Raw genomic sequence first — 144,179 nt, forward strand, 5'->3', positions numbered from 1 at the left:
AGTCTATGATTACTTAAGCCATGTAGGGCCCCTTTAATTCTTAAAAAACGAAGCGTTCAGAAACGTGTTACTCGTGAAAGTTGGATGCATGGAACCATTTAAGTAATCTCGCAGTCTTGATTTTACAGAGCAGGGGTGCTATGGAGAATGGCCCGAGCTTCTCGGGAACACGAGTTTACTCCGAGCTCGCACTCGGCCGTCATGATAGGAAGGCAGTGCGGAGCGCGCTATAGCAGCGTTTATAAAAACAGCTACAAGAACGTCACAAACGCATGTGTTGCATTTGCGGCCGTTTTCAAAGGAACACCTCGTGCGAACGCGTCAGCGCCGCCACTCAGTCAACATTTCAACAGTGCACCAACGTCAGCGTGATAGCCGCGCTATCTTTTTGCCAACTGAACATCGCGCCTCCCACAGGCGTGTTCGTGGGCGTTTGTCCTCTTTCGGGCAAGTTATTTCGTTCCACCTGCAACATAGAAATTTCTACTCTCGAAGGCAACAAGGGCGCACACACAGCACTCTCGTGCAGCGCGTTTCGCTTCTCTTGAATATTACAGATAAATAAATGAGCAGGTTACTGGTATACTTACATTAACGTCTGAAGATACTTCTGCAGTAACTAATCGGTAGAAACAATGTCTCCAGAAACAAGTAATTAGTAAGGTTTCTCGCCGCAGATGCCACCAGGAGTATTTGCTTCATGGCTGAGAGTGGTACGTCGTGAGCGCGGTGAAACTGAGTGCGAGACATCGTAGCCACGTAATTATATAATATTTAGTTCTTCGTGCGTGTCTGCATAGTCTGCGCGATTAAGCTCAAAGATGAATCGTGCCGCTCGCTGGCGTTGCGGCGTGAGCACTGTTCCTCGGCAAGAGCAAACGCGGTTGGCGGATCCAATCTTTGCCGCGGGCGTCTGTCAATCAAACTGATTGACGCGCGAGCTCGGGTACAAACGCGTTGATTCTGAAAAGACCCCAGTTCAACTCGTGAATGTCATAGTGCCGGTGTGCCTGTCAAGCGTTTCATGCGGTGGACGCTAACCAGCGGGTTCTTTGCATATAAAATAATTTGGTCAGCTTGCGCTACTTCTGCTAGGCTAGAGCCATCGGAGGAGCTTGTGATCACCTAGCTTCTTCCAGGTTTTTACGCGGCTCGTGTACTCAGTCTGCTCGATGGTATGAATTGCCTAGGTCTTAATTACCATGATATTGAATAGCTCTGTCTTATGTGGTAATATTCTAACTAACACGGCATTAATTATTCAGGTTTAACTAACAAGATCTTAATGAGTACGGGGCTATATATAATTAGCATGTTAGAACGATGCTAATTATCAATACCTTACTGAGTAAGGTCCTAATTAGCTCGGTTGTAATTAGCGCTGTGCTAATTAGCATGCTCTTAATAGGCTGGGTCTTAGCTTTACACGGCTTTTATTAGCATGGTCTTATAAGATGTGGCTTATTTAGTTCGGTCCTAGCATGACCTGGCTTACTTTGCTTGGTCATAGCATGTCCTGACTTAATTAGCTAGGTATACCGCCCAGCCAACTAGCTAATCAGCCGGGTGCACGGGCTCGGGGAGTGAGGAGACGATTAATAAGAGGACGAAGAGGGCGCGCCGGCCTAGCAACGCGCTAGAATGTACAGGTCGACCATGATGATTACACACCCGGCCGCGGCGATTAGCTCCGGCCGCGGTGTTGTAAGGCGCTCGGCCGTAGCTAATCTCAGAGGCCACGGTGCTGATTGTTCTATAGGATACTTAGTGCACACATTAAACGATTGAAAAATAATTTAAGCATCCCGTGCCTCTAAAATATATCGTTAGTAAACGTTTCTGACTCTTTTCTAGTATGGGTGCACTTCTGAACTCGTTGGAATGACAAACAAATCAAAGAACATGCCTCTGGTTTGAAGACACCACCCAATTTTGACGACCGCCCTTGACGTGACGCGGCATTCCATCGTAACCAATGGAACGCCGCGCGCGCTGAGGGATAGATCTGACCTTTTCGTACATTTAGCTCGTACAAAAGGGGGTGTCGCCAGACCTCGGAAACATTCCGAGTTTCGTCAAACTGGGGCCATCCTGCATAGCATCCCACCTGAATATTTTTCACGCAATATAATGTTGTTAGAGTGCGGTACTCTCTCTATCCCGAAGAGCAGCAAACTGATCGTGTGAACATATCAGGACACGTCCCTCGCGTAACAATATGTAAGTGAAGGTGTTCTGCGGATCCGTGAAAGCATGGCATACATAAAACAGTGAAATGCTTTAAGAATGAAATTATATTTACTAAAAAATGAAGCCAGTACAAGAGAAATATCATTGTACTATGATGGAGCCCCGGGAAAAGTTCACAGAGCATCTGTATTTGGCACGTAGTGAGTGGTCGGCACACGAGACGAATGGCGGGAGTCATTTGTTGTCCTTGCTGATATTGTGCGCGAACCAGTTGATACTCGTGGTCCAACTGTTGCTGAGGGCTTCTTCGAACTTGGCGCGGAAGTGGGCCAGCGCGTCGCCCTCGGAGTAGTCGAGCACCAGGGTGTCCCGCAGGTAGTCCAGGTCTTTCTCCGAGGTCAGCTCGGGCATGCCCGTGGTCAGCATCATGGCGAATAGGGAGATGATGAGCGACCCGTGTCGTCGCAAAATGATGAACGCTTCCTCGCACAGCTGCTGAAACCTGCGTTGTCACGATTTAGCGATCGATGTTTTTATGTGTCTTAAGGGGGAATGGGTAGAAGAACTTTTTTAACTATGTATTCGGACAACTAACTGTACTGTAGCACACGTATATTCTCACTTATGAGTGCAATTGTTAAGCTAGAGCAATAAAGAAACACATAGAATGTTGCTGACAGAAAACACGACGTGAGAACAATAACCGCTGCAAACATTCATAGAAGTGAATGTTGTATTCACGGAAGTGGAGGCTACACCGTTTGTTTGATCTTGAAAGAATATAGGCCGTTTATTAAAGATTTCCCACCAGATCATGATAAATAAAAATATGCGTGAAAAACACCAGAAAAATTGCGACATGTATAAGTTGCTTATGCAAGTAATTGCATTTCTGCTCGAAACATCACTGTAGAACCACTGCACTGGGCCCTGAAGGCGACCCCGTGTGCCACTTGCGTCCGAGATCTGACATAGAGTGAAAGCACTTTGAGTACCTGTTAAACGAAGTGCTCTTGTTCCGGCGTCCGTGAGTGATGACGTGTACGAAGTCGTGCGTGAGCACAAACGGAACCCGCTCCCGCTTGATACCGAACTTCTCTTTGAACTTGCCCAGGATGTGACCGTAGTCTATGTGGAACAGCTGCGGGAAACAAGGTATCTTCTTGAAATCACTCATTTCGTACCGCGCCGATGCGCACACAGAAACAAATAGTTTGCAAAGCAACTATAGTTAACAGGATACTGCAGCTTACCATCGCAGTCATTGTTTCCTAGGCTAGTGAAATTTCACCTCAGGATCATTGCCAGCAGATTCAGTTAACGATAAACTAGACATCCTTACTACGAGCAGCTGTGAGCCGTTACTGTTTTTTTCTTTAGTTGATATTTAGCGGAAAGTATCACGATTGAACCAAACATTTTATTTCTGCGGCAATTCTAAACTCATTTGTTCATGGTCTCCATCTCATTCGACAAGCGGTACTCACTCTTTACGATTCTGAGTATCTACATTTCGCGCGCACTGATTTTTGAAGCGGCAAAATTCTGTGATATTTTCTTGCACTAATCTCAACGCAAGACAACAGCATCTTGTGCTCTTCTCTGACAAAAATAGCCTCTTTTGCCCCTCTCTGAGCAAGACAGCAGCCTCTTATGTCCTCCGAATCCTTCTCTGAGCAAGACAATAGCTTCTTTTGTCCTTCTACGGGTCCATTCCTGAGCAAGACAATAGCCTGTTAATGCACAGGACTTTCTAAGAACGTGAAGGTGCAAGCCTACTTGGGCCTTCTGTTGACCTGCTGTCGAACTTTCTGCTGATGTGTGAATTTTATGATGAACGGCAACTACTAATAGAGGCACGAGTATCGATTAGGGCATTCGTCATCAGCCTGACTACGCCCACTGCAGGGCTAAAGCCTCTCCAATGTTCAGACAATCAACACGGTCCGGTGCTTTCTGCTGCCACGTTATACCTGCAAACTTCTGAATCTCATCTACCCACCTAACTTTTTTCTGCCTACCCCTCGCGCGTTTGCCTTCTCTTGGAATCCAGTGAGTTCCTCTTATTGACCAACGGTTATCTTTCGTATATGCTACATGGCCTGCCCATGTCCATTTTTTCTTCTTCATTTCGACTAAGAAGTGCTTAACGCCCGTTTAGTCCCTGACCCACTCTGCGCTCTTCTTGTCCCTTAAGGTTACACCTATCATTTTCCTTTCCATTGCTCGCTGCCTCGTCTTCTGTTTCAGTTGAACCCTCTTTGTAAGACTCCCGGTTTCTGCTCCGTAGGTGAGTACCGGTAAGATGCAGCTGTTATATACTTTCCTCTTGAGTGATAGTGGTAAACTATCACTCAAGATTTGGGTATTAGACAACTCAGAATGCGTAAAAGCGGTGCAGTATGCTTCATGATACTTCACAGATAATAAGGTAATGCTTGTGAGAGTGGATAGCGAGCCCCCGCTCGGAGTTGCTGGGAATACACGTTTTTAGAGCCATTCCAAGAAACGTTCCTGCGAATGGTGTGTGCTCTTGTGCTGTGAATGAAGTGGACAATGACATCCCGTTGGAAGTGGATGTGCAAGATATGTGCTGTGATTATTGAAGTGTCTACTGGGAGAGTACGATCGCATAGTGTAATGGACGTGACTCGGAGCCAGACGCTCAGCAACAGAACAAAAGGTTTATTGCGCGTTCCGATAAATAGCGGCTAACAGATGACGTCATTTGCACGTGGCTCACGTGCGTCTCAACACAGAGAGCAGCGTTTGGTGCCGCGTCCTAACATTCCTCCCTTTTAAGTTTAAATATATACACAATTTCTCTAAACACTGGAGCCAAAACGAACGACTGGTCTACGAGTTCGTGTAGATCTTCTCAGCTCGGGTCCCTCGGGCGTGTAGAGAGGACTTGGGCTGGTGATGCCAGGCTCCACGTCGACAGGTGATTGTACCGGAGGAAGCCGGAAGTGGTAGTCAGGTAGTGGCTCTGAAGGCTTCTCCGTCGGCCATGCGCGCCTCAGTTGGTTGCGATGCCTATGGTGCACGTCTCCATTTGCCATTCGAACTAGATAGGAGACTGGACCCTTCACTTTGATTACTTCAGCCAACTTCCATCGCGGTCCCGCAGCGAAGCATCGGGCGTAGACCGAATCTCCTACACCAAATCCTTTCACAGTGATGTCAGAGGTGGAGTGCTGACGGACTGGGTGCAGCTTGTCTAATGCTGAACGTAATTTTCTGCCCATCATCATCTCCGCCGGGCTCTTTCCAGTCTCTGAATGTGGGGTGGTATGTTGTTTATATAAGAAGCGGGATATCTTGCACTGGGTGTCGTTTCCCGACTGTTTCTTCAACGCTTCTTTTACTTCCCTCACCATTCTTTCGGCCCTTCCATTACTAGAAGGGTGATAAGGTGCTGTAAATACTGAGCGGATGCCGTTAAGCTTGAGAAACGCTTGCATCTCCTCGCTCGTAAATGCGGTTCCGTTGTCGGAAACGATAACATCTGGAACTCCGTGAGTGGCAAACATTGCACGTAGAGCTGAGATTACCGCCGAAGTTTTCATGGAAGGCATAATCTTCACTTCAGCCCAGTTGGAGAATGCGTCCACCACGACGAGAAAAACTTCGCCTTGTACTGGTCCGGCAAAGTCAATGTGCAAACGGCTCCAAGGTTGATCTGGCTTAACCCAGAAGTGAACTGGTTCTTTTGGATCGCTTTGACGGTTCACTTGGCATCTTTCACAGTGACGCACAAATTCCTCGATTTGTTTGTCCATTTTCGGCCACCATATTAGCGATCTTGCTTGACTCTTCATAGCTGTCATGCCAGGATGGTTTGCGTGCAACAAACGAAGAACATTATTTCTTGCTGCTTGAGGTATGACCACTCGATTTCCCCAGAGGATGCAATCCCGATGCAGAGATAACTCATTCTTTCTTGTTGCAAAAGCCGCAAGATCGTTGTCAAACTTTGTTGGCCAACCAGAGAGAATGTAATTCTTCACAGTTGGCAATATATGGTCCCTCTTCGTGAGTTCCGCGATGTCAGACGCTTGTAAGGGTGGATACTCCACAGCGTCCAACAGCAACACGTCACCAGGTGGTTGCGTCTCGTCTTCGCGTCCCGGTACTGGAAGACGGCTTAATGCGTCAGCGTTGCTGTTGCGGGGACCTGGTCGATATTCCAAGGTGTAGTCATATGCAGCCAAAAGAAGAATCCAACGAAGCATTCTTGGGGAAACAACTTCCGGAATGCGTTTCTCTCTGTTAAACAATCCCAGCAGAGGCTGGTGATCAGTTGTAACAATGAAGTTACGTCCAGCCAAATATTGGTGGAACTTCTTTACGCCATACACGATGGCTAAGCCCTCCTTGTCAATCTGCGCATACTTTCGCTCGCTCGATCCAAGCGTTTTAGAAGCGTATGCTATTGGGCGTTCTGTGCCATCTTGTTCCCGGTGAGCCAACACGGCTCCAATTCCAACAGGTGATGCGTCGCACGACAGCACAATTGTTTGCTTCGGGTCATACGAAATAAGAACTGCTTCTGACGATAACAATTTCTTCAGCGCAACAAAGGCTCGGTCGTGCTGGCTATTCCAGCTCCAAGCACTGCCTTTGTCCAACAAGCGGTGAAGTGGTTCCGCGACTTTTGCTTTTCCTTTTAGGAATCGGCTATAAAAATTAATTAGCCCAAGGAATGATTGCAGTTCCTTCTTTGATGACGGCGTCGGTGCGTTCAGGATCGCGTCCACTTTGCTTGTAGAAGGATGAATGCCCGTAGCATCAATCACATGACCCAGAAACTCAATGCTCGACTTGCGGAATTCGCATTTTTCTTTGTTCACCCGCAGACGTGCGTTCTGTAGCCGGGTGAGCACTGCCTGTAGGCGTTCTGCGTGCTGTTCTGGCGTCTCTCCTGAGATTAAGATGTCATCGAGATAGCATTTGACTCCCGATACTCCTGCCAACAACGTGTCCATGGTGCGCTGGAACAACCACGGCGCTACGGTAATTCCAAAAGGCAGTCTGCGCACTTTAAATAAGCCCTTCATAGTGTTTACAGTAAGGACATCAGCTGATGCGTCGTCCACCACAAGCTGTTGATAGGCCTGAGCCAAATCCAGCTTCGTGAAAATTGTGCTTGGTCCTAGCGTTGCTAGCATTTCATCAGTTGTGGGCAAGGGATAGACGCTACTTTGAACGGCCTTGTTCACCGTGCTGCGATAATCACCACACAAGCGTACGGAACCGTTTCGCTTTCTCACGACTACGATGGGGGTTGCCCATGTAGAGGACTGTACTGGCTCCCACACGCCTTGCTTAACAAGCCTGTCTATCTCTGCTGCCACGTCATCTCGAAGGGCAAACGGTACTGCTCTGCTTTTCAAAAACACCGGCTGTGCTTCATTTTTTAAATCAATGTGCACTGGCTGTTGAGTGCATCCTGGAAGATCATTCGCAAAGACCTCTTGAAATCGCTGAAGCATTTCTGACTCATCAGATATTTTCTTTATTCCTTGAATTTTAATTCCTAAAGCCTTAAACCAACTTCTTCCAAGAAGACTACTACCTTGCTTGTTCACCACTAGTAAAGGCAACTTTGCACATTTTTGTTTGAAACGCACTTCGACTATTGCTTTTCCCAGCATCTCAAGTGGCTCTTTCGTCCAAGTCACAAGCTGCGTTCCGGTACTGACTAGCGGAATTTTGCCTGCGCGTCCTTCAATTGCTCGCCACGTTTCTTGACTAACCAGCGAGTGAGACGCTCCTGAGTCTACTTCCATCTGCACCTCTTTCCCTTGGATCAGCACAGTGGTAATAAATTTTTCTGACTCGCGAACTTCGTAAACAGAGTAAAGCTCTTCCACTTCGTGCAACGGTCTGCTTGCCTGACTTTGCTTCCGTGCCGGATTTTTTCCTCGCTTCTGTGCCGCCGTTTGATTATGACTTGACGGCGATTCTTTTCTGAAGCGACAAGCTCTAGCGATATGGCCTTTTTTCTTGCAATAGTGACAAGCTTTATAACGAAATTTGCAAGTTTTAGAACTGTGCTCACCGTTGCAGCGGTAACAGACGCCATCTCTGGACGCAGCTGGCTCCTTTGGGCGCGTTTCGTGGACGGCCGCGTCGCCTATGCAGTTCGCGTCGCTGAGGCTCTGTGTCCTGATTTCTCGTTGCTGCCGTTGGGTTGCTTCCGCTGTCACGGCCATGTCGTACGCCACAGTGAATGTCAGGTCCCTTTCTGCCAGTAGGCGTTGCTGCACAGCCTCGTTGCTGATGCCGAAGACGAAACGGTCTCGCATCATCTCGTCCATAGGAAGCGTGTCGTCTCCGAAGCCACAGTTTTCAGCCAGTCTTCCCAGCGCTGTCACGTAATCTGCGACGCTTTCGCCTTGCGCTTGGTTACGCTTGTAAAATAAAAATCTACCGTACAGCACTGACGGCTTCGGATGCATGTGTTCTCGGACCGCTTTCTCGATCTTCTCGTAAGCTGCAGCAGTTGGCCTTTCGGGTTTGACCAGCGTCACGATGAGACTGTACGTTTCTTCTCCACAGGAGCTGAGTAAAACAGCACGCTTTTCTTCATCCTTCGAAAGCTTGTTGGCTTCGCAGTACATTTCAAGTCGCTCCACGTACTCGTCCCATGACGCACTTGTACCGAGGCGATACTCCCCGATGCCGCTGACTGGCATTGCACTGCGCGTCTTGTTCGGGCCTGCGCTGGTCCGCTGCCTGTCTTCGTCGCCACTGTAATGGACGTGACTCGGAGCCAGACGCTCAGCAACAGAACAAAAGGTTTATTGCGCGTTCCGATAAATAGCGGCTAACAGATGACGTCATTTGCACGTCGCTCACGTGCGTCTCAACACAGAGAGCAGCGTTTGGTGCCGCGTCCTAACACATAGAGTGCGAATAAGAAATGTAATTAAACAGTACAGATAGCGTGAACTGAGTTCATTTCAATTTTAACGCGATAGCGTTAAAGAGCTCGTTTCTCAGAAATTCCGATGTCGGTAACGGCACCGGCGGCGTCTTTGGTTGTGAGCGAAAAATCAGGGTTGTCCGTAAGCGAAAATTCGAGGTAGATGGAAATAAAGATATAATAAAAATCTTCGGTGCGAGTGGAATCGGGGGATACGAATATGCGACCCCTCGCTCTGTGGCGCGACGCCTTTGGCTGCTCGGCCACCACGCATTCATCCTCTAGCACACTAACGGCGAGCTATTTATACAAACCATTTAGCGTCAGTGGTACGCACATCTCGAATGTTCCTCAGCGGCTTGACAGAAATACCGCGAGATGGCGCAAATAGCCCACGGGCCCGCTTTTTGTGTACCGTCTGTGTATCGATTGGACGAAGACTGCTACATGGCCGATGTAGCTCTTACGTTAGTTTCTAGGTAACACCTATATACCTTTATTAGTACATGCGCTAGGACTTTCATATGAATTTCACTTTGTTTAAATCATTGGTTGACTTGAACATGCACATGGACACACCTGAAAATCTAAGGGCGGCACTAAATCTAGAATGCGTCGTTTGGCTCACCTCTCCATTCGCCTTGATCATGATGTTATCGCTGTGGCGATCTGCCACACCGAGGACGTAGGTGGCCACGCAGTAACCGGCACACGACAAGGTGAAGTTCTCCACCGCTTTCTTCAGGCTGCAAGGATGCGGAGGGCTCAGCGAGAATAATGGGATTTTTAAGGATACAATATTAACATTAAACTCGGTTTTAATGAGTTCAACGAGTAAGAAAGACTGTGCAAAAAATCACGCAGATAAGAGAACAAGGAGAGAGGAGTTGTGTTCTTGCCTTCCCAACGGTGGCCGCTTTTTACTGGAACCCGCCAACCTCTGTTAAGCGATATTTATAAAATGTCCCAGTTTCGCCGCAAGGGTGAAGCAATAGATGCTATAGCAAAAGATTGGAATGTCATGCGAAGAAAGGCTTGCAGCTCACTTCTTTAGCTAACAAGGATGCTGCAGCGAACAAGGTGACCTTCGTGTGGTTTACGGCTTCAGTACAAACTTTGCGATGAGAGCACTGCACGTACAAAACTATGAGCCTATGAGTTGAACCTCACTCAAGCGATAGGCGCGCGAGTACTGGCGACCACTCCCTGTAGGTCAAAGTACAGGATCGCAGGCTCGCAGCCTAACTGCGTCGAAAGACGAGCGGGGAGAAGCCCATTCAAGCGCGCACTTTGGCCCTTTGCGCGATCTTGCGGGTGATAGTCAACAAGCCGCCGCCGCCATGCTGAAGCACCTCAGACATCACCGTACCACCAATGGTAAGTAGTCTAAAAAAATAGCTCCGCGTTAGTATGCGGGAGGATGTATGTCTTCGTGGCTGCGTCGCTTATTCCGTCGCGTTGCAGAGGGAAAGGGTTGTAGGTTCGAAACCTTCGTCGCGCGCTTCGAAAAAAATGTTCTTTTCTACTATTTTTGTTTGCGGTTTTTTATATAAATATATACATACTTAAACATACACAGGACGGCATGGCGGTGCCAAAGGCGGCGGCGAAAACCCACCGAGAGTGTCCATATAACGGATATCGCAATGATATGGCAAATGTCTGAAAAGAAGCCCTTGCTACTATGATTCGTAGTCGGCAAAGTACGTAGCGGTGGCGAAACGCGCGTCTGATAAAAGTAAAGGCAACCTCACGCGCATATTTTGGGAACAGCCGCGAAAATGTTCGTGGCCGCGTAATTTTAAATATTGGGGTCCAACCTGTCAAGTCCACGATGTCATTACGAATTTCGAGGTTCACCAAAGTGGTGGACACCGGCATTATTTTTCTTTCCTGAAGTTTTCTAAAGCGCACGTACGCTAGATTTCTGGCATTTCGCCTCCGTCGAAATGGGACCGCCGTGATAGGGAATCGAGCCCACGTCCTCCAGCTTAACGCGTCACTTTGACCTCTACGCTATCAGGGTGGGTATGATCTCGTACAACTAAGCTTTTTTTCAGAACAGGAATTGTGACGCCATTTTATTACGTATGGCGCCATAAAAGGTTAGTCATTGGATGTCAGATTGCGAAATAAGAGTTAATTATTAAATATTAGTATCCTTTTCGTAGACCATATAAGATAAGAGCATCGCTTTTTTTAGCTTTGTTTTGGATTTAATACGCAGTAAATTTAACAGAATTTCTAAGCTTGGTCTGCGTCCGATACAATAAGCTCCTGTAAAGCGTGGCAATGATGCGTACCTCTCGGGCGTCTTATTGTGGTCCTTGATCCATGCCAGGAGCGAGCCTTTCTTGAAGGCCGATGTGGCACTGGAGTTGTGCATCTTTTGTATGTTGGCGATTGTGTTAGACCGGCGCACCACCTCGATGAGCCCGACGTTGTGGTCCGTGGACAGGCACTGGTACGGGATCATTCTGGCTCACGTAGGAAGAAAAGCGGGCAACATTCGGAAAGAGCACATAGCGACATCAGCGCAGTGTCAGATGTTGTCACTTCACAGTACGGGTTAACTATGCAGACATTGCATCTGCGCCACCCATCGGCCGAAAAAAAAGTACGTTACCTTAAGCGGGTTGTATTTTTTTGCCCTATAGCTCCAGTACAAAGTTATAAGCATGGGTAGACGTGCAACGTTTTTCACAATGCCTCATACAACATTCGATTGTCGCAAGGCGGCAGTTAAAAAGGAATGCTATTGCACAGCGTTGCTTGCGCAGTAATCATCATTACATATGACGCTTGGCACCGGAACCTACTTTAAAATACGTGAAATTAGGCCGCTGCAGCGCAATGTACCCCTATTCTAGTAGCCATGAAGACCCAGCTGCAACTAAATATTAGTTCTGCAAAGCTAACCACGAAGCTGTTGTTGTCGCGTATATACTAGAAAACCAATTCCTGCAACGATGAAAAAATGGGCACTATATAATCTTCTTTTAACTGCCGATAAATAGTACCTAAGTAGGTGATGCTTGCATATGAGTGAGGGAATATGACATTAGGGCTTACAATCGCGGCGGCTATCGTGATGTCCTGTGCTGGCTCTCAACATTTCGCGTTCTGCGTCATATCCCAGGAGCGGTAAATGGGAGCGTTTTTTTTAGTTCCTGTATGAGAAAGCTCATATTTTTGTTATTTTGTTTTGTCTCATCCACACCCTATTGAAAACTAGAAACTTCACTTGGAGCTCGCGCTCACACTACCTGATTAGAGGGTCTGTATAACGTGAAGCTATTCCGTTTCTGTTTTATATTCCGAGTTCGTCAGATGGCATCCGCGATTGGCTGAAATTCGGGGGATCTGACCGTTTGCGTTTGTCCATCACAGCATGCCATTTACATACTGCTTTTGCACAATGAAAGAGGGAGAGAAAGCCAGACATACAGATAGGATGAAAATAACCAAATTAATATTATTATTATTGTTATTATTATAATGATTATTATTATTATTATTATTATTATTATAAACGCGTTCATGCGAAATGTGTAACCTGGCCTGATGAAGAGCTGCAACTCCTGAAGTCTGGATCGCGCTCATTTTGCTGCAATTTATGTGATCTGAGCCGTGCTTCTGGTAAGCCTAGCGAAAGCAACTCGTCGGGGTGCAGCGGTGAGCATTGCAGTTCTCAAACCGGTTCCCTCTCCACGTGTACCCCTCCGGGTGACGAACTCGCCGGGCTGCGCCGCCTCCTCCTCGACGCATTGGAGGGAATCTCGTTCCTCAGCGACGAGGTATCCCAACTACGCGAAGACAACGAGCGGCTCCGTAAGGATCATTCCCGCGGTGTTGAACAACAAGCTCGCGTGGTCGCCTCCCTTCGTGCAGAGGTCCGCTTCCTGCGTGAGGAGCTGACGCGCCGCACGGCCGCCGTGGCAGTGAAGGCACCTGTGAAACCCCCAGCGCATGTGACCGTTGACCCGTCTGTGACCTCCAAGCAACCTGCGTTCTCCGAACAACCCCTCTCCAAAATTCTTTCATCTTCGACTTCGCCGCCAGCTGACGTAGACACGTCGGAGCGTGTCAGTGTGATGCCTGTGACAGCCTCTTCTGCAGCGGTGACTGAGGGTGAAAGAAAGAAGAAACCCGCCTCGTTTGGAGTTATGAAAACATCCACTATATCTGTAGCTCAACGGCCACAAAGGCCACAATGGCCAAAGGCCATTTTTGTTACGAAGCTGAGCCCGGACACCACTACTGCTGACATTAAGAAACATATTGCTTCATTGGATCTGTCTCCCATCTCCTGCCGGCGACTTCAAACAAAGTTCCAGTCATATTCTTCATTCTATATTGAAGTTGACGAGGAAACACTACAACGCCTGAATGACCCTTCGATGTGGCCCCTCGGATGCCTCTTCAAGCCATTTCGTGGGGAGCTGCGCGATGACATGCTTCATCCCTCTGAGATAGTGACTGGAATCCAAAGTGCCGTGTGACGTAGACATATTCTACCAAAATGCTCGGGGTCTGCGTACCAAGACACTCGAGTTTTTCTCTAATGTTCTTTCGTCTGCTTTTCCTATTATTGCTATCTCTGAAACCTGGCTCGGCACTGAAATTCCCTCATCGGACTTTTTTCCCCCGACCTACACCACCTTCCGCCGTGACCGAGATTTCAGTGAAACCAAACAGAAAGGCGGTGGCGTGCTGATTGCCATTGACAATTCACTGAAATCCGTTAGACGGAAAGACCTAGAAACTATCGAAGAATCGATCTGGCTAGAAATCAACCTTGAGCGCCGTGAAAAATTGTTGATTGGATGCTTCTATTTACCGCCCAGCATTTCCCCTGCCTCGTTTCACGATGTCATGTCTTCTATTGAACTTGTGATATCTTCTCATAGTGGGCACAGAATTATTGTTCTTGGGGATTTCAATGCACCTGGAATTGACTGGAGCACGCTTACCTTTTCTCATTACAATCATTTCACAGAGAAAAAGTGCAGCCTGCTCTTGGACTTTCTGGCGTTTAATTCCCTAGTGCAACATAATTCAGTCGTCAATTCCAGTGGCAACGTCTTAGACCTGTGTGTGTCAAACGATCAACCCCTTGAAGTTTCCCGCTCCAACATCTCTCTTGTACGTCCGGACAAATTCCACCCACCACTTAACGTAAGATTATCTGCATCAGCCGAAACAACGAGCTACAGCAGTTACGTAAACAAATCTCCAAGATTTGCGTTCAAGCGAGGTGATTACACGGGCCTCTATCATCACTTGTCCACCGTTGACTGGTCACAGGTTACTGACAAACCGAATGTTGATGACCAGGTTGATCAGTTTGCGGAGCTTGTACTGAGCAGCATGCGTAATTTTATTCCCCAATACACACATAAACAACGTAAATATCCCCACTGGTTCTCATCTGAACTTATCAGTGCACTGAAGCATAAAGATCGCGCACACAAGAAATCTAAATGTTCTCCATCGAGCGAGTGGAAGGAAGAGTTCAGCTTTTTTCGAACTCTCGCTAAACGCCTATATAAACGGGATCATAGTTCGTATATTGAATTCTTAGAAAAAAGCGCTTCTGACAGGCCAGCTGAGTTTTGGAAGTATGTACGTAAACGGTCCAGCAAAAGCGGAGAGTCTTTCAGACTACTAGACTCAAATGGGGTAGAAGTGCATGCCGTCGCTGACTGTTTTGCCGCACATTTCTCATCCGTTTATAAGGCCTCAGACTCTAGCACTGATATCAGACAGCCTAAGGCAGTTCGCTCACCCAGTGCTTTGTCGCTGGATGAAAATCTTATCTGCGAATGCATTAAGTGCTTAAAACCATCCTTATCATGTGGCCCAGATGGCATCCCCTCCGCCATACTAAAAGCTTATAGTAGTATATTTGTCCCAGTACTGACTACGATATTTAATAACTGCCTGGACACTTCCACATTTCCTAGCATGTGGAAAACTGCTCGTGTTTTCCCAGTATTTAAGTCGGGCTCTAAAACAGATGTTTCTAATTATCGCCCGATTTCTCTACTATGTGCCACATCAAAGATCTTCGAGCTGGCTCTTCACAAAATATTGTCTTTTAGTGTTAAAAGCTCATTGATTCCTAATCAACATGGTTTTCTCGCTGGCCGCTCAACTACCACAAATCTTGCTAGTTTCATGACGCAGATCTCCACACCTATTTCTCAGAGAGGACAGGTTGACGTACTCTACTGTGACCTGAGCAAGGCTTTTGACGTAGTCAGCCACACACTGATTATGGTTAAACTTGCGCAATTTGATGTTGACTTGTCGGTTGTGAATCTCCTGCAGAGCTATCTGCTCAATAGATATTGTTATGTAGCGGTAAATGGCCAAACGTCTTCTTTGTATAAAATGACTAGTGGGGTCCCTCAAGGGTCAGTATTAGGCCCACTCCTATTTTTAATTTACGTTAATGATGTTTCTTTTGCCATTCGTAATTCTTCTTTCCTCTTGTATGCCGATGACATCAAGATTTTTAAGGAAATTCATTCAGTTAACGACTGTCGCTTGCTGCAGTCAGATTTGCGCTCTTTTTCCGAATGGTGCAACGCTAATAACCTTTCTCTGAATGCCTCGAAGACAAAATTCATGTCTATCACTCGCAAAACATCTAGCGTGTCATTTCAATACTCTGTCAATTCTGTGTCCTTATGCAAGGTTTATGAAATCAGTGATCTTGGTGTTGTTGTTGATAGCACGTTAAACTTTTCTGCTCACGCTAAGCGTGTTGCTTTGCGGGGTCTTCGCACCCTAGGCTGTGTTTGCAGATTGTCTAGAGAATTCCGTTCTCCTATGCCCTTCCGAAAATTGTACACCGCGCTATGTCTTCCTCAACTGGAGTATGCGTCCGTGATATGGAATGGCATTGCTCAATCCAGCGGTAACACCATTGAACGAGTCCAGAAAAAATTCCTTAGCATATATAACCATCGCTTTGCTAAAAAATCTCGTTCAAATACTGCTGAATTATTATCATTGCCATCACTTCACTGCCGACGAAATCGTTCTGATCTCTTGTTTCTTTACAAGCTAGTCCACGGTATCATATCCTGCCCTGTACTTCTCAATTGTGTAAATTTTCGAATTCCGCGTAAGTTAACCAGAGAGAACAGACCGTTTCATGTACCCGCCTGCTTCTTCCAACACTCTACCGTTCACAGAATACAAAGTCTCTATAATGTTAATTTTCTTGATCTTGACATTTTTCATAGTCCACAATCATTGTTTTTATCCGAGCTTTGTACTGTTTTGACATAGTATGGCACAATGTACAAAGTCTTCCCTTCTCCGCCTTTCCGCATAGTTGTATATATGCAATCTAATTTTTCATTCCCCTTCAATATTTCTCGTGTTGTCTTATTTTACTCCTCCCCTTTTGTGTTCATTTCTCTTTGTCTACGTGTATTTGCTCTTTTTATTTCTGAAGACTGTCTGTATTGTATAGTTTATTTTTATTGTTTTTTTTTGCGTGCGCCTGCACAAAGACCTTACGGTTGTTCCTGGGCACGTTAAATAAATGATTGATTGATTATTATTGATTATTATTGAATCTCTTGCACAGCTATCTGCTCAATAGATCTTGTTATGTTGCCGTAAATGGCCAAACCTCTTCTTTGTATAAAGTGACTAGTGGGGTCCCTCAAGGGTCGGTATTAGGCCCACTCCTATTTTTAATTTACGTTAATGATGTTTCTTTTGCCATTCGTAATTCTTCTTTCCTCTTGTATGCCGATGACATCAAGATATTTAAGGAAATTCGTTCAGTTAACGACTGTCGCTTGTTGCAGTCAGATCTGTGTTCTTTTTCCGAATGGTGCAACGGCAATAACCTTTCTCTAAATACCTCAAAGACAAAATTCATGTCTATCACTCGCAAAACATCTAGCGTGTCATTTCAATACTTTGTCAATTCTGTGCCGTTATGCAAGGTTTATGAAATCAGTGATCTTGGTGTTGTTGTTGACAGCGCGTTAAACTTTTCTTCTCACGTTAAGCGTGCTGCTATGCGGGGCCTTCGTTCTCTCGGATGTGTTTGTAGAATATCTCGAGAATTCAGGTCTCCCATGGCCCTACACAAATTGTACACGGCAATATGTCTTCCGCAACTGTCTTCCGCAACAATATGTCTTCCGCAACAATATGTCTTCCGCAACAATATGTCTTCCGCAACAATATGTCTTCCGCAACTGACGACTGTCGCTTGTTGCAGTCAGATCTGTGTTCTTTTTCCGAATGGTGCAACGGCAATAACCTTTCTCTAAATACCTCAAAGACAAAATTCATGTCTATCACTCGCAAAACATCTAGCGTGTCATTTCAATACTTTGTCAATTCTGTGCCGTTATGCAAGGTTTATGAAATCAGTGATCTTGGTGTTGTTGTTGACAGCGCGTTAAACTTTTCTTCTCACGTTAAGCGTGCTGCTATGCGGGGCCTTCGTTCTCTCGGATGTGTTTGTAGAATATCTCGAGAATTCAGGTCTCCCATGGCCCTACACAAATTGTACACGGCAATATGTCTTCCGCAACTTGAGTATGCGTCCGTGATATGGAATGGCATTGCTCAATCCAGCGGTAATACCATTGAACGAGTCCAGAAAAAAATTCCTCAGCATATATAACCATCGCTTTGCTAAAAATGACTCTGGATCTCGTTCAAATACTGCTGAGTCATTATCACTGCCATCACTTCACTGCCGACGAAATCGTTCTGATCTCTTATTTCTCTACAAGCTAGTCCACGGTTTCATATCCTGCCCTGTACTTCTCAATTGTGTTAATTTTCGAATTCCGCGTAAGTTAACCAGAGAGAACAGACCGTTTCATGTACCCGCCTGCTTCTTCCAACACTCTACCGTTCACAGATTACAAAGTCTTTATAATATTAATTTTCTTGATCTTGACGTTTTTCATAGTCCACAATCATTGTTTTTATCCGAGCTCTGCACTGTTTTGACATAGTATGGCACAATGTACAAAGTCTTCCCTTCTCCGTCTTTCCGCATAGTTGTATATGTGCAATCTAATTTTTTATTCCCCTTCAATATTTCTCATATTGTCTTATTTTACTCCTCCCCTTTTGTGTTCATTTCTCTTTGTCTACGTGTTTTTGCTCTTTTTATTTCTGAAGACTGTCTGTATTGTATTGTTTATTTTTATTGATTTTTTTTTTGCGTGCGCCTGCACAAAGACCTCACAGTTGTTCCTGGGCACGTTAAATAAATGATTGATTGATTATTATTATTATTATTATTATTATTATTGTTGTTATTATTATTATTATTATTATTATTATTATTATTATTATTATTATTATTATTATTATTATTCAATGATGAAGCAGCTAGCCAGCTAGACCAGGTCACCGATGGCGTTCTTTAAGACTGGTGAGTTCGCCCGTCTTGGGCTGCCTTAGATAAGACTATTCTCGAAAATAAGATATTGAAATGTTTAGATCAAGAAAACCACAATTTATTATTTGCGATGCTGGGCTTTTATGGCCATGAGTAATTCGCGATTGGTAAACAATTACTGAGCCGCACCCACATCATTGTCGCATGGCGCCAGCAAGTTGTGAAAACCCATCATGTCAAATGAAGCGACTCGTAGACACTCAATGGCGCATTAGTATGTGAAACAAAACGCTTGTCTTTTTTTTTCGTTCATAGTAGAAGAGTGCCCCACATTGTAATGCATAGAATACGGCTGCCCATCGATCGCTCCGCACTGGCTGCTCGTAGAACTTTTCACATAAAATAAAGATCTTTACTGGTAGGTTAACGTTGTCCCCACATTCTGACTGACATATGACACTGCTCTGCGAACTGTCCGTAAACGAAGAAGCATTATATTTCACGCCATGATACGCCGTCGTGATCTACTCAAGACACCGCAAGATGAGAACAGAGATGTGGGCCTATTATAGCCTTAGACGCAACATGCATCCCCTGGTGTAGCGCTTTCGTACCGCAAGGCCGGCCCAACAAAGACCCTCGATGCTTCCGCGCATTCATCAACTCAAGTCAGCCGTGGAGTTAAGGAAGTCGTGTCGAAACAGGGAATGGTGCTTGTTTTCAAATAAATACCATTCACTGCGGTGTAGAGGGGGCTGTGGAGCTGTGTCAAGTTGCTTGTTTCTCAAGCCACTTTTACCCACAGTCTCTTCCATCTCGGATGAAAATAACCAAATTATTATTATTATTATTATTATTATTATTATTATCAGTAGTAGTAGTAGTAGTAGTAGTTGTAGTAGTAGTAGTAGTAGTAGTAGTAGTAGTAGTAGTAGTAGTAGTAGTAGTAGTAGTAGTAGTAGTAGTAGTATAACAAGAACAACGAGAAACGCGTTGTACCTGACAAACATTTTCTTGGACTGCCAAAAAAAAAAAAAAGAAGCGTTGTGGGTTTCCGCTGATGCTTGCGTCCGTGGCGACACATATTTCACGTCAGGCAGACAGGAGTGAAAGCAGAACGTAGAATTTTTACGTCTTAGTGTCATGAGCGTTTTACTTGGCCCGAAATTTGCAACAGTGTGCCCATAATAACTGCGACATGTTAGCCTCATAACGGGTTTCATTCAGCTTCCTTAGGAACGAGTTGCGGCTCGGCAAAGCGGAGCACGTGAAACATGTAAAAGAGACAGAAAGAGATAGAAAAAAAAACAGAATAAAATGAACAGAAATAGAGAGAATAACGGCATAAAAAGATAGGACAGAGAAGGACATAGAAGAGAGAGAAAGAGATAAAAACAGGCACGAAAAAGAGAGAAAAAAAAACACAAGAGAGCAAGACAGAGAAAAAGAAGAGACGAATAGAGAGAAACAAAGAAAAACAGAGCAAGAAAAAGGAAGCGGTAAATAGAAAGAAAGAAAGTAAGGAAAAAAAGAGAAAGAAATAGGTAGAGAAAGAAAGAAAGACCTGGAAAGAAATAGACGAAGAAAGTGATAAAAGAAACAGAAAGAAACAGAAGAAAGAAAGAGAAAAATTAAGAGAAGGAGGGCCACCCCAGCTTCGCTCTTCCTTCAGGATTTGCACCACTAGTGCGACGCTGTCATAATTTTTTTTCTTTCATAAATGTCATTAAGACTTCTAATAGACTTCATGCACTGCCGTGCGCAATGTCCCGCACTTCGAATTTGCATGCGTTCCCTTTTCATGTGACGCCTCACTGTTGCGCGAATGAGTGAATGTGACTTGATTGGGCGGCTACCGTGCAATATTTCACTTTCTAGCGACTCGGAAGTGCGCTGATTGTAGTAGATCTTGGCGCACTTACCTGAAGTCGTAGCCCTCGTCTTTCCAGATCTTGTCCATAATGCGAATCATTTGCAGCGTCAGCATGTCTTGCCGCAAGTCTGTTAGGCAAGAATACAGTGCTGTCGAAACACGCTTTGTTCCACGAGAAAGCCAGATATCGTAACTAAGAATTGTCACTGTTTTTCTTTCCCATGGCTCAATCAGCCTTTACTGTGAGAAATCGTGCTCCCGTTGCTTTTTGGGAAACAATACCTGAAAACGTCACGAAAACGCTATTACTCCTCAATAAAATGTGCTTTAAACTCACTGCCCTGACATAGATGAAATCACCTTTGTTGATAGAGTAACTGATTTAGGTCATTGCTAGAAACTGGTAAGATATCATATGTTTTCTCTGGCAGTTGAATTACCTGTGCCGTTTCCACTTGATATTTGATACGTTCTTTACGTTCAGTAGCACTTTTTTCGCACGAACGACCACACAAATTTGACGAATTTGGTGAAAGAAAAACAAAACAGCAGCGCAAGCAAAAGAAGGCACAAAAGGAGATAACATACGGCAAGATGCCCGAATGCTGAAAGCTTCGCATTCGTAACTCTTCATTGCCATTGGCCAGTCGACTTGGCTAATGAACATCACTATACGCCCAAAATTTTCTTTTAAGAGCACCGCATTGTAAGACGTTTTTACAAATTCGGCCTAGTTATTTTTATCTTCTATGGTGTGTGCCCTTTCATTTGTCACCATGTGCAATGTTTCTGAAATAAGCTTGTTTTTATTACTGCCCTTACTGCGATCGCTTTTGGCGTAAAAAAAAGTTGGACTTGTTGGTTTTATTGTGTTTGAATTGATTTCAGCCTCGCGAAAAGAGATATAAAGGTGGATTTATAGAGACTATTGGCATGTTATTCATATTTCGGATAAACCACGTACCACGGTGGCTCACTTACCGTCGCCGTATTTGAAGATGATCGCAATGTCTTCCGCGGCCGAATCAATGTTTTCGAAGACTAGCCAAAGTGGCTTCATCTTGGAGTCCATGAACCGGCATTTTTCAGGTCTAAAAATTAAAACAAAAAAGAAAGAAAGGCACAATCGTAAGTGGAAAACATTCAGACAAATCACCCGAAAATGTGCACGGACTTGGCATAGTATGCTTTGCGAGAATCAGAAATATCTAGGTAATATTGCTCATTCTTCTCGATTTGACACAAAGAGCACAATAGAACTTTATGCAGAACCACAACATAACTACGATGAAAGACGGTAATGGCAGGTTAGTTAAATTTTTTTAGCGAATATTACTGTCTTCATAGCTTGAAACGAGCCTGTCATAACTATTTTTAAATTATGAAGCGAGGTGTTTAACTATGAGCATGCATCAACATTGATGCAGACGCACCTAAGGCAGCTGAAGACGTGGCACGGGTCCAGCGGGCTGCACAAATTGCGGAAGGTCGCTCGAAAGGTCTCCTTTGACATGGTCTCCCGCATCGAGGCGACCAGCTTGTCTCGGCTGTCCTGTCTTGACACGGTTCATGTGAAGAGATGGCAAAGAGAGCACACCTTACGCTCTCGCTCTTGTGCACTTCTGACATCGTGATTGCAAATGTTAGGACTACGTCTAAAAAAGCTCCCAAAATACGGATATACCACTGCGTCCGTGCTATACCGGCAGAGTTGTTCATCAGTCTTCTGGTGCTCTGGTCTGTGTGATACTTGTATTTGTACCTTTGCTGTCGGTTTCAATACGCGTGAAAAAAGGGTGCTGAGGTCCAATGATATTGACAAAGTTTCAAAAACTTTAAAAAATGGAGTTAATATTGCCTAACAGTTAGCTTAGAAAAGAGAGAAAAACATGAATGCGTCCGTTTCCATGTAGACTTAGACGTATTTAAACGAAAGCTCTACTGCGGCATGTCCCGCAAGGTCGTTCATCGCGTCGCAGTGACCTCTGGCCGCCGGCGTGCAAGTGTCAGAGGCTCCGAGCAGCTGCGCTCGCTCGGAGCTTCTGCCGCTGCGGTAGCACGTCGCTAGGCAAATGTATAACGGCCGCTTCGCCGGCGTGGGCTTCAGCGCAAGCGACAGGCTGAATCCAATCGTCATGAGAGTATGCTCTGTGGAGAACGGCGATAACCACCCTCACAGACGTCCACACTGGCGGCGATATGTCCCAGCAGCGAGGGCCACTGCGCATGCTCTTTGGTGGGGACATGCTTGATAACACAGGCAGATCGATCGGCCAGGGGGCAGTGGTCGGCGAATGTTCGTGAGGGGTGCGTGCGTGCGCTGCATGCGGTCCGCCAGGGCCAGGGTGAACGGCAGTGACGTGGAAGTTGCTTGTGGAAGTTGCTCTCATTGGCGTAACGGTGTTAAATATTTACTGATAAATGGGTTTTTCGAGTAGCCCCGACGTCGACGAGCGCCTTGTTTCTTTGCGTGCCAAGATCACGGCTGCTCGAAGGTTGCGAAGCTGCTCCAGCCGCCACCGTCGTTCAGCAACGCGAACAACAAGGAGGAGAAAACGAAGACAAGTTTAACGTTCGATCGTGATAACTACGTGCAAGAGTTAAACCTCAGTCAATTCTTTATGTTATACATTGCTCTTCAAATATAAATTCCCCGTTTTAATTTGCTTTTAACCAGGAAACGTACTTTCTATTACTCTGGATTACATCTCTATATCCCTTAGCGTTACGCCTCGCTTTTCATGCCAAACAATTTTTACAGAGGTGTATAAAAAGTTCGAAACGCTCGAGTAGCAGGAAAGTCCTAGCGCTCTCTATGCTACGTGAACCGGAACAAAAAAAAAAGCGAAAATGCATATCAAATCTCGGGCATCAGCGGTGAGGGTAATGAAGGGACGCGCTACCTTTTGGTGGAAAAACCAGCAGGGACATTTGTATTAAATGACGCCTAATATATCTAGACCCATGCAAAGTACCCCTATGAACGCGCTGGCTGACGAATATATGTTCCATGTGGAATCACGCTGTAAGACGGCAAACGGTACTTCAATATCCTTATTGCACCAATGACACGCGATAACAATCAGATTTGCTTTCATCAAGCAAAACCTCTCCATGACCCCTTTCCCAAGCTTGTTGCTTGGTGCACTTGCTTGTTCGCATGTCAGTGATAAATATACACCTTTCCCAGAATTGATCTTGTCGGCGCGCCCTTTCTGGGACTCTAGTTTCCACGCCCATTGTGGGGATTGTGTCGATGCTTCGTGAGCCGAACCATGAGAGTGAAATAACTAAAAGAATAAGGGTGGGATGGGGTTCATTCGGCAAGCATTATCAAATCATGAATGGTAGTCTACCACTATCCCTCAAGAGGAAGGTATATATATATCCCTTACAAAAATGGGTTTAGACAGTCTATAAACTGTCTAAACCCATTTTTAGACAGCCTATAGACTGTCTACATGCATTTTTGTACGGTTTTAACAGCTGCATCTTACCGGTACTTACCTACGGAGCAGAAACCTGGAGACTTACAAAGAGGGTTCAACTTAAGTTCAGGACGACGCAGCGAGCGATGGAAAGCAAAATGATAGGTGTAACCTTAAGAGACAGCAAGAGAGCAGAGTGGGTCAGCGAACAAACGGGGGTTAAGGATATCATAGTTGAAATTAAGAAGAAGAAATGGATATGGGCCGGGTACGTAGCACGTCGGCAGGATAACCGGTGGTCATTAAGGGTAACTGACTGGATTAGAGATGGCAAACGCGTGAGGGGGAGACAGAAAATTAGGTGGGTAGATGAGATTAAGAAGTTTGTAGGTATAACGTGGCAGCAGAAAGCACAGGACCGGGTTGATTGGCGCAACATGGGAGAGGCCTTTGCCCTGCAGTGGGCGTAGACAGGCTGATGATGATGATGATTGCTGAGCCGTTCCCGTAGCGAGTGTAGGAGTGTCACGTGGGTCACGTGCTCATCTGCTTCAAGCCTTCTTACCTGGCAGGCACGCACGTTATCGCGATGCTGCAGAAGGTTTGGAAGATATGAAGGCTACATATTATGGGACAATTCTGCACAAGCGATCCTGCGCGACTTTTTAGAACGCAGCTCTTGGACGCCCGTTCCTGGGTTTAACGTCTTCCTTCCTCGTAACCGAGCGAACCAGCACAGCGAAAGATGAAAGCGAGCGCAGAAAGTATGGCGAAAGGTCACGACACCAAGAAATGACGCCATAGTATTTGCAATCTACGCAGCGGACGCAGAAGCTAATTGCCGCTGCCGCCAGGAGAAGACCCTGCAATTGGAGGTTCAAACATATCGAGGCCGAGGCAAATCGCCGCCGTAGCCAAGGGGCCCGCGAAATCAAACGTGCGTACAGCTGGGCTCAAATATCGCATTAGGGAATATCGTAACCATCAGAAAGTTTCTAATGAGCAAGCATTCTTGCAATACTTTCCAAGAGAAGACGTGCGTACGTAAGTTTAGTTACAACAAGATACTGTCTACACCCACAGGAATGCCTGGGTTCATATGCCGATAAATATCACAATGCCGTATAGCTGGAGTAGAAAAAAAGGACAGCGAAGTTGCCCCAGCAAGTAAATAGTGTTTCCGCACCCTAAAGAGAGTTTCCGCAGTATCCGAAAATTCGTTAGCAGGAAGCTTCTGCTTCAAATTTCTTCACGAGTAACTTGAGTCGCACTCCTTCTGCCGAAGATATTAACACCAAGCTTTTTACAAGTTTTTACTGCTTCACTATTTTCACCGTTTTACTGAATGTTTTGTTTCGGCTTAAAACGCTAATATAAAGAACTGGTACAATTCTATAGAAGTAGTCGTATAGAGCTTTTGGCCACAGCTGTGGCAGTAAAACGTTTATTGGGCTTGTGTTCCATGCTACATAAAATAAAGAACTGCCACTGAATAAGACGGCTGCTAAGACGGCAAAGAGCGCTCGTGATTACAAGTCCGCGGCCACACGACTGGTGCCGTTTTTTACAGCCACACGGAAGCAATTTCGGTAAACATAACTGATGCACATTCCAAAGGTAATGCTACTGTCCCTCCAGCACTAGAAGAAAACGCAAGCTCGAGTGCCTTCGTTTGCAGGGAGTGAGCCGTCATGGCCGCAAAGACGAAACGAAGAGTGAAGGCGAACCTGCCTTTCTCTTGCTTGCTTCCAAGTGAACTTGCTCGCCAAGCGTGCGCAGCTTGAACAGGGCCTCGGCTTGGCGCAGCAACGCTTCACGGTGCTCCGGCGCACCGTGGCAGTACGCCTCCAGAATTAGGCCGAACTTGACGCTCAGCGCGGCCACGTGCATCTCGCACCTGCACAATGGTGTCATTGGGCATCATGTGAAAAATAGGCTTCTTTGATGCTTTTCGTTCCAAAGCTAGAATTTTTCAAGGCGTAATTATAAGGCAGTGAACAACCGAAAGTGTGCTAATACTGCACCTGCAGCGGGCTTCCCAACAGGTACAGTACTCACGGTTTGAAACGCGACATAATATTTTTAGTATAACGACTGCTATGGGCAATTGCTCATTTCACTAGAAATATCGTCGCTAAACGTAATGTTGGCTCTGATGTAAGTGTTCGAGTTAAAACTATGCAGATATGATAGGAACTGCACATGCAGGAAATGAAAGTACGTGCGTCACTTAGCCCTGAATTTTCGCGTTTCATTCGACAGCTAAAGATAGCAGGACGGGAATTCAGGTGCCCGATTTTTGTTACAATCGTACGAAGCCATTAAACGAGAATTCTGAGGAAACTCTAGGGCAAGTTTCTTGTTTTCAATTGTCATGCAGGATTTACAATGGATAAATAAAATGCATGAAAAAAAAAAACATGACGCAAGTGGGATCTGAACTCACGCCTTTGAATTACACGTGCGATGCTCCCACGAATTGAGCTACGGTGGCATCTTTATGCCATCCAATGTTTTACGTATGTACGCATGTGCTCCTTATCTAACCCTCGGAGTCCAGATTTGTCAGTGCCACAAGTCATAGTCTCAGTCAGAGCCTTTGCGCCGGATGTTTAACACCCTTTCTATCGCAGTCGTCACCCAGTAGTTGCCCTTGGAAAAAGGTGACTGGCCAATGAACTTAGAAGCCGAAATCCTCGCTTCGCCACGAACAGGAAGGGCGACAAAGGTGTATAATTTTCGTTAGTCCCACATAAGTAATTTACTCAATGTCTTCCTTGGTTGCATTCCTTGTTAAAGATGTCATGTGATTGCTGTTGACAAAAATCGGTACCCTCGGTTTTCCTTCTCGTTTGTTACGCAGGGAAGATCCGCGACGCTCGCAAACATTAAGCCTGCCTGTAACACGCGAGGCTTTACTGGCCACCTTCCCACTCTCAAATGCACCTACTATGCGTTGACAGCGGTAGAGAGGACGTTCTGCATTTTCTCGCCGTGACCGCGTGTGCTTCGTGCTAACGAACACACCCAGAGGGAGATTATATACACGTAGTACACGCACACCAGTACCTAAGGAAGTGGACGCGAAAACGATGACGCGTGAAGTCAGTCAGTAAGGACGTCGGATGGTGTAATCGAAAACAGTGGAAAGCATCGGAGCCTAAGGCTAGTAGTTTCTTCATGCACTTTCATTTTCTGTTAGTTTATCAATTCTACAGTTCGATGAGAACATCTGTAGTATACCCTGTGCTATCCTTGGTTAACCTGTATATTGGATTTACAATGTGTAGATTATAAATGTTTACCATATGTTTCGCTAGACGTAACTATAGGAAGATAAATGAAGATAGAAATCTTGTATTTCGATCCTGAAGAATTTACTATTTGCGTGACGATAGAAGGCACAGACTTTCCAAGAGGAAAACAGCGCGACAAGCTCTCCTGTACAGGTCCTGATTATCCTATTTGTTACAGAAATCTTATAAACTGACACCAGGGATCAATGCAGTATAAAATATATGCAGTCTACCAGTGCAATGTAATATTAGCGTACATTCAAGCATAGCCATAGCGTAGCAACTTGACTTTTACCAGTTAAGACAACTGATTACGACCAGAAAAGTATAGAAAACACGGAGCACAAGAAGTTTGGATGATCAGAGTGATATTACAGCTACTTGCCGTTAGCAAACTTTATTCGTCATTTCGCCCGTTTCAGTTCATGCAATTTCGGTACGTGTTGCGAACTTCACAATTTCGCAAATATAGCTCCTACTATAGATTTAAAATCCTATGGAGACGACCTGTACATCCATCATGCATACAGCACTCACCTGAGCAGCCAAAACATCTGGTGCCCGATGTGCCTGTTTTTCAGTGCCCTTTCCAGAAGAAACTTGACTAGATCACACTCCAGGTAAGACTCGTGCTTGAGTGCTTGCACTAGTTGCAGGAGGTACAAGGACAGCTCTTCGTCGCTATTGCGGGGTAGACAGCAAAAGTTAACACATCGTTACAAGCATACGCTTTCACGCTTGCAGCTTTCGTGTACGCATGGCTACTAATGGTTTAAAAGACCTTCATAGAGAGTAGGTGCAGGAGTACATTCTAACGCACCCACTATTCAGCGTTACGCTGTCATAGGTTACTGCGTATCTCCTGTGGAAGCGCGGGCTCGATAATCTTGCGGTCTATGGGCACCGTGCATACGTTAGGAGCCGGCACAGTCGCGCGCTGCCTCCAGCGCCAAAGCGGCCATGGCAGCAGATTTGGCGGTACGAGGGAGCAGACGACGAAGGCAGCGGCAAGCCACTGCGCCATGTTTTGGTGCTTCGCTTGAGGTGCTTTCTTTGCCGTTTGCTTCCAAAAGACGTCAAATTGTTATCAGCTGTCAGAGAACGCAGCATTAGCGCGTGTGCTTCTTTTCGCCGAACCTCGTGTATCCTCAGGAAAACGCGGCAACGTAAAATGCATTAACTTGGGGAAGACAACCGAGGTGACGAGCCAGTTGAGCGAAACTGCGCACGTGTAACGCGGGCCGTCTCACTCACTAAACAATCACAGGTTATCATTCTCGAGAACGCTGCAGCGAACTCAGCGGCAGCTTGAAACTGGCGATACCAGCCTGTCACGGCCGCTGAATTACATCGAACGGCCACTGCATTCGCTGCGCCGACTTAACCAGTGCAGCCGAGTTCGTCATCGCGGCTCGTGTTTTGCTGCCATGGCACTGCAAAGCGTGCCAATTATTATTACGTTTGGATTCAGAGAGCTACGTGATGCAGATAGTTTCTTCCGAGGAGCTAACCTGAAGAAGGGCAGGGACCTCCTCGAAGCGGGTCACGTTGACGGCGTTGTGGAAGAGGTGTTGCTCGGCAGATCAACAATCACGGCCAAATGTAACCCCAGAAAAAAAAAATACCCCATCTATTCACAAAACTCACTTTTGTCGTCGAACGAGTGCGATCCACCGTTCACGCCAATTCCGTTCATATTCTCTAAATGGAAACCGGTAAAAACGCGTGCCCGGATAATTCCTGTAGGTGTTATTGCACTGAACAACGCAGCAATTATTCCTGGAGTTCGGCATTCCTACGAACAGCGCAACCGACACAAAACGAACTGCCCGCAAAAATACCTCGCGCCATCACAGCGGGAGCGTGGAGCCAGCAGCGGTGATATCGCGGAGCGATGTTTTATGCTGTGTTATTCTTATCGTCCACTACCTGCGGCTGACTGATCGCGTTGATAACGCGGACGGACCGCCGCTCTGGTCACTGACCAAGCGCGAAAAGCACGAAAAATATAGTCATCGTAAAATGCATAGTTCCTCGATTTCACCCCATTGCGAGCGCGCCAGAACAACCCGCCAAATCTGCGCTTCTTGCCGCTAGGGACGCCTTCGCTCGGGCAGCGGAGTTACGTCTGCACGGAGCCTATAACCGTCTATTCTCTCAGGGTACCGCATTCGAATTCGATAATTCGAGCATTCAGCCATCCCGATACACATATTACTTTGACGGCTACATTTGTCAAGTAGAGACGTGAAAACAACCTATCGTGAACGATGTAGGAGTCAGACTGACTCCTCTTGTGATCTTGTCGACCCTCAATATTCGTCGGCTGACTGAGACTGCAATAAAGGCGCCGTCCTGAGGTCTGCACACGTAGCACCAGCGCAACAGCTTTCAACGGCATTGTTACGACGTCGCGCCTGGTATCTTTAAAGGTATGACTCACTTTCTGTCAACCGAATAATAATAATATTGATTCATTGGTCAAAGGCGCATTCACACTTGAAGCGTTACACAAATGACCACCGCATGAACACCTTTGTACAGGCTTCAAATATACCGTCGCCATCTACAGCACGAACGGTGCACAATTTGCTTTTACGAAGGCGCCATTTCTGGGACATATGTAAATAAATAAACAATTACAGTACAGCCTATTCAGTGAGTCATTATTTCAGCAATGGTGCGAAGGAATTTTCGGAAGAAATAAGCCCGATTACAGCGGCCATTATTGTCATGTGTTGGCGACCTATTCATAATAAAACACTAGGACTCCACGAAATGTAATTGAAATAAAGGAAGGATAAGATAGTGAGAGTTTACTCTTACCAGTGTATGAAATGAACATTAAAAACAATATATTTTAAAGCAAGAGCCTTAGATGCCACATCAAGTGCGCGAATTGACCGTCAGCGTCCCGCGACGTCGGGCACAGCACGAGTAAAGCAAAAAATTATCACCACATGATGACACCAACATGTGACGTCATCATGACGTCACAAAATTGGCGTGACGTCACGTGACGTAACATCACATGATGCCGTCATCACATGACATCTTAGCAGAAGGGTTTCTTGAAGGGCCAGTTGGTACATGGTGCTGAGGGGAACAGCGCAAAAAACGGGACGGAGAAAGATTGAGCACACGACACAGCGCTTCTGTCGTGTGCTCAATCTTTCTCCGTCCCGTTTTTTGCGCTGTTCCCCTCAGCATGACATCTTAGTTTGGTCAAAGATCGGCCGATCACGAAGGAAGTGCAAAACCATGTGAGGTACCTCCGATCCTGGAGGCAGGGCAAAACCACCCTAATTGCACAAAGCTTTCGGAGGGTGGCGGGTCATGATCAATGCATCGACTAAGAAGAGAAAGGAGATGGCTTTCGCCTTCGAGTCGTCTTAGATGAATGCATAAGTGGCCCTGTGAGTTTTACAGCGAAAGCTGTTATGAGATCATTTCACCAGCCGTTTTTGGCGCCGTAGTTGTCCGCCGCCGCCGCCGCCGCCGCCGGTGTCCGCAACCAGTATTGCTCGAAATAAAGAAAAAAAACGCCAGGCCTGCGCTGAAACCGCAGCACAGTCACAGCGAAAGCTGGAAGAGCGGCGTTTCTAGAGCCCGTTGTAAGCTCTCTTGGGGCTACAATACAGGTACACTAGAAAGGTACCCACTACGCCATAAGTCACAATTTTTGTGAAGTCGGGAAGCACCTACTAAGCCATCATTCATCATTCTGTGGAGAAGTGAGGCACCAGCTACACGTCTGTAAGGCATTATGTGGACTTTGTTGACGCGCCGACTGATGACGATGAAGAATTATGGCTCAGCCCTTTGTAATAGGTTGGAAGTTTCAAACGGCCCACCAGTTATGTAATTTGCATTGGGTGACGCCCGGTCGCTATTTCCCTCTCCCGTCATGCTGTATAACATACGTTGACGTGGGAGAGAGACGGGGGAGGGGGGGGCCGAAGAACTTTACTGAGACCCCGAGGAAATGGATCATGCGCTTATGGGCTTCCTTGGCAACCAATACAAGTGCACTTGCGAGGAACCCACTACGCTATAAATCATTGTAATTTTATTGAGACCACGAGGAAATGGATCACGCGCTTATGGGCTTCCTTGGCAACCAATACAAGCGCACTTGCGAGGAACCCACTACGCTCTAAATCATTGTAATCTTACTGATACCCTGAGTAAATGGTTCATGCGCTTATGGGCTTCCTTGGCAACCAATACAAGTGCACTTGCGAGGAACCCACTACGCTATAAATCATTGTAATTTTTGAGAAGTACGGCAGCAGGCACTGTGCCATCTTAAGTCATTCTACGGAGAGCCGTGGTACCTGCTTAACGCATGTAAGGCATTATGCGCACTTTGTTGATGCTGAGCCTGATGACGACGAAGAATTATGGAAGATCCCTTTGTAATGGGTTGGAAGCATTCAACAACCTACTGGTTGCGCAACTCGCATTGTGTGACGCCTAGTTACAGAATTCTCGTTGTGCGACGCTTGGTGCTTATTTTACTCTTCTACCACACTATATGGCATATGCTAATGTGGTTCCTTCCCGACATAAAGCCTGTATAGGTCCTTTTTCTTCGTCGTCATCAGGCTCAGCATCAACAAAGTGCGCATAATGCCTTACATGCGTTAAGCAGGTACCACGGCTCTCCGTAGAATGACTTAAAATGGCACAGTGCCTGCTGCCGTACTTCTCAAAAATTACAATGATTTATAGCGTAGTGGGTGCCTCGCAAGTGCACTTGTATTGGTTGCCAAGGAAGCCCATAAGCGCATGAACCATTTACTCAGGGTATCAGTAAAATTACAATGATTTAGAGCGTAGTGGGTTCCTCGCAGGTGCGCTTGTATTGGTTGCCAAGGAAGCACATAAGCGCGTGATCCATTTCCTCGTGGTCTCAGTAAAATTACAATGATTTATAGCGTAGTGGGTTCCTCGCAAGCGCACTTGTATTGGTTGCCAAGGAAGCCCATAAGCGCATGATCCATTTCCTCGGGGTCTCAGTAAAGTTCTTCGGCCCCCCCCCCCCCTCCCCCGTCTCTCTCCCACGTCAACGTATGTTATACAGCATGACGGGAGAGGGAAATAGCGACCGGGCGTCACCCAATGCAAATTACATAACTGGTGGGCCGTTTGAAACTTCCAACCCATTACAAAGGGCTGAGCCATAATTCTTCATCGTCATCAGTCGGCGCGTCAACAAAGTGCACATAATGCCTTACAGACGTGTAGCTGGTGCCTCACTTCTCCACAGAATGACGGATAATGGCTTCGTAGGTGCTTCCCGACTTCACAAAAATTGTGATTCATGGCGTAGTGGGTACCTTTCTAGTGTACGTACCTGTATTGTAGCCCCAAGAGAGCTTACAACGGGCTCTAGAAACGCCGCTCTTCCAGCTTTCGCTGTGACTGTGCTGCGGTTTCAGCGCAGGCCTGGCGTTTTTTTGGTCCTTCATATTGCACTCGCAGTACTGAGTTTAACGATCAATAATGCGACAGTAGTAGCAGTGTATTACCTAGATATCACAATTGCACATTTCGTAAAGGAACGCTGAAGTGAGTGCCAAATGTCATATCTAAAGTTTGTTTAGAGAAGGCGTATGCTTAGTTCGTATGTATTGTTGCGATGGATACAAGTCTCCATGAAGCTACTCACTCCATCTGATGAAGGCAGCGCACGGCAAAACTTCTCACAAAGGTGTCTGGATAGCTGTAGTCCAGGAGCTCTAAAGCTTGTTCCGGCTTGAGGAGCTTCCATATCTGAAGCAATGCTTGCATCTTAAATAGAAAAAAAACAAGATGTCTATAAAAAATATATGTAATAACGCTAAGAAACACCCGAATTTTTCATACACTCATACATTGACAACACACTATTATTTCTAATGCAATGAAGCTCGTAGTTATTCCTGAGAATGTATAAGTCTAGGGTTAACGCGTAAACAGAGCAGAAAAGAAATATCAACATTTTCAAGTTCCAAGGTAGTATTTCAACCGAATGCTTCGCCTGCCTTCTCAAAACGGTCGTCGGTAGGATAGAAGAACAGCTTCCAAGGGGAAAGACACGGTATGTTGTTACAGGGTGACTACATACTTAACAGACAGTTCTACGGAAGAAGCCATGCTGTATTCTCAGTTTCGATTCTGTTGCTTCTGCGTACCAATCCGGGCATGTCGATAGTAGTAGTGTTCTAGGGTACAGTTAAAACTCGAATCCAACGAAACCCGATTTTACGAGTTTCTCGATCTAACGAAGAAATTTCCATTCCCCGGCAGGCATTCATAGGGGTCAGTGTTGTCATCAACTCGAATTGACGAAGCTTTCTTGACAATGAACTCAATTGAACGAAGTTTTTCCGGAAATAAATAAGCAAAAATGCACTGATTTCTTCAATTTTTTTACGCAGATGGCCTTTCTTCGGACGTGCGCTGTAACGCTATCGCTATCAAACAGCTAGCTACCTTAGTCACGACACTAGCTTTATTTGTACGAGGCTGCACGCCGCAGTCGGTAGCGCTTTTCGATATCAGACGGCGCTGGGCGGGTGTGGTTTGTTGTCCCTGGAAATACTCCCACAGGAACACGATGGTTGCTTTGGTTATTTAATATGCGACGGATGGCACTGACCGTCTTCCTGGAACTTTGTTGCTTTGCTTGCTCGCACATTAACTGCATTCCTTCTCCCTGTCTTTGAATGTCGGCGTCGTAGATTCACGTGACCATCTGCCTCGGCTGCATCGCCGGGACATGGGAGGAACTCATGCTCGAGCTGCCCCCGCGGACTTGTAACACGCCCAGGCGTGTATTAGTGGGAAATAAAATGCCACGGTAGCTTTCGGGCGACGCTACATTAAAATTTTAGACTTCGAAGGACGGAATGATTCCTTCCTCGACTTTACGAACTTATCGATCTAACGAAATAATTCGGACGCCCTCATCACTTCGTTAAATCGTGTTTCAACTGTATATATTTCCGCCGTAATAAAGCACTACTCGCACAGGCAGCGAAAGCGGCACAAATAAGAAAAAAGGTAGGGAGGTTAACAGGCCGAGGTGGTTATCATTGCCTACGTTATACTGCGGGGAAGGGAAGCGGGATGAAGATGGCGGCAGCTGCAAAGAAATAAATCAGTAGTGCAAAAAAGTGAGAATGCAAGAAACAGAACATTTATAATTTCCATAATGCGTCACGCTCATGTCGTAACTTCGGCGGTGCCTTGACTAATAACAATGCAGAATTTGTACTATAACCATGGTTCTAACCAACGGCATGTGCTTTTCGTTCGATGACTAACACTAGGTAACACTAGGTTTGCACTTGCAATTGCATACGTTGTATTGCATTATCCCGGGGGTCTCAAAAAAGCGGCCTGGGGGCCACATGCGGCCCGCGAACTTATTGTTAGCGTCGCAGTCCCACACATGGATGTCTCCATCCCATATCCATGCTTTCAACGAGCAATGAACAGCTTCCCGCCCTAGAAAGGAGCTTGGCGGGCAAGGCCGACGGCGTGTTTAATCGAGCGTGTTTAAAACTATAGGAGCTTTGTGCTTCATGCGGAAAAAGTTCGCTGACTTTACTAAATGGTACTTTCATTATTCAATCGCCTATTCCGATTAATAACGCTTCGTTCGGGTAAGCTAAACAGACGGGACAGGTCGCAAGCGTTTTTTTTGGTGAGGCACCCCATGCGGTCACCATTTGTTGAAACATAACCGTAGAACAAACGCTAACCTCAGAATCAGCGTCGCGTTTTTAGTTATTGTGGAGATTGGCATCGATATATTTATCGAATCCTGACGCCAAATCCCCTTTCGAAATGACCACCCTGCAGGAGATATAGCAAAGGCCTTTTAAATGGCAACATTAGCTGACAGTTTATTCAAGCCCCTCCACCCACCTCTACCCCCTTCTGCTTCTATCTCCGTCACTGTCTCGGCCCTTGCTGGACTAAATTTCGTGACGGTGGCCCGCTAGCTGAGGTGAATTTGAGACCCCTGCCTTATCCTCTGGTAAAGACGCTGCGGGTTTCATTTACCAGAGCTTTCGCACGCCGCAACGACAGCATCAGACCCATTCAATCTATTCGGATCTAAAGGCATTCATTCTTTCGAACATACGTCTACTCATGCATTGCGTCTCAGCGGACAGAAAAAAAGAAAAAAAAGAAGCAGCGATCGCGCTTAACGATAGGCTTTGTATAGAGCGCATTTACAGGCGCAATTTATCTGCTTCATCTGCCGAAGGTATCAGAAATATCAGCTGCAATAAATGACTGCAAGTCAAGGCTGCAGTGCCCCGATGTTTTCACATTCGCTGTAGCGCCCTGTTGGGGCTACTCTATGCTGCGTTTAACCTTAATTTTTGCGAAAAATAATAATAGTCCAAAGTATTATTATTTGAAGGCCAGTCTACTGGCCTTCACATCATTTTAGAAAATGATGTGAAAGTCAGAAGACGAGGACCTGGCAGAAGAGTTGCCGAGTTCATGTTCCCTGTACCAAGAAAGCATTACAATGTGCCGGGAAAGTACAGGAGACAGTAACTATTTAAAATTCAGACGATCAATGTAAGTTTTTGAGTGCACGCTAAAGAGCCCCGGATAGTAGAGAATGCCGGAGCCCTCCACTACAACGTCTCTCATAATTATATCGTGGTTTTGTGACGCAAAACGTGTGTGGGAAGACGGCGAGCTCCCTCCCACAATGCGTGGGGCGCACCACGCGTGGGGCGCGAAACGGTCATAACGTATTTAGACATTACACCGAACATCACGGCTACGGCAAATCTTCGCTTGCAGTGTCTCTGCATTGTCATTTCAATACAGATATGCTTTTCAAAGGTACGCCTGAGTGCTGCAGAGGTACTGCACTCACCATGGCAACGTCCTGGTGCTGTCCCCAGCGGAGCGAGAGCAACAGCTTGGGCAACGAGTGTGGAAGCTCGAGACAGTCGTAACGCAGGAACCAGAGCAACTGCTTGTCCTGCTCGTGCACTGGAGCCAAGGGGTCCTGCTCGGCGATCTGCCGCAGCTGCTCGCGGTGACTCTTACTCGCGTGGCCCTGAGAGTATTAATTATCAAGTATCAAGCATCGAGTATCAAGTATCAATAGTAAGACTATCTTGTAAGTTTACTGTTGGTTGGCAACATAAGGCTGCATATTCCCGTGCATGCAAGGGTCGCATAGTTGACGACTTCTCTACATGAGATCTCCAACTTTTACGAGCGGTTAGTAAAGAAAAGTATGTCAGAAAGATGAGGGGGTGGGTATTTTATAAGAACGTTGAATTTTATGTGCCTCATAAAAGTAACCAAGAAAAATGAAAACTAAAACTACGTAACGTTGTACAAAATATAGGCATGCGTATGTACAGGTACGTCGTGAGCTGGGTCGGAAATTTATTTGTTAAGCATTGAAAAAAATTACACAATTACATTGATTCCTCTGGATCGTTCTTAGCGCAGAGGTATTAACTTTAAAGTTAGATATCTAAAGATTCCCCAAACATACCAATTTGAGTGAATAACTTTACTATCAATAGAGAAGAACAACCGATCCCAATTGAAAACTTCCCGTGTGAACATTGAAGAACTCATGACCGTTTGCACAAAGCCAAAACGCTGATGCTGCAAATTTTTACACATGAGGAAATGCCGGCGTGAAATAGCGCTGTTGTAGTTATTCATGATGAATTTCGCGCAGCGCTCACGAGCAGGACGACGGACGGAAGAAGTCTCTTTGCGTCCAGCGCTGCACATCAACCAACGCGCTCCGCTTACAATCCGAACGCAGTTCAATTGCTGGGGAGCGCTACAATGTAGTGCAAATGTCACGCCTTTAGTTGACACCCTCCAGTGGGGCTACTCGCAGCGACTCCACGTCGAGCGAGCTCAAAGCGAGCGAAATCGCTAGCTGAAAGGCATGCTGGCTATTAATTTTGTGGGGGATGCCGCCTGATACATTCTACGTCATTCTTATCATCTTGTGTTCACTGTCGGTTGATTGAGTTGATAGCGTAGGTGGGGCTTCGCTTTTGGCGATTGACTAAAAGCGCGAAAAAGGCATTAGCACAGGAAAAAGGATCTTTTGGAAAACAGCTGCCGTACTTCACTGAATATTTGCGAACACTCGCCGTCACAACGGTGGCTTGTGAAAAGCGCAGGCAGCAGCGGGCGAATGCATCGTTTTTGCCTCTCCCCTCAGCGCAACTCCGAATTTTTCAGATAACGCGATGAGCAGCACTAGAGAAGTTACTATCACGCGCGAGGAAGAGGAGTGAGTGGCTTTATAAAGGTAAATTCCGCGTTGACTGGCTCACGCTCTAACGCATCTACACTTCAACCATGGTTTGGGAGAAGGGAACGGGGGATGGAAAGGAGAAATAGTAGAGACGTAAGAGTAAAGCAAGCGAGGCGTATGGCCAGAAGGCTCCACAGAAAGGATGAGTTATAGCGAAAGGTGCGGGCGAGGCGAAAAGGAAACATCATGCATGCATTTTGGAGTGTGCGGGCTCACGACATTAAACTAGCTCGCGTTCGTGCTTGCTATTGTCGTTCCAAAGCATAGAGCTTATGAATGGAATGCCCCTTGTTCGAGCCGCGTGTTCATCTTTATTTAACAGCGGATCTGTTAAAGCCGGGCGTAAGTGGTGATCCGTGGACTGGAAAAACCAGTTGAAGGGCATGCGCCGCAGTAATTGGGCAAGCTCCACTACAGAGTACAAGAATTTATGGGAACCATATGAATGCGTTGCTGGTGGGAAAGGAAAGTGAGGGTGAGGAGCAGGGAGAGGAAGAGGGAAAGAGATTGAAGCATAGCATAGAAACGTATAGTATAGTATAACAAGGGGTTGGAAAGGGAAGTGAGGGTGAGGAGGAGAGAAAGGAGGAGGGGAGAGGGTAAAACATAGCATATCCTTGTACAGCATAGTACGGCAAGGGGGAGGGAAAGGGATGTAACGGGGAGAATGTGAGGGTGGGGAGGAGAGAAAGGGTGAGAGTAGAGGGTAGCCATGTATAGTATAGTACAGCAAAGGGTCGGAAAGTGAAGTGAGGATGAGAAGGAGGCAAAGAGGTTCAAGCATAGCATAGCCATGTATACTATAGCATAGAAAGGTGTGGGAAAGGGAAATGAGGATGAGGAGGAGAGAGAAAGAAAGAAGGGGAATGCCAGCAGCTCCGCTGTTTCCTCATTCATCGCACCACTAGAGCGTAGCTGCTCCAATTTCTTTAGCTTTTATTTTTAGGTCCGTAATACAAGATTAAAATATTGTCTCTGTTGGCACGTTTCAGATCGACCATTCCGTATTGAGTCCCGCGGCAGTCGGCAGCGGACAAGCATCGCCGACGATTGACTCTACCAGAATTCACGCTGGCAGAAAAGTGGGACTGCCATGGCCGCACTACGAACAGGCAAACCATAGGTTACGAAGGTCCTACTGACGTAGGCCCAGCCACTAATACCGTAGTTACACTGGCACGCTAACCCTAGTTACGACGAACCTCCGTTCCCGCAGACCGTAGTTACATGCAGTAAGACGGAAAGGATAACTGCAGTGTCCCACTAACCGTGCTGCTGTATACTGAGGTTGACCACCTCAGTTAACGAAGCTAACCAACAAAATTGCCGCACGGAGGTCTACATGTCTTCCCAAAAGCGGCTGTAACTGGTTTGCCTCAACAACAGAGATGCTGATACGCGAAGCGGTCCGGCAAAACAAACCACGCACCAAATGCGGCGATAGCAAGCGTATCAAGCAAAGGATTGTCTTGGCTTTCGCACCGACCACTACGGGACTTCGTCCATAATTACGAGGCGATTCTTTACTCATGCCAGTTTTGTCAAAACACTCGATGTAATAAGTTCAAGTACTGCAGGTGCAAAAGAAAGGACTTGCTTTTAAATAATACATTTAATTTGCCAGTATACTTACAAAAAGGAGATAAATATTTGCATTTTTATTGGCAAAGCTGAGTGTCATTTTACGGCCCAAAACCACGGACGGCTTTTCTAGAGTGACAGGCGGTCACTGCCTTTCACTCCAGTTAACTGATGTTTGTCGCAACTAAGATATCGCCTCCATTTTAAGATTGCTGTAGCGCAAGAAATAACAAGGACACGCAGAAAGCACATACGACGGCATACAGTGCTGCGCGTTGTCGAATGTGCCTTTTCGTGTCTGTTTTCGCTAGCGCTTCAACAAAGCAGAATATGCAACACCAACCTTACTAACCAGCTATTATCATTGTCGCATATTCTCGACAGCACAAGGGTTACCCGCTGCGAAGCTCACGCGATCAGGCGCTCACCGATAACAATCTACGCCCCTGGCTGGTGGTAGCCTACTTCGCTCCTCGTCTGCCGTTTTCGCTCTCGCACGTCATATAATTACTGTAGCAGCCAAATGACGTCGTGCACAATAAAACCACTGAGGCGTACGTACATGTTACAGTGAATGATGACCTGTTACTTACTATTCCGTGCGCCGAGGAACCCTGCTCTTTGACACAGGATGCGGCACATTCAAGAATCTGAAAGAATAACGATACAGTTCAATGCATTCATTACAGATTACTCATGAACAGCGAGCAAGTATTTTTACTAACGGTGCACTTGTAATTGAAAGAGAGAAAAAAAGACAAAACAAAAAAAAGCATGGCTATTAAATGACAAGAATAAAAAATGACAAGAAACTGCAGTCAGTGCAATACAATAGATCAAAAGAAAATGACAGCAAAGGTGAAATGGCCAGTCCTTGAAAAAGTTTTACGACAGCGGCAAGACTTTCAGGTGGCAGAGCAGCTTTCTGAACAAAATGTAACAATTGGCCATTTATTGATAATACACACGCCTACAGCCTACGATACAACACCTGGAGCGGCAAGTGGTTAATTATGGATGATAAGTTACAAAAGACACTTGTGCGACCCGGTGCTGGTGCTGGTGGCGATGACTACTTTGCTACAAGTGGATTTAGCCTTGAAGACGTGACCGGCCTTTTTTTCGTCTGAGCGTCTATTCCTACACAGTCCGTTCCACCATGTGTCACGTATCTCGCAAAAAAAAGTTAAAGAAAATAATGCCAGACACTTTCTTGCAAACTATCCGCAGACCTTCGGATACACTATCGGTTCATTTCAATTGTGAAGAACCCTCTCTTTTTCATGTTGTCCGTGAGCTTCCTTCGTTCAGGGTAAAAGCGCTTGCGGCAACAGGTACAGTGGTCGATAATGCCCAATTCATTGCGCTCAGTGCACTGCAGATAAGATGCACCCCCCCCCCCCCACATATAAGACCATGCATGAGAACAGGCCTATCCTGTTATTCTCTATAGAGCAGGGTTGACTCGGCGAGGCTTGGTCTTCATGTCAGAGTTCTGACGCGGCGATATTCATAAACAGTGAAAAAGGCATCGGATTGTCTGTTTTCAGTGCTAGGCAGTATCGAAGATACATGTATCTTCGATACTATCTTAGATACTCTTTGGGTATCTTGTATCTGTATCGCGATACGTCTTGCAAAACGAGTATCTGTATTTCCGATACATTCAGCAATGTATCGTGTATCTTAAGATACAAGATACTGCTATAGAAACAGCACCGTGCAAAGCAATAAACGTTGGCTGAACTCCGCTTCTTAAGCTGATACTACTGCCCATAATGCCACCAGAAGAAAATAAAACAATTGCGACATTCTTTTATCGTTCCACCAGAGTGCTCCAGCGAGGGCAGGTGATTAGGTATACGCGTCCCCATTGGTGGAGCAGAGTGACGTGATGGCTCTCGAGCCATTTGGACAAAACCAAGCGCGCGAACGTCTACGCACTGTCGACCTCTTGTTTTCTCGATACTTTCTTTATTTTTAGTTGTGTTGACGTGATGACACTTGTTCATAGACCCTGCACTCTGCTGCGTACTCCCAATGCGTGCGGCGTCCTTTGCGCAAATTCTGATGCCGCTATACTGTCACTATCGAAGTTTGTCTTGCGTGATCCTTCGTTGCAATGTCTCAAGAATGCAAAAATGGGGCTGCTTTGAGTCTCGCGCCTTTCACACATCAGCGATTTGAAAGATCTTGTGGATGCAAACTTGACTTGCATAGTACGACGAGATTGACTTGCATGCAAAGGAGATTCTAACAACCGTCCCACTAACGGTGCTGACGTTAGATGTAATAGAACCAGCATTTACGTAACAGGAAATATTCTGAAGTACTGTGTTTTTGTTCTTCCTGCTAAATTATTCGAGAAGTTCTTTTAACGATAATTTGATTGTTAGCACAAGTGCTTTCTTTGCTGTCTTCCGTTTGCACCCCATACATTACCTTGTCCTCTGCATAATTTTTCGCCCGTCTGTTTATGTAATATGTCTTTTTGCAACCTGCTGCGAAAATACGTTCTCTGATTTATTCTTATTTTTTAACTGTCTGCGAACCTGGCTTTATTTAATATTTTCGCGGGCTTTCTCTAAAAGCCCAAAAATATTTATTACGCAGCATGTACGCCACCAAAAAAAATTGGGTTGGTCGTTTTTAAATTCGCTCTACGATGGGTCGAAGCGCAGTTGGCCCTAAAGTGAATATTAAAAATGTCGCAATGTCGCATAATTGACCTTATTTAATTAACCAGTTAAGGAAGGAAGGAAGAAACAAGCGGAAAGACAAGGAGGTTAGCCAGTTCTTAGACCGGCTAGCTACCCTGTGCTGGGGGAAGGGGTAAGGGAGATAAAAGATGATAGAAGAGAGATGCTACAAAATAAAAGGAGAGCAAGAAAAGGAACAAAAAGAGAGGGGCAAGAAAAAAGGAAACAAAAATATCACACTGCTCAGATTCTGTCTCTGACGATGGCCGAGTCCGTCGTCAGCACAGAAGGCTTTAAAAGCATTATCGCTCTTCTAATTAACCTGCTAAGCTTAGTACAAAACATACCATAACGAGTGCCGCATGACGGCAAACCAAATACCTTAGATTTCCTTCAGCGGTGGTTAACCACTTGTTTTTTGAATATTGGGTTCTACTTACGTGAAACACCCTGTATACTTATTCGCTTTGATTGTTTAATACGGAACCACCTTGCTATGTGACTTAAATATATGCGTTTTCCTTCTCTAGGTCACCTTAAAGTATTGTTATTGTTACAAATCCGCAGGTAAGCAGAGCTAGAAGTGGCAATAGTGTGAATAGCAGTGATAATCTTCGGCGTTTTGTGCCGCTAGAATACGTCTGAGACGTTTCCTGGCGGCTCAGGTTCTCTCGGAGAACAAATGGTAAAAGATGACACGCTAGTGAATATGTTGCTAACGAACGCTTTACGCCAGCAGATCAGTAAAATATGAAAATCACTGCAGTTTTGTGTCCTCAATTAATTGTGAGCGCCGACTATGTAGTTCATCGTCTTTACACGATGCGTCACAAACAAAATCGCTACCAACGTTGTTGCTGCTGTACACCTGTCGGTGGATGCGGTATTACGAAAACAATACCCTTGCGGACAAGGTAAGACTGCACAGAGGTATTTGCGCCATCGTGCGGAGGCACTTGCAAGTAGATGGTAACCAGCCAGCTGGTCGCCAAGTAGAGCAGCGACACCAATAAACTACAGAAGTGTCAAGCAAAAACAACTAACAGCGCAGCAGTTAAAGAGCTGTCATGTTAAGCAGCCAAACGAATCCCAATAAGTCGTTTAGAAATGAAACTAATAAGCCTTGAGCAAGAAAGTTTGTATCTTGCGATACAAACAGGTATTTTGTTAAAATTAAACAAAGCTGGTCGCAGTTAAGAAATTTTCAAGTAAACACATTTCTACATAGGCCTTTGCTGCTTCATTATACAGATCTATAACAGCAAATTGGCAAATGTATCGAAGTATCTTAAGATACAATTGGGAAGTATCATATCGGATACAATTATTCCACGAGTATCTTGTATCTGTATCTAAAATACTTCTTGCCCGAGTATCTTGTATCGTATCGCGATACAATTTCAAAGTATCTTTGTCCAGCCCTGTCCGTTTTAGTTGCTGCTAATATTAATTGTAGGGGTAGCGTCAAAAACCACGATATGGTTATGAAAGACGCCGTAGAGCAGGGCTCTGGGGATTTCGACCATGTGGGTTTCGTTAACGTGCACCCAAATAACTACACGGGCCTCTACATATCGATGGAGGCGAAAGGAGGCCGCCGTGGCCGGGATTAGATCCCGCGTCATTCAGTGTAGTTGCCGATTCGATTCACACGCACCAATAATCAAAAGGGCCTTCTGCAGCCAGCTTTTATTAATATCTCTCATTTCACTTGCCTTCAGCAATTGCTATGGCTTCTGCTTGGAAATTCGTTCTCGCTTTGAGATGCCGGATTAGTGTTGAAGATAATTTCTCCGTTTACTTTGAATATGCCTGCGGTTGTTTCAAAGCCGTTACCATGGGACTAATGCAGGCATTGTTTCGACTTGCCTCGTCCAGCTTGGGGAAGCAGACAAGTCGGCGGTCGCCGTACGAGTGGAAGCACAGCGTGAGCAGCGTGGCCTGTCGACGGTCTGGGTTCGCGACGGCTGTCCCCATTGGATTCAACATGGCCGGCTCATCGGCCTGTGGGTCGTCGGCGTAGGCCCACAGGCTGAGCTCCTTAATGCCAGACCTTAAGACACCCCGATAGTCGTACGTCGTGACGTTCCCCCACGCCAGGGGAGCGGCGAATAAATCCTGCGGAGAAGGTAGTTAATAGCGATTTCGATGGCAGGTACACAAATTCAGCAGCGCAGCAATACGTCACAGACGACCAGAGAGAGAGACAGGCACGTACATACATACATACATACATACATACATACATACATACATACATACATACATACATACATACATACATACATACATACATACATACATACATACATACATACATGCATACATATATATATATACATAAGACCACAACTTTTCGAGATGTAACGCTGGCTGACGCTGAATTTGCTGGAGACGTTACTGCAGATTATTTTTATAGGTCAAAAAAAAAAGTTTTCACCTACTTGGGCTTTCAACATACGCATGCAATAGCACTAGATGACTCACAAGGTTTGCAACAACATAATTCCCTTCTCAAATAATGCAGCGCCACCTCTTCTTCTACGTATGCTAAGAACAGTATGGCAAAAAAGCTCTCGCACTAATATAATAAAGTATTCAACACACGTGCCTTTATCTGCTCACCGAAGCACGGCAGCCTCTCCAAAATTCAATGCTATGTACAAGTGATTATAGATACTGCTTGGATTGGCATATCAAGTTATTCTGTAGTTTCTGGTGCCAAAAAGAGGATGGCAAGCTACGTTGATTGGAGCACATGGTGGCTCAGGCAGTGCGAGCGCGACATCGGCAACGCACTTGTGATTTCCGAGGCCTATCATAACTGACACTGGCTTCGATTGGTGCCACTGCGGCCAGGAGCAGATGTCACGATTCCGCACGCTGTGTCGAAACGCTACTGCCATTAACAGTAACGTCCTTAATTTCTGATCTATATCCTTAGATCACTACAGATCTTCTAGTCTTATACACCATTGCAACTCCTTCCTTAGTTGATACAAGCGCGTATGAGGCGCTAAACTGGGGCTAAACTTGCCACTGGACGAATTATGAGGCGGAAATATTCGCTTCCGATTTTGGTCGCACTTCGTATGCGAGTATCTGGTATGAATTAACTGTGAAGAATGCGCGTTAACGCTAACATGCATTTTCCAGTAATTGAAGTGGCTCACCTAGCAACGCATTTTATTTAACTACACTTCTGAAGCATGTGACACAATTATTATTACCACTCACTATCCTCCAGATCACCATTTGACAGCAGCGAGTGCAGAATTCAAGCTCTGGCTCCCACTCTGCTCGTTATTTTTTGCACTTTCTGAAGCATGGTTCACGAAGAGACAGTGTTGACTGAGTCGAGAACGGGGTGCTGTAGCAGTAAATAAGTTCAGCCTACTTTCCCTTGTAATCGTCTGCAACGTTGCCCTGATCAAATTGGTGCCATTTGCTGTAGACCCGGTGTAATGCAAAAAGCTTTTTAGATCGAAATTGTTGCAATACGACCCGATGGCTTCGCGAAAGAAACTTCAAAGCAGTCGCGCGTTGCATGCGAAAAAAACAAAAACAAAATGAAAGGCAGCCAATGTATTCGACGTAAGAGGAACTAGTGGCGGTGGAGAAAGTTTTGGGTTGGAAGTCGCGTTGCAAAGCTGCATGCAACCGCCACTTAATTGCCTTGTTGAAATACGTCAGGCATGGAGTCACCGCTCTGCCTGAATTTATTTAGTCTACATAAGTATACTGCCTGTTTTCTGATCAGAAAGGAATTAGCTGATGCTAGTTGCTGATGATTTGGCAGTTGAGCAAAAGGAAATCTAACGGGGAGCGACCCCCCGCCTCAAGTGCGTGGAAGATTGCCGTCCCTCATGGTTCGGCTCGAGGCTTTCTCGTCTGTCCGAGCCTCAGTTTTAGTCCTCACGTCATCCGAAGCTACGACAGACCGACCAGAACCGACGGCGAGCCATTCAGCATAGTATGTGAATGTGCGAATGTCTTGTGGTGGATGATGCAACGCATTCGCGTACCGGTCCGACCCTCCTGCGTGACCGTTGTGCTCCTCCCTTGGCTCCTTTGGTGACCTCGTACATGACGAGGCAGAGTCGAGCCGCGTTCGGGACGTCCTGCACCGGCAGCGTGAACTCGAGCTCCTGGTCCCACGCGCACTGGCCGTCGTTGGCCGCGCACTCGTTCGTACGCCGCGTTTCGCAGAGAAGCTCTGTGCCATGATACAGCCCTGCCTCCACCGCCAGCTGCGTGCAGAAGCAACGTACCGCTGTGTCAACAGGTTCAATAATTTCAGACAAACTTTGTGTGGCACCTTGTATCGTTTGTTTTCCATGCTGACACAAGCGTCCACACTTCAATGTCTGAAAGCAAGAGAAAGCTGAAGAAAGCCTGGACTTAGTGATCAATGCGCGCATACGGGTTTCTATGGGCTTAGAGCCAGCTCGCGTAGTATTTATTTACTTGTTGAAAAACTTCAGTCTTTCAACAATGTTTTGCCGCACGCATTCGAGAATCCAACTATTCTAGACTGCAATAGACTAAGTGTTGCTACATTACAATACTATACTAACAGAAGCTAAATGTCGGTATTGTAATGTAGCAAACGACAAGCTCAAATCAGACGTGATATTGTTAGAAAAAGCCATAAAGCAGTGCATCACACGATGCGTACATGGGAAATTTAAACGCAGTTCAAAAACAAAACTGCATTGCAGTGTGACAGAGAGACAATGCAGTGGACGGATTCTCATTCGTAAATATACCTCCCAGTTTTCTTGATAAAATATTCCACAAGTCAGTGTTCTTTACTTTTTTTTTTTCATCGTTCGTGGTGTTCAATATGGCCGTCGTTTACCGGACTGTGGATCCCGCTAAGTTCGCTATTTCGACACCGTCTTTCCAGCGGGTAGTGAGAAAGTGCGAACGAGTCGAATGAAAAATAAATGTGTCGATGTGAAAATGCGTAGGAAATTTGTCCTGATACACAGGCAGTCAAAATCAGGGCCGCGAAATTAGCAACAGGAGTTCAAAAACACCCACTTTATGGCGAGAAGTATTAGAATACCGTTCCATCGAAATATATATTCAGTGATATGAAGAGCGTTATGATCACACCACCCGAATCTATACCTTGGCTCCAGGTTCGACGTTGATGGCGGAGGCCGACACGATCCTGACCCGGAAGGCTTCCTTTATGGTCCACGCCGACACACACTGATTTTGATCCAATGCCGCCCGTGGAGACCCACTGGTCGGATCGCGCTGCTCGATCTGTGCGTACACGATGTCGTGATCGGCTGCGAGCAATACAGAAAGCCGCGGGTACCGCATGTTGTGGAATATAACCTTTCTAAACCAATTAATATGTCTGAAGAGCAGTTCGACTATTCCAGGGGTCGGCAACCGGCGGCCCGCGGGGAAGTACTGTGCTGCCCCTGGCAAGACGCCAGAACCCCCCTCCTCCCCCTTGCCACTTCCTATCTGAAGGCCGACATGGGGTTACAAAGAAACAAAGAAAGATCGATTCCAGTTGGCATTGTCCCCTACCCTCATACTTAGCCAGATTACGTCTTCTTGCTCTCGTTTCAAAGGTCAAAAAAAGGGGGCAGTACACACACACAACACACACACACACACACACACACACATATATATATATATATATATATATATATATATATATATATATATATATATATATGTGTGTGTGTGTGTGTGTGTGTGTGTGTGTGTGTGTGTGTGTGTGTGCGTGCGTGTGTGTGTGTGTCTGCCAGCGAACAGGCTCTCTCGAGAATCAAGTTGATCAAATCAACTTGCGTTCCTGATTAATCGACGAACATTTCCACGACTTCCTCCGTCTGTCGGTGTGAGCAGCCTTGATGTAGATATCTGCGTGTTGGCTAACAATGTTCAGCACCAAAACTCGAATTGAAAGAGCTTTTTTTTTTTGCTTGTAACCCATGTTTGTAAATTGCAACCTTGTGACATGCGCGCTGAGAACAAACATGATTTATTGGTTTATATTCCAGTTTCGTACAGTATTGTCGATTCGCCTAATCTTTTCTCCTTCCTTGCTTGCAAAGCACCCCCCCCCCCCTAGCTTCCCCCAATTTCCCTTCCAGCCCCTTCGGGGCGGTTTCATGCAACTCGGACCTCTTTCTCAAAAGGTTGCCGACCCCTGGGATATAAGAACGCTCATGACCAAAGTTCATACCTGTTAATGCTTGACATTAGCGGTCAGCTTAATTTCCCGTTAACCTTGCAATTAATGTATATTGATTTCCGGGATGCCTTTCGGCTAACCATTGACGATTACTTCCTACTAAAAAGATGTCTGCTAATTCAGCTAGGTCGACCTGCTGCACTTCAGTGACTGGAAGGGGATGTTATTCGCATTAGCCTACACACGCCACTACTTGAAATGCATCGAGACTGTACGTGTGCACCGTCCTGTCCTGAACAATGTGGAGTGACGACATGGCCTTCTTGAACATGGGTCTGCTGCCAGCGTGGACAATCACCCTATCAAAGGTATGCAGGGTAGGCATTTCGCTGCTCCACAGACGCTAAGATTTTTCGTTGCGCTTAGCTGGCACATTTATTCCAGGATAGCCATACTACTACGCGATATATCAAGTCAAGTAGCGTAAAAGCAATATAAATGTTCGGGTGCGTGGAAGCTCATACTTACTCTGGATGTCGCTGACGGGAACGATGAGAAACTGAGGCGGTATACCTTCGGAGATCTTGTCTTGAACGTACTGGAAGAAAGCATAGGTGAATTAAAAGAATCTGCTTTAGCCAGGGAGCATCTACTGGCACACCTTCAGATAAAAGATAGGCAAGCTGATATTGCTGGGCTTCTTCACAGATCGTAAACGCCTATCTGAACCAATTCGCAGCGACTTACGACAACCTTACGCTCTGCGTGAAACTGCGATTTTATGGTGTCCCTTAATTATTCATTTAGTGTTTTCAACTCACGGTAACACAGCCGTGCCAATCGTTGCAGCTGGTGAGTTAACATTTCAACACATAATTAAGGAGCGATCGAGTGTCGTGTACAAACAAAACAGCACATCGCAAATATCCTTCGTAATTCCAGACGTTTTCATAACGTCTCGCATAAACCTATAGTCGGATACAACTTCCTGCTCAAATGCGGATGTACAGAAGCGTGCACCAATGGGCGCGCACTCAAGACTGACGTCATGAGCCGGACGGCCGGTGACCAAGCCTTGTGTGACCAGGGTAGCGGGACTATTTATTCGCGGAGGCGATGGGCTGCCACGCTTCGGTCTTCTGGGCGGCGCCTCTCCAGACATCTGAAGTTGTATCCAACTATAGTCCTATACAGGTTACTACAGAATGCCCTACAGAACTGGTGATTACGTGGACGTAATTGGTGTATACTTCCCGCGTTGGAAGTAAAAGTAGGTTCGGGAGTCTATCAATATTCGGCCAACATGGGAACTAGAACCCAAGCTTATGGTAGATGCTTAGACTTCAGGAACGGTAAAGCACTTTTCATAATGCTGCGTAATATTTATTGATTTATCCGCTCCTGCATTGATTCGGTTTGTGTCTTCAATAGCCCTCGTAGCTTAATTAACGATGCTTCAACGAATCTCTGGGGCTGCGCTATATCGAGCTCTGTGACAGTCAGCCCCCACCCCTCGCCACACGCACGCACGCACGCACGCACAAACACACACACACACGCACGCACGCACGCACGCACTCACTCACTCACTCACTCACTCACTCACTCACTCACTCACTCACTCACTCACTCACTCACTCGCTCGCTCGCTCGCTCACTCGCTCACTCACTCACTCACTCACTCACTCACTCACTCACTCACTCACTCACTCACTCACTCACTCACTCACTCACTCACTCACTCACTCACTCACTCACTCACTCACTCACTCACTCACTCACTCACAAGACCATTGTATAATGTCCAGATCAGCTGCAAAGTTACCATGGGAGAGAATGCGATAAACTTCGACTAAATTCCTAGCTCACTTCTAACAAAATTATGACTAGTTAGATGCGCAGTATGCTGCTCACTTCTAACAAAATTATGACTAGTTAGATGCGCAGTATGCTGTTTAAAGAGTGGGATAATGTTTACAAAGGAAACAATGAGGCAGAAGCAGTTGTATAGCAAATGGGAGCGTGATGCTTTGATTTCGTGTGATTTTACAGTTCTTAGTGTCCACAAAAACAGTTTACAATCTTTCAACGTGACTGAATTTGAAGGAATAATAATCAATTCTGCACATTTTTCCTTCAAGCAAGCTACTTAGCCGACAACGCACACTCACATTGTTTGGAACCAAACAGTACGGGAAGCGCTGAGTCAAGGGAAGTAGCAAAAAAGTGCCGTGGTTGCACGTGCAATAAAACGGAAATGCGGGCTAGTTGGTTTGGCTGCATAATGAAATTTTTGCGCACGCAACACGCAGACACAAACAAAAAGTTCACAAGAACCAGCACTCGTCCTTCTGAACTTTCCGTTTGTGTCTTCGTGTTACGTGCGCAAAAATTTCATTAGGTTGCACGCGGTTAAACCAAGTATGTCGAGCGATAGCACGGTTTTGCTTTGGAAAAAAACGAGATCATTCTTTTGCGTGCATTTAACTTTACCGCATGTCTTGGTTTGGGCAAGGACGAGACTTCGTGCTCCCGAACCGCATGCGCGATTCTGTCGACAGGTCTCCGGCGTTAAGCTGGATCATGTCTCACGCGCAGCTGCAGGTTGTTTCTACTTGCGTGCACGTATGCGAGCGCGCTTTGACAGCGAGAGCTGTGATGAGTTCACAACAGGGGCCGTTTCTGGCGCCGTAGTTGTCCGCCGCCGCCGGTGTCCGTAAGCACTATCGCTCGAAATAAGAAAAAAAAAAAACGAAATAAGAAAAGAATTTCAAGGATGGAAAGAGGTTCGAACCTGGGCCCTGTGCGTGGAAGCCCAGTGTTCTACTTCAGAGCCTTGCCGGTGCTTGAAATTGCTTAGCAAAAAGACCTTATACAGGCTTCATGCCGGGAAGGAACCACATTAACATATGTAATGTAGCGTGGTAGAAGAGTAATATAACAATTAAGCGTCACACAACGCGAATTCTGTAATCAGGCGTCACACAATGCGAATTGCGCAACGAGTGGGTCACTGAATGCTTCCAACCCATTACAAACAGCTCTGCCATAATTGTTCATCGTCATCAGCCACTGCATCAAAAAAGTGCATATAATGCCTTACAGGTGTTTAGCAAGTACCACGGTTCTCCGCAGAATAACGAAAAATTGCATAGTGGCTGCTTCCCTACTTCACAAAAATTTTTATGATTTATAGCGTAGTTGGTTCCTCGCAAGTGTAGTTCTATTGGTTGCCAAGGAAGCCCATAAGGGCCCCATAATCCAATTCCTCAGGGTCTCAATAAACTTAATTCCCTCTCTCTATCTCTTTCTCACGTTAGCGTGTGTTATAAAGCGTGGTGGCAGAGTGAAATAACGACCGGGCTTCACACAATGCGAATTACGTAACTAGTCTGTCCTTTAAAGCTTCCAACCCATTACAAAAGGCTCAGTCATAATTCTTCATCGTCATCAGCCGTCGCATCGAGAAACTGCACATAATGCCTTACAGATGGTACCTCGATTCTCCGCAGAATGACGAATAATGGTGAATAATGGTGGGTGCTTCCCAACTTCACAAAAATTATGATTTGTGGCGTAGTGGGTACGTTGCTAGTGTACTTGTATTAGTAGCCACAAGAGAGTTCATAACGGGCTCTAGAAGTGCCCCTCTTCAAGCTTTCGCTGTGACTGTGCTGCGCTTTCCGCGCAGACCTGGCGTTTTTTATTCAGCACTGCTAGCGTTTAGCTGAACCTCTTTAGCCGGCGTTGCGTCGACACGCGGTGCGCGAGGAAGGAAGGGCGTGATCAACGCACTGAAACGCCAGAGAGACATTGGCGCGAACTCATTGGAGAGAATTTTCTGCGGCGCTGATGCAGCTTAGAGACGCTGGCGTGACCTAGACTGAGCATGAAGGTCATATTAACGGAAGGAGGTGTTGTATGGATTTATACCTGTAGGAGTAGAGCTATCGGTATTAAGACCACGCAGGATAGACGGAGAGAGAGAGAGAATCTTATTTGAAGGCAGAGAGGTCGGCCTGAGCTAGTGCGCTCTAGCCTGCTACTCTGCACAGGGGAAAAGGGAAAGGGGAAAAAAGAGTGATGAGGGGTGATGATGGGGAGAGGAAATAGATATGCGTATATACAATATTACAATAACCACGTGACCTAGTGGTTTCGCTGTAGTCTTGTGTCCAGTTCTGTGCTCTTCAGAAACTCCATCACAGCCTTGATAGCAGTTGGTGACTTTGTCTGGTCGCACATAGCTGACAAAATACTCGTCTCACTTAGTGTTGCCACACCGATTCCTGCCAACGTTGAAGCGAGCGTATTACGTTGCGACACGTAATGTGGGCAGTCACAAATTATATGTGCTGTTGTTTCATGCACTTGGCATCGTTCACAGTTCGGGCTATCCGCACGGCGGGTGAGTGGTGCATAGCGGCGAGTGAATGCAACTCCCAGACGAATCCGGTGCAGCAAACTGGCGTTGCCTCGGTTCATTCTAGCCGGGAGGCGAAAGGTCATTTCCGGATCTCTTTCCCGCAGACGCCTGTATCGATGGTCTGGCTGAGACCAATAAGTGGTTATGCACTCTCGCATGAGCAATCTCAATAAAGAGTTCACGTCACCTCGCGTGTACGGTACATTCACGTCGGTGGGGGCGTTAGAGGAAGTTAGTGGGTAGACGGGGGAAGGGGAAAATTGGGGGACATAAGTTGAACGCCGCCCGGTAATTTTTCTGGTGTACGTTTATCACACGCACTAAAGCGGGCATTCTCGAGTCAAACTGAAAACTAACGCGTGCCACATAACCACTTTCTTTTCCTTTTTTTTTTTGCAAAAGTACGTTATCACAACGACGCCAACCATTTGTCTTCATGCTGATCGTATGGTGCCACTTAGTCTTTCAAGCATCACTTCTCTTTTTCCCCTGCTTTCCTTGTTATAATTCATCTTTTCACTCATTCAGCCACTCTCTTTCGTTCGCTGACGCGTACACCGAAGGCATACCTTGTACTGCAGGAGCGGCAGCTCCTCGAGCAGGTATTCCTCCCGACCGCACACCTTGAGCACGAGGCTCTCGACCGTGTGGCACAAGAACTGTTCCTCCGTGCTGGCGTTCTGCATGGCCTGCTGCAGCAGCTGCTGAGGGGTGGCGCTCACCGACGTGCTCACTTTTAACGTGCTCTGGTGAAGGAAAAAATGTCGGGTATGCTACGATGGAGCATAAGAGATAAAAGGTCTTGTATTCCCTCCTGAAACGTTCCGTATGGCATTCCAATAATTCTCTATGTTTCCGTAAGAATGTTACGGAAATATATGGAAAACATAAGGAAAATATACGAAAAACATATGAATTCCGTATGGAAACATATGGAATTATTGGAATGGCATACGGAACGTTTCAGTAGGGTTGGTTAGAACATTAAAGCGATCGCAGCCGAGGCGGTATGTTATACTCAGAAATCATCCTCAGCTTGTGACAATTGGGATCACTTAGTCCATACAATAAAGCAAAGCTGAGGCGTAGAAACTATTTCATTGCAACAGGAAATAAATGACGCCGTGACGTGTCATGTGTGGCAACGTCACAGTGTGATAAGTTCGCGTGCTATGTGTTGGGACCGCGTGGAACAGGGGGCGAAGGAGGGGCGATAGGGGTGGTATTCTAATGTTAAAGGTCAAGTGATTAAGTGCGATATAAAGGGGAACGCGAGGCGCAGTCATACGTGGCACGAAGTGTTGGTTGCCAGCAGGCTGTGCTTTTGTCACTCGAGCGTTGTGGCATACAGCTCACGATGATCAGGGTAGATCTGTTCATGCTATCATGACAATTAGTTCAATAGAATGACAACGCTTACTGGAAACTAAACGACCGATAAAGCGTCGCGTTTTTGTGTAGTTACGTGATACATTCCTAACGCTATTAAATGAAACAACAACAACAACAACAGCCGGCAAGAGATTTTATTTTGTGTCGACTGAATTGGATTTTCTACATTGCGAGTCTCCCTGCATTACGTTCTCACTTCCATAGTAGAACAGATCATATTTCTTTCAACGAACGCCTTAGTGAAACTGCCTATGTCATTTCAGAGAAACTTGGCCAATATTAAAAAAAAAAAATTCGAATGCAACATTCGTGGCATTATCGTGAGCAGCTTGTAATAATCTCACAAATATCCTCTGCAAAGCTCGATAATACTTTTCTTTGCAACCCATCACGGCATCGCTTTTCTTTTTCATGATTTCATGGTGCACGTTTTCCTTTTTCCTTGTATTGTTTTGTTAAGGTTCTCTTGGGCCACAACTGGCCCTCGTGTCATTAAAACTATACTTCGTTATCCTCTTTTTTACTGAGAACGGCTTTTAGTATTGCAAATGAGTTCTGCGTAATCCTGCAAGAAGGCGGAAGGGCTATGAAATAGATAATTGACAACCAAGCGTTGGCGGCTTCATGCTACAAACGCGTGGTTGTCAATTCTCTCTTTAATGAACAGCATTCCCTGTTAGAGCTCTGACGCGCGTTATCGCTGTCCGCACCTCATGCAGGCCACGTCTGAATATAGTGGAACCTTCTTGAGTGTTTGCGAATTGTCCGATCAGATTATACACCCGACGCGTGCGATGGAGTTAATTCTAGGACTAATGCGAGCACCAGCGCTGACGCAGGAATCAGCGAAACACGGATGTATAAAACCCAACGTGTTTCACCGACGATCAGATTATCGGCGACAGGCCACGCTCGCCGCTATTATCACAATGTGAGTGCTATTTGCTTGAGCGTCGGGCGTTCCTTTTGCTGGGTCCAAGTTCGTCCCAATAAATAATGTTTACCTTCAAAGGTTTGGCTGCTTTGTTCTTCACCTTCAAAATTACGTGACGACACACTGATACTCAGCAGCAGCCTCATATTCAGTAAGTAGGAAAATATACTGCATTAAAGTGGAAAGCTGGGCAAGTTGGTACTGGTTTATGACGTAAAACATCGCGAAGGACAAGGGACGGTAGAAAAGAGAAACAGGACAGGCGCTGACTCGCAACGAGTTGCGTGTCAGTGCCTGCGCTGTGCTATTTTCTATCGTCCCTTGTCCTTTGCGCTGTTTGACATCATGAAGTACGAAAATGCTATAACAGCCATGACAATGAATGTGCGACGATATGCAGAATCTTATCAGTATTGAACTCGATCATACATGATTTCACTTTTCCGGGCAATAGCGAAAATTTCAACTTTAGAACATTCCAACATCATGTCCGGTCTTACTCCTCTCTCGAGCAGGATGTGTGCGTCAAATGCGGTATCCTCGGTCACCCTGTCGGCCATGTGAGGCGGCGGAAAGTGCGACGAGCAGCGGTCGACGCGAGCCGGGTACCGGTACTTGACCTGCTCGAGCGGAGGCCACTCGGCTCGTTGGTCGGCAATGGCACTGCAGAAGGAGCGCATGTTGCGCCTGAACTCGTTCACCTCGGCGCTCTGCAGGGCCTCGAAGCTGTTCACTCCTGCACATGTACGCAACAATGAGGAAGGAGAGAGAGAGAGAAACGTTGATTTGTTGAAACAGTGTTTCTAGCGATGCCCGGTATCAATCTTAGATGGCAGAGCTCCCTATTTTAGGAGCCCTCTGGCATCGACTGCCCTCTAGGCCAAGGCGACGAGTTGCCGATGGCCTTCTACATTCACGAGGAACAGCCTGGCCTGCGACGTTTCAATAACGTAGTCATTTGTTTGCGGTGCTTGGTTGAAGTATACGTCTCCTGTTAAGTATCACGGTTTGCGTTACAAGGGTGTTTCAGGAGCAAGTAAGTGTGCCAGGGTGTCCGGTACGTTGTTGAGCGGACACATGTAGGAGAGAGAGAACTCAGAACTCACTGTGGCTATCAGACGGTAAATAATAGCCTGCGAAAACTACTGAATCCTCGCGAAATAGAAGTCTGCACTGTGCATAATTCTAACACAGTCACAATTTAACACTTCGATGCGGCCCCTTCGTTAGAATTTATGCATGTTGTGAACTTCAGTTCATTTTCCATTTTTTATTGCTGCAATAATGCGTTTCCTAAGCAACACCTTTCTGTAATTTATTTTGTCTTCAAAAGCTGCAATGCTTCCAAGACCTGTTCAGCTGTGCATTGTATCATGGGTGTTATGCATGATACCCTTTTGCTGCAAAGTGAGATTACTTCAATGAGCACTTAGGCGGCCTTGTGCTCAGCCTCCTCCATTAATCAAATTGCTTCTTTGTGTAAAATAAATGAGATCGCTAAACCCATCAATAAAAAAACCACTTAGCCAATTTATTCAAAAACGAAACGCAGCGGTGAGTATCAGATTAAATTTTGATGGCCTGCTACTCTGCTTATCGAGTATGAGGCGAAGAGAAAAAAGAGAAGGTGTTCAGAAGAGGAGTGATGAATGAAAACAGACAAAAATTTGGGCCAACATGCACGTTTACCTACGTGAATTACAAGCTATAAGAAGGGCTCCGTGTTTTCGGTGTTAATTTTTCTGGAAAATCGGCGGGTGTTTATCGGAGTTTATATTTTTGGCGGAAATTCGGCGTTTATCGGAGTTTATTTCTCGTAAATCCCCAATTCTCCGAAATTCGGAGTTTTGTATTATTCTCGAAACACCAAAATCTTAGATCAATTCATATCTGAATACTAAAAGATCAAAACACACGAAGCACATTTTTTTCTAGAAGGTTTCAATGCACAAAAACATATACGCACAAGCGAAACACTTGAACACAAAACACCTGTACCTTGCGTATAACAACCTTATGCCTAAAGATTATTCTAAAACACGCAAGCATACTTTGCGAGGTTGCTGTCAGTGATCGAAGCGCGCTCCTTTCGATTGACGACTGTCAGCTTTCAAAATTCCTTTTCAACCTTAGCGCTAGAAACGGGAAGCGCCAGAAGACGCAGCGCGCAGGGAGAAAGCACTGGCCACTGAAAATTGTGAAGACTCCATAACGAAAGCGGTCCAGTAATGTTACATATTTCATAGCACTGATAGTTCGCAAAAATCACTCAGGAGCTGGCTCACGTCGTCAGTTTCAAGAAGCCCTAATTGAAAAATAGGCGCATAGGTTTCGAACGCGCAGGGAAGCTCATGCTTCACACTCGGATTCACAATTTGAACACAGTACCAAAATGATTCTTTGGTGTAATGTAGTTGATCGTACAGGTTCCTCTCAGATGTCTGTCTCCACCTTTCGGCGACAACAGCGTAGTATCCGTGAAAGTCTGCGACAGTCGTTAAGCGGTCAGTCTCGTCAGGGAGGTCCAACAGACTTGTGACATCTTATGCGAAGAATTCGGTTGGATCACGCCATTGACTGGTGACTGGTGACGACTTCAACAGGGCAGGAAAGTGCACAACAAAATCGTGAACTACGTTAAACGAGCTCTTCCTGATTCCATCCTCCAGAGAGTTGTTGAGTAGGCGGCACGGATCTTTGAAGTGAAGCGCCTTGAATTCGGGGTTGGAGAGTTGCAAGTCCTTGTGAAGCTTCTGCATGTAGGAAGCTGAGTCGGAGCACAATACAGCTACATCGCCTAATACAGCTACGCGCGGTAAACTTTAAATCGGTCAAATCAGAAGATGTATCAATGAGCGCAGACCTTGCCCTTTCGATTAAGAACGGAACCAGGTCATATTGGCCCTAGAAATCGGAGTTTATCGGATAAATCCGAACTGTCAAAAATTTTACCGGCGAATGTTTATCGAATTTTTTCGGATAAAACCGAAAACACGGAGCCTTAGCTATAAGCCTTTAATCTAGGCCTTACGGTAGGGAGTTCAACAGCGCTAGTTCGTCCGACTTCAAGCGCGAAGGGGAAGAAAGCAAACGAGGCAAGCGCTGAAGAACTGACAGTTTCTTGCCCTCTTAGTTCTGATGCGACGCTGTGATAATTAACACAAGCTTGTACAACAGTAACTCGTCAGCAGTGCTCGGCAGTATCGAAGATACATGTATCTTAGATACTATCTTAGATACACTTTGGGTATCTTGTATCTCTATCGCGATACGTCTCGAAAGACGAGTATCTGTATTTCCGATACATTCGATAATGTATCGTGTATCTTAAGATACAAGGTACTTCCATCGCAACACAGCCGTGCGAAACAATCATCGCTGGCCAAGCTCCGCTTCTCAAGCTGGTACTGGTGCCACTAAGCGATCTGAATAAGTCTAAGGGCAGTGGAGGTATTTTATTTTTACGTCAGAGTCATCCGGTGAGGGTAGAAGATCAGGAAGACAAGCGCGCGGACGTCTACGCCCAGCCCACGTACCTTTTGTTTTCTCGATTTCTTTTCTTTTTAGTTGCTCCAATGCCGCTACACTTGCTCATAGCCACTGTCCTGCGCCGCGTACTCCACTGCGTGCGGTGTCTATCGCGCAAATTCTGATGTTGTTACAGTGTCGTTATTGCAGATTCTTTTGCGTCTTGATCCGTAACGAAATGTGATGCGTGCAATAATGGGGTTGCTTTGCGTCACGTGGATTTTACATATTAGCGATTTAAAAGATCTCGAGGATATAAGTTTGACTTGCATGCAATGAATTAACTTATATGCAAATAGGATTCTAACAACTTTAGCACCACAGGTACTGATGCTAGATCTAATAGAGCAAGCGTTTACCTAACAGAAAATATCTTGGCGTACGGTATTTTTCACTTCCATCTGCATTTATTCAAAGAATTAATGAAATCATAATTTGATTAGTAGCACAAGGCACAAGTGCTTTCTTAGCTGTAAATTTGCGTCACATACATTACCTAGGTCTCTGCACTGTTTTTCTGGTCTGGTATCTGCAGTATGTCTTTTGCAACGCGCTTCCAAAAAAAGATTGCTGCTTTATTCTTCTGTCTGCTTTATTTCTACTACTGTTTACACATTTACACGTTGCCAAGGCGATTTTGAAAACAAATATATTATTATGTGGGCGTGCCTTGAGTATAAAGTACAAGATATTCTACTTACCGCTTAACAAAATAGCGAAATTGAGTTTGCATTATAAAAATGGAAGAGCCATCTTAAAGGTGTTAGGAAGGGGATTCGAGAAACGTTGTTTTACTGGATGCTCCGTTTCACTCATGAGCGCCCCAACGAGCCGTTTCAGGCAATTTTCCATAGGCACTGAATTTCACATTGTCTCAACCAAGCCCTTAGCCGGGGGTGCGGGGCGGCTAAGGGCTTGGTGGGGGGGGGGGGGGGGTGGCCCGGCTCACTCCACCCCCACCCGAAATTTTGGTGAAGTAGGTGGTTATACCAAAAATAAATAATGAAAATAGGTGTTTTTCTCAAATAGTCAAGGTTTTCAGCAAGTGCCCCCCCCCTCCCGAAAAAAAGTTTTGGCTACGGGCCTGGTCTCAACAGGTACGTTGACGATACTTCGTGATCATAGCTGTTAAGGGCGCCGTCTGTATCGTGTTTCTGTACTCATTCAATGTGAATGTTTGATAAACAACCACCTCTATATTTTACTTATATTTGTTGTCCGGTTTTAGGCCTTCTTAAATATTTTTCTTTTTACTAATCGCTACATAAAGGGAGCTATAAGCGGCAATAGCGCGAATAGCGGCGGTGTCCTGCGATGCTTCGTGCAGCTACTCAATACGTCTGAGACATTTCTGTGTTGCACATGTTCTCTCGTTCAAGAAAAATTGCTATAAAATTGCACGTTAGTGAGTATATCAACAAAGAATACCTTACACCAGCAGCTAAGGAGAATATGGAAATTCATTGCAGGTTTACGTCATCTACATATACAACAGGGGTCTCAAACTCAGCTTATAGCCGGCGGGCCGCAGTCGCGAAATTTAGCTCCAAAGGCCCGGGGACAGTGAAGATGGTGGGGTCGGAGAGAGTTTAAACAAAAAGACGTTGCCATTTGAAAGGAGGCCTTTGACATGTCTCATATATAGGTCATTTCTGAAGGGGACTTTGAGTCCGGATTCCGGAAACAACGATACGGATGTACATAACAAGTGAAATCTGGACGCGGATTGAAATATAGAGTTTTTGTTCCACGGTTATGTTTCAGCACATGGTGACCACGTGTTCCTCACGAAAGAAATGCTTGAGACCAGTCATGTCTGTGTAGCTCACTAACATACTTATTTAGAAAACAAAAACAAATGGAACGGAGACGGTCATGTGTGCCGTCCGGGCCGCTAGCGAACGGTCGCAAGCGCCGTATACACCATGCGTTCCCATTGCCACTCCCCCCCCCCCCCCCCCAGGAAGAAAAAAAGTCGCTATTAGCGTTTTTGCTGCTGTACACTTGTCCGGATATACGGTATTGTGCAAACTGTCTTTTACGGACAAGGTAAAATCCACACCGGTATTTGCGCCGTCGTGCGAAGGCTTCTTATTGACGTTATTGTGATTACATGGCAACCCCCTAGCTGGTCGGCAAGTTGAGCAGCGACTCCCATCAATTACAAAATGACAAGCAAGAACCGCTGTCTGCGAAGTAGATAAAGAGTTGTCCTGTGAACAAGCTAAAACAAGCCCCAATAAGTTGTTTTGGAAGGAAACTAATGTACTTTGAGCAAGAAGGGCAAAACTTTAGAGATACTAACAGACATTTCATGCAAGTGAAACTAAATAGGTCACAGTTCAGAAATTTTCAAGGAGACATCTTTGTGTATAGGTGTTTGCTGCTACATTGTATGGATCTATAATAACAAATTTGAGAATGTATCGAAGTATCTTAAGTTACATTTGCCAAGTATCGTATCGGATACAATTAGTGAGGCAGTATCTTGTATCTGTATCTCCAATACTTTTTGCCTGAGTATCTTGTATCGTATCGCGATACAATTTCAAAGTATCTTTGGCCAGCCCTGCTCGTCAGGATATACGCTTGCATAACTATAAAATGACAAGGTGAACTTGATAGGAAGACATTGTCTTGACATATAAGAAGAAATGTGGAGTTCAGCAAGATTCAGTTCGGTGTGCACGACAATGTTTATTGCAGAAGTCGGCAAGATAAACGGAACTCATTAGGATTCACTTAAAAATATATTTCTTTGCTTCGGGCTCACTCTAAGACTCGTCAAAGTTCCGCTCAAGTGGACTCGCAATCAACCTCATTGAAATGTTCGTCTTTCGGCTTCATTAGGGCTCGAAATTGCCAATATTCAGCTCGGTCGGGTCACTAGGATTGGGATTCACCAAAACTATGCTCAACCGGGTTTACTCGAATAAGTCATTATTATTCTGCGCGGCCGGATACACTCGTACTGAGACTCACGGATTAGTCTGACTCTGAGTGATTTCAAGTGTGTCGATTTAAGAGGGAGTCCACTAATCTATGCAAACAAAAAAAAAACGTTAAATAAACGGGTGTCTATAAAAGGCGGCAAGTATGTCACTCAGCAGGGCATTGCGAAAAGACACGCACAAGAAAAGGCAGTACACAGGATGGGCAGTCCTGCGTACTGCCTTTCTTTTGGAGCAAATGCGGAGGGGTGCCAGTGCGCCCCTGCGAATTCAGGAATGACGGCAGTATGACAGATACCAGGGCGCTTACCTTTCCCGATGAGCAGTCCAATCTGGGCGTTGACGGCTCTGTCGGCTTTGTCGGCACGCCTGTCGACGAGCTTCAGCAACGCCTGGAAAGGCCGCACATCGCAGAGCCTCCGCTCTTCGTCGGTGAACTCCTCTCGCTCCGAGGTCCGCTCGCTGACGCACGTGAACACGTACGCGTCGCGGTCGCGAAGCACTCGGTACAGGGGCAGTTGCCGTGCCTCGCGCCATGTCGACTGCGTCAACAGGTCGAAAGGATAGCACCAGATTACACGAAGCTTACGAAGCATGAAACGTTCTTCTAAAGAAAACACAGGTGGTGACATTGGCGTTAAACGCGGAAAAGGCGCATTACATGTGTGGTGTTTTCTTCTTATGATTTGAAAACAACACCTGTTTGAATTAGTACAGGAGCTCACGTGCCCACTGCCTCCTAGAGCGTGTCGAAGTACTTTCAGTAGTAAAGTGTACTACGTACATTTGTACAAGGCCCATATGAATTCGGTGCTCACACTAGACACTGTGCTGTTCCGTCCGCATTGCAACTAAGCTATAGCTCCTCTTTGATTGTTCCGGAACACGCTAGCGGAATGCTAGCAAGCAGGGCGGAATGATGTGCAAGATTTTCGAGCTGTGGAAAAATCACGGAGCAACATTAAAGGAACACCAAAGTTTAATATAAGGTTGGTGTGAATTGTTGGAATGACCTTCCATAAATGCCGTAGTTCTTCTTTCACGTCAAGAAAATGCTTCTGTGTGTGTGTGTGTGTGTGCCACGGAAATACGACACGATGGACCTAGGTGTATATTGAAATATGTGAGCACAGCCTTCACTCGTATGATCCCCGTCGGACCAATATTCATCCCCTCCGAGTAGTCGAGCAGAAGGCGCCTGGCGACGCTTCGAGGCTCGAACTGGGACGGTTCCCGAAAGCAGCCAGAACAAAGGGCCACATGTCACTGTATCTTGCCAAGAAGGCATAACACAATGATATCTAGCCCTTTCTCTTAATACAGTGGTGCGTACTTGCAACCTTAATCCGCTTTTTTTTATTCGTACATTTTCGATTCAAAGGCATCCAGCGTCCTGACAAGACAAACGGGACAGCGCTACGGGAAAGCAGTGCTTTGAAAGCGTACCGCTTCTTGTACGAATGCAGAGCGACGAGTACATAGTTGACGTGTGATAGCAGTTGTGCTAAGTGGCGTCTGATATTACCTTAAATTCACCATTACCGTGCTACCAGCCCATGCACACGGAACCTTGGATTTTCAGCCTAGCCACAAACTCGCCCTCAGGAATCTTGGATTTAAGACTAGCCACAAACCCGCCCTCAGTTCACAAACTAGCCCTCAGGAAAACATTCTTGCATAAAAATATCGCATCGAAAATCTTTCTTGCGGCATGGTTCACACTTGAGAGTAAGTCAATGCAAAGCAATATTTACTCCATTTTTAATACATCGCACTGGTGTTTGCATAAGTTCCTTTTTTTTAAATCATAATGTCTTCTTTACATGAATATGAGAAGTTTTATACGGGTACATCCTGCAAATTTTAATGATGATTGTAATGATGATTGTAACTCCTGCCTGTAAAACACCCCATTTGAGATATATATTGTAGAATGCATTGTACCTCTCTCTAAGAAAAGCAATCTTACGACCAACTGCAAAGAAAGATCTATTGACCTTTTAGTGGTGACAAACACCATGTAGTCATCATTCCTTCAACTCAACAATATTTTTACGCGCAGGAAAGCAGCAACTTGCGAAGGTAAGCAGTCAAGACTGCCTCCAGCCTGTCTTAAGGCCGGAATAGATGCGGCGTTTTAGCGAGGTCCCAGCGACGAACCTCGTCCGACGACGAACGCACGACGAACGGTGGCGTTCGATGCGTCCGCGACACACCGGAGATCCTACGTCGTGCCGCCACGACTTTACGCAACAATAGGAGGTATTGCTCTACTTAATGCTCGAAATTTGTCGTGGAACTTTGCTGTTTGCTACAAAAGGACACCGTAGGGGTCAGCTGCCGTTGCTGAGCATATTGACCGGATGCTTTCTTCTTTATTAAAAAAGTTTGAGGTTAGATGTAAAGCACCATTGTCTGGCTAACAAAGACATGAACAGTGATAGATTGTGCTACAGACCAAGGTGCAAGAATTTCTCCTTGCCGCAGACTCACGTGAAAAATGCTCTTCGAAGTCTTACATGATGTAATGATTAAGTTGAGTATTTATATATCAACCACATAAATTTAGCTGATTTCTCGCAAGTCAATTTTCTGTTCTGGTTATCGCCTCATTTATAGGTCATTTTATAACTTTCATGAAACGTTCGACAGCGCTGTACTTCTCGAAGGCGAGGAATTCCGCAAAACGAAGTACCTATATTCCTATCTTCCGATGTTCATGGTATGACAGACTTCATAAAAACATTAGATGGGTCAAAACGTTCGCAAAAAGTGGCCTGAATTCCAGGACTAGAGGCACCTAATCGCTTTAAACCTTAAGCATCTAGACTGAAAAATGCTATTTTGAAGCTGTATCCTTTGTGTTCTTTAGGTGAAACCCGCTGACTTGTTCAAACTTCGGGCTTTAAATAGAGCATTCCCAGATACTACGAGCAGTCTGTGACAGGGCAGCCGTGCAGTGGGATATTACTGCTGAGGCACAACCAATCTGATGAGTTGGAGTAAATATTAGGCCATGTGTCACCGCTTCGTACGAATGGAGCTCACTCCAAATAATTAAACATTCGTATACGGGAGTCTTTTGCGCATTACATGATATTGTGTCAAAGAATGGGAGCCTGAAAGATGAACCTTCGAAGTACGATTTTTCAACGCGCCTTTTCTGTTCTTTGGCAACACAGCAACTAGCATGCACGCTGTTTCCTAAAAAAAAAAAAAAGCAAGAGCCGTAATAAAACGTAACCCACATTCCCGTACACACACAACGGTTGCACACTAGGTTATTGCCACTTCAAGCGTTTTACATCTTTTCTTAAAAATAGATGTGCTTTAGTTCTCCTCAGGGCAACAAAGAAACATGCGTGCGGTGAAACACTAGCAAGAAAAAAGTTTGTAATACCCGCAAGCAGGTCCTCGAAGAGACCTCGGAAAGTCAATAGTTGGCGGCGAATTGCCTCCAAGGGACGTAAGGGGCAGCGAAGGGATCAAAGCTAGAATCGAGGGTGTCGGAAAGTTGCGGCCGCGAACTACGTATGCTATAGCTATAGCCGGGGTGTGTTCGCCAACAACGTTTCACACAATCATTCGCGCTCTCATGGTACACCGAGGCCTCAGTGGGCTCGCATCTCAAGGACCAATCCCGGTTCTGGATTTGGTGTTTCTGTTGCCTATTTACCTCGTGTCCTCGGGGCAGCGCCAAAGTTTATTACGAAACAACAAATCTTTTCCAAGCTTATTACCAGAGGAAATGAGTTATCTTGACCGCAATGCGGTGTGTTTCACTGCAAATCAGAACTGCATTGCAGTGACGCTGTAATGGAACGCGTCTGCGATCTGCCGGTGCACAAGGTTTAGCGGTTAGACGCAGTGCTATGCAGGCGCACACAACGCAATTTTCTGCCCAAATTCCTTGTACCTGTTGGAACACCTAATCTGCAATGAGCTTCGCTGATCGCCCAGTCAGAACACAATGACCACTTTTGTTTCAAGTGTTTCAAATTTGTCACTGTCGCTCCATAAATAGGATACCGCCTACCTCCTTGACTTGTTCAAGTGTAGACTCCTTGTGAACCTGGAGCAGGAGTAGGAGGCCGTTGGGCAGGAGCACTGTCACTTCTACTAGGGAGTCCGGTGGTCCCGAGATCCAGGGGTCCTCCAGCAGCAGGCCACTGCCCGGGGGGATCATGGCGCTGGCTATGCCTCATGCCGCACCACCACGGCCGGTGCCTAGAGGGCAGTTCATAGGTCGCCCGACGTGAGGCAGTATCGTCCTGCTAGCGAATGGTAAATGTGAGAAAAAACGGCTGCCTTAATTTCAACAAAAATTATCATAAACAAGGGCTTCTGTTAGCGGGCGTACCTTAATAACTTTGGAGCAGTTTGGCTCCTTTGTATATGCCTTATGGCGATATTCTTCTTTCAATTTTCGAACGGGACAAGCTTTGCAATACACGGAGTGGTTCACTTACGTCTGCTGTGGCGGTGATCATACGTTTTTCCACCTGTGTAAAGTATCGGCGCATTTCTCACAGGCAATTATCGCTGTCAAGCAATACAGTAGATATTAAAGCTCATTTCGCGATCATCAAAACAGTTGTGGCTGAAAGTTGCACGTTGAAAAATGCTTTGAAAACCCCAAAGCTACATGATTGGAGGGTTTCTTAAATTCTATTTGTTTTTTGGTTATGTATCACAACACTTTGTCTCTAGATATCATGTTGGGGACAAAACAAAACCTAATAAATGCTTGGAACTATTCTGAGGCCTATTTCGCGCCACAGAATCTACTTGGGGTATTGGCCAAGAGCGTTCATATACCAAGCCCTGTGCACGAAGTAGTCTGCTAGGAAACCCACCACGTGACTGAAGTTGTATAATTGGTAAGACAATAGCAACCAGCATACGCGACATACGGAGAAAATGCAATAAGAGCTTCGTTTTAAGCTTCAGTTTCAGCGTAGTTCATTCGTCAATGAGTCGTGGTGAACCGGCCGTGGTGGCTCAGGGGCTTTTCGCTCTGCTGTTCAGCATGAAGAGATGACGTGGGCTTTTAACCGCCGACTACATAATCAGATGAAGGCAGCGCGATGACAGGGTTGCCAGGTCGAAAAGACAAACCATAGCCAGAAAATAGTCAAATCTAGCCAAAAAGTTGCCAACTTGAGCCAAGCGCAGTAAAAGTAGCCAAAAGTAGCCCCGCATGCGTGAAAACTACTCAGGTTTTTATTCAAATGGCCAAATGCAAGAGCTTTTTTTTTGGCGAGAATGTAAATAAGAGTGGCATGACAACTACAAAATCAGAATTGCTGGGATTGAAGCACAACTTGCTGAGTTTAGCAATCATTTCGTGCAGGATTACAGAGTTTCTCGCGATGTTGCAAAAATGAGACTCCCTTCACGCTTCTTGCATGACTTTTCTAAAAACGACTAGAAGGAACAGCCTTATGGCGACAATTACAATGAGTGCCGCATAAGTGTGCTCTAAATCCCAGGTGCTGGGATTTAGGCATAAACTCTAGTTACTTTCGCAGTCATTTCTTGCATGATGACGATGTCCGAGCAGTTAACATTCCTTAGTCACAGTTCGTTCCTTTTCCTGAGAAATTCCACAAGCACTTTGTCGGATATCCAATTGCTAATGTGAATGGCTGCAGAGCGCCGTGGATGCAAGGCCCTTTCGATTGCGCCGTTCACTTCCAATAGCGGTTTCAAGTCACATTGAGCAATAGATGGTCCTCAAAATGAGCCCCCATGCAACAATGTTCCCTGAGACCCCGCCACGTATCCAAAATCGTTTTCTTTTGTGCAATAAAAGTGCGAAATTCAATTTTTGCGTAATACAACGCCAAATTTAATTTTGGGAGCTGTAAACATGCCATGGCCGCTATGCTCTGACGTTGCATACTCGAACGCATGCAGCTGCCACGTCACCAGATACTGATAATTCGGTTCAAATTGAAGGAACCAGAAAGTAGCCAAAAAGTAGCCCAGACATTTTTTCTACCGCTACCAGCCTAGAAAAAGTGAACGAATTGGCGCAAGGTAGACAAACCTGGCAACCCTGCACGACGAATCACCTGGTGTGAACACGCAAGTGAATGCCGCGTTACATAGACACTCCACATGGCATGGCACGGCAAGAACTTTGTTATGGCCCAGAGAAACTGCGGCCCGAGGCCAAAGCCCCCAGGCTAAGTCGGTGGCTCCGCCCACGCCGGCACCGGTAAGCCAAAGGCTTTCCCAATGGCGTGAGCTATCCTTAATTGTCCACCCTAGCTGGGAAAACAACGTCCAGAGGTGCTGGAAAATATACACAGCCTCTCAAATGCTACTTGGGAATAATTGGAGCGAGGGCGCGGCTTAGCGGGTAGCGCGTGAAACGGACTATTGAGGTCCCTGCAGCAGACGACATTCGCATTCAGACGTTTGGTAGGGTTTATCTATCTATCTATCTATCTATCTATCTATCTATCTATCTATCTATCTATCTATCTATCTATCTATCTATCTATCTATCTATCTATCTATCTATCTATCTATCTATCTATCCATCCATCCATCCATCCATCCATCCATCCATCCATCCATCCATCCATCCATCCATCCATCCATCTATCTATCTATCTATCTATCTATCTATCTATCTATCTATCTATCTATCTATCTATCTATCTATCTATCTATCTATCTATCTATCTATCTATCCATCCATCCATCCATCCATCCATCCATCCATCCATCCATCCATCCATCCATCCATCCATCCATCTATCTATCTATCTATCTATCTATCTATCTATCTATCTATCTATCTATCTATCTATCTATCTATCTATCTATCTATCTATCTATCTATCTATCTATCTATCTATCTATCCATTAATCTATCTATCTATCTATCTATCTATCTATCTATCTATCTATCTATCTATCTATCTATCCATCCATCCATCCATCCATCCATCCATCCATCCATCCATCCATCCATCCATCCATCCATCTATCTATCTATCTATCTATCTATCTATCTATCTATCTATCTATCTATCTATCTATCTATCTATCTATCTATCTATCCATCCATCCATCCATCCATCCATCCATCCATCCATCCATCCATCCATCCATCCATCTATCTATCTATCTATCTATCTATCTATCTATCTATCTATCTATCTATCTATCTATCTATCTATCTATCTATCTATCTATCTATCTATCTATCTATCCATCCATCCATCCATCCATCCATCCATCCATCCATCCATCCATCCATCCACCCATCCATCCATCCATCCATCTATCTATCTATCTATCTATCTATCTATCTATCTATCTATCTATCTATCTATCTATCTATCTATCTATCTATCTATCTATCTATCTATTAAGTAGCCTACATCACCCAAGTGGGCATTATTGTAAGGGGGGTCGAAAAAACATCAAATAGTTGTACAATCAAAACAATAGAGTACGTTCGCGCAGCTGTGCCTGCTCATTCACCTAAAGCACATATTTTGTAACGAGAATAAAATACGTCTGCGGGAAGACAGACAACACAAGCATCGAACTTATTACATTCAGGAATAGTAAAAGAAAAAATAAAAGGAGAATGAGCAAGAACACCCGTGCGACAGCCTATTTCACAGATTTTTTTCGAATGATATATTCTGTGGGATACGTAGCATGAGCTCAGCATGTATAAACTTTTGTTAATACAAGTTTCATAACAAAAAATGGAATAGAAAAACTTTAATCGCAAGAATTTTCTTCGCTGCTGAAGAAGTTTCCAAACTAAGTCACTCTTAATGCGGGTATTACTGGAAATAAAGCGGTAATTACCACTGACAAAGCGCGAAGCACAGTTTTGTATGCGTTGAAGTATAATTGGAGTTTGACCATGAGGATCCCATGCTGTACAAACATATTCAAGTATAAGTTGTACATTAGTGACACACAAAGCTTCTTTTCAGTACTTTTGAGGGCCGACTTGAAGTCCAGTTTAATGAAATTTAACACATAATTGGCTTTACCGATTACATAACCTGTATGCTTATTCCAAGATAAATCGGTAGAGAAGTAGACATCAAGGTATTTAATATGTTAAACGCAGTAAAGTTGTGCATCTGACAAGCTGTAACAAGAATAGAAGGTAAAACTAACCAAACAACACTAACTAAGCAAACGGAAAACGCATTTTCCGTTTCTCGCGCCACGTCAGCACAGCGTCAAGATCAAGTTGTAAAACACAATTATCATCCATACTGTGTACTGATTTGTAAATGACGCAATCATCCGCGTAGAGCCTCACGTTTGATGCTAGCGCCTCTGACAAATCATTAATATAGACAAGAAAGAGTCAAGGAGCCAACACAGAACTCTGTGGCACCCCGGAAGCTACGTCAACATACGAATAAGAATAACCAATTACTAGAACGGACTGTTTTCTACGAGATAAATAATCCTTCAACCAACCGAGAACAGAAGCAGGCAGACGTAGAAAAGATAATTTATGTAGCAAAAGAGCATGTGGAACGGTGTCAAACATTTTCTGAAAATCTAAAAATACAGAATCTACTCGACTGCCCTTATCATATGAACTTACAACATCCTGAGAAAATCCACGCAGGTGTGTGAATTTGGCGGATTGATTCGTCATCAGGAAAGAAAAAAAAAGCACAGCGCACCAGATTTGCTGCGTCCCGTTATGCACGAATTGAGGCAGAAAGATGCGATTGCGTCTTTTCACACGTTGTTCTTTTATGAATGAACGGCCAAGAATCTACGCATCAGCAAGATCACTCCGACGATGGTTGTTTCTTATCGGCACTTCACAAACTAGCAAGTGTATGTCCACTGAGCTAAACACTAGCTGCACTATTCGAACGTCATCAACGCATCTTATAGATAAAAGAACTGTAACGAATCGGAAGCTTCGTAGTGTTGATGCCAGTGGGCTTGCCGCGTGGCGTCCATGTCTCGTACGTGCACTGAGGATGTCGTAGAAGCAAGAGATGCCTGCACTGTTTGGTCGGAGAGCAAGTTAGTGCTTCGCTCTTCAGGTGTTGCGAGCTCAATTCGCTTGCGGGCATGCTCATGAGGGATAACCGGGCCGATGTCTCATCGTAGGGTTCATGGAGCTATGAAAGAGACATCCTGCAGGTATACGTGTACCGTTAACGTGCTACACGATACACTGCTGTTGCAGCGGGTACGCGGCAGAATTTGAAATCACCATAAGTTCTTTCCCCTACGCGGAAAAGCTGGCACATACACGCATACATAGACATATTAATAAGGCCCTCCGCATTACAAAAAATGGTGCACAAGTTTTATGTCATAGTTTTTTTTTACAGTTAGTATGGTTTCTCGCCGCCTTCCTATCGTAGCCGCGCTAATTTTTCAACATGAATTCCCTGTTCATTCGCTCAATTCACTACCACCAACTCATCTTTTGGATTTCACGGACGAGGGACGCGACGAAGTAATCGGCCGACAGTCGCTGCCGAACACTGGCATGTCTCCCTTGCTGATACAGGTAATCAGCATTTGATAAAAGATGCTCACTGGCCACTTCCGACTGCGTCAGTCCACCTACCTACAAAACTTCTATTGAAAGGTGCTGTAGTCAAAACTTTGCCTGCCTTGCTGATTGGCGCGGTCTGTGACAGCGCAGCGGACGAGAATGGCTGATACGTGTTTACGCTTTGGTGAAAGGCGAACAGTGCAGGAGCATTGACGATTAGGGATCACAGGCTCAGTAAAAACACTCCGCAGCTGCAACTGCGATTTCTTGCGTGTCCGAGTTCACGCCAGCCGTTTCCACGAACAATGCAATAACTTTTATTGCACCGTCGACCTTCTCTTTCGGGGCAAACAAAATGAATTACTCTACAGCGAGGACCCCCTCGCTTTGAAGAAACACCACGTTTTGGTATCACAATTAAAAAAAAAAGTCACAGTTTCGCCGCAACGGACAAGCAATGAATGCGATAGCAATAAACTGGAATGTAACGCGAAGAACGGAAAGCAGCTCGAAATTGCCAGCGCGTCGCTCGAGCCAAAAGGACGCACGAAAAGAACGCACACAGTACGAGCGCGAACTATCATGCGTCACAGCTCGACACTGGAAGCGCACTGCTCAAACATAAAGCAGGACGCACGAAACGAACGAACAGGTACACACAGGACGAGCGCGAACTGTCCCAGTCGTTACTTATTTCCGTTTGAACAGCGCGCCCCTTTCGCAAACGCGGCCGCTGCAGCGTCGAAGCGACCTTCGTACGCTCTGCCACTTCAGCGCAGACATCGCGGGGAAAGCACAAGACATACAACCCCCCGCTCCCCCGCCAGCCGCCCCCTTCTTTCCTCGAGATAAGCGCACGAAGGCGACCACGTTCGCAGGAACGGGGCCACGATCTTTAAAGCGCGCCACGCGCGGACATCGCGCCATCTACGTAGTAACTCAGAACGCATACTGATGTAAGTGGTGTATATAAATAGCTCGCCGTTAGCAGGCTGAAAGACGGGGCTCTTCGTGGCCTAACCGTCTAACGCCGCGCGCTGGAAAGCGGGAGGTCGCCCGTTCGATTCCGCGCGTCGGAAAGTTTTCCTGAATTATTTTTCTTTGTGGCTTTGATATATATATATATATATATATATATATATATATATATATAGACATATACATATACGTTGCATGACGGCGGCGACGGCAAAAATCAGCCGAGACTGTCCATATAATTGCTATCGCAATAAAAAGCTGTATTACCCTTAGCGGCAATCTGAACGTGGGCCTTTTTGAAGCCGTCATCTTAGCCACTACTGTTTAACTTGTCTTGAATTCAATGCATGTTTAGAAGTTTTCAAGATATTATACTGGAAAGACTTAAAGTGAACATCAACGGTGAATAACGAAGAACTTATTTTTAGCAGGCGGCATTGTGTTGTTCACTAATACTGGATATTACTTGCAATCAATGATTAAGTAACTCAGCCTACGATGTGCAAGAGTAGGGTTGAAGATTACCGTGGTAGAAGACGTAGGTAATGCTTGCCGAAAGAAAGGCCTATTATGACTGGCAGTCAGCTTCCAGAAATCGTTTAGCAGCACATTTACATATTTTGATTACTTTCAGGAGATTCTGAACCTAAGAAGCAAATTTACAGATGAATAAACATGAATCGGAGTGCGCGAACGCTCAGCCATTACTGAAAGCTCTGCCATTCTCGAAATTCGAGGTTTTATAGGAAAGTATTTGATTTTCCATAGGGTTGGTGAACATTAATCATCATAACGTCTAACGCTTGCGTTGTTAATTCATGTAGGAAACTTCAGTACTTCACGTTGTTTACTTCAGTAGGAAATTAAATATCAACGCTATTTTGGAATGAATGCCTGCTTGATTTGATACTTTGATTGATATAAGGCCATAGTCCCTATTTTGCACCCATACAAAAGGAACAATTTACGCGTAAACTTTCGTATGTTCGAAGTTGTAGCTGTCCTTTTGAATCGGACGTTTCAATGAAAGCGTTTAGTACTGCGATAAATAGAAAATTGCGAGTTAAGGGCGACGGAAAATTTGGTTTGTCACCACTTTTTTTCCCCCGCCTTTTTCAGTGTAGTGGCTTGCTCATTACTACGATCAAGCCATACTGCAAATGTGACGGTTCATGAAGAATTTTTCCTAGGAGATGCACACACAAAGGTGTGGCCACCCGCGTCACCGTCTACGTGCCCTTCGTATTGTTTGCATCTTATTAGCGGCAAAAAAGCTTTTCATCAAGTGTCAACTAAGCCAAGACGCGCTACTCATTAATATCATCGTTATTAATGCAACGAGACGGCCCAACAGAAAAGAAGGCGAACACTTTGTGCAGTTTCATCGTGCAATTTACGGCGATATTAATGTCAAAGTACCAAACCGCCCAATATTCAACTCTTCTAAAATAGTCCTCAGGGAACAGAATGTACCATCGTTAGGACATGCGCATAAGCGCCCTCCCTAAGCAGCAAATCCAGCCATGAGCTAAGAGAGCGCGGAAAAAAAAGCGAAAGTCCTGCATCGCTTGATATCGGTGCCAGTTAGTCTAATAAATTGTGTCCTAAAATATCGGCACGCATCATTGGTATACATCGTTCTCTTGCAGTTCACTCTCACCTGGATAAAGTGCTAGTTTTCCTAAAGGGTTCAGGCTGTGCGCCACTTAAAGACCGAAAACAAATAACCCAAGCATGAGTCGTCACCAGTTAGCCCAGTCCAGTACCAACCTACGGAAAGGATATGCCGAATAGAAACGCGAAGGCATGACAGCACTTGCAATTTACGGCAAAATGGGCTTTTCGGCATCTCACCATGTACCATAGCACCACACATCCGTGCGTTAGGAGTGAAGATGTTAGCTAGGTTGGAAGCGCCAGAAAACGTTATATGTATGCCTCGACGTGGTTGTGAAAAAAAAAAAAACCACAGCATTCGCAGAGTTAATAACGACGCACACTCAGGTCAAATGAAGGATGATGCGCGAGCGTATTTTTAAGTGCGGGGTTTAAGAAAGCAGTTACGTCCATAAATGCTTTCTCTCCCTCTTTATAGAAAAAAACAACCGGTAACCAAGATACTGCATAGCTTCCTGACTGAACTTTCTTATTGCACTGGCCTGTTAGACAGACCATAAGAATCCCGTTCCTAAAGATTTTTTTTTTGCACGCATGCTCTTTCTCTCCCCTCTTCTTTCCATCTTTCAACACGAAACTGTTTCATGCCGGGACCCACCAAGGCTTCACGGACGTATTTCCGACGCACGAATATGTCAGCCAAATACAGGTGACGAAGAAAAATCAGAAGGAAAAAGGTTTCGTTGATTCCGATGACCCAGCAGTCAAACCCACGACTTCCAGGTCAGGTGTTATACCGATTCTTATCACGAATGGATCAATTATGTTTTCATTTCCCCCTTCATCTTCCCCTGACTATAGGGTAGCAAACGAGATGTACCAGCTGAGGTTATCTTCCCTGTCTTATCCTCATTTCTCTCTCTCTGTCTCGTTTTCAGCAAAAACCACAGGCGGCAATTTCATATTTGCTGACAACGACGGCTATGTCGTTGGCGACTTTGACGAGTGTTTTTATGTATTTTGATAGCTTATACATGTCTCTAAATTACTGAATGCTCGTGTTCCCCAAGTCTTTGGGCAACCTAGGACCCGCGTAGTCTGTTTGTGCATCTCGAGGGTAATCTAAGCGAAGCTGCACATCGATATTTTAATTAGAGAGCATATGATAGGCGCTGTAAAAAAATGTCACAGAGTTATAGGTCGATTACGACTTAACAAAAAAAATTATTTGAAACTAAATGATCCCAAAGCAAGTGCATCTCACAAACTGCGTAAGGGCAGATTTTTCAATGTCCACAAAGCAAAGCGTAAGAGAGGGTGTCATTTCGAGAAAATACCATACGGTATTTTAATTGTGATGCACTGATGAAGTTTCAGCAGCGTTGCTAAGTAGTCTGCTTTATAGAGCATTCTCCGAGAAGCGTTCAAATTCACTTATAGAGAGCCTATCGCGGTTGTGTGCTGTGTATGCTGAAGTGTGCGACAGAAGTGAGCGTCACATTGAAGGCGGTGATGAAAATCAGGTGGTATCAGTGACGGAAATTTCATGCGAGTTATTGATAACCTTTACTAACCGTCCGTTTTTGTATCTTCATGCCTACATTTGCTCCGAAGTAGGCTCTCTCGGTATCCAAAGGAGGTCTTTATTTTACATTGAATAAAAATGTCGCACAAGTTAACGATAATGTGCAGACAATGTTCAAGCTGTGTGCGCCAATTACATTCATTGCAATGCACTCAATATATGTACTAGCGCTCAGGGGCGTTAACAGTATGCATTGAAAATTGACGCGAATTTAGCCTATTGTCTTTTTACCAGTCCAACTGCTAATAACAAAGATCAAATTTAGCATTATATTGAAGCATTGCCGTTTCGTGTCAGCTTTATTTGTGAAAACATAACTTTTGTACATAAAGTCGAAGTAGTAACAACAACAGCAACAATCTGTGATGCTATTGCACACCCGATGGATGTCATTATGACGATGTCAAGGTGCAGTTATACGATGCGAATTTCATTGATAAATTCGATTGAAAGTGATCGAGTTCCATCGAACTCTATCCCCTTCAATCGCAAGAACGCTCTCAAAGCCTTCTGTGCTCACGTTGGTAAAGGAAGTAGGAGGCATGTGGCGTTGCATGATCAGAGCCACAGAAGCAGCGTCGGCTGTTCCAGCGGGCACGTGGAGTGGCGCGAGCCAATGGGGCCCTGAACTAAGGGCTTCACCCTACGGGGAAGAGCTCTTATTCGTGCACAAATAAAAGTTTTTCTCTCTCTCTCGCAAAACTTTATTGCTTACTGAGCGTTAAAATCTCCATGCTTTCACCTACACGCCAGGTGCCGCTGTCCCCGATAAGCTCAACGACTGACGTAGTTCCTATTTCGGGAAAACAATGGTCTGGGTATTGCTGATGCCTGGATTCGGTACGAAAAAATACGCGTTAAAAACAGCTTTTCTAATGAAAGATTTTTTCAAGGGTTCCAGAGCTCTGAAACTGAATTTTAGGAGGCCCTGTGAAATGTGGATTTGGTGAACGCCACTTAAAGACATGTAGGAGCTGCCGTTAATAAATTTGGTGATAGTTTCGGGAAGGATGATTGCTGGCATACAGAGGAAATTGAAGGTGTTAGAGTGAATTACGGCACGTGAAAAAATTAAATACCTTCAACACTTTTCATTTACGACCATCGTGCGCAGGGTTCGCCTTAAGGAGGGGGGAAGGTTCATCGCAGCGCCCCCCCCCCTCCCTATTAAGTGAATGTGTGGAGCAGACTTGCCCCCCTCTTGCCCCCCCCCCCCTCTTAGATGACTAGAGGGGGCGGCCGCCCCCTGCCTTTCTTGGCAAGTGCTCAGAAGTGCTTAGTGAGATCAACGTGGAAAGGTACCCGATGTTATAATGGGAACTGAAACTTAGTTTAACTGCTCGAATTGAACGAGTTTGTTTTGACATACCGTTCTTTTGGGACGTAAAATCCAAAGAAGTATTATTGTTATTAATTTTAGTTTAAATTGCTCTGTGATTTCGAAAAGTTTCAGAAGTTTATTGTGTTTTCTGTTCTGCCTTTTTTTTTATTTTCGCTTTCGTACGGTCGGCTATATGCGATGTAGACATAGTCCTTTCTATAAATCTTGCCGAACGATAGAAGAATCTGTCATTCGTGCTAATCATCGATAAGATTTCGTGACGTAAACAGACTGAACAACATTGCGGTCTTCTGCGTTTAAGATATTGTCACGTGGTCGTGACGTCGACTAAGGCAGCAGAGAGCGTATCCGAGATGAAACTTTTTATTTGGCCGAACTTGTGGCCGGGAAACTGAAAGTTAAACTACAGCAATAGACTGATACGCAGCGTACGCTGATAGCAGCGAACAGAGCGTCGACCGTCGAAAAACTGCTCATGGCTGGGACGCGCGTCTTTTGTACATCACGCATCGAACTTTCCAGTCTTATCACTGGTGGTCGCGCAAGCTCCGGAATAATCTAGACTATTCGCGTCATGCGCACAATCTTAACGAAACGATCTACTACGCGAAGCTTCTCGAACACTGCGACGCGGTCAGCGTCGAGCGTTGATAACCGTCCTTGCTGGTCAAACCCGAATGAAGCGGGCGTGGCAATATGATAATGCACTCTATTTTGTGGGCCGAAGTGTTACATTCACATGACTTCTCAAAGTATGTATGAAATGCGAATCCAATACGAGGCGCGCATTCGGGTTGTGGCTACTTTAACCATAATGTGAATGTAATGAAATTTTGGTCATTTAAAAGAGACTGGCTTTCTAGCAGGTGTTCGTGCTGAATAATTTTATTTTAGACTTGCAACATATTGTCGTGCTGTCGGTATTTCAGGGCGGCGCCACAGCCCGCTTCCCGTGTATAAAAAACAATGAGTCGTCACAAATAGTTCCGTTAACCATATTTGAAATATACGCGGCCGAACTACTCCATCAGTATCCGCGGCGGTGGCACAACGTCTACGGCGCTCGGCTGCTGATACGAAAGACACGGGTTCGATACCGGCTGTGGCGTTGGCGGTCGCATTTCGACAAAGGCGAAACGCTAGAGGCCCGTGCACTCAGGTTTAAGTGTACGTTAAGGAACTCCGGGGGATTGAAATTTCCCGGAGCCCTCCACTATGGCATGCTTCATAATCATATCGTGGCTTTGACACGTAAAAGCCAAGAAATTAGTATAAACTACTGGGGGCGTCACGAGATCACGCTGCATTAGTTCGGCTCCCGCGGAGACGAACTGTGGGCGGTCCAGCAAGCCGAAGACGCCGCTTGGACTTGAAGGCTTGTGGCCGACGCCTATAGACTTTGCGGGCTAAAAGTTGCTTGTCTCTGTGCTCCTCCATAGTACATTGAAAACTTTATTGCGCGTGCAACACCTAGAGAAGCTCACGAGAAAAGTGGACATCAGAGGTGCAAAAATACATAAAAATAAACAAACATATTCACGAAATGAAGCCCCTAAATATAAAGTTAGTTCGAGCAAACTTGAAAAGGATCGCGCTGAACCACCGATGTGTCTTCGGAGAAGATCAGTTCAACTTATATAAATAATGCCGGCAATGTTATATCCATCATGGTAACGTTCTCTGTTTTGGACCGGCATATTTGCACAGACGATTTCAGAAGTCTGAAATCGTCTGTGAAAAGGCAACCTATTTGTTAGGACATTTGCGCTGTTAGGATATGTGTATACCACATATCCTAACAGCACAAAGCTGTTAGGATATGTGGTATACAAGTATTTATTTCTAAACATGCGCATTTCCTATTCGTTCTTGTAAGGCGAGACCACGCGTCGAAGCCAAAAGAAATCGGTAGATAATCAAAATGAATGCAAATACTTTCAGCATTTCTGGATATCTTTAACATGAACGAGGCATGAGCACTGCACAAAAAGAAAAAAAAAAACACTTTCAATGTGTGCGTTATCATCCAAAGTGCCGTGGCGATACGCATGAATTGCGGACCAGTTGCAGCTACACCTCCAACGGTAGCTCGCCAACTTGCACTGCAATACTTTGCATATTTGCGCAAGCGAAATTTCACATCATTCGGAAGATCGCTTCGAAGTTGAGAGCAGTACGCAGTTTCAAGGTGTCAAGATCACGTTATATTCGGTACATTAAAGCCCGCGACATTAAAGGGTGGCAGAGGCCTACAAATTACTACTCTGTCCATGTTGGGAAACTTCGTGCAATATGCGCTTCACACAATTTAGCTTTGAATTTTCTTGATATGTGCAATAAATTTCGTCGTGAACGAATTTGTGTAAATGTCTGTGTAAATGAATTGGCATCTGCAGTTGGCGACGACGCCAGGCAGGACGCAATTCGATTTAAGTAAAATTCGGTTACGAGATGACAAATAACATTGAAATATAATATTTATTTTTTCGTGATCCTCGCATTTTCTAATTGGCAGAGGAGCAAGACGGTCAACAGTCCCATAACGTGTAAGGGTCGTTTCTCGCGAACAATACGCGAGGCCTAGCGCGTTAGAAAGAAAGGCGCGTTGATGTAGAGAAAGGCAAACGCACTCATCCAGCCGCACTTGGAGTACGCTCTTCGCACAAGAAGTGTACCTCACCTGACGTCAGACATTCCATTCGGCAATGATTGCCAGACGCTGCGAAAACGGTGACGCGAAATGCACGAGGTACACCGCAGTCTCGACGAGCGTGCGAAACTTTGCGCGACAAACGCGCGGGCGCGTCTCGCCGCAGCCACGGGCAAATAAAACTGCGGCACTTGGTGGCAGCGATACAGCGGCGGCCGCAGCGCGCGGTTTCCGCCGCGTTCTACCGGAAAGGAAGTGTTTTGAAAGTACGAGTACGTTTGGAGCGAGGGCAGAGGGGGCGGGGATATCCTGTTTCCCTTTGGAAGACACGCGCCCGGAAGGTTACGAGAGACGTCTGCGAAGCTCCACGCGGTTACCGCTGCTACTATCGCTAAAGGGCCGTTACTGTACCGCGTAGGAAACGTCAGCTCGCACCGACGGTCCTATTGTGTTGCAGCCTCGTGCAGCGTTCGGCGCGACGAGGCAGGGCGAGTTTAGAGAGAACGGAGGGGGCGACCAAGTAAACACAAACAGCAAGCTCTGACGGCCTATACCGGAGTTGAGTGACGTAGGGAGGGTAATCTGAACACCCCATCTCCCCCCTCCATCTCATCCTCTTCTGAGTTTCGGTTTCGAATGTCTCATGCGGCATGACGCGTGCCCACTGCCGACGTGCAGGCACCGTCACACTTCTGCTTCGTCAAAACATCGTGCAAAGTAGATGAAAGAAGCGATTTAAAAACATGAGCCGCAGCATGAAAGTGACTAACGTATGTTTATGGATTGATATGAAGCTATCTGTTGGCGGATTGAATAACTCACTGCCTGCCTGCGCCTGATTGACAGTCCAATCACTTCGCGCCCTTGGTGGGTGCGCTCGTTCGCCTAATCTTTGGCAGCACCAAAATTCACACTTCGACTATGCCCGTAGGCTATGTTTATTCATGGAAGTTTCGGTATATTTTCCCGACTTCAGGTGCATCGAAAGTACTTCCAAAGTAGTAGATGTGAGCAAATTGTAATCTGAGGGAAGGGCATGATTGAATCACTGCCCACCCGTTTACAGAGAATAGAGAAATATTTATCAATTGACAGATAAACGATGGGCGATCGCTCTCCTGTCATTTCCATAATTTTGCAAAAAAGTATACTAAATTACGAATATGCAGCATTCGTTGCTTTGACGATATTGTCGCAGTGAGGTACCATTAGTCGATGGCGCATTATCAAATATCTGAATGCCAAACACACAAGGACGTTCTAGTTCGCGGGTATCATCCGCTATAAGAGCCACCCTCAAGAATACACGTGGTTATAACGAAGGTGGCCTCTGTTCCCCTCAGACTCCATCATTTTCCTTGAAGTACTCACCCCTTCGAGCCGGTGTAAGCCTTCGGTTCGAAAGCACTCACGAGCATCTGGAGCGAATTCATATCATCACCGACGACTCTTGAAATACAAAATTTTAATATGCGTGGACGTAGAACAGAATTAATGAGCGTAAATGAACTTTTAGTCCCCATTCGATCTACCTTTGTTTTCATTTATACTGATCTGATGAACTAACGTTACCATATACACGCAATTATTGAAAGAAATGCCTGTGCTGCAATCGTGTTTTCCAATATTAACATAGCGGAGCTGAAATACCTGCTCGAGAGGTGCTTCATAAAAATAAGGTGTAAATATCTGAATTATTGTATTTTAAGTGACCATGCTTTAAGAGTGTGTTTCGATGAAATTAACGCCCTCAACAGTTCCTGTGCAGCTGCCATTCAGCAAGCATTTCATGTTGATATCTTCAAGTTGAAAGGCAGAGCGCTTGTAGATCATTGTGTCATGCACTTAAAAAAAAAAAAAGGTTTATTGACTTCAAATCGAACTCAAACGCATCTGCTCTAGAGCCTCTTGGTTTTCAATTGAAGTTCATGCTAGGAGGATGCATATTCTAGCAGTATTCCTAAACCTCGATATTTTTTTAAAAAGGGCTTTATGTGACAAGAGAGATTTTCGCTTCAGTGATCACATCAACATCCTCTTCTCCGATGTTAAAAATTTCATGCCGTGGCTTTGAAACATTGTTGACCTTTACATGCTTTCGTGTTCTCTATTACGCAAGGTTTCATATATCCCGTTATCGGAGCGTTCGGTCTGCGCGCTTTGCAATTATTGCTTCGTAACAACTACATCCAGCCTTCACATTTCGTGTAACGGCTGCTAAGGCTCCTTCTTCATGAATTGCAGCTCGGCAATATGGTTTACAGCAAGTTTTGCGATTTTTCTCGGAAATTCGTTAGCTACACTGTGTCGCGTTATAAATCTTCATTGAAACGAACAACACCTTATTACGTCATTGAGGTTTGAGGCCCGTGTACGTAGATTTAGGTGTACGTTAAAGAACCCCAGGTGGTCGAAATTTCCGCAGCCCTCCACTACGGCGTCTCTCATTATCATATCGGGGTTTTGGGATGTTAAACGCCAACAGTTATTATCAGTACTGATTACATACCGAAATAATTCCAACGCGCCAAAACATTCCGCAGTCTTTTCCCCCATTGCAAGAGCAGTACGTGTCAATATAAGATCAAAGAAGCGTCAACGGTGTAGGCGCTGTTCCCGCACTATAGGCACTTCTTTTTTACCGTAACGCACTTCAGTCCACAAACGTTACATTGCGATATCAAGCACCGTGGCCTTGCTTTCCAACATGCAGGCGCCGGTATCACATCCCACGCAGCAGGTGAACGCCCAAGATATTCGGCAAGCCGCGCGTATGATGACGCGGCGCCATTCTTTCTTTCGATTTGTTTATTTTCCTAAGGAGCGTCCGTGAACCCGTTGTGCACAGCCGCCGACGAAGGCATACCATCCACAGGTCTGCTTGACTCGTTCTCCAGTAGCTTCGTTCTTTCTTTTGCAAGGTAAATAAATAAATGAATGAATAAATAAATAAATAAATAAATAAATAAATAAATAAATAAATAAATAAATAAATAAATAAATAGAATGACGTTGCTAGAATATCAATACTGAGGTTTCGAGGATGACGCCGCTGGTCGCTAATTCCACGTGGGGTCTCTCTTACAAGCACAGACAGTGCGATCGGTTTCTTTAGCAAGCATACTTTGATGTGGAGCACATGCGTCCTCTTTTATGTCTTTTTTTAAATTTTTGACCCCAGTTTACCCATAGTGCATCAGCCAACAGCATCGCTGCTAATCTATTAGGTTCAATTTTTTTCGGCATCATTTACGTCAAATGAGCACCAATTGTACTTTATTCTTAATTTTACTTTGTTCTTAAGACGAAATAAGCTGGTTGCTAAGACGATTCGTTTATTTCATGAAAGTTATAAGTTTAATTGCTTATCCGCAGGGGCGGGGCGTGGAGCAAAAGCGATTAGGGTCTCGCTACGTGCCAATAAATGTAGCAATATGGTTGAGATCGACGGTGGACTACAGGAGAAGCCACAGGGCCCGGCTGTCGTTAATTTTGTCGTCCAGGAATTCTTTAATGTTCAGGCAAATCATGTTGTAATCAATATTCGAAATCTTACCCTCATCTTAATGTCACACGGCGGCCAAAAACGAAACTTGCTACACTTGCCACCAGGTGCTCAGAAGCACAATGCCATATCAAGTGAGCCTACTTGGCGGGTGTGTCATACACGGTCTACAATTACTCATCCATAATATACCCTCCTGTAGTACTGTCATTTTCCTTCACGCTTACTGATAAAAATTTGCGCAGGAAAAATTTTTATTTCCTATTAACTGGCCGATAAAGTGGATTTTAATGCCTCCACAAGACTTTGCAATAACGGAAGTACAGCTAACCATCACTTTCGTACAAGCTGAGCAACGAGGCATTGCACCTGAGCGAGCTTGCAGTGGCCATTTGTAATGCTAGGCCATTATTTGCTCATTGTGTAAACTTGTAGTCACCATTCAGCGGAAAGCTGTGGCAGAAAAAATAACACACAAATTACGTCATTTCAGCGCATGGTTCGGCTCTGCTTCATGGCCGATTCACTAGATGGCACTGCACCTGCTCTAAATCCGTGTAGTTATAAACCAAATTCTGCAAAGAAGAAGAATATACATTCTGTTGGGAAACATAGGAAACGATGGGGCATGTTCCGATTGAATGTGGAAATATCCGCCCAGGTGTATGTTTGGGCACGAGCCTACATGAAGCCTTGGGTTTTAGGGACAACGATGGAAAGCTGAAGACGTCCGCGATAAAAATAAGTAAGTGGCGGTTAGATTACTGGTGGCGAAAAACTAGACAGAAAGGAGAAAAAATAAATATTGGGCAAAATAAGGCCATTCTGCGTAAGGGGCAGAGAGCTGGGCTGTGAAGGCATTAGCACAGCCCAGCTCGAAAAAAAAAAGAGGTTTTTCTTTTCTTTTTTTTTTTGTCGAGCCTGGTGGCGCACATGTCACCACCCCGTTATAAAGGGGACGCTCATGGGGGACGTCCATCCATCGTTTCTTTTAATCTTTTTTCCTCCCATACGTTGGCTAGAACATGGCATATGAGTTCAACCGCTATAAGGACAAAGCCACACATCATCATCTCGATATCCTCGTTCTTCAGCCGCAATATACAGCTCCTCACTCTGAGAGAGAGGAAGAAACACTTTAGTTAATCGGGATAGGATATCGTTCTGGAACCAAGATCGACTAGAACAGACATTGGTAATTTAAATGCGAGAGCGTTTCGGAAAACCGACATTGGCACCGTTGACCAGACGAATGCAAAGAATGAAAATCAGGATCCCAGCAATAATCGAACCCAAGCATTCTGCGTGGAAGTCAGGTATTCTACCACAGTGCCACGCCAGGTCTTGAAACTGCTTTCGAAAAAGACCATATGTCGTAATGTCGGTGCAACGTCAACTGTGGTTGCAGTTCTGGTGATCTAATGTTATAACAAATCAATAAACATTACATATGTACTCCTATCACACAGGCGTCATGTCGAGTTAACGTCAATTGCGGTTCCACTGTTGGTTCCGCTTTTGCAGCAGTCTGATAAACATTATATTTGTATTCCTACGATTCAGCGAGCTATATTCAAGCGTTGCTCGACCCCAGAGGAATACGCTAATGAAAGTTACGTATGATATTGACATAATCGAACCGTAAAGTACACTTCGTTTCGATAATATTGACGTCTGTGCTCTAACGTGAATGCTGACATTACGTCAGACAATAAGTTACCCTTCAAATGCCAGTGTAGAGACGTTCCTTGTAAGCCCACAATGTGCAAACAACGCTACACTTACAAAAACACGTCGATCCACCTCGTAACGCTTCGCTCAAAGCCAAAAAATGCAACATAGACAATCACTCGCCGAATGCTTCGCATGAAACCGATTCCCAAAAGGCGTGGGATCTGCCGATTTTTTTTTCTCTTTGCTCTGTTCCTTTTAACGGAATGTAGCTTTTAAGCCACATGTTTACGAGCCTCTTTGGTGTTTCACTAGGTATTTCATACGAATGTATTTGTTTCAGTTCTAGTTTTTTGATCACTTTTAGTGCTGTTCGAAGTATTACAGCTACGTATAATGCAATCTTATCATCACGTATGACGTGCTCAGCACTGTATAAAAGATTAGACACTTGGGCGTACGTAAAAAGCCTACGTACGCAGCACGTCTGCGGGAAAGAAGTGCGCATGCGCAGTGAGTCACGTATCTATTCCACGGATGAGTGCGTACACCCGCACAAAAGAAAAAAAGAAGACGTGGCGCACGCAACATAATGAGACGTAACGCTTTCTGCGTGACACTCTCGCGAGATCTCAAACAAACGAGAAGCTACATTGCAAGATGGCTGCCATGGTGTCGATCGGAGAGAGCAGCAACAAATCCGGCGCGAATAGGGTACATTGTACCTTGAGGGATGATGTTGCCCTAGTAGCCCTACTGACGGAGGTGCAGACCAACTGTTCGTTCAGGCATCCTGCACAACGGGAAGACATCGCTTGGCTCCTCAGAGACGTCCTGATGAAGCCTATAAGGGTACTTGCCTTGGGCCAGTTGGTAACTATTCATTGTTACGTTATTGCGCACCACTTTGAGGACGTTGTGGTTCAGTCTTCGTCCTCAAAGTGGTGCGCAATAACGTAACAATGAAGTGATGAAGGCGTTTACAGCACGCTGTGAGCGGGAGTGCCTCAACATTCTGCTGTCGCGCTAATGGCGTAATAAAAAAAACGACAGGCCTGCGCTGAAAACGCAGCACAGTCACAGCGAAAGCTGGAAGAGCGGCGTTTCTAGAGCCCGTTAAGCTCTCTTGGGGCTACAATACAAGTACACTAGAAAGGTACCCACTACGCCGTCAATCACAATTTTTGTGAAGTTGGTAAGCATCTGCTAAGCCATTATTCGTCATTCTGCCGAGAAGCGAGGCACCACCTACACGTCTGTAAGGCATTATGTGCACTTTGTTGACGCTATGACTGATGACGATGAAGAATTATGGCTCAGCCCTTTGTAATGGGTTGGAATCTTTAAACGGCCCACCAGTTATGTAATTTGCATTGGGTGACGCCCGGTCGCTATTTCACTCTCCCGTCATACTGTATAACATACATTGACGTGGGAGAGAGACGGGGGGGGGGGGGGAAGAACTTTACTGAGACCCCGAGGAAATGGATCATGCGCTTATGGGCTTCATTGGCAACCAATACAAGTGCACTTGCTAGGAACCCACTACGCTATAAATCATTGTAATTTTACTGAGACCCCGAGGAAGTGGATCATGCGCTTATGGGCTTCCTTGGCAACCAATACAAGTGCACTTCGAGGAACCCACTACGCTATAAATCATTGTAATTTTTGAGAAGTAGGGCAGCAGGCACTGTGCCATTTTTCGTCATTCTACGGAGAGCGTTGGTACCTGCTAAACGCATGTAAGGCATTATGCGCACTTTGTTGATGCTGTGCCTGATGACGATGAAGAATTATGGCAGAGCCCTTTGTAATGGGTTCGAAGCATTCAACAACCTACTCGTTGCGCAATTCGCATTGTGTGACGCCTGTTTACAGAATTCGCGTTGTGCGACGCTTGGTGCTTATTTTACTCTTCAACCACGCTATATTACATATGCTAATGTGGTTCCTTCCCGACATGAAGCCTGTATAGGACCTTTTTGCAGAGCAGTTTCAAGCACCCGCATGGCTCAGAGGTTGAATACTGGGCTCCCACGCAGAGGGCCCGGGTTCGAACCTCGTTCCATCCTGGAATTTTTTTTCTTCGTTTTTTTTTTATTTCGAGCGATACTGGTTACGGACACCGGCGGCGGCGGCGGCGGCGGCGGCAGCGGCAGCGGCGGCGGCGGCGGTGGCGGACAACTACGGCGCCAAAAACGGCCGGTGAAATGATCTCATAACAGCTTTCGCTGTAAAAAAAGGTAAGCCTGGTCGGTTCTTTTACAGCATGGTGCAAAATGAGGTGCGGTGGTCGTTGTGCGGGCTTGCTTTAAATTAATGCAATCGATGTTTGTAGGTAAGGAACCCAAGTATAGTACAACGAGCGCGACCATTTGCTTCAGGACGTACTGAGCCTCGTTCAAGGCACCTCGTACAAAGTGCGCTCAGTGTGGAAGTCGAGGAAGGCCTGCAGTGCCGACTCATAAGTAAAAGCGCAAAAATCGGCAGCTGCCGCCAGCGATGTGCATGCAAGCAGGGCGCAGCACAGCATTCATCGCAGAGAGTGACACCGCTGATGACGAATTTAACTTTGCTAGTAAGCCTTCCCTTCGCGGTTGCTGCTGTTCTCGTTACTGTAAATGCCAACGTTTTCTATCTTGCATGAGCGCAGCATACTGCACTGAATGAGCTCGTGTGTGTGCTTTGTTTGCAGGCACCAGCGGTGACGCAACGGCGGCGCATCTGCTTATTCGCATGGTAACTGCGGATGACGACGATGGAGAACAAGAAGACGGCATTAGTGAAGTTGTGATGAGAATGGGTGGACCGGTTTTTACAGAGCCGCAATCGGCAGCACCCACCCACGCAGTGCCTGCTCCCGAAGATACCGGACATGCAGCGACTATCTCTGCACAACAGCTGGGCGTAAAAGCACAGAGCCGCCTAGGGACGAACGGATGCATTCTGAAGCTCAACCAACGTACCCAAGGCGCGGCAGGTAATATTTTAAAGACGATAGTCTTTCTTGGGATACTTAAACGGAGAAATTTTGGTCTGTCTTTCTGTCTGTCGGCACGTCACTCGATTCAGCCACTCGGCCAAAGTTGAACCACTTGCCCAAGGGCCAGCCATCTTGAACGGCTGACTAGGTTCATACTTGTGTAGATTGTCGATCAAAAATCAAACATTACGCATATCTGAGGCGCAACATCACTAGGTTAATATTAGGTGGTGTGTTCCTTTAATAGAAAATGCATACATACGTAACTCTAAAGACCCTAGTTTCTTAAGCTGCGCTGAAAATGCGACTGCGCGTTAAACTTGACTTCCTCCGTGCCCTCTACACGAGCTCATTGTTGTGTTTCGGTTTCGGTTCTGTATTGCACTGTACGAATGCCATGGGGCGCCGCTCTGGCATTCCTGTTTTACTCAGGCGACGTGTAAATAAAAGAGTGTGTGGAGAGTACTCGTTGAGTGCGGACGTTTCTTCTGCTTCAGCGCTTCGCGCCAAACCGCGTGTTCGGGCTGGCTGGCGTCCCTGCCGGTCATGTTGGTCACCGCCGGTCTTCGCCTGCTGCTGCGCCGGGACTACCAGCCCGCAACACAGCACTCATGTTTCCCGACGTATTGCCAGATGGCGTCCATATCTCACGCAGCGCCTCTTCTATCGTCTTTAGACGACATTTGCAGCGAAGCACGCAGATACGCGGCCAATTTTTAACAACGGAGCTGTTTAAGCCGGCCTTAAAAACTTTGATGTAGGCGAGAAACCACAGGATTGTATGTGCCACAGGAATTATGCAAGCCTCACTACAGAGTACAGCAGGTGCGAGCGTTAAACGAAAACTCTGCTCGGCGTAGTGGAGCACGTGAAAGAGCAAGAAATACATAGAAAGAAATAGAAAATAGAGCGACAGGGAGAAAGAGCGAAAGAAAGAAAGAGAAAAGGAGAAATAGAAGGAGAAAAATAGAGCGAAATAAAGGCAATAACGGCATAAAAAGATGGAGAAAGACATAGAAAGAGAAAGAAAGAGAAAGATGGAAACAGACGCGAAATAGAAATAAAAGAAACAGAAAGCAAGTTGGAAAGAGAAAGAAAGAGAGAAGTAAAGAGAAACAAAGAGAGAGAGAGAGAGAGAGTAAGAAAGGGAAAGAAGAGAAATAAACATATAACGTAAGAGAAAGAAATAGATAGAGAGACGAAGAAAAATATGGAAAGAAAGAAGTAGCAACAGGTACGAAAACATACAAAAAACAGAGCGAAAGATCAAACCAAAAAACAATAAAGAGAAACAACGAAGCCCACCTAGCTCCACTCTTTCTGCCATGCTTTGAACCACTAGTGCAAAAGTGACATATTTTTTTGTCTTAGATATAATATGAGATATCCCAATTTTGGGGTTGATGAGACGGTTTGCGTGCCACCCCTGAGGAGCTGTGAATAGTGCACGTGCTGGTAGGGCAATCATTCTTGTACGGATCTGTTATAAGAGCAGACCCAAATTGGCATATTCTTACTGCGATCGGTGGTGCGTGGACTGCACGCACCATTGCTTCGAGTTGTCCTTAAAATAATGCCGCCATAACACAGCGAAATCACCCCACAATAGTTTGTTGCACCCAGACAATACTTGACGAATAAATAACTTTTTGTACCCAAGAAAAACATAACGGAGCGTGTCATGTAGATAGATATTACTGCCAAAAGACAGAGCGTGCAAGCACAGGTACAAGAGAGAAGTCAAGACATTACAACCACCATCATGAGGGCATCTGTGGTGTCTTCTATCTTGTGCCTGTGTTTGCACATCTAGACTTTTAGGGACGAAGCTCCTTATAGCATCACCTGGTCGGTCGTCGCTCCATCCGGCGTTCCCCCGCCGTCGCGTCTCCCGTATCATTTAATAGGTGGCGCTGTCCCATAGAGATGCATGGAAACTGCAGTTGGGTGACGATATACTAGATGGCGCTGTCCCATAGAGATGTGTGCAATATGTGTGCAAAAAAAGGAAAAAAAAAGAAAGAAGAAAAAAAAAAACAGCGGCACCCTGCACGCTAGATGGCGTGCAGTAATCAAAGCGGCGTATCGCTTTGATTACTGCTGGGCGAAACCACTGAACATTTCACGGTGTAACCATGATTGCTTCAGGAGCTTCGCCCAAGCTCTTCATCATTGACCCGTGGATATGCTGTAATTTTTTAAAAAGCGTGAATACCTAGAAACTAGCTCAGACCTCTGTTATTCTAGATACTAAGCACGAACAAAAATGGCAGAGTGACTACTGGCCGCGAGATCGAGCGGAGTCGCCGCCTGGCGGCTACTGGCTGAAGCGCACCTAGTGTCGATTGCTCCCTGCGTCGTCTGCTAGCCACGTCGTGTTTGCATGTGCGGCTACGTCCTGCACATTCTCAAATGGCGGTTTGTTCTGTTAGCGCGATTTTAACTGCTCGTACGTATACCTAACATGGTGTACAGAAGCAAATAAACTTGCTCGGCTGCATGCGCATTGTAATAAGATCAGTGAGTGCGACTTTCGAGAGGGCTGTGTACTGGTATCGTACCCTTCGTTCGCCAGAATCATTTCAGTGCTTATGCCGCTTTCTGGTTCAAGCACATCGTAAAGTGCGCTTGGCATAGTCCCAAACATGAGGAGAATTAAATTGTGTGTGAATGCAGCGTTTTAGCGACTCCGTGGTAAACAAAAACGAGGCTCATGCACTTACGCGTTGTTGTTAGGTTTATAGCTGAGGCACTGTAGTTCATGATGAGCTTTAGCTGCGCTTAAGATGTCCTTTTATTTTACGGTCGTGGTCCCGCTACAGCGAAATATTTCGCTGTAGCGGGACCACGACCGAAGTCTGAGACTTCGTTTGAGTACCGAAGTCTGAGACTTCGGTACTCAAACTGTCCCTCAAAAAAAGAGGCAATGAAATGACACGGCAGTGATAAAACGGTGATGCCGCGCGCAATTTGAACTTTCGGCGAAATTTATGCAGAACCACCCGTATTCTTAGCCCGACGGCGTGCCTTACATTTATGTCGTATAATTTGACGCAAAACCTCATCCTTTTTTTTTCACATTATCTTGAGCGTTTGTGTGGAGTTATAAATTGATGGAAGGCAGCGGACATTGTTATTTAAAAAAAAAAGACACTTATTCCATAAAATAAACGGACCTTTGTTGCATCATTGTCGTGCACGTAATCAATCGATGAAAGCTCTGTGCTAAACTCTTACCTGTGTATATATGCGTATTCGCGTGAACAGTGCCCTTGAACTCATTGCACAGGAATATGGGCTGGTATACAAATGAACAAGAAGTAGGCACTTAAGTAGTTCAGTCGTGCTACAGCAGTGCGTAGTACACAGAACACAAGCTAAACACGTACAGGAAAAGCAATATCCTCCTGAGACCTGAGCAAATTTGTGGCCACACAGGTGAAATCAAAACACATTTTTGGAATGCACACACATGCTGTATTAAACCAGAGAAAAATTGCGCCTGTACGGCAAACAGTTTTTGCACAGCAGTGTGTGCATTATAATGCACACTGGGTCTCAATGTACGGAAAACGAACGACACTCGCCTACAACGAAATTTTACATTTGCTCGCGATAAGCACGCGTATTTGTTGTGAAACTGCCTGCAGAAGTTTCGCGCGGATGTGACGCAAAGAACAATGTTGCACGTGATGCACCGGAGCTTTGTGCGCGGAGCATAGGCGTGCGCAGGGTTCCTCATCAGGGGGGGTCAAGGTTCATCGCAGCGCCCCCCCCCCCTACTAATCAATGTACGAGGCAGATTTGTGCGCACGCCTATTGCGCTGAGAATATCCTGGGTTTTGACACCACGAGGAGGATCCCTAGTTCCCAAGCTCTGAAATGTGGCTTGCTTGCGCAGTTCATGGCTTAGCAGGCATGGGCCCAACCTTGGCTTTCAGCAGCTTCTGTGGTGACTCATTAGGGAGCTTTCAAGTAGCGTATGCAAAGCTTTGCGTTGGCTTTTCGCGCAACTGCGCATGCGTCGTACGCTACCGCTTGCGGGCTCCCGTTAAGTGATGGAAATAGCGGGCCGCAAACTCTAACGCTAACTTAGCGTACACTATTCGAAAACTGCCTATTGTCAAATTCTGCACCACACCTGTTTTCCGGCAACAGGTAATAGGGAAGGGACAGCCTCGTCGTATGAGAATTCTAGGTCCGAGGCGTCGTTGCTGGTCATTGACTCAAGAACACGTTTCTTTATCAATGATTCCTAGGTAAAACAAACGCCAAAGCTTAATGCCACATAGTAATAAACCGCATCAGATTGGCAAACATACGCAGGAAAAAGTACCCATTGAGACCGAGTGTGCATTATAATGCACGTTTGAAGAAAACAGCTTGTGATAACAAATATACTCGCCCTTACGGTTACATGACGTGTGGAAATTATCCCTAAACCCTTCCTAAGTAGATTTAAACAACAATTAAGAAATATGACACGATGATTATTGAGCAATTTGTGAATTACTTGGACGCCGTCAGCAGAACGTCGAAGACGAGAATGACGCCATGTTTCAAAGCGGGAAAACGGGGCTTCCACTGTAGTATGCTTCCTGTATTGCTGATCAGATGGCACCACATGATAGAGCATGCGATTGCACCAAGAATGTTGGCTCTAATAGTGGCGCGAATTTCGAAAACCGGGAAAAAACAAATGTGCATTTTAATGCACGCGGGGTCTGAAGAGGATATATATATATATATATATATATATATATATATATATATATATATATATATATATATATATATATATATATATATATATATATATATATCAGGCAAGTGGTTTCAGTATTTCCAGTGATTAATAAAAATTGGCTTGAGCGAACGAACGTACGAAAACTTTTATTGTTCCAACGTTTCGGCCGGGGTCCGGCCTTCGTCAGGGAATACAATGCATACGTTAAATGTGTCGCTTATATACACACAGGGGGCCCCCAAACACGTGTCTAAGCAGTATCTAATATCGCACATACATCAGATAAATCAGCATAGGTAAACGTGCGGTGTAATATTAACATGCGTACATGACAAAAGTTATATACGGCGAAGTGGGCGCAGTAACAAAGGGAATTTTTTCATCACTGTCACGAAAAAAAGTGATAACATGGGTGATTATGTACAGCGATGACATTTAAGAACAATGCGTGAAAAGGACGCGATGAACTAACAAGAAACCTGTGTAAACAGCAAACAACAATGCGCTAAAGGAACTAACAAGAAACAGGTGTAAAGCAACGAGAACAGCAATCTAAAAAAGGCATGTGTGAAAAAGTCTGGCAATGCTGATAATAAGACACCTAAGTGAAACTGTGATACATGGCACTCATGAAAATGGAATACAACAAAAACATGGGTAACAGGGTGATAACTGGTGAACGTGGCAGATACGTGACATATGGAATTTAGCATTGTCCGTGACAGAGTGATCCCGTAGCTTAACTCTTACGTGTGCAGGAACGTAAGCTTTCCTGCGGTTTCGTTAATGCTGCATGATAATGCTTTAAACTTGTAGATGAGAAATGATTCGCGCACTTCCCGTTCGTGGTGAGATTTAAAACCAGATTCCAATATGGTTGCCGTCAGGTGATCGAGTGAGTGCCCTGTTGTATTCAGGTGCTTAGATAAAGGCAGGTTAGGAAAAGTTGTGACATGTGCCTTGTGATTATTGAACCGCAATCTGAATGGTGTCGATGTCTGGCCTATGTACTGAAGCTTGCAGACGGAGCACTGAAGGAGGTACACACAATTACTTGTATCGCAGTCGTAATCACCTTTAATTTTAATTGAAAAATTTGAGGCCGAACTCTGGGCTGAAATGGAGGTGATCATGTGCGCGCACAGCTTGCAACGTGGTTTGCCACATGGGTGGCAACCTGAATGGACAGCAGGGGTTAACACGGATGAAGTCAGCATATTGTGCAAGTTTCTCGAGCGACGGTACACTACCCGTGGCGATTCAGAAAATATGTTTTTGAGACGGTCGCTCTGCATGAGGATGTTATGGTGCTTTCGTAGGATGTGGTTAACGTTTGGTACTGATGCAGAATGCGTTAATATTAGGTTTGTACATTGTCGCTGTGAAGCACGATTGTTGGAGTGTAGAAGCTCGCTCCTGTCTACTGCATTAGCCCGTTTAATGGCATCGTTAATTACCTGAGGCGGGTACTTTTGTATTCTTAGCGCATCACTGAGTTTGTCACAATTATCTTGAAAATCTGATTGTTCGGAGCACAACCTTTTGAAACGGAGTGCCTGGCTGTACGGTATGCTCGTTTTGTTGTGCCTCACGTGGCTGCTTTGAAAGTGAAGGTAGCGGTGTTTGTCAGTTGGTTTTTTGTAAAGTTTCGTCGTTAGTTTATTGCTTGATATGCATACCGTGACGTCGAGAAAGTTTATGTTTGAAGCTGAGTAGACGGGCGAGAAGGATATCGATGGATGAAAATTGTTAAAGTTGGCCACGAAAGATAAAAGTTCAGTTTCCCTGTGATGCCATATCAGAAAGACATCATCTATGAAGCGCTTATAGTAAAATGGTTTTAGTGCGCAAGTGGCCAGAAACCTGTCTTCCAGTGTGCCCATGAATATATTAGCGTAGTTCGGTCCTATTTTTGTGCCCATTGAGGTGCCACTCGTCTGTACATAGTGGGTTCGATTAAATTCAAAGTTGTTTAATCGCAAGATAAGTTTTAAAAGGGAGGCCAGAGTTGAGCTGTCAATAGGTTTGTCTAGTGAGGATTCGTCGTACGCACGTATTACTGCCTGAATGCCGTCGTCGTGCGGTATATTCGTGTAGAGAGAGGCTACGTCTAGAGTGGCTAGCAGTGCTTTGTCGGGGATGTCAAGATCAGCAATGTCACTTAAGAAATGATTAGTGTCCCTGAGATACGAGGGAAATGAGGCGGGAATTACTTTGATAAGGGAGTCAACGTAGCTGGAAAGAGGTTCAGTAACCGTGCCAATAGCCGAAACTATTGGACGACCAGGGTTATTTCGTTTGTGTACCTTTGGCAGTAGATAAAACCTTCCTGCAACAGGACTAAGAGGTATCAGTGATTCCATCGTCTTCTTACTGATGCATTCATTTTGGAAAAGTTGTCTGAGGGTGTCGGCAACGATGTGTTTAAATTCGTCAGTCGGGTCGTGGTCGAGCTGCTTATAGTATGCGGTGTCGCCCAACTGCCTTAATGCTTCGGTGATGTAGTCAGACGTATTCATTACCACCACAGCACCCCCTTTGTCGGCAGGCTTAATGACAATGTCTAAACGATTCTGCAGTGTCTTAATGGCTTTCCTTTCATCTGAGTTCAAGTTGTGTTTGAAAGAATTATTCTGATTATATGCTACAAGAATATCGTGCTGGACAGCCGAAATGTACATATCAAGGTACTTATCACGTAGCACCGGCGGTGTCCAGTGTTGACTGGATGACACGCTGTTCGATCTGGATCTATCATGGAAGAATTCGCGTAGCCTCATGTTCCGCGCGAAATCGTCGAGGTCTTTTACAAGTTGAAATTCATTGTACCCTCCAGTTGCCGGGCAGAAGTTAAGACCACGGGAAAGAACCGTCATTTCTGGGTTAGAAAGTGTGACGTTCGAGATGTTGATAATGTTAGTAAAGTGGTGTCCGTCATCAACAGCATGACTAGATATAACTGAAGTGCTGGTTGACGGGAGTACTGGTAGTGGTGGTGGTAGAACGTTATCGCGAACCATTTTCGTACATTTCTTTGCTTGGATTTCTAATAGCTTCTTTTGCTCAAAGTCTTCAAGCAAAATACGCTCCTCAGGACTAATTGAATGGGCGCTTAATAGCTGTCGTTCTTGGTTACTCAAATTCTTTACGGATGAGCTATAGTGTTTGATCACAATGCGTAAGAGTTAAGCTACGGGATCACTCTGTCACGGACAATGCTAAATTCCATATGTCACGTATCTGCCACTTTCACCAGTTATCACCCTGTTACCCATGTTTTTGTTGTATTCCATTTTCATGAGTGCCATGTATCACAGTTTCACTTAGGTGTCTTATTATCAGCATTGCCAGACTTTTTCACACATGCCTTTTTTAGATTGCTGTTCTCGTTGCTTTACACCTGTTTCTTGTTAGTTCCTTTAGCGCATTGTTGTTTGCTGTTTACACAGGTTTCTTGTTAGTTCATCGCGTCCTTTTCACGCATTGTTCTTAAATGTCACCGCTGTACATAATCACCCATGTTATCACTTTTTTTCGTGACAGTGATGAAAAAATTCCCTTTGTTACTGCGCCCACTTCGCCGTATATAACTTTTGTCATGTACGCATGTTAATATTACACCGCACGTTTACCTATGCTGATTTATCTGATGTATGTGCGATATTAGATACTGCTTAGACACGTGTTTGGGGGCCCCCTGTGTATATATAAGCGACACATTTAACGTATGCATTGTATTCCCTGACGAAGGCCGGACCCCGGCCGAAACGTTGGAACAATAAAAGTTTTCGTACGTTCGTTCGCTCAAGCCAATTTTTATTAATCACTGGATCCACTGAAACCACTTGCCTGATATTCAACTACTATGGATCCCGCACGAACAACGTCGAGAACTACTCCATTGAAGTTGCCGAAGACCACCGTGAAAACTGCTGTCATAGGCGACTCACAAACGAAGCACTTCTTCCATCACTTTGACCCGCTACAAGACGGCACACCAGCCTTCATTTGCAAGCCTGGTGCTGGCATAGACGATGTCCCGGAGCTCTTGAAATTTGTTCCACCCACGACTACAGACCTCATCATTCACATCGGCGCCAACGATTTGGTGAACAGCACCGGACGTGTGACATTCGAAAGGTACAAGCACCTTCTAAGTGTCGTTATCAGCGAAAGAGTCAACATTCAGCGAATATACGCTAGCCTGATCCTGCCTCGGAGCCCAAACCGCCGCCGTGGGGGCCGCAACCTAGGTTTAGTTCGCCACTGCAACCACGAGGCGCGCGACTTTAACAGCCGCTTGCGTAGGTTTTGTCGACATGCTCGACAAGTGTTTTTCCTTGACCACGCCTTAGAATGGTTCCCGTCGAATCGCGTCTTTGCCGCCGACGGGCTTCACCCTAGTTTCGAAGGAGTAGCGGTGATGGCCAGTCATATTAGATGCTTGGCCTTCCGACATCCCTCCTATTCGTCACCGTCCTGGAGCGAGCGCGCAACCACTCAGCCGCCACAGCGGAATTTGGCTTCTCGCTTGCTGCCTCCATCGGGTCAACACACTAGCCAGCCTTCCGCCAGTGCACCGAGTCTACAAGGACCCTCTACCGTGGCCAGCTTGCCGCCTCAACCACAAAGGCAACCACGCAACGCAACAAAAAGGTCTGACATTGATTCTTCATGTTCCCATCATTATGCTTTAAGAAGTGCTACTCGCTCTACCACGGTGACTACTTCCTGTGATTGACTCGCTAGTGCCCCCACCAATGTAACTGCGTACTCCAGTAATTTCCTAAAGATTAGGAAAATTGCTCACAAACGTGTCCGTTATGAAATGCATGAGTCCACATTGTCTTCATACGTGGCTGCACAAAAAGTACCAAAAGGCCTACAACTTTCCCTCAGACCGGCTACGTCGGAAATGTCTAGTCATAACCTAGACCGTTGGAATGACACACTGCGGAAAGCGTCTTTGGATCTTACACGCATTGTGATCAAACACTATAGCTCATCCGTAAAGAATTTGAGTAACCAAGAACGACAGCTATTAAGCGCCCATTCAATTAGTCCTGAGGAGCGTATTTTGCTTGAAGACTTTGAGCAAAAGAAGCTATTAGAAATCCAAGCAAAGAAATGTACGAAAATGGTTCGCGATAACGTTCTACCACCACCACTACCAGTACTCCCGTCAACCAGCACTTCAGTTATATCTAGTCATGCTGTTGATGACGGACACCACTTTACTAACATTATCAACATCTCGAACGTCACACTTTCTAACCCAGAAATGACGGTTCTTTCCCGTGGTCTTAACTTCTGCCCGGCAACTGGAGGGTACAATGAATTTCAACTTGTAAAAGACCTCGACGATTTCGCGCGGAACATGAGGCTACGCGAATTCTTCCATGATAGATCCAGATCGAACAGCGTGTCATCCAGTCAACACTGGACACCGCCGGTGCTACGTGATAAGTACCTTGATATGTACATTTCGGCTGTCCAGCACGATATTCTTGTAGCATATAATCAGAATAATTCTTTCAAACACAACTTGAACTCAGATGAAAGGAAAGCCATTAAGACACTGCAGAATCGTTTAGACATTGTCATTAAGCCTGCCGACAAAGGGGGTGCTGTGGTGGTAATGAATACGTCTGACTACATCACCGAAGCATTAAGGCAGTTGGGCGACACCGCATACTATAAGCAGCTCGACCACGACCCGACTGACGAATTTAAACACATCGTTGCCGACACCCTCAGACAACTTTTCCAAAATGAATGCATCAGTAAGAAGACGATGGAATCACTGATACCTCTTAGTCCTGTTGCAGGAAGGTTTTATCTACTGCCAAAGGTACACAAACGAAATAACCCTGGTCGTCCAATAGTTTCGGCTATTGGCACGGTTACTGAACCTCTTTCCAGCTACGTTGACTCCCTTATCAAAGTAATTCCCGCCTCATTTCCCTCGTATCTCAGGGACACTAATCATTTCTTAAGTGACATTGCTGATCTTGACATCCCCGACAAAGCACTGCTAGCCACTCTAGACGTAGCCTCTCTCTACACGAATATACCGCACGACGACGGCATTCAGGCAGTAATACGTGCGTACGACGAATCCTCACTAGACAAACCTATTGACAGCTCAACTCTGGCCTCCCTTTTAAAACTTATCTTGCGATTAAACAACTTTGAATTTAATCGAACCCACTATGTACAGACGAGTGGCACATCAATGGGCACAAAAATAGGACCGAACTACGCTAATATATTCATGGGCACACTGGAAGACAGGTTTCTGGCCACTTGCGCACTAAAACCATTTTACTATAAGCGCTTCATAGATGATGTCTTTCTGATATGGCATCACGGGGAAACTGAACTTTTATCTTTCGTGGCCAACTTTAACAATTTTCATCCATCGATATCCTTCTCGCCCGTCTACTCAGCTTCAAACATAAACTTTCTCGACGTCACGGTATGCATATCAAGCAATAAACTAACGACGAAACTTTACAAAAAACCAACTGACAAACACCGCTACCTTCACTTTCAAAGCAGCCACGTGAGGCACAACAAAACGAGCATACCGTACAGCCAGGCACTCCGTTTCAAAAGGTTGTGCTCCGAACAATCAGATTTTCAAGATAATTGTGACAAACTCAGTGATGCGCTAAGAATACAAAAGTACCCGCCTCAGGTAATTAACGATGCCATTAAACGGGCTAATGCAGTAGACAGGAGCGAGCTTCTACACTCCAACAATCGTGCTTCACAGCGACAATGTACAAACCTAATATTAACGCATTCTGCATCAGCACCAAACGTTAACCACATCCTACGAAAGCACCATAACATCCTCATGCAGAGCGACCGTCTCAAAAACATATTTTCTGAATCGCCACGGGTAGTGTACCGTCGCTCGAGAAACTTGCACAATATGCTGACTTCATCCGTGTTAACCCCTGCTGTCCATTCAGGTTGCCACCCATGTGGCAAACCACGTTGCAAGCTGTGCGCGCACATGATCACCTCCATTTCAGCCCAGAGTTCGGCCTCAAATTTTTCAATTAAAATTAAAGGTGATTACGACTGCGATACAAGTAACTGTGTGTACCTCCTTCAGTGCTTCGTCTGCAAGCTTCAGTACATAGGCCAGACATCGACACCATTCAGATTGCGGTTCAATAATCACAAGGCACATGTCACAACTTTTCCTAACCTGCCTTTATCTAAGCACCTGAATACAACAGGGCACTTACTCGATCACCTGACGGCAACCATATTGGAATCTGGTTTTAAATCTCACCACGAACGGGAAGTGCGCGAATCATTTCTCATCTACAAGTTTAAAGCATTATCATGCGGCATTAACGAAAGCGCAGGAAAGCTTACGTTCCTGCACACGTAAGAGTTAAGCTACGGGATCACTCTGTCACGGACAATGCTAAATTCCATATGTCACGTATCTGCCACGTTCACCAGTTATCACCCTGTTACCCATGTTTTTGTTGTATTCCATTTTCATGAGTGCCATGTATCACAGTTTCACTTAGGTGTCTTATTATCAGCATTGCCAGACTTTTTCACACATGCCTTTTTTAGATTGCTGTTCTCGTTGCTTTACACCTGTTTCTTGTTAGTTCCTTTAGCGCATTGTTGTTTGCTGTTTACACAGGTTTCTTGTCAGTTCATCGCGTCCTTTTCACGCATTGTTCTTAAATGTCATCGCTGTACATAATCACCCATGTTATCACTTTTTTTCGTGACAGTGATGAAAAAATTCCCTTTGTTACTGCGCCCACTTCGCCGTATATAACTTTTGTCATGTACGCATGTTAATATTACACCGCACGTTTACCTATGCTGATTTATCTGATGTATGTGCGATATTAGATACTGCTTAGACACGTGTTTGGGGGCCCCCTGTGTATAATAAGAGACACATTTAACGTATGCATTGTATTCCCTGACGAAGGCCGGACCCCGGCCGAAACGTTGGAACAATAAAAGTTTTCGTACGTTCGTTCGCTCAAGCCAATTTTTATATATATATATATATATATAATATATATATATATATATATATATATATATATATATATATATATATATATATATTGTAAATTGGTTTATACCTTTTGTATATGCAATTTCTGTTACGCCCCCCTTACCCAATGCCCACGTGGCCTTGTAAGGTACTTACATATATATATATATATATATATATATATATATATATATATATATATATATATATATATATATATATATATATATATATATAGTGCGTAAGCGCAGACCGTTATCCAGGGCGAGCATCCCTTTCATCTGCAGATTACGCTTCTCTCACTAGTAATAAGAACGTTGGATGATCTTCGTGCACCAATTCAACAATGAGGAGTGTATATATTACCAGTAAGCAGCAATCAACGCATTTTATTCGCCGACAATCGGCTCAGACTGCTCGCAACGAAGCGCCGCTGTGTTCCGACCGCCTCTGCACACTAACGCGGCGACGCTGCTGCCACCTATAGGTCGATCTCACGGCCAATACTTTGGTTGTGCTGCAGTAAACAATTCCAAAAAGAACGCCTGTATTGCATGCCTGACTATATCACATAATTCAGCTGTTGAAAATAATGCATAAAAGGTTAGAACCACATATGTAAACGGCGATGGCGATAGAGCAATCACAGTTCAAGAAAGGGTGTACTGAGCAGGGACCACATTCCAAATATCAGATGTTTGTTATAGTTTCGTAGAGCAGATAAAATACATCTTTATCTTGTCTCGCCGACAATGGCAAACTATTTCGTTGACTTACCCACTCCCACATGCGCTTGCATGTGGTCTGCCTTTTCAATGTAGCGAAAAGTAACGCTAACCAAAGTGAAATGAACGACAAAGCAGGGTCGCCAGTGCACAATAGTGTTAGACGGCATTTTTCATTTGACGTAGAATTGTATCGGTGCGCTCAAGGAGGTTGCATTATACAAATGTCTTTCTTATTAATGCACTCATGGTGCCGCGAGGAGTTTGAAGTGTTTGAATAGGAATAATGAATTTCATCACATCACTGCCAAAACAGCACATTTGACGGTTAACCGAATAACCACCTTTAGGTTGGTAAATACGTACCATAAGGCAAAAGCCATGAGGTAGAAATAAGTTTGAAAGTGAAACGTGATGCAGCAGAAATTGCTGGAAGTGCCTTGCGAAAATCACCTATCTTTTTTGATGCTCACCACCATGCATGGAAAAAACAACAAGAGCAGGCAGACTATGACTTTCTGCTGAAAAGGATGAAGCACGATGTTGTAAGGAAAGAAAAAAATAACAACGTGCAGATGGAATCGCGTAGGCTTGCCTTTGAGGAGAGCAAGGTTGTTTGTGAAGAGAGGCGGCTAGCTTGGGATAAACAGCAAGCAATGATGATCGCCCGTGAAAGGGAAGAGGATCGTAAAGCGCGCGCAGAAGAGAGAAAAGAAGAAAGACGAATGCGGGCTGAGGAGAAGCAAGAAGACAGACGAGAACGTGCTGAAGAACGTCGCCTGCTTGCTGCGCAACAAGAGGCATTCATAGGCACTCTTCAGGGCCTCCGGACGAAATGAAATATCCACTACATGATGGAACTGGCGCAGGCACCGTCATGTTTCTCTGTTATAATATTCATGCAAAGTCGTCATGTGCGCTGAACTCGTCTTTGGCTTTAATGTTGAACCCCGTCACTCCAGTGTACTACTTAGGCACCATATAAGCATCTGTGCATGCGAGTTGTCTTTAGACTTTTGAGCAATGATAGTAAAAAAAAAGCAAAGAAATATCTAGACAGGCAGCATGATGTGAATAACATTTCCTCGACCCTCGATTCATATTTACTTAATTTGCAATGTGCTGTGTATTGTTGCAGATGACCACTTTGTCAGGCATAACCGCAGTAGACGGGACGTTGGAAACGTATTCTATTTCCCAGTGCAGCACTAAACAACTAAAATAAAGGATACCTGCAGAAAATTTGTTCCGTTTCGAGCCACTTTTAGGAAAGAAACTGGCCCTGAATGCATTTGTCCTTGTGAAAATTGGCGCTAGTGCTCTAGCATGCGTATGTCAAGGTTTCCTTGTAGAGTGATGCTTTACTGGGATGGTAAGTAACATTTTAAGATGGACATTTATCGAAAAACGTAACGTGGCTAACTTGTCTGCGAGACTCCATAGTTGGATTACAGCGCTGACCCTCTAAAGTGGAAAAGTCAGGCGTTCGATTCATACTGAAAATCAAACTGCCTTTCATATGTCGCACCGCCTTTCTCTGAGCATGTTCAAGTTTGCGTCGCCCTTATTGTGTGAGTCTCACACAGTCACAGCCTATTGAAGCTTCACTCTAACACAAGCAGTAGTGTAACATTACATGGTGCATTACGCTTTCTACGGAGAAACATTCTTTTTTTTAGAGCTGATGAATGTACTATGGAGACCAAGCAAAGCCAAAGGTCTCATATGAGAGCTAGCTGAGGTTCAACCAGAACAAGCCAAACCAGGAACGTGGAATAGCTATGCATCTCAAATACACAGTTCCAATCGGCATTGACGATAATGAAATGGCTATGAAGAAGATACATATTCAGTTCTGGAAAAAAAAATAACTGCAATGGTTCATACAAATGTGGGACATACCATCTAAACTTAAACCAAACATGAAGTGAATACAGTTCCCATTTAATCGTAAAAAGAACATCGCGATTGCACGACAAGGTCGACACAAGTAGCAATAATGTAATGAAGAGAGCTTGAATGCTGCACATTCAACTTGGCTGACGAGAAGGAAAACTAAGTTTTAGCGCTGCAGCACGCGCTTGGTTGGGCTGCCGTGTCACTCTGTGCAAGACATTGCATGACAGTGCTTACTGGCTTTTATTACGCAATAAACGCCCTAGCAATGTGAACTCGTTTCAAGTAACAGGTCGTGAAAGACAGCGAGATTCCCAAGCGTCAGGGCACTCATCAGGCAGAGCAAGAAGTTACATGGTTCCAGGGTCCCTTCAAGCCACGCTAAAGAGATCTCAGCCGAAAGCATATGCCCTGTGTGGCCCTGATAATTCGCTTTCATCCCCCTTAACTAAAGACAAATAACAATTGCTGTAGAGTGAGAGGTAAATGTTTGAAAACGCATGGAACGTCAATATGTTACGCAGTAGTGCTTCAGTAATTGAGAAATTAAGGTAAATTCAGAACACGACTTGCGCTACCAGTGGAACATTATCGAACACGATGACGTAGAAGAGCCTCAGTGCATATTAATTAGAAATACTCAATCTAGCCATGACAGAGAACTCTTCAGTGCATTACAGGAGGCGATAAAATGCAATTAGTACATTTCACTCTGATTTATGCAAAAACGAAATTGACAACACCCTTGTTTCGTTTTCACCTGGATGTGCTACGCTAAAGCCCCTTGCTCTGTTGCATTGCAGCGCCGGCTGTCAGGCAGTAAAGCAAGTAAAGGCTACGTCAAGAGTCCGCTCTCGGAAGCGGGCAATTATAATTGCGCAAACAGTACACAGACCACTAAAACGGCATTTTCTTTCAAACTACGCATTTCCTTGGCATGAGACCAACACTACGAGGTTTTCGGAACGTTATTTTAATCATTACTGTCGACTTATTACGTGCGTTTAGAATTCCTTTAATGCGCGTCGATTTAAGCTGTTTTTATTTGGTGATATTCAAACAAATACCTCCAGATGCGTTATTCAATTTCGCCTAGAGTAAGGCATTTCTGAGGGTAACATTTATGAAAACAGATGACAGATATTCAAGCAAACCTTGGCTTCAAATATTCACGCTGCTTAGGCGGGACAAAATAACTGGACACCTGACTGCCATAAATGGTTGTGTGACAGACAATATTGCGACAAATTTATACATTGTAGCCACTTGCTGCCAAAGAAGTCCAAGAACGCAAACTTAGCGAGGACTTTACCAAATCCCCATTCAATGTCCTGACGAACAGCGATCGTGCCACATCTGAATGCTTGCTGGGCAGGTGACAAACACGAGCCACCGTGTGCTTCGTTAGAAGTGGCCGGAGTGGGTACGCAGGGTCGCGATATACTACGAAGTCTTCCTTTATCGTGAGGTTCTCCAGCTTTGTGTATACTGCGCTTTCCCGGAATATCCCTGCATAAAGGAGCAGCCACAAGTAAGAAAATACAATGTATAGCTCATTATTAGCAAATGTTACAAATGTGTGACGTCTGCATGCAACAACCGTTCACTACACGTGATTATTTCTAATAACACTTATGCAAGTATTTTACTGACCAGTGGACATGTCGTCAAACCGCTCCGAGATGTCCCTGTCGTTCTCCCTCTTTAGTGTGTAAATGGAAATAGCAATGAGAATTCCTATTATGAACTATGCTTACATGCATCAAATTAGCATACAACTACGACCTGTGTAAGTATCCAGTACTCACTGCACTTGTACGATTACGGCAAGTTTAATGACCCTAGCTTTCATACTTGCCCATCGCTTCTTTTTAATAAAGTGAAGCAAATAACTTGAACACTGGTAATCCACACCCTTTTGTAAATTTGCAAGGCATACCATCTGTGAATTTGGTATTTCTATTGCTGTCACACTATACCCAATCTATAATGCAGATGTAAGTGCTAAATTTATGAATACAGATGAACAAAGTATGCTGTTCGGCAAGCATACCTGGTTCATAAATATCATGACTTTCAGCAAAATCATTCCTGCTACAATGCCACACTGAGCAGGCAAAAACAACCATTGTTTTTCTTTTCTGCTTGGCTGCTCTGGACGTGATAAGAAAAGTATTTAGCAACTAAAGAAATGAGATACACAGGTAAATGATGTCGTGCCTTGCAGCACTGGTCAAGGCCAATACTGCAGTGATACGGCTGGCACACTGTTGATTGATGGCCGCTACATGACTGCTTGCTAATAGTGTAACACCGACATGTAACTAGGTTGCTATGTAGTCGCCTATATGAGTGCTGTCATTGACCCTCTGTCACAGAAATAGCTGTAAAGCAATGCAAACCATACCATCATGCATATACATGGGAATTTCTTATCAATAATGACGAGCCTGTCATCGGCACTGGTTTGTTCATGACAAACCCCTGTGTTTCCTGTTATCGTACGATAGCGGTTGCTTAAGCAGTGAAGTGTTTGTTGTGGGTGAACGCCGCAGCTCACTTGCGTCATGCCAGCCCCCTGGGTAGTGTCCCTCACGCTGGCACACAATGCCATTGGGGCACATCCGAGATCAGAAGGTCATCATGTGCATCCTCTTGTGCCCCGAAAAGTACAGCTTCTGATTTCTTTTTGGCTGGCGAATTGGACGGGCAGTCCCATCAATTAAGGCCCAGAAATTTGACAGGGGAAAACCCATGTGTTCACAGCCTGCAGCAAAGCGTCACGAGGCATGTATGCTCAGACCAACTAACTCAGCAAACCAACTAGCTTAGCAAAAAGCCCTGTCATGTATGCTCAAATCATTGTCACGTAAATACCACGACATTAAAATGTCTCTAAATTGGTTATCTGTACTCACTCTAAAACAGCACTGGCTATTGCTTAGAGATGATGTCTTCCATGTCATGCAAATCAGTGAGGTGGGGGGGGGGGGAGCACAATAAATACCACCGCACCATCACTATAGTACAGCAAATTTGAAAGACCAGGGGTGCTATGCAAGATGGCCCGAGTTTGGCAAAACTCGGAATCTTTCCGAACTCTGGCGACACCCCCTTTTGAACGAGCGAACAGTACGAAAAGGTCAAATCCATCCCTGAGCGCGGGCTGCGTTTCATTGGTTACGATGAAACGCGGCGTCACGTCAAGGGCGGTTGACAAACTTGGATGGTGTCTTCAAACCAGAGGCATCTTCCTTCATTTGTTTGTCGTTCCACTGAGTGCAGAAGTGTACCCATGCAAAAAAAGTGGCAGAAAGTTTTACTAACTATATTTTTTATGTGTGCGCGGGCCGTTTGAATCAATTTCCAGGCGTTTAATGTCTGCACTAACTATCCTTTAGAATAATCAGCACCATGGCCTCTGAGATTAGTTCCGACCGAGCGCCTTACAACACCGCGGCTGGAGCTAATCGCCGAGGCTACGTGTATAATCACCATGGTCGGCCTGTACATTCTAGCGCGTTGCTCGGTACGGCGGGCGCCCTCTTACTCATCGTCTGCTTGCTCCCCGAGCACGTGCGCCCGGCTGATTAGCTAATTGGCTGGGGGTATACGTAGCTAATTAAGTTAGGACATGCTATAATCAAGCTAATTAAACCATGTCTTGCTAAGACCGAGCTAATTAAGCCACATCTTACTAAGACCATGCTAATGAACCTGTGTAGAGCGAAGACCGAGCTAATTAGGGCCATGTTAATTAACGCGACAGCAATTAGAAGAGCGCTATCTAAAACCGAGCTGATTAGTACCTTACTCACTGAAACCACGCTAACTAGAATCACGCTAATTAGGGTTATGATAATTAGCTTCGTACTAATTAAAAACTTACCAATTAAACCTGACTACTTAATGACGTTTTGATTAGAACATTACCAATTAGCACAGAGCGATATCATTTTAATTAGGACCTTGCCAATTATTACCATCAAAATTGAGACCGAACTGACGTGGTCTTCACTTCGAATGAGACCGAGCCGACTGAGTCACGTAAAAAGCTGAAAGAAGCTAGGTGATCACAAGCTTCAGCGATGGCTCCAGCCTTGCACAGTAGTGCAAGCTGACCAAATTATTTCATATGCAAAGAAGTTCTGCTTAGCGTCCACCGCATGAAACGCTCAGACAGGCACACGGGCACGATGGCAGTCACGAGTTGAACTGGGGCCTTTTCAGAATCAACGAGTTTGTGTCCGAGTTCGCGCGTCAATCAGTTTGATTGACAGACGCCCGCGGCGAAGATCGGGTGCGGCCACCGCGTTTGCACTTGCCGAGGAGCAGTGCTCACGCCACAACGCCAACGAGCGGCACGATTCATCGATGAGCATATTCGTACAGACTATGCACACACGCACGAAGAACTAAAGGTTATTTCATCACGTGGTTACGAGGTCTCGCATTCAATTTCACCGCGCTCACGACGTACCACTCACAGCCATCAAGCAAGCGCCCCTGGTGGCATTTGCGGCGAGAAACGTGACTGTTTACTTGTTCGTGGAGACATTGTTTCTACCGATTCGTTACTGCAGAAAAATTTTCAGTCGTGTAATGTAAGTTGCAGTAACCTGTATAATTATTTATGTGTAATAATCGAGAGAAGCGAAACGAGCTGCACGAGGGTGCTGCGTGTGCGCCCTTGTTGCCTTCGAGAGTGGAAATTTCCATGCTGCAGGTGGAACGAAAGAACTTGCCCAAAAGAGGACAAACGCCCACGAACACGCCTATGGGAGGCGCGATGTTCAGTTCGCAAAAAGATAGCGCGACAATCACGCTGACGTCGCTGCACTGTTGAAGTGTTGACTGAGTGGCGGCGTTGACGCGTTCGCACGTGGTGTTCCTTTGAAAATCGTGCACATGCCGCACATGCGTTCGTGACACCATGCTCGTTCTCGTAGCCGTTTTTATCAACGCTGCTATCGCACGCTCCGCACTGTCTTCCTATCATGACCGCCGTAGGGCGGGCTCGGAGCAAACTCGTGCGCCCGAGAAGCTCGAGCCATCCTGCATAGCACCCCAGGTTAACTGTGTGTGCTGTTCTGTGTTAAATTATAAAGGTGCTAAACTGGGAATGCCTATGGCAGTCCATGCGCTACACCGAAGTGCACCTTAAATATTATTCCACGATGTTTTTATTCCGCACTGACATATTAGCCTAATCATCACATCTGGAAAGTCAAGTAGAACAATAACAGTTGCAACTACACCTTAAAGTCATTATATATGCATGTCACTTAGTGTTCAATAGCAGCAGTTGCGTTAAATTGTGGAGGGTACAACATGACTCCTGTCTGTTATTTGTCCTGCCTGTTATTTCGCTATCGGTTTCCTGTTATATTTCCCAGTTATTTTTCTGGTGATTCATAATTGCTACGCAAAACACGACAAGTTACGCGGTCCCTCATGTATTTGCCTTAGACGACTCGAAGTTGAAAGCAATCACCTTCTTAGTCGATTGAATTGATCCCGCCTAGAAAGCTTGTTAAGCTTGACCAAAGCTTGAGCAGCTGCACCCGACGTTGTTTTGCACTGCCTCCAGGATCTGAAGCACTGGAAGCTTTCTGCACTTCACGTGGTTTTGCAGTGCTTCCGAGATAGGCCCACCTTAGACCAACCGAGGATGTGATGGAATTATCGTGCGACGTCATGTCGTGTGACTTCCTGGTGACGACATGATGACTTCACAAATCTCGGCGACTCATGACGTCATTGGGTGTTGTCATCGCATGATGACGATTTTTTGCGTCACTCTTGTTGGCTCTGGCAGTCACTTTTTGCATTTGATGAAGCATCTAGGGCTTTAGCCTTAATTATGGGCCAAGTGACTGCGCGCCCGCGCTCCATGCACGCGTAGAGGAGTTTTTATACCACTTTTCTTATACATTTGTTTCCTCTTGCTTCGCTGCATTTCTCCCCAACACATGGTTGACATAGTGTAATGCATCGTGCGTCGGAATACTTATCGCCACTATTAATAATATATATATATATATATATATATATATATATATATATATATATATATATATATATATCCCATACTTAAAAAAGTATAAGATTTTATAAACTGAAACCGCTGTATGTTTACGAGGCACGTCGTAGAGGGGGACTTTAGATAAATTTCGGTTGCCTGTGGTTCTTCAATGCGCGTTTAAATCAAAGCACACGACTGTTTTGCATCGTCGAAATGCGGCTGCCATGGCTAGGAACCGTACGTGGTCCCTAGTAAGCGCAACTTGGTGCCTGACATATGCCAAGGCGAGTTTTTGGTCCTCATAAAATGCTCAACACTGCTGTGCTTCTTTTTAAAGGCAAGATGTAACCAAATGATAGGCAAGATTAAAGGCAAGATGTAGTCGAATGATACTAGTACGTTAACTACTGATTTACCTTTACATCGTGTAATTTTAACCTGCTGTAATAATTAATCATTTCAATATTCTTGTTAACCGAGGGTCCCCCGCTGCAGTCGCTTGACATTGTGACCCTCGCCTGCATACTACAAACAATAAAAAAATTTTAACAAATGTCCAGGATGTTAAATGGTTAGAAATGAGTTCCTTAATTCTCTGTAGTCAATTTGGCCAAGCAGCAGAGTTGAGCGACGGCATAATTTCCTTATTAGCAACCAATAAACAGCCCCGATGCAGACGATGCGTGCCCCCAGTGGTTTAGTTGTTATGAAATACACGTCCCTTCACAGACTTTTCAGCTCGCTATATGCAGCTGCGGGCGCTGCCTAACATCGGAGGTCACGTAGGGGTGTCGTGCCTTCTAGGCCAAGTGTCACATCCGGTTCGCTGTAAAGGTGCGTTTTTTTTCTCCCATTCCATACCAAATACGGCTCTTTATGACTATGTAAACATTACCCCTCGTCATCTAGCTAAGCCGTTACTTAAAGAATATGGCAGAATTTTGTGTGAACAATCAATAAAGATGCGCGTTATGCTATGCGCTATGAAAGAATTGAAACTAAGTACAAGTTATTCAGATATTCCGGATAACCTACGCCTATACAAACGTATCTATGATAACATACCTTTAGAGCATTAGGATGCTCTTTCAGCAGTGCTAGTCAGACTGATGAAGCACATCGTTTATTATCCTTGGAATCATAAACAACTTCTCACGCGAACACGTGACCAACTTAAACAGTGTTCGAAGTAAATTGTACAGCCTATTTGTGTTTTCTTTTCGCATATGCAGTGTTTATTTATATCACAGCAAACTACGCAACATCTTTTCCGTGTATAGCACGAAATGAGTTATATGAAGTTGGGTATCAACTATTCACTGTAGCATTTGCTTTTCGTTCCTGTTTTCAGTGAGCTTATAGCTCGCACATTTGCCAGTCGTCATTGTATGTAGTTTGGAAAGTCAGATAATACTGATCCCTCATCTACTAACAACGCGTGATGACTCCGTAAAGTTGCTTAAAGATGTTTTTTTTTAACTGATGCCTCATGTTCTGTACTGAACATGAAATCAAGTTCAAGTTCTACCTCTTAACGTGAAGACGTTGCGGCAAACGTATTTAAAAAGCGTGATTCTGCATGGATGCTCCTCCACATGTACGTACTCTTCATTGTGTTTCTTATATGCTCCAATACTTGCTTTCCGTTGTCCATTAAGAAAGTCGTTACCCTTTACAACGTTTTTTTATTTATTTTCCTGCGTATAAATATGACAGCACTTCGCTCTCAGGAATATTCAACGAAAAATACTCACATATCCCACTAAAACATATCTCAGTCGTCGCGCTGTTATGTTAACTTGATTTGCGTTCACTGAAATTGATTCGCACTAAAAGGAAGTTCTCATAAATGATCATTACGTGCAGCAGTATCCAGGCCAAATGGGATCTTAAATAGCACTGCTCCCTCTCCCCCATTTATGTACCAGTGTGCGAGTGTGACGCGGCAGTGGAAAAAGCGGATGGAACGCGGCAGCTGATGCATACTACACGTGATGACATCCAATGTGTTTCGCTCCGCTGAGGCATGTCGCCGGATATTATTACGTCATGCCGAAAGAGAGCCGACAGTCAGTGCCGAAGCTCACGGTCGGCGATCAGAATGCCAGCAATGGAAATTCGGCGTTCCCCAACGCGAGTTTAGCAACCAAGCGGCCCAGCATTGAGCAACCCAAGGCATATTAATGTAACGTGGGAGATTCCTCGAACTGCGGATCTCCTCATATGAAGCAAACGGGCGGTTTGGCGTGGGTGCTATACTGAGGTCTTACTCCTAAAGAAAAGAATTTACTATGGCAATAATTCTAACATTATCGCTTATCAGGCCTTACAACTAGTTTGTTACTCATGCATGCTTCGTAGGAGAACACGCAGGCGGCATTTCAACTCAGCACTGTCTCCATCATACAGGCGTAGCATGGCGCCTCTGGCTGCTGGCAAAAATGTTGGAACTGCGAGAATGGGGTGTACAGAAGCTGTTAATATTGAAAGCACGGTTAATAATCGAACTGCACCACAAAGGACTATATTAGTACTTGTCACTTAATGATGTTGCAGCATTACCACAACGCAGCAGTGGAAGGCCACACTACTCAGCGCCGACCCAGAAGCAGGTCTGAATCCCGGGCGGGAAGAGGCAGCAGCCAAAGAGCATTGGCTCCTGGCCGACTGACCGTCAACGCCTCCCGGTATCGAAGAAACCATTTTCACTGGTTTTGTTTTGTTTTGCCTTCTGTTCTATGGCACGTACCCACTCTGGGGGATGGGCCAAGAATATGTAGTTGAAGCTTAAAGTCTTATTCGAAGAATGTAAAATGGTAAAAAAAAAGTAAGAGTAGAAATGGCAATAATAAATAAGACATCAAATTAAAACTTCAAAACTTATGCTATTGAGCTCGTATTCCAGACAACCGTATTAACCTGATCAGAACAATTTTAATGAGATTAGATATATTTAACCGCATTTTATAAAAAAGCTTTTTAAAGACAAGATTAAAAAGGTACACGTTTAGTGTTTTGTATGAAATTACACACGGCATTGAAGGCATCCGTATGGCAGTATCCCAACCCTGAGGCTCCGAAGCTTAGTACAATTTCTTCAGTTAACTTTAAGCCTATTTTTAACAGCGGAGTAATGAGCAGTCGTGATCCAGTCCAGTAAGAGCTTCGTCCTCCACCTCGTTCATGCATTTGAAATTAGGCTCCCGCTAACGTCGATTCAGCACGTGGCGTTCATGGAGAAACGTTTGCCGTCCGAGAATCGGTATTGTTATTGCAACGTACTTTCCTTCTCGGTAATATCATATATTGTTTAATTTCATGTTACAGTGCTCATTAGGGCTACATAACTTTCCGTGAGTTTGTAAAAAGTGAGGATATTTCCTTTAGAACGTGCCACAACCTTCTTTCTAAGCTACGATTTTACTAAATATTACATGTGTGTAACTTGTAATATATCACAGGGCAGTTTTGCTTTACAATTGTTTAACTAAACAAAACTTACACAACTTCATAAGCGCAACTTGCTTCGTAATGAAATTTTTGGTTCACCTATTCACTCTAAGCATTCTGCTTTGCAGCACTGAAATTTTCGATCCTTAATTACGTTCTAACTTCACATCAAGAATTATTTCTTGTCATGGTGCATTGCATATATTTTGGGATAATTTCTTCAACTACAATGTAGTGTGCATTAAATCTTCATAACTGCGCATTACTTGCAGTGTTGTTTTGTGCATTTTCCGTATTTGTTTGCGTCGCTTACTTCTGTACAGTGAAACCTCGGTGATACGATCACAGCTCATACGAATTTCCGGGTGATACGAATATTTCGTTGGTCCCGGCCAAGGCCCATTAGCCTGCAATGCAATGGAGTACGGTTGTTGCGAACCAATTTTCACACAGTGACGTTTGATACGAACGTATGCTACCGCACAGGTACGAAAAGGTGCTGTCCGTGCTGTCCTGGAAGATGCGCCAAGCACGTGCGAGCGCGGGAACGCAAGTGTGGGCATGCGCGCCGCATCGCCAAATTGTCAGAATCACGGTGTCAGAAAAACACTTTTTCTTACGGTCAGAATAAACCTTCAGAGACGCGTCACAGCTTCCGAGATTGTGTGCGCGAATCTTTGAAGCTCTTAAGTGTCTCCGTGTGTCTTCGCGTTTAGATTACAGAGGATATTAGCTCCATGCTTCTTTTTCTAACGCGTCGACGCGGGCTCCTGTCGTTGTACTGCGTTTACACGTGCATGCCTAGTGCATCAGACATCTTATGAAAGGTGGACGAGGACCAAAAGAAGACCAGGACGGTCTTTGCGAAGGAGTCACGCCTCACAGTGTCAACATGCGCGATCGTTGAGGTCGCACTTGTGCGGGCATGGCCGTAAATATCCCGAAAACATCTTCAACACCTCCACGATAACAAAATCATAACACAAGGCCGTGGTTCTGTAATTTTGTGGCCTTGATTCATCGCGTCAAAGTGCTTCTTTCGTTACTTTTACTGCAGTACTGCGGTGTCATGCAAAAAAAAAAACATACTAAAATTTTAAAGGGGCTACTGCTGTCGCGGGTAACAACGCACCTGGTTCATTAATTAAATACGCTCGTACGGGCCATATATTTATGAGTGCTGGTAGGATTGCCGACATCTAAAAACTTAACTGACAATCATTCAGGGTTCTTGCGGACGTTTCCGCGGCCCTGAAAAACAATAAATGAAAATGTACGCCAGCTTTCTTTTGTCGCATGCTAATTTTTCATGCTTTCTGCTGATACGAATTTCGGATGATACGAATATTTTTGGTGGTCCTGTGAGATTCGTATCACCGAGGTTTCACTGTATATGTTTCGTTTAAATTCTTGATTGAATTTATTTCTGTGCTTTAATAATTTATGTCGCTGGAAGTACAGTAGACAAGAATCTCGGGGAAACCTCTAACTTTGGAACACTTTGCCGCATATCGTTCACATCAAACAGATATTGAATTTAGGTTCGAGCTGTAGGCTTTTGCTGAATGTAATGCTAAGGAACGCTACATCCAACGATCAAATGAGTGTACAAACGAATGCCGGTCGTCCTTTCCTCTCTATCAAAATATCTGGCACGATGCCATGCCACATATTATAGTCAGAGCAGGTTTTATTTTTTCACAGAGTTCGCCAGCGTAAGTGGCTCTCAATACTACACCTGACTACGGGTGCTGATATACTCGGCGACAACTTTTCTTGACAGCACTGTGGAACCTTCAGAACAAAAGCGCATGCCTGCTACCGCGCTAAAAAATAGTGCTTAAGTTTACCGATAATTTTCTCATTTGCCTTGGTGAAATAAATGCTGATTTATTTATTACGAGACTCAACCCGTAGCAGGAAGTCGCAGGTATAATACAGTTAGCGTTCACCTTGCAGGAATGCCTTCCTTTTCTTGCCATTTCTTAGACAGCACCACCTCTTCAACACGCCCGTTTTCCAAAGTAAACACGGCGTCCGTGACGTAGTGGGTCAGTGTGCGGCCGCAAACGCGCTGTTCAGTTCTTCAAGGAAAATATACTCGTAATATGACACTGAAATGTACGCTGAACAATTGAAATGTCTCGCCCATTCACATTTTTCGTGTATATGTCTTTCTAAATGAGTTAACGATGGGAGCGAGCGAAACCGAAATGAGCCGTCAGCTGCAGTACTACTTGAGGAGCAACACGAATGTGCGGAAGCCCCGCCTCCGTAGCCTTCGTTCCACTGCCAAGATAAGTTGTTGCCGAGTGTAGTACACTCCGCGATCAGAAAAGTGCGGGCTTAGCTACAATTCTGGATGCTGGAATGTTGTTAAAAGCGGTGTAGCTTTTTCGTCTCTGTGTGCGACATCGGCCAACACCTCTCGCAGAAAAAAAAAACTAAAGCTTTCTAGTACAGTTTGTCAGACTAAATAATGCGGCTACCAATAAAAACTTGGAGGACGCTTACGAAGCGTCGCGCTTCGCAGTTGCTGGCGCGCAGGTAAGGCGTTGCAGGTAAGGCGAAGAAAAAGGTGAAAATACTTGGAACGCTTGAGCTTCGCCTTCAAGGGTAGAACGCGATAGCGTAATCGGGCCCCGTGCGCGTATCGCCTTCTCAACTGCTAGCCTGGCTTCGGTTCTCGGTGCATGCATCAACCATGCCGTAAGGAAACGAACGTCTGCGTGCGTAACATTGGTCATTTCAAACTATCCTAGAATGGCTACTGCAATCACAGTTGTTAAGTGCCTACTACGCCATAATTCTTCCTTTTGCGAATCAGCGAAGGACCCACTACACGTCCGTAATGCAACACGCGAACCTACGCAACTCCTCACTTTTTTGATGCTTTTGTAGCTGATGATGATCAAATATGTCTCAGGCTTTGAAATTGGTAGGAAATTGGTAACACCCACTATATGCGTAGTTCTAAGGAAAAGAAGAGGGTTATGAGCGGCATTTACGATTAAATTTGAAATTTTGTGCATTATAATTACGGCATTACGATTACGGTGTGCATTATGATTACAGCGGTGAGTATAATCCCTGATTACGCTTTCTTTCATATTTCAAGCGTTATACAAGCAGTGCGTAGTTTTCCTGTGTCCTTACTAATTGAAAGTGGTAGCTAGTTTTTAGTAGGCTAGTTGATAATAAGCGCAGATGAAAGAGAACAAAACACCTCAGGTTCTTTTGCGGTACGCTCTTTTGGCGAGTCACTGCTGTTGAAATAGCGCCTAGGTAACTTTGGATGATTTCATTAACGTTGATGCCCGGTGTGGTGGGGGAGGATAGCTTATTTAGGTTTCGAGAGTTTATTGCAGCCATTTATGAAGCTTGCGCATGTTACCGCACCAGTGCGCTGTACGCATATTGTCGCAGAATGCTAATACTACAGCGACTTCGGACACTGACGAACGTTTGCACGAAAGGTGGATGCAGCTGTACATTATGAACCATATTGTACCAAATCTTTAAAAGCTCGTGATTTAAGCACACTTACTAAAGAGTACTAATTCTCCTACTGAAAATTAACTGGTCGGCTAAAACGTCAGGTAGATCTCACGCACTGTGGGAACCGATGCAATGCGATGCAATTATCGAGGAGGGGCATGCACCGTAGTGTTTGGATTTGAGACAAATCAAAGCATTCATGACATCACATGTCGTTCACTATCACATGTATGTTATAGATGCATGCATCTACAATCTGGTTTACAATATGCTAATATTGTCGAATATACAATGCACGATCTGCCATTTATATTTGTCGTACACACATATCATACCATAGCAATTGCAACAATCCGTAAACAGGTGGTGGGTGCTCGATCCGACGTTACGACCAGTCGACTTGTCTTCTTCAAGACAAGTTCACTTGTATTGAAGTCCACTTGAACAAGACAAGTCCACTTGTCGAAACGTCGGATCGAGCACCCACCACCTGTTTACGGATTTTTTCATCGCAAGCATCCATCTTCCCTTTCCTGCAGTTTTTTGGATACCATAGCAATTGTTATATATGTCAAGTTAATGGAACGGGCGCTACTTCACTAAGACCGTGTCACCTAAACCATGACATGCATGACATGCATCACATTATATTCATATTACGACCTGCCGTTTATGTTAGTCATGCATTCACGTCACACCGTATCATTTTTGGTATATATCCGGTTGGCGAAATGCCCGCGAGCGCACCACGATTGTGCCATGCAAATAATGCCGTACGTGACATGCATATCATGAGTTACATGTTACCACATGTTATTTATGTTTGTAATGCGCTCATATCACACGATACCATTTGTGGTATGTAGCAAACTAACAAAACAGCCGCGAGAGTGCCAGGACCGTGGCATGTGAATAATGACATGCGTGCCATGGTTTTTATGTTTTGGCCTGCCATTTATGTTCGCGTACACTCACGCCACCACACCAATCTTAATATATATCGTGTTAACGAAACTCCTGCAAGAGCACCAACCGAGACATGTAAATCATGCCGTACAGCTATGCATATCACGATTTTCACGTTACGACGTGTCGTTTATGTACCTCATAAACTCATGTCACCAGCAGCGTAGCCAGAAATTTTTTTCGGGGGCGGGAGGGATTCAACCATACTTTATATATGTACGGGCCTGTGTTTGTGTGCGTGTGTACATGCATAGAAAAAAGTCACAGTTTCGCCGCAACGGCGAAGCAATGAATGCGTTAGCAATAAACTGGAATGCAACGCGAAGACCGGAAAGCAGCTCGAAATTGCCAGCGCGTCGCTCGAGCCCAAAGGACGCACGAAAAGAACGCACACAGGACGAGCGCGAACTATCCTGCGTCACAGCTCGACACTTGAAGCGCACTGCTCAAACATAAAGCAGGACGCACGAAACGAACGAACAGGTACACACAGGACGAGCGCGAACTAACGGTCACAGTTGTTACTTATTTCCGTTTGAACAGCGCGCTCCTTTCGCAAACGCGGCCGCTGCAGCGAGCGAAGTGACCTTCGTACGCTCTCTGACTCCAGCGTGGACATTGCGGGGAAAGCACAAGACATACAACCCTCCGCTCCAGCCCCCCCCCCCCCCCACCCGGCCGCCTCCTTCTTTCCTCGAGATAAGCGCACGAAGGCGACCACGCCCTGTAGGGCGAAGAGCAACGGCGTTCGCAGGAGGGGGCCCACGATCTTTAAAGCGCGCCACGCGCGCACGTCGCGCCATCTATGTGGTAACTAAGAAAGCATGCTGAAGTAAATGGTGTATATAAATAGTTCGCCGTTAGCAGGCTGAAAGGCGGTACTGTTGGTGGCCTAACTGCTAACGCCGCGCGCTGCAAAGCGAGAGGTCGCCCGCTCGATTCCGCGCGTCGGAAAGTTTTTCTGAATTATTTTTCTTTGTCGCTTTTACATATATATTCATATAGACATATACATATACGGTGCATGACGGCGGCGATGGCGACGGCAAAAATCAGCCGAGACTATCCATATAATTGCTATCGCAATAAAAGTGAAAAATTGAAGGGGGGAAATCGCACTGTCTCCACCCGCCCTGGCTACGCCACTGCATGTCTCACAATGCGAATTTAGGTAAGTATCCAGTTAACGCAACGGCCACTAGAGCATGAAGTTGTAGGCGGCTAGATAGATAGATAAATAGATAGACAGATACGCTCATATTCACAGAAGTTCACTAAGAAATGCTTCTGATTTAAAATTTTACGAAGGCCGCATTTCGATGGAGGCGAAGCGCCAGAGGCCCGTGTGCTTAGATTTAGGTGCAAGTTATAAAACAGGAGATGGTTAAAATTTCCGGAGCCCTCCGCAAAGGCGTCCCTCATCAGCATATCGTGGTTTTGGGCCGTAAAACCCCAACACTTACTTTAAAGAAAATCGACTATTATTCTGCAGGGCCGCGCAACCCAGCACTGCATGTGTTCGTTTTGTTCTTGCGCTCTTTTTTTATTTTCGCAGCGGTCAAATCACCTGCTCTTTCCGTCCATTCAAAGGGTACAGAATTGTCTGAGGTTTTAACGAATGCACGTGTTTTCCTTCTAAAAGTGTAAAATTCGGAGAAGTGCAGATTTACTGCTGCATACACACACGTCGTCTTCGCGCGTCTTCGCGCGTTTATTCACACAGTGTACCGGACGTCTTTCATGTGCTGGTGATTGGTAATGTGAAAGCTCTGTAATAAAGGCGGGCACTGGTCGGCCCACGTCGCGCCCCAATTACACACGTTGACTGCGACCGATGACTCAAAGCGGGAGCCTGAGCATCCGTCCTCGTCGAAGTGCAAAAGTGTCTTTTGCCTCTAGCGAATCTTGTCATAACCCACGACCGTGTAGATAGTTGCAACTAAATAATGGCCACAAATGGCGGAATTTCTAAAAAAAAATACATGTAAGCTCGTAAGTTTAGAGTGGTACCTAGCACACGAAATCAGACCTGCGTCTCATCCGTGTACTGATTAATTCGGCGTCATTGAATCGTAACACTGTTACATTGAAATGAGTCGCAAGCTCCTGAGTGAGCACGCTCGATTTCCGCGTCTAGGGACATCGACCTCGTCCTCAGCCATCATGTGGTGGGTGGAAAAGAAGACGCATCGTTAAGCTCTCGCTATGCGAAGGGAAAATGTTTGCGGGAAGCGAAACACGACGCTTTTCGCTCTGTTGTTACGCATTTCGTGTTGCTTTGGTGAGGCGTGTAAGGAGGCTTGGTTCCAGAAAGCGACGTCGTCCTGGTACGATCGTTGACTCGTGCTGCCTGCCTACATTCTGTTCCGCCTTACTCATCTACCTTCGATAGTGAGAGAATAAGAAACTTGCTATGAAATCTCATTAGGTTATCTGAATTCATGTTTACCGAGTGCTTAGAACAAGATATACAAAAATAGTTTGTGAGCTCTCAAAATGTATTGCGCAAGAGAGAGCACCTGTAGTAATAGCTTTCGGTAGATAGATATTATTTCTTGAGTATCAAGACCCGTATTTCAAGCACAGCAATGCACAGGCCAGCTGTATTGGATCCGGTCGCACTCTCATGCAATAAAGACGCAAGGAAACTGCAGGCCTGCGCGGGACCAGTCAGAGGATATGTTGGACGAGCGAATCCTGCAGTCCTTTAAGGCAAGTGAATCAAGTGATCAGCTGTAGATACGCTGCACTGTGCATGCTTGCTGTGAATTGTATGCTCTGATCTTATCTTTCGCTCTCTCAATTTTGACCCCTCATTTCGCTCCCCTCGTGTAGGGTAGTAAAATAGACATAGTGTTGCTGACCTTCCCGCTTTTCTGCATTCTCTCTCTCTCTCTCTCTCTCTCTCTCTCTATATATATATATATATATATATATATATATATATATATATATATATATATATATATACACACACACATAGCTTCACACATCAGTCTTCGCGAGAGACAAGGCTTTTGTTGATACTGCTGCTGATGATGACAATGGCAAATTGTGGCAGAGCACCTTGCATTCCGTTGCATAATTCACATGACATGTCACCAGGAGCTACAAATGCCTGCACCTATCCAGTTGCATGCGTTCATGTTGACGTTGGTGCTCTTAGTTGCTGCTGATAAGGGTAATGAATTATTGCTGAGCCATAGTGGAAAGCCCTAAAATGCCTGCTCATTACGCAGTTCACATGGCGTGACACCTGGTGCAGTATTATGCATCTGCCACGTAGTTGCGCACGTGACTGCTCGCGCAAAGGATGCCTCTGTACCTTCTTTTCTCGTAGAAGTTTCAAGAACTTAGTGGCGAAATAGTTCACTCCTAGACAGCGTGCCCGGATTCACTCACGAGGGAACTGGAATATTGTCTTCGCATTGCGCGGGATAGCGGCGAAGGACAGCGGCGGCGACGGTTAATGGCGTCGCCACCAAATTTGGTTATGGTGATGGGCCTAGAACACTTCATGGTTTAAAAGAACAAGAGTCAGCGCAGACGCTTGTAGGGGCATATTGTAACGAGTAGCATTTCGGCGTCAGCGTTCACACCCCGCATTTTGACCGTATCATGAATGCGACGGTTGCCGCGTTCATTGTCCTTCATGGGGTTCGCGTGACGTTAAAACGCATTCGCTTTCTCCTTTCGACTTCTATTGACGGTCTACGCCAACCTGCTACGCGTCTTGAATTCCTGAAGCTCTTTTGGTTGGAGTAGCGGCGTCACGCTAGTCCTCGGTGTAAACGTGACGCAACTACAATAGAGCCATCCCTATGACGTAGTTACGATAAACCGTTACGCAGTGTTCGCGATCAGTATTTTTGTTTGGTTGGCGGCGCACCTCTCATACACATGTCCATGCCTTGTTTATTTCAAAAAAAAAAAAAAAACTACGACACACGCTACTGTGAAGGGTTTAGACATACTTCTGGCTAAAGAAATGAGCCGAGGAAAGCAGCACAGCAGTGCACAAGTCGCGCAGAAGCAGAAACAACGTCGTGTGGATATCTGACGAGTGTTTATAGCGCGTGTATAAAATCGCAGTGGGAAACATGATAACGATGTATTGCAGTGCAAGGTTGTCTTAGAAGTTTGATATACACACCTCCTCTGCAACGAACACTTTTCTTGAACGCCTACCTCAGATCGGAAGCGCACGCCACTAGAGAATCGCTGTTTGGCTTTGCGAAGCGGTGCGCCTCTTGCAGCTGGCGTCCGGATGAGTTTTTAAGCGCGCAGAGCTTCTGTTTCGAGTTGTCGTCAATTTTTGGCAGCACTGTGAGGTCCGCTGACCGTTCGGCGCTGCATGATGAAAGAAACAGCCGAATTTTCTTGGTCCAAAACTTCGCCAACAACTGCGGCTCAGCCTCTCCGTGGCCTCTCCTTATGGAGACGCTAGCAGACAATTCCGCGACGGCGCCCAAGAAAAAATGGTGGACGCGCCCAGTGTTGCCGGAGCACCAAGCATTACGAAATCCGCTATTCGCGGCGAGATCGACCTATAGGTGGCAGCACCGTCACCCCGCTAGTGTGGATACTGGTTTCGTGTGGTCTGTGTAGAAGTGCACGGGGCTTCTGTTTTCACATCGTGATTTTGTGTTCCGTACCCGCAGATAACTCTTCGTTATCGATGGTGAGGTTTTGTTCGGTGCCACAATGCCGCACATACTGCACAGAGCCAGGGATAAGCTTCCATTTTTCTCCCACTGACGCGGAACGTCGCGGACTGTGGCTCGTTAGGCTTCGTAACGGCAGGACGCCTTCCAAGTACGCGATGGTGTGCAGCAAGCACTTCGACGACGGTGGATTCGCATTCGCAGACGAGAAAGAATGAGTAGTCAGCGATAACTTCGCTGATGTGTGCATTTATATGCTTGTTCCTGCTGTGCACTACGAGCGTGAAGACGGTCGCAGTAAGCGAACGCTCGGGGAAGCTTCCCTGTGCTTTGATTTTCCTACACTTCCGCAGGAAAATTAAGCGAGAATCAATCGAGAAAGAAGAAAATTAATTCATGGAATTTATTCTTTGTCATTCATGTACCGTCTGCGCTGTGAATGCAAAGTTTGTTCGCCCTTGGCTATGAGTTTGTTTAAACGAGAATTCCCGAGCCCTTTTGTAGTTCGCGCATGTTCCATTGTGTTTACACGGTCGCGAGAACAGTTCTCAGTATTCCGCAGGGCAAGTACGTGCACCGAAACGCGGCAAGTGTCTATGCATGATCTGGTGCATAGTAAAGGGTATCGTTTTATGAGCCCTCACACGCCACGTAAGCGATGAAAATGCGCGAGCGAGTTTATCGCCACTGCTTATCTTGATGAATATATTTTTCTCGCTTTCTCTCTTTTTTTAAGGGTTTTCGCGGAAGAGATTGAGTCCTGACGCACTTCCGACACTGAACTTGCCACAGCGCAAATTTGACAGGCATAAGCTACCTCGCAAGTACACGGGTGTCTTTGTATACATTTCGCCACAAGTTATAATTGCGCAAGGCAACTCAGTTTTGCGATTTCCGTGTCATTCCATTTTCTGTTCTGTTTAGGGGACAATTTAAGTACCGAAGTGTCAGACGTGACTTGACATAAATATTTCTCTGCAGTTGGACCAGGACCGTACACAACTAAAGCTCGTCGCGTAACCTATAAACGACAGTCCCGAAGTTATACACCTAACCACAATGCGCAAGTGCATGAGAGCCTTTTTTTAACCACCGAGCCGCTAAAAGGCTATATTCACATGAGATTTAATACTTCTCATCTTTAGGACAACGCCAAGTGCACTTTGCAATGCGCTTGAACCACAGAGCGGCACCTACACTGATATCACTCTCGTGAACGGACGGTACGACGAACACACACAGCACTCTCGACAAGTGCACTCACTGATCTTATTACAGTACATATACAGCCGATCAAGGCCAAATGCTTCTTTACATGTTGTTAGGCATACGTACGAGCGGTTAAAGTGGCACAACGCAACGGAACAAACTGCCTTTTGAGGCCCTGCATGACGTACGCGCACATGCAAACACAACGCGGCTAGCAGACGACGCATGGAGCAATCCACACTAGGCGCGCTTCAGCCAGTAGCCGCCAGGCGGCGACTCCGCTCGATCTCGCGGCCAATAATTGCATACAAACAGACAAGCTAACAAAAAATATGCCGTGCTGTTATCCATCTCATTTTTTAATTATCTTTTTTTATGAGCACTTACTTTGATACGCCGCTAATGTCGTCTTGTTTGTCAATAGGTTGTTCATCTGCCCAGGTGTAGCACAGGGTCTACAGTGAAAGTCCAAGGATCTTCTGCAAAGGTACCTTCTGTACCTTCGTGCCGCAGACGGATGGATAATATTTGTTGCTTTAAAATGCCTTATCAATAGCGGAGCTGCTAAAGCCGGTCGTCAAGTGTGATCCGTGGACTGGATAAACAAGTCGGCGGGTATGCGCCGCAGGAAGTGGGCAAACCCCACTACAGAGTACAAACATCCATAGGAACCATATAACTTCGTTGCTGGTGGGAAAGGGAAGTGAGGGTGAGGAGGAGGGAAATGAGCAAGGAAGAGGGTAAAGCACAACATATCCTTGTGTATATAGTACAGCAAGGGGCTGCGAAAGGAATGGAACCTCGCCGAGCGATGACGTCACTGCGCGTTGGCATGGTAACGTTATGAATAGATTGTGCCAGATACACAGAGAGAAGCAACTTTTATTACGCCAACGACAAAGAGAAGTGGGCGCAGCATCCCACCGCTTAGCGTGCGGCGGGGATCCGATGGGTCTGAGCAGCTGCCTCGGACGGTCCATATCTGCTTTTGCTGGTCTGAGCTGAGCAGCATCGTCTCCCACAGCAACCGATCTTCAACGTTGCGGCGCTCAAAAAGGGCCACCTACGAGCGTGCCCATAGGATATGTGGCAGATCCGCCGTACGCTCCCATAAAGATTATCCCATACACTGGATGTTACATATCCCGCATTCCAAAAAGGTATATCACATGCCCTGAATCGCACTCGAGACCGCCTTTCAGCTCATACCTAAAATTTGGGTGTGTGCTTTGTGCCAATGTTGATGATGATTGCCTTGTGTTGTTTTATACATGTTTTCCTTCTTGTTTATGAATGTAGACAAGCGCTACTTTTGTCTAACAAGGACACAGAAAGACCCGATCGGACGCGCGCTGTACTCCAACTAAACTTATTGAAACTAGAGAGTAATAGCTAAGCGCCTCAGCGGGCCAGCGGGCCCAGCGCACGAGCGGAGATGCCAACTGCGCATGCGCGGCACGCTGGGGCCATCAGCGTTTTTACGGAGCGGACCGCTCAGCCGCTGGTATCCTCTGCTCAGCGGAGCGTGGCCAGCGGACCAGCGTTTTCGCGAGACAAGAGGACTACCCCCAACACAAGCGGCAGCGGCATGTTGTCGGCGATACCTGCCAACATAGCGCTCGCTCTGCTCCAGGCGAAAAAGTCCGCTGATTTTCAACATAAGAAGACCTCTGAAGACGAGGGCATTTGGAGATGACCTAAAGTGGAGGTGACCTAAAGCTCGTGTTGATATTTTATTTCGAAATTGGAGACAAGAAGACACAAGAAACTTGAGAAAGTATAGGTGCTACTTTGACATCTTTTTCGTACAGATTACATTTGATCGCGTGTTCACAGACGTGCAGAGAACTGCATACATTTCGCGTTATTCGCAAGCGCGTCTTGTCGAGACGCGGTCAGCTTGGCTGCAAAACGACGGCGAAACCTAGTGGACGCACCTTCACGCTACGCTCAACTGACTCCGCAGCGGAACGCGAGGTGCGTTCTACGTTCAACGAGCGGGGCGACGCTAGGCCGCTTAGATATTACTCTTCCTTTCTTCTCGCGCTCCGCTGATCTCTCCGCTCTTCCGCTGGGACCGCTGGTCCGCTGAGCCGCTTAGCTATTACTCACTACTAACGCATACGTCACACACGCTATATAGGTCATTGTAACGAAATCGCGATGGGCAAACTAATCCGCACTCCTTAAATGTCATGCCCCCACATGAACTTTCAGGGTGGAGTAACCAGACTGCATAAATCAGGGTTCCCGCAACCTGAATTGACTGCCGTGAATAAGGCACTATAACAAAAATTCAAGATGACAAAAAGAAACCATTAAGACATGGCCGTAGCGGTCATCCTGTGCATCTTGTAGCAGGAACTTTTATGATCCTTTCTGTCCCGAAGGTCGCGGGATCAAATCCCAGTCGCGGCGGCTGCATTTTCGACGGAGGCGAAAACGTTTGAGACCCGTGTGCACAGATTTAGGTGCACGTGAAAGAACCCCAGGCGGTCGAAATTTACTGAGCCCACCACTTCGGCGTCCCTCATAATCATGTCGTGGTTTTGGGACGGTAAACCCCAGATATTGTTATTATATTTGGTGATCCCTTAAAGTGGTGCTCCCTAGATCTATGAAGTGACCAGTGGTGATGCCCTACATCCGCAGGGTTATTCGACACTGCAAGAGGTTCGGCAGCTAGAACAGCGTACCGATGATCATTTCCGCTCCAGGAAAATTGGCTAAGATGTGCCCAATGTCAGCAACGGGGGCCCCTGGACTTCAGGCTGTGCAATCAAGCACACAAGGCCGTATGTACGGTGTGCCACGGGTGTAGTTTAAGAACTTCCCATTCCACGTGACAAACTTCACGCTAGTCAGAGTAGGCGCTGTGTGAACTAATGCGCCAGTGAACATGAAAGGTCACTAGAAGACGCTTCGTCCACGTTCCAGTATCTACCTGCCCGTTTCCGCTCCTGTAACGATAAAAACTGTGAGCTACAGTTTGGGAGAATTGAAATTGGCTGGCGAGCTTCCGGAAGCCTTTTAACAGCGAAACTATTTGAGCCGAGCATTGGTCCATGACAGGTGAACTGCAATGACCGTCGTCATGAACCAGCACGCACTATCTTGATCCTTTCTTTCCTCTTCGTCATCTTCTGCTTCGCTCCAGAACACGTGCGCCGATATGTTCGGCGTGGCCTGCAATAAGGCTGATGAGCGAGAGAAACGAGTACAGAGAGAGAGAGAAAAAAGAATAAAGAAAAGGGAGAGAGAAAGAGAAAACAATTGGCGAAAAAAATTATTAACGAGGCGGGATTCCAGCCCGCGCACCCACGATCGGAAGGCTAGCATCATAACCACTCGGCTATGTAGGCACGCTAGCAGCGCATAACATAGCATTGTATAGTATAGTGTACCAAGGGGGTGGGAAAGGGAAGTGTGGGCGAGGATGCGAGAAGTAAGGAGGAAAAATACGAGGAGGGGAGAGAGTAATGCATAGCTTAGAAATACAGAGAAATAGAAAGAAACAAAGGGAAGAGAAACAGAAAGTGAAAGAAATACAGAAAGAGAGAGAATCAAAGATAGAGAAATATATATATACAGAAATAAAAAGAGATAGAAAGAAGGAGGAAGCGAGAAATACAGAGATAGAGAAAGAAAGAAAAACATGAGGAAAGAAAGAGAAAAATAAAGAAAGACAAAGATTGTCGCCAAGTTCCGCACTTCCTTCAGGCTTGGCGCCATTAATGCGAAGCTGCGTTGATATTTTGTTTCCAGGGAGAAGGATGTACAGGGCGTCCCAACTATCACGCAGCATGATTTTAATTAGAGGAACCACGTTACGCGAAGCGAACATAGTACATATTGTTGCCAGTAGACTGGAATAACCGCCAGAAATGTTTTCGTTGATGATCGAGGTTTAATGAATTAGTCAATCATATTTATAACTCGACAAGTATATACTCACGTAATTCTCAAAATTTAAATGAGGCATATGTACGCCTGTTCAAATGACATCTAAGTGCGCTATATTCAACAACGTACTAAGTGCGTGTTCATTTTTTCCAGCTGATAAAAAAGCCTGCGAAATATGAAAAATAACACGTGGCTACGCTCCCACCCGCAAAAGAAAGCAGTGCCCTCAAATAAGCTTACTGAAAGCAACCGCTTTGCCTGTTTTCCGTTGCAAAAGACGGCGTTTCGCACTTTGGCATGGTTACCGGTTGGGCTTTTCAGATTTCGCGGGCTTTCTTTATCAACCGGAAAAAAGGAGCACGTAATTAGTATGTTGTTGAAAATAGCGCAGTGAGTTGTCATTGGAACATGCCTACATATGTCTCATTGACATTTTGGTAATTGATTGAGTACTTGTCGAGTTACAAATATAATTATGGGTAAATAATTAAACCTCATTAACAAAGAATAGTAGTGGCTGCTCCAGTCTACTTGGAACAATATCAACTAGGTTTGCTTTACGTAACGCCGTTCCCCTTGTTTTAAATCGTGCTGCGTGATATCTGGGACGCCCGATATGTATACATACATACATACATACATACATACATACATACATACATACATACATACATACATACATACATACATACATACATACATACATGCATGCATACATACATACATACATGCATACATACACGCATGCATGCATGCACACACACACACACATACATACATACATACATACATACATACATACATACATACATACATACATACATACATACATACATACATACATACATACATACATACATACATACACGCTTTCACTGGCACTCGCATAGTCCGCCCTTGTACATTTTGTTCAAGGTGAAGGAAGAAGAAGCATGTGAAGCCGTGAACGGGTGAGTAAACGGCTACCGCCAACCTGTTATTTTTGTGCAAACTTGCAACAAAGAAGCGCCAGGAGTTTAATCGTGAACGTATTAACGTGGCTGAACAGCACTAACAGCGCCAATTATGGCGAAACAGCGCGATCGACGGGAGGGGTGAGAGGACGAACATGGCGAAGCGATGTCCCTTTCGTTGTTTCGCCTGTCCCGTCATTGGAGCTGTTTGGTCATAATGCACGTAAACCAAGCACCCCAGCTAAGCAGCCTTGCCGTCATCGCGTTTTCGCCTATCGGAAATAAGTGTCCAACTTAACTTTATCCAGTCAAATAGAGATAAAAGCCTACTCTTGGTAATGTGCGGACTTTTCGACATAACGTAGTCAGACAGGTTGACTGAGATTCTCGAACAGACGGACTTCAAGTTATCGTGGCTATACACTGAATGCTTGTTACTGAGCTTGTTACATGTTAGAATGTCGCTGGTTCGACTTCAGGACCCGGTAAGTGTCGTTTCCGCGTGAGTGGAATGTGGACTGTTCTCTTGCTTAGCCCAAGGAACAACAGGCAGCTTAGATCAATCATAGGTTGCTGATTATTGTGTATCTTATCTGGTGAAAGATATTGAAATTACTCGACACTATGAATTTTGGTTATTAACTCAGAAGGATCGAACGTGTCATTGTGCACGATTCAGCAAAATTGTTGGAGGATTAAGCCGAGGGGCCACATTCATTGGCCATTCAGGCGCTTTCGGATTTGCTCGTCAACTGCGGTGTAGCAAGAGGAATAAGACTGATATTTTAGGTTGGCGACAGAAATTAGAGAGATGTCCGTAGCATGGATGTTTTTCTTGAGATAATGATAATATTAACATCACAATAAACAACGTCCAGGTAGTACGGTCCGCTACCATCACTGGCTCCATGGAGTCCCCACGAAACCCGGGACTGTCTTGCAGGGATTGGGTCACCTTGTTGTCTCTCGTGGTACTGTTCGGGTACGCGAGTGGCATTTCAACATACGGCCTGTGGTACTATGCCTTCAGTGACCCGGTAAGTCGTTGTAGTATATTATCCTGCTTCTCATACCAATTTATTTATTTTTATTTTGGTACGTGCTGCATCAATTGTGGCGTTTCGGTCGGAACTCTCTAGACTGAACGGAATCAATACTGAAATCCTTAGGAAAGAACATGTTATCAGGTAGACATGAGGGGAGGTGGTCAGCCAGAGCTAGGGCCCTGTAGGGCAAGCATGAGAACGCGAAAGCTGCAGTGTACGTAGACGCAGCAACACAGAAGGGGCAGACATGCGCAGCAATTGTGGTGACCGGATAGAGGCGGATAATAAACACTACTTCTGTTAAATCTCATCCGCTCTGAAGGCGGCTGAAACTGCCATCGCGCTTGTCATCACGAGCGCTTCCGTTCGGACGGTCATAAGCGACTATAAAATAGCAAAAACAAATAATAATAATAATTGGCTAAACGAAGTGTAGCAGTCCCTGCGACGAGGATCCTTGAAAAAAATCACAGCATATCCACGGAGTGAATGATGATGAGTGGGCGAAGCTGCGGAGGTTCATCGGTAAACCGTGAATCTTCCGTGAATTCTGCCCAGTACATCATCACCGACGTGAGATCGGGCGAGTTTATACTAAAGGTTCGATGAGAGTTATGACGACTTGCAGCTCACTTTAATTTTACATGTACGCTGTGAATTTTCATTGTTTAGAAAACCATTGCTTTAGAAAACATCTGGCGTCTTTTAGTTTTGCTTTAGAAACATCTGGCGTCTTTTCGTTTTGCTTTTAGAAAACATCTGGCGTCTTTCGTTGGTTTATTTCATCAATCAACGGCGTTTTTAACAAAACTTTTATTGTTTAATCACGCACAGGAGAAATCTCACCATGCACTACCTTGGAGGTAAACAATGGCTGCTAATGGGGATGAGAGACAGAAGAAATCGGCTTTTAGCTAACACTTACACTTCTACTTCTACTAACGTTTCCTACTGGAACATGCCAATGGCTGCTAATGGGGAATGAGAGACAGAAGAATTCGGCTTTTAGTTAACGCGCACGCTGCGAATTTTTTATTGTTCAACAACGCACAGGAGAAATCTCCCACCGGCACCACCTTGGAGGTCAAGATCTGGTACTAGCGTTAAGACTGGTTAGCACTACGACGGGGACGAACGGGTGCCGCTTTAAGGAGCTTCGCCCCTAAAAGACCGGTGCTATGAAACGGTCGAGCTTGTGTAGGCCCCTGTCCACTCGTGGAAAACGGCGCATGGGGAGGCACATCGTGTGTCCCGAAGTCTAACAAACCTCGAGGTGCACCCATCGGGCCCCGCTTTCGCGGGTGAGGCACAGATTTCTTATAGCGACGTCACGATACTCCAAGCAAGAACCTAGGTTTTACCCCCGCCAGATGACGACCTCACGAGAGCGCAGGCCACGATACTAAGCCGCGTACAAAAGCACTCTTTCACCAGTCCTCATAAACTGGCAATTATAACGAACGGAGTATTCAATCCAAACTTTCAAAATTCTAGTTCAAACGAGCTAGCTACCCAAGATCACATCTTGCGGAGATATGAGAGTTTCCCTCCTCTCAAGTCACGCCTGCCAGCTCCCTCAAGATTGGCATGGGATGAACTCGTCAGAACTCCCGAACGGGAGAAACAGTTGGCCATCGTTTCCTGGACTGAAAGAGTCGCTTTCCGCGTCTAGCCACCCTGAGGCGCAGGACAGGTGACTCTTAGTCAAATAAAGTTGCTACCACCAATCACCATTTTTTTTACGCGGCTGCGGATGCCGTCGCTATGAAGTACAAAAGGACAGACTGATGGGCTAGTAGGTAGTGCATAATTTAGAACAGTGGCGCAAAGAAGCACGCGGACGGCGACAGATGTTTCCCGTAGCGCTGTGTCCAGTCTTGATCTGTCGCCGTCCGTGTGCGTCTTTGCGCCACTGTTCTAAATTATGCACTACCAACTAGCCCATCAGTCTGTGATTTTGTACTTCATATCGATGAAGTAATCGTATCAGAGTACCCCCAACGTGATGTGATAATTAAGAAGTGCGGGCTCTTGCATCGGGTTCACGATTTGTAAGAATATGGATGTGCAGCACTCACGTTAAGTTGAAATTTGCGTCAAATGAAGTATTGTAGATCCAGTTCTTGAATTGCTACAGAGTAAGAGATGTGCGTACAACTGCGAACAGGCGTGCGCAGGGAACTTTATTAGAGGGAGGGCGGCAAGTTTCTCCGCAGCGCCTCTGTCCTCTCTTACTGGTCGAGTCGGATGAAAACAAGTTTCGCAATGGATGCAAAAATGAAAATTATGGAATGACGTGCTTCTCAAAGCGGCCTGCCTTTGGTCTCCGGCTTTCCGAGGACAAAGGGCGGGAAGTCAACAGCTCTTGGAATGCAACAGGGGTCCTAGGCTACCGCTATCGAGAAAAACCTGCATAGCCATCACCCTATACTTCCAAAAATGACGGGACAGGTTCTGCTGAGCAAAGGTGCAGGGGCAGACTTGGTGCTCACATAGACGATTAGTGTGAGCCGCCGCCCCTCCTGCGCCCCTTTGCGCACGCCTACACAACTGCCCCTGTTTGCTTGCTATGCAACGTGTGTTACCATAAAATCTTCATTATGTTTAGCTATCCCCTAGGTCTTTCAAGAAAGGAGATGAAATAGTAAGCAATGACCGCTAGTAGCGTTCCTTCGCGCCACGAAGCTTCGTTTCGTTATTGTGGAATTAGTGCTGGACATTTCATTAAGGGTAGAGCACCAGTGCTGTGAAGCCAGCCGTCTTTCGCAGATCTAGCACATTCCAAAGGACTTCGCTAACTCAATGCAGATTTCGGACTTGCTAGCCTTTCAAAGTACTTCAAGAACAACACCCGTGCTTGCCCTTTCAAAAGATTTCCATCGCGTCCCCATGCTATGATTCGTTCACATATCACCTACACATTCGCAGAGGTGCAATAGATGCCAATTACGAGTGTGTCGTATTGCTTTATGAAGACGCTGCCTGATGGTTCCAGACGAGTGTCCCATTGATGTCATGTATCCAGTGGAATCAATATCATCAGGCTGCATTAGTCGTTCTGCATTTTACGTGTTGCTATTGCAGGTGGGGCTTCCATTCACACAGTGATTACATGTCGGATCATCGTCAGGTCATCTTATACACGAAGTGTTCTGAAACTGTAGATAACGAAGCTACAGCGTTTCTCGAGAGCGTGTAGATAGAGTGCACCGATGCGCGTCCTTCATGGTGATTTCCTACGTCGCCACTTGTGATATCCACAAGATGGGCGGTAGGATTTCCTTTTTCCGAACGCGACCGAAGGCTTAGCATGAGGTTCCTTTCAGTTCGATTTGGTTGGCTTGAACTGGGCCGCTTTTGTTTCTGGTGCCCGACCAGTCTGCGAGGCTGCCGACGTCACTCCTCCAGCAGCCAATGAAAACCGCCGTGTGATGCACCGGAATATTTGCGCCAAGTGTGAGGAGCTTCGCATCCTTGAGCAGCGGAGTATAATCATTCAATGCAGGCGGCTTTCTTCCATTGTTCACTCACGGGAGTGTAACGTCGAATGCATGAATATACTCCGGTACCTTCCAATATGTCGGTGTATATGGTGCTCACTGGATGTCACTTGTCCCGTTAATTGGGAGGCAATCGCCGGGCAGATTCCAAGGGCTGACGTATCGGCCCCCCGAAACGCACCACGAAAGCGCGGACAATTTAGAGTTGGTCCTATAGTGCGCCAGCAAACGCCGGTTGTGGTCGAAAGACCGAGTCAGAGCCAAGAGTGGATTACAAAAGCAAAATATATTATCAGTTAAGGCAGTACAAGCATCACACAAACATGCATACTCGGCTGGTATCAATCACAGCTCACAGTGTAACTCAGATGGTGCTAACACACGGGAACAAAACAAACAGATCACGCGTGACAAATGCAATCTCATGCATTACATGCTATTCAAGAATATTTAGATCTCCTGAATCTTCACCAATGTGTCCAGTCCTCAATTCCTGGAACGTAACTTGAATGCTTCTCTTCCAGGAAACTCTCACGCAAACTCCAGCGCTGATCGTCGTTGCTCCCTTCCGTCGTCGGTCCCGAATGCTTCTTTTCCAGGAAACACTCACGTAACTTGTCGCTTCTCACACGACGTCATCATCCGATTCTTCCAGTTCGACGATCGACTGACCGCATAACATCATAAACACGTCTTCTTTGGCCGACGGAACCACACTCAACATAACTTCACCATCTCTGGACCGACTGACTGACTACTCCCGTCGTCGGTGCACGCTTATCTATCCTCGCTCACGGATTCCAAAAGCGTCTAGTGCGTTCTTTGGCGTGCAGCACAGGCAAAGCTAGGGAAAGGGCGAGATTCTTCTCGTCGGTTCCATTCGCAGTGGTGTCACTCGCCGTCGCATCATGCTTGCCTTCGCGATCTTTCGAGATTTTGCCGGGCGTTTGATGCGAGGCTGGCGAGACTGCTGGTTACCGGCGGCCGTTTCGAGTGGGTGAGGAGGATGCGGCGCGTCGGCGTCTTTTGATACTTATTTTTTTTTTTTCGTTGCGCGCGCTTGTGAGCGAACGGCTGGCGCCGTGCTTTTCCGCTGTCGTCTGAAAGCGGCCGCGCGCCCGCCTTATTGACGCGCTCGTTTGTGACACTGGAGTTTCGCATGAACATTATCCTACAAGACCTCCCAGCTGGATATATTTTCGTTTACTGTTTATATCAGCACTGCCAAGAAGTACATCGTCTTACTTATTGTGATATGGCTTGTGAAGACGGCGGCCGGAGTAGTAGACGGTGAGGTAATTTCCCCGTTGGCTTTCGGACGGGAAAACGCCACCGCCGTAGCACAGTTGGTGCAGCGTATGAAACGTGTAGTGAGATGGTTGTGCGTTAGTCCCAACCGGTGGCAAGTCGTTTTGAATGCGAAGCATTTCTTTGCGAACCTTTGGCACTTTGAGCGTATCTATCTATCTATCTATCTATCTATCTATCTATCTATCTATCTATCTATCTATCTATCTATCTATCTATCTATCTATCTATCTATCTAGCCGCCTACGTCTGGGTGCTCTCATGATCGCCTCCTTAATTTGGTGCATACCAAAACTGGCACGGGAGGGTAAGGAGATTTGACGAAAATGACTGTCCGGTCATGACATGAATAACGTGAAAATCCTGTCGCGTACGTCGTCAAACCCTTTCCTCCAGACACGTGTGGCACATAACCGTTTACCACGAGCCGCGGTGTACGGGTGTGCGCCACCGGTCATTGACAGTTTATATCTACCCAGGAACGGCGAGAACATACATTTGTAACTTAAATGCGAGAATGTTAAGAGAAACCGACATCGGTAGCGTTGATTGACTAATGGAAAGAAGGAAAATTAGGATCTCGGCAGGAATCGAACCCAAGCATTCTGCGTGGCAATCAGGTATTCTACCACAGAGCCACGCCAAGTCAATAAACTGGTTTGGAAAAACAGCCCAAGCAGGCGTAATAACGGTGCAACGTCAATTGTGGTTGTGGTGTTTCCTATCTAATTTTACAAGAAAGCAATAAAGACTACATGATATTCCTATACCATGTGTACTCCTACGATACAGGCGTCATATCAGATTAACGTCTGTGGTTCCAATGTTGGCTCCGCTTTTATAGCAGTCTAATAAACATTTCATGTGTATTCCTATGATTCAGCAAGCTATATTGAAGCATTGCTCGACCCCAGAGGAATACATTAACGAAAGTTACATATGATATTCACATCACCGCACCGTAATGCGCACTTAGTCCGCCAGAACGACACAGTGTCCTATTCATTTCTTACGAGGTGGGCAATGGTCTCATGCTGACCGAGGATGACGCCAGATTGATTGACAACCGCTTTGTAGACTTGGCTACGTCGGCCACATACGCCGAGGTAGTCTACGAATGCAAGCGTTATCCACTAATGTTGGTCTACGTAGCACTATCCAGGCCTACCAGCCTCGACTGCTTATACCTTACCAACGTGAAGGGTGACTTCTGGTTCCGACATGTCACCGGCTCTATCGACAGACAACTTCTCGACGAAATGACTGAGGCATCCATGCTTTCCAACAGCTGTACTATATCTCATACTTCACTACACATGGACCCCTCGTCACCGCGATCACGACCGGATCCGATAACAATTCATGAGCATCTGCTGGTGCTCACTGATCACGATGATGATTACCTTGTTCAAGAACTGTCAGAAACTTCTTCCACACATGCACACGGGTTCGTGGAACGTGTGTGCGTTCTCCATCATAAGGGACAAGTATAAGCACTGCATGTCAGCTTAGCGCTTCCGCAGTGGTGTTCGCAGTACCCACGTTGCCGTTGGCAGCGTTACCCAAGTGTGAATAACTGGTTATATAACACATATGCGGCTCTTCAACATATGTGTGTGCGTATAAAATTTATACAAATCTTTAGCGTCACATTGTAACGTTTCGTTCAGTAAAAAAAATTACGCCACAGTCACCTTCGCGCCGCATGTTTTGCATAACATCGACTCCCACGGTACGTGGGATCTGCCGAATTTTTTTTTCGTCGGATTTATTCCAGATTCCCTTCATCTCATAATTACCACCTTTCAATCTAACGCTGCAAATAACACTCATTATGTTTTCTTTAGTTTTACTATCTGGCGGCTTCGCGTCATTCGGTGCTTCCACTTTGATATACATAATTCAACTTCCGGCATTTTACGCACTGCAGCGACGATGTGATTATGAAGTATGCCGTAGTGGAGGATTAATGTTCACAACCTGGGGTTCCTTAACGTGCACTTGAACATAAGTACACGGTTGTTCTTGCCCTTAGCGCCCATTGAAATGCCACCGCCATACTTGAGAATCGAACTCTCGTCCTTCGAACATAGCAGCGCGATATCCTGCCAGCTGAGCTACTGCGGCGGGTGTCGAAATAGGCGTTGAGCTAGTCTTTTTTAAACATGAATACCTCATCCGAATGAACTGGATTACTCTAGAAATAACACGGAATATGCTGTTCAACAGGATGAAAGAGAAGACGCGACGCAACTATAAATTAAGTGTGTTGCTAGGGTTTCCCTTCACTGATTCTTACGCGTGGGTTTTGTATACAGAAGTTGCCTCTTTAGTTCAAAGGCACATACCACTGTTTCGTCCTGCTTCAATTGGGCTCGCGTTGATGTTTTTCAGTTACAGCCAATGACAAAATGGCTGATTGGGCGAATTGATGATTCATGATAGTTGAAATATGAGCGCGTAACTTCAACAGGGATTAGGGAGACAAGGAAAAGCGTATGTCGTTGTCTTCCCAAGTCCCTGTTTAAGTTACGCGCTCGTATTTCAAGAAACAGCCAATGAATTGATTTGGTGGGAATCGCGCATTGCGCGACGCTTTAATTCTTCTTTCTTTCTCTTCTTCCAAACTGTCAGCTGCTGGACGGCTGCTGCGAGTTGGCCGATGACCAGTACCGCATGCTGCGCGGCAAGTACTTCAACAACATGACGCTGCTTAAGCTGAACCAGACGGGGCCGACCGAATACTTGCGCGACTGTGTCATACTGACGAACTCAACGAAGCAGCTCGCGCCACAGCGGTGCTGCAGCGAGCGCCATCTACTCTCCCTCACCATGCCGAGCGACGCCTTTAAGGTACGTCCGGTCACCTGGACGATTGACTGTATGCATTCGTTTTACAGAGTCAGGCAAAAAAAAATGACAATAGAACACGAACAAGATTTCCTCTTGATGACACGCACTCGCACGTCTTCTTAAGCTGCTAGGCTGCTGCTCTTAATTGTCTCATTGCTCCTTTCCGTTGCCATCAGCTTCTCGTGTTCAAGCGGTTGGCTATGGACGATGGTGGTCTTGAAGTAATCGAATGTCGATGACGCATTCTCATAATAATAATATTTCGAGTTTAACGTCCCAAAACCACGATACGATTGTGAGGGACGCCGTAGTGGAGGGCTCCGGAAATTTCGACCACATGGGGTTCTTTAACGTGCACCGAAATCTAAGTACACGGGCCTCAAACATTCTCGCCTCCATCGAAAATGCAGCCGCCGCGGCCGGGATTCGATTCTGCGGCCTTCAGGTCAGCAGCGAGGGCCATAACCACTAGGCCATCGTGGCGGGGCGAAAACGCATACTAACTATAGTGGAAAGCGGGTCTATTGGTATGGATGCATAAAAAAGGGCAGCGCGAAAAACACGACACACTAAGAAGAAGTGAACACAGTAGGATTGATGATTTACAAGTGCAACGTAAATGCCCAAAACCGTGCTATTAGCGACGTGAGTCACACGCCACGCACCCCAAGGGGGGGGGGTGTAAGGAGAAAGCAAGAAAATGCAAGGAATATAAATAACGGAGTGAATGAAATTGAACAGATGAAGAGACGCACGCCTCGGACAAACTGCAGATATAGATGGGCTTCCATAGTGTCCCGCCGCGTCTTTCCACTCTTATACAAGCAGGAGTTTTTTTCGCGCTGTCTGTTAGGTATACGTGTTCTCATGAAAATGTTTCTACGTGTTTTATTAGGATATGCTCTTGCACGGAACGAACGCATTCCTTTCCTTCTCTCGTTTAAACAACAGCAGAACTGTGTGACCATGCACAATCACACCTCAGTTTCCATATAAGTTCATTCATTTTTTGTTGTTACGGAAGTTACCTGTAATACGACCACAAACGCTGGCCAGGTAAAATATTTTCCAAGGGTTTGTGAAAGGCACTGTACTTGTATCTGTACCTACCGCTAATAAAGTCCAGGAATGTACGTCGAATATTATTTTTCGTCTGTAATTAGAATTCAAAAATGAAAAAAAAGAAAAACTAAGTAGAGACTTAAAAAAAGGAACGGTATTCAGTACTTGAAGGTTTAGAGCGTGTTACAGTGGCTAGAATAGGGAAGTGTGAAGACCGCGCCGCCTGCGCTGACGCTCTCCACCGATGCCTCGACCGGCGCTGTCTAGGTGGCGCTGGTTGTAGCTTACACGTCGCTCGCTCGGCTCGCTGCAGCGAAGCTGCCAAGTCAAGGCTGATTTGTGGCGGGTATGGTTTTGTTTGCGCCGTAAATTTACTATACTATATTGCTCGGCGTAAGTGTGTCATAAATAAATGAAATTCGCGGCAGATATTATCAAACATTATCACCGTATGGTATGACCGTACGCACAGTATCATAAGTGAAGCTTTACATTCGCAAACATCGCGGCCAGCTAAGCTTGCCACTGCTTGTGATCATTCCTTGATGCTGAGAAATGTAACCGATTAACATTTTGAGGGGATCGCCATTTCACAAGGTTATACGCAACCTCAAGAAGCACGAAAAAATGCTACTATGACATTGATCTTAATTTTCTTCATGTTGTTATACAGTATACTTAACATTTTGCATGAGATAGTTCTTAAGGATTTAATTATTCTTGCGTATTCACACTGGAAATATATTTCAATTAACAACTGCACAGAAAATCGGAGAGCATTTCACTCTTCTCACACATTTTATTTAAAGTGGGAGGCATCAAAGTGGGGAAGAAAGCTAGCACACTACAGGGTGATGCACATAACATCGCTCTTCGAAGCTTGAGGTGCTTTTATCTTCCTCTTGCAGAACTTTTCTGTTTGTTTAGAGGTTTCGTGAAGAAGTGAAGCCGTGTGAGAACAAAAAACTTAATTATATGTTGCTCGTCAGATCTTGCTTTTGCAAGTCGCACCCTACGGATGGTACGGTCTGCATTGAGTTAGGAAGTTCAACTATAGTGTCCCTTTGGAGCTTATTATAACTGAACCACAATGTGAATGTGTCCTCCAGTGCCTCCACAAATGAAAATAGTTCCGGTGGCAGGTACAAAAGCCCTCCAACATCACAGAATGCTGTGAATGACGCAAGATCCTTATCTGCGTTCTCGAGGGATGTGAGCAGCTGCTCAAAACAGTCCCGGCATTTCGTTGCCATAACTTTCCTCCGTGCCACATAGCCGGCCAAATAGTACACCAGTCTTCCGTCACTGGCTTGCACAGGATACACGTGGTCAGAAAGGAGAGTCGATGCCTGTAGTAGACTTGAACATTCGTCCAGGTTTCCGATTACATGGATGGCCACTTCATCAGTTCCAACTAATGACGTATGTCACCTGCAAAGTTACCCGTGCCTGCTGTTTTTACCAAATTAACAGTAAGGAACTGGGTCGATGTGGGATGATCATTGCACCCGGATAACTGACGAATTATGCCGAATAGCTTTTCGATTGGATCTTGGAGATTGGAACGACAGCATTCTTTTGCAAAGGCTTGTCTGCTCTTGGTATATTACGCTGCCACTGCTGGAACAAATGGTCGTCTTTCGGCACTCCAAGCAATGAATGCTTCTGCTTGCACGATTTCTACCCAGTTGAGCATCTGGGCACAAAACAGTGGCTCTGACGTCTGCTCGTGGCACACACCCCGCAAAAGACATAACGTAAACATGACAAGGCTGTCCGACCAGCAAATACAGCACGAAAGAACAGCGTAAACATGCAAAATAATCACGTTTGACCGGCGAGTTGCAGCGTTGAACAACGTGTTCAGCCTGAGAGCCTGACGTGTATACGACAGCGCGCGCCACCTAGCGGAAACATCGTAAGGCGGCTTCACTACCTCCCATTGCAGCCGCTTGGCGGTGATCACACTTCTAGTATTCTAGCCACTGTAAGCGTGTGCACAACTCTGAATACTCGAGAATTTGGAGCTGCGCACAATTCGTGCTGTAACTCAAGCGGTACAGCAATGCAGGTATAATGCGGTAGGTGTGGGTTCAGCTGCAGATGTAAAAATGCTAGATTTTTGCGCATTTTCATTTCCTTCACTTTCGTATTTATCCAATTCTGTTCAAAGCAAAACAAAATTATCTATGTTTTTCTTTGCCTCATGTGTCCTTACACAGTGTAAGTGTTTTATATTTTGTTTGTTTGTTTGTTTGAGTTAATTATCACAGTGTTCTTCTGGGTGTTTGATGGCAGCTTCGATTTCCGACTGTCGAGACCGCGCTTCGATAGTGTCAATTTAAAACTGCTTGCGTCCTTTGATGTTCAGCTACGATAAGAAAACGCAGTCATAATTAGGAGTCCTACACCATGCCCCCGCTCACAGCCGCAGTTTTGCTTATGGGATTTGATCGAACCAAAAAGTCATTAATGATCAAGGGCAACGACGCAAGTTTGAGTAGGGGACATGCTAGCATTCTATTAGAAAAACAGCCTACCACGCTTGATGCCACCGCCGACACCAAGTTGCTTCCCGTTCAGATAAGTAGGAGAACACGGAAAAGAGCCCAGAGTACAAGAGTTAAAGCTTAGAATAACAGATCTGAGCTAGTCGGTACGTATCCAAGTTAAAGGACTGGGCATGCACACTGGGACACGAGAGACAAGTGAAGACACCACAAACGCCGGCGTTTGTGGCGTTTGGTCTTCTCTCTTTTATGCGTGTTTCCACGCCCGGCCTTTTGACATGGATACGTACCAACTAGCTCAGCTCTCTGTTATTCTAAGCTGTATTTGTTACCACCGCAGGTACTGTTATTAGGTTTTCTCTTGAAATCAAAAGCCACGAAGAATTTCTCCTTGATTGGTAGATAATATATATTGTACTAAAGCTTTCTATTGCTTACTACATAGGCTGCTGTACACGAGGTCTCGAAGTTGATTGCCGGCCACGACGGCCGCATTTGGATGGAAACGAAATGCCGAAGCGTCTGTGTATCACGGAGCCCGAATTATTTTTTCTTGTCACGTACTTAAAGGGGCCCTGCAACACTTTTTGAGCAGGGTCAAAAAGCGCTGCCAATCGGTAGTCGAGGCTCCCGAGAACACGCGAGCCAAATATAATAGCGAAGCGAGCGGCCTGGAATTTATAATAAATTCTCAAATTCAGCTGAAAATCGCTTCCTCTTCTCTCGACAAATGATGTATTAGTCCGCAATATATGACGCGATTGTCGGCAGTTCCACCATTGGCTGATGTTTTAATCACGATAACACCCTCATTATTACCTTCGTTGTTAATTTTGAGTTCAATAAGTTGATAATATGCATGTTTATATTGTGTTATGCCGTTAAAACACCGAACAAACATTAATATTAGCACTTCCGGTCTCACCGACAGCTCGTCTGCTCGTAGTTGCGTGGTTGCGTTTTCTTCACCATGCGCAGTGCCGAAATCGTGAATATTTCTGTGCTTTTGACCATCGCCGGTTGCCGTTGAGAGTGGCAGCCGTTCGAGTGTTGCCTCGTCAGCTGGAAACTGCATCGTCGGCACGTTCTCACGACCGACCGAGGCAGCGGTGCAGCATTTCTCCGATAACAATGCTGGCGCCGGCTAGCTTAGGATACCTGTGTTCGCTGTATGGCGAGAGTCCCGTTCGCTGTCTGTTCAGTATGTCATCGAGCCGTACCTCGGCGTATCCTCCCCGTAGTCTCAGGTTCCCGAGAAACCGCGACACAGCAACCAAGCAGACTCGCATTTTCACGGTAGCTGCAGACAGCCGGGGGATGGGTCCGCGCCGGCCCGATGCCCCACGATCCTTTCTTCTAGTCTTTAGTTCTTTGCTGTCAGCCCGCAATCGCTGTGCGCCCGCATTCGAAGAGCAAATAGCATCGAAGTACCGCCACTGGGAGAAGGGTGCACGCAGCTTTGCCGTGTTGAATACGATTCAAGCGCGAGCAGTGCGACGAGGCGGTGTATCGGAGTGTGGGTCGAAACCAATCTCAGCTGTCATTCGTTCCAAACGCGCACGCAGGTTTGCGTCCATGGTTGGCAGAGCGATGAAAACACTACGGCAGTTCGAGGTGCACACCCAACATTACCAAACCGACTCGCAGTTTTCAAGCACGCGCGATACACGGTGCGATGGCCTCCGCTCGACGACGAGCGCGCAAGCCGACCGGAATTGGCGCCACAGACCACGTGGTTGCGCCGAGACGCCAGAGAGAAAAAAAATGAAGAAAAAAATGCCGCCGGCTCTTCGGCGCCTCCTCGCACCTCCGACCTCCCTCCCTTCACGCCCCGCGCAGCTTTCCGCGCGTTCGCGGCGTTGAGTTGAGGGAGAAAGCTGCGGAACGCGATCTCTATAATTTGGTAACACCACTTAGACTTGACGGATTCGAAAAATTTTTGCGGCATATGACTAGTGAAGAGTCATACGTCAATAATGAGACTATTCCAATATAACAAAGAAAGGTGTTGCAGGGCCACTTTAAGAGTTAAGTGCACGTCAGAGAACCCCAGGTGGTCGAAATCAGTCTGGATTCTGCCACCACGGTGTGCTTCACAATCATATTGTTGTTGTGATACGTAAAGTTGAAGAATACCACGTTGCGTACTTCCTGTAGTGTTGTTACTGTGCTGTGGGATCAGGGACGTATGTACCCGATTCCGTAGCAGAGTTCTATCTGATATTCATTGCCTTTAGGATTAGCTTCCTGGTAAATTTCATAGTAAATTTAAGAGGCATGTTCAAACTGAAAATCTAAAATCTCAGAACGTTTGTCCATTGAAGGACATCGCCGCGCATGGTGCGTTTTGCAGGTCTACGAACGGCCGCTTAAGTGCGGTCACGTGGCCTGCAAGGACATATCTAATCGCCTGGAAATGATTTTCTACATGTTCGTGCTCTTCTGCGTGATTCACTTCTCGGCTTACTGGAATGTGAAGACGGAATACAGGTTGCTGCGCGTGATGGGCGAGATGAGGCGGAGGCGCGAACTGACCACCACTCAGCAAAGTCGGGGAGTGCCGAGGTCGCACTCCACGCCTGCTGTCGGCCACTGAGACGTCGAAGGATAACCGGTACGGCCTACTGCTACAATTACAAAAACGTAGCCGGATGTGTGTGCCAGAACAGCATTTTCTACGCACCGCCAAAAATGTCCCTGCTTCCGTGAAAGCGGGCTTGATAAGCTATAGAGGGCGCAAGTAAAATTACCCCTGAAACATCTGTGATAAGCAAATAAAGTCAAGGAGTCATTTCATTGTGTGAAAGTCAGACGGCCAGCGAAGCTATAGCACATCACAAAGGGCTAGAAAAAGGTACAGGTGCTTATTTTCATGACTTGTTAGTAGTAGTGACGAGGTAGCTTTCTCATTGTTGTCGTATACAATAATTGGTTCGGTTAGGATATTCGACAGATTAGTAGTCAAAGTTAAATACTATATGCGCGACCATTTCCAAGTAATTGAGTGGTTCGAATTGGTGTGACACTTCAAACGAAACTGTGTCTACCAAGTGAGCGCGAACTACTACTTGTCTAGTTTTAAGATCTCCACATTAAGGTCTCCTACGATGATCGCAGGCGCAGTGTCATGACGTCTAACCCATGCAACGTAAGTGGTCATAAAATTTTCAATATCACACATGTGTATATCTGGAAATATTTACACAAAAGACATTGCAGATCTGTGTTTTCTTGTCATTTTTTTGCATGGGACGCACATCTCCGCACTCGGTGGCATTGTTCTCTTGCAAGGCTGTATGGTTGTAGATACATTTTGTCCTTTGCGCATACGGCAATTCTCCCCTGCTCGTGAGTGCGCGTGATGTTCAGAAGCTGCTCTTGTATATACATTGGCTTGAAACAATGCATCTGACTACGTTTTCGAGAGACGTAACGCGGTTATCCACATCAGCATGACATCATGAGTCAAATCCACGGAACGTCGCAGCGAGCAAATGTTCATTGCGCCAATGCAAGTGAATGAGTTGCTTTAAGCAGATACACGACTGTTTTAGCTTTGCTAGATTTGAAGAGTCATTCCTGCCCGTTATTTGACTATATCCATTATCGGGCCATACGAACTTTCTTTTTACCTTTTACGCATAAACACGAAAAACACATGCATCGATGCCCATATACAGCTTTGTTGCAATAACAAACTACCGCCCTCTTCTCTACTTGCTTCTGCTGGCCTTTCGTCCCACGTCGGGGTGCGAATAGGTCGGTGCATGTGTGGTCATCACCGCACCGGCTGCCTATTGGTCTATATAAGAAAAGTGTCACTTTTCAACCCACTGTTATGCTCTGCCGTGCTGTCACGCAACCAACGGGACCGTCATGGCTGACGTAATCTCTACGTGTTCTCTGAAATGGCGGCGAAAACAAGGCTGCTACGTAGGAAGGGAAGCGCCGGTAATAAATTGCTATTTTGCCTGAATGTCCACTGTGGTTCAGAGAACCTCTAAATCAATGGTTCTCAGCCATGGATGTTTCGGGGACCCTTTGCGGACTGGTGGAAGTGATGAGGGCCCCCTTGCAGTGAGAGAAAGCGGGGGGGGGGGGTAGGGGGAAGGTCTTAAATTTACCGAACATACAGCGCGCAATAGGCGCCTTTTACTTCTCCCTGGCAAATAATGGTAAAGCTAAAGTGCCACGCCAATTTCATCTCAATTTTCGTCAATAAACTGTTGTGGTCTGCAGCAAAATTCAACCTCTTTAGCTATGTTTGCTCTTCAAATATGCAAGGATAGAAAAAGTATGCTCGCGTGCACGTGTCGTAGAAAACTGCCACAAAAGATTTACAGCGCTCTCATGGAAAAGGGGAAACGAAAGTCAGCTCCGCGCTATGCAAAAGCGTTATACGATGAAGCTTACAAAAAAAAAAATCAGAATGGGGGTGCTATGCAGGATGGCCCGAGCTTGGCGAAACTCGGAATCTTTCCGAGCTCTGGCGACACCCCCTTTTGAACGAGCTAACAGTACGAAAAGGTCAACTCCATCCCTCAGCGCGCGCCGCATTCCATCGGTTACGATGAAACGCGGCTTCACGTCACGGGCGGTCGACGAAGTTGGGTGGTGTCTTCAATCCAGAGGCTTCTTCTTTCATTTGTTTGTAGTTCCATTGAGTGCAGAAGTGCACCCATGGCAAGAAAAGTGTCAGAAACTTCTAGCAACGATATTTTTTAGAGGTACTTGTTGTTTAAATTCCTTCCATGACTGTTCAATGGCATGTTCCTTAAGACCTTGCTAATTAATAACATCAAAATTGAGACCGAATCGACGTGGTCTTCACTCCGGAG

At 45.5% G+C, this 144,179-nt stretch overlaps 1 protein-coding gene across 1 annotated transcript; it reads right to left on the reverse strand.

Moving 5' to 3' along the window:
- Positions 1-2,422: 2,422 nt before the first annotated feature.
- LOC119390614 (phosphatidylinositol 4,5-bisphosphate 3-kinase catalytic subunit beta isoform) lies at positions 2,423-78,998 on the reverse strand. The gene is made up of 22 exons (XM_049415318.1): positions 78,845-78,998; positions 65,153-65,387; positions 61,427-61,658; positions 55,138-55,373; positions 52,881-53,057; positions 48,414-48,483; positions 46,853-47,019; positions 45,742-45,966; positions 43,586-43,834; positions 39,611-39,667; positions 36,012-36,197; positions 32,790-32,911; positions 27,653-27,796; positions 25,547-25,716; positions 22,569-22,761; positions 21,825-21,947; positions 21,373-21,482; positions 20,441-20,519; positions 11,425-11,598; positions 9,750-9,867; positions 3,186-3,331; positions 2,423-2,692 (listed from the first exon to the last, which is right to left on the reverse strand). Exons 2-22 carry the CDS (start codon positions 65,300-65,302, stop codon positions 2,425-2,427), a joined length of 3,396 nt encoding a protein of 1,131 aa, XP_049271275.1. The 5' UTR covers positions 65,303-65,387; positions 78,845-78,998; the 3' UTR covers positions 2,423-2,424.
- Positions 78,999-144,179: the final 65,181 nt, after the last annotated feature.

Source organism: Rhipicephalus sanguineus, chromosome 4 (assembly GCF_013339695.2).
Source record: "Rhipicephalus sanguineus isolate Rsan-2018 chromosome 4, BIME_Rsan_1.4, whole genome shotgun sequence".
Taxonomy (NCBI): Eukaryota; Metazoa; Arthropoda; class Arachnida; order Ixodida; family Ixodidae; genus Rhipicephalus; species Rhipicephalus sanguineus.

Bases quoted from the DNA above. Each gene is read 5' to 3' on its own strand.
- LOC119390614 (XM_049415318.1), bottom strand. From the start codon at position 65,302: ATGATCCCCCCGGGCAGTGGCCTGCTGCTGGAGGACCCCTGGATCTCG. The intron at 43,835-45,741 runs GTACGCGAATGC...CCTTCTCCGCAG, and splicing joins CACGCAGGAGGGTCGGACCG to GATTTATTCGCCGCTCCCCT. The intron at 39,668-43,585 runs GCAAGTCGAAAC...TTATTCTTTCAG, and splicing joins GCTTCCCCAAGCTGGACGAG to ATTCTTGAATGTGCCGCATC.